The 144,179-nt window shown below is 45.0% G+C and overlaps 3 protein-coding genes across 4 annotated transcripts; 2 read left to right on the plus strand and 1 right to left on the minus strand.

Annotated features, from left to right (window-relative positions):
* Positions 1–32,758: 32,758 nt before the first annotated feature.
* On the plus strand, positions 32,759–42,689 carry LOC122932877 (mediator of RNA polymerase II transcription subunit 31). Its single transcript, XM_044287530.1, has 4 exons — positions 32,759–32,861; positions 34,131–34,205; positions 35,647–35,743; positions 40,758–42,689. The coding sequence occupies exons 1-4, from the start codon at positions 32,831–32,833 to the stop codon at positions 40,948–40,950; spliced, it is 396 nt and encodes a 131-aa protein (XP_044143465.1). The 5' UTR covers positions 32,759–32,830; the 3' UTR covers positions 40,951–42,689.
* Positions 42,690–64,677: 21,988 nt separating this feature from the next.
* On the minus strand, positions 64,678–69,706 carry LOC122932878 (thioredoxin domain-containing protein 17-like). 2 transcript variants are annotated; one of them, XM_044287532.1, is made up of 4 exons: positions 69,422–69,706; positions 67,475–67,556; positions 65,242–65,308; positions 64,678–64,954 (listed from the first exon to the last, which is right to left on the minus strand). In XM_044287532.1, exons 1-4 carry the CDS (start codon positions 69,564–69,566, stop codon positions 64,886–64,888), a joined length of 363 nt encoding a protein of 120 aa, XP_044143467.1. In that variant the 5' UTR covers positions 69,567–69,706; the 3' UTR covers positions 64,678–64,885. The 2 variants fall into 2 exon arrangements, with proteins under 2 accessions (XP_044143467.1, XP_044143466.1); XM_044287531.1 differs by having other exon boundaries at positions 65,233–65,308; positions 69,422–69,679.
* Positions 69,707–70,148: 442 nt separating this feature from the next.
* Positions 70,149–113,131, plus strand: LOC122932879 (protein moonraker-like). The gene is made up of 16 exons (XM_044287533.1): positions 70,149–70,389; positions 72,887–73,448; positions 76,483–76,589; positions 78,864–78,926; positions 84,087–84,302; positions 84,394–84,595; positions 91,771–91,955; positions 93,042–93,199; positions 95,616–95,735; positions 97,859–97,948; positions 98,248–98,308; positions 98,432–98,563; positions 106,690–106,768; positions 106,857–106,977; positions 110,830–111,042; positions 112,823–113,131. Exons 1-16 carry the CDS (start codon positions 70,345–70,347, stop codon positions 112,944–112,946), a joined length of 2,478 nt encoding a protein of 825 aa, XP_044143468.1. The 5' UTR covers positions 70,149–70,344; the 3' UTR covers positions 112,947–113,131.
* The last annotated feature ends 31,048 nt before the right edge of the window (positions 113,132–144,179 follow it).

Below are 144,179 nucleotides of genomic sequence, written 5' to 3' on the forward strand. Positions count from 1 at the left end.
GTATTGTCTTTCTCATTTATGTTTTATTTTGCAAGAAAAACTATGGGGCCATAGACATAAAGAATATTGTTAACAATCTGAGAAATTTTAAGACAGTTAAAGGGGTTCTGCACTTTTATTTAACTGATGAGCTATCCTCTGGATAGATCATCAGCTTCTGATCGGCGGGGGTCCGACACCTGGGACCCCCGCCGATCAGCTGTTTGAGAAGGCAGCCGCGCTCCAGCAGTGCCGCGGCCTTCTCACTGTTTACCGCCGGGCCGCCCGCCCACTGACGTCATGACTTGTATCAACTAGAGTGGGCGCGGCTAAGCCCTGTTCACTTGAATGGAGCTTAGCCGCGCCCACTCTAGTTGATACAAGTCGTGACGTCAGTGGGCGGGCGGCCCGGCGGTAAACAGTGAGAAGGCCGCGGCGCTGCTGGAGCGCCGCTGCCTTCTCAAACAGCTGATCGGCGGGGGTCCCGGGTGTCGGACCCCCGCCGATCAGAAGCTGATGATCTATCCAGAGGATAGATCATCAGTTAAATAAAAGTGCAGAACCCCTTTAAAGAGAATTTGTGTCTCTTTTTAACTGATGACCTATCCTCTGTGAAAACAGACTATTGTTTTCCTTTTTTACATTTTCTTAGTTATAAAAATGAAAACAAAAAAAACACATAAAACTAAAAAAATAACACAAAAAAGTTCCACGTATCACCTTAAAAGAGGCGCAAAAGTGATTAAAATAATTTAATGAAAAAAGTTATAGCTTTTGAAGCCGCATGTACCTAAAGGCTAGGTACAGCTTTGGGGGCATTTTTTTTTACTATTGCATTGACTCATTTTGAGCTAAAAATATATTTTTTAATTGGTCTTTATTAAAAATATGGTTTCCTTTTTTCTGTACAGAGCTGAGATGCTCTAGTAGCAGCCTGTGGATTTTCTGTCTTTTCCCTCAGACCAGGAGCAGACTTCCTTATCTCTGCTCTCTGACTTCCTAAACACTCATTACAGCTCAGTTCTTATCTTACTGATAAGAATGTGGCCTAAATAAGTGTTTATGACCTCTCAGCAGTTTACAGATAAGGTTTATTGGATGATGCACAAAGTGTAAGTGAAAGTACCAGTCACACAGCTAGACAAAATGTTAACCCTTTGTGAAAGAACAGCTCAATACATGCAATCAATTGCCAACGAAGGTCTGGTCTTGAATGTGGGTTAAAACTGATTAAAAGGGTTTCCCTCATAGTACATGGCATATTTATTTTTCTGACTGGCACTGCGATATGCTGCTTGCGGTGGGAATTTGGCTACATATGGGCAGCCCATCTCAATTAGAGACAATGGGAGACAAATAAACAGCCAAATGCGATGACTTTCCTTATCTCCCACAGACTTCAATAAAGAATAAGCATGTAGTTGTGGCCTATGTACTTTCCACCCCTTTTTTATTAAAGGGGTTGTCTCATGAAAAATATTCAACATTTTCAAACCAGCACCTGGACCTGAATATTTTGTAATTGCATGTAATTAAAAATGTTGTATAGCGGCTGAGTTAGTCACTGAAATCTGTATACCGCCACCGCTGTTTGCCCTTTTTCTAAATTCTCTGTCCAGCTCACTGAGGGTAATATACATACTCAGTTCCATCCTTCAACTGCCACCAGCTGCAGCAGAAAGGTCACGCCCCCTTAACGGCCAGCTTGAAATAAATCTAGCAGAGCAATTGTAGCAATTGACGGGCAGATCTCTGGATCCATGTAAACTTGTTACGAAGCGACCGCCGTGTAGATTACTCATGGGATAACCCCTTTTAGTGGGGATCGAAGTTGGCAAACCCTGCCAATCAGACTTTTATGCCATATCAAGATGATCTTATGACAAGAAGTTCATATATTTAATAAAAATAAAATAATATATGAATATTGGCTCATGAGAGAGCCAGGGATCCTTTGGTGTGGCAATGTGTCACGGTGGGGAGTGGGAGAAACCCCCCACCGTACAATGTGGAGCAGGTAGTATAGCAACTAGGCCAGCGACTGGGATAAGGGAGCAGGTCACCTCCTATTGCATCCATAATCCTCGCCCCTAACTCCTCACCGTATGAGCGGACCTGGATGGTAGGATGGCTCATACCCAGGAAACCTAGGACCCTGAGTTGCCCTGATAATCCCTCAAATAAAGAAAGGGCAGAGATGATCTGTTCATCCCAGACACGGATGAACAGGAGTCTCCACCTTCAAGGAAAAAGTGGAGACCATATACAGTAACTGGATCGGCAAGTAAGCACACCATACAACACACTTACCTGCCGCAGCAACAACGACCGGAACCCGAGCATGAGTACTGGTGCCTACACACCATACAGGATACAGTACAAACAATCACACCCAGGTATCCAGCACACCAGTTACTGCCTGGAAACCCCTATGCAAACAGGACGCATGGTGGCCCCAGGCAGAGCAGCATATAGACTTGGAGTTCCCCCTCTGGGGAACCCTGACTTCCCCTTCTGGAGGACACAATGATAGACAGGACAATGTCTAGCAAACATGCTGGGCACCAAACACCACCAGACATGTAACAACGACGAGACATAACACCTACCCATACAAACGATACCACACATAAAGTAGGGTAGTGAAGGGAATGAGACACTGAGATGACATAGAAGAGACATCGCTGAGACCTTGATGTTCCACAAGGTGGCCCTAAAGCACTGGGCAGATGGAATAAGCTGGACAAGAGCAAGCTCCAGCACACACCAAGGCTGGAGGACAACTGACTCCAGCTTGCCAACCACAGGCAATATAAACACCAAGTGGCCAAACCCAGCCAGGAAGTTAAACCCTCCAGCACCAGACAGGGAAGGAACTAAGATATAAGGGGCAGTGCACACACAGACATACCGACACATTGCCCCAGGCAACAGCATGCGCGGCTAACGTGTCACAGCATACAGCAACAAAACCGTGACACATTGCTTTATAGAGGAAGGATGCTGGGAGTGGAGTAACAGAGGAGAAGAGGAGGAACACTTCCAGGAGGCTAAATTTTTCTTTGGATACATACATGTTGTAGTTCATTCTCCAGATGATCAATCTTGCTTTGTCGTACGGTTTTAGCTTTTGACATTACCCTTTTCTGTTTTACAATCTCTTCCTCTTTTTCTTTTATCTGTATTAAAGGAAATATGTCACCAAAAATTAAAACCAGATTGCGGTACATATCCTTTTTATCTAATCTAATTTGATTTTAAATAATTTTGTATATGATTTAAAATGTATATGATGTAATCAAGTTGCAAAATAATAAGGATATTAAAAAAGGGGAAAAATATGTTAAACCTGAAACATGATTTAAACAATTGGTCATTTTCTGATTACACATTCCCTTTAACCATAAAAATGAAATAACACATTTGCACATCAACATCAAAATAAACAGGAGCCTTTGACAGATTCTAAAATATTAAGTCGCCCAATCTTCATCACAACTCATGGTCATTGGTCTTAAGGTCACCATACACATGAAACAATTGACGGCTGCACCCGACAGGACTGGACGAGAAGCTAATGTGTATGGGGGCCCTTCCAATTCTCCGACAGATGATGTTGAGGGAGAGGACTGGGCGCATTGAACTTTAGCACCTGATCCTTGTTCTCCAGGGAGATTAGTTGCTGCCAGAGGTCTCTGGCGGTCGTTTTCTCTTGTCTCCACTGAAAACACATACATGCTCGGCTGAATTGAGCATGCATGTATATAGGGGAGTTTGGAGGGATGGCTATTGAAGTTGCATGGACTCTTTTGAAGTTTCACCAAATTAGAAAATGAGTTGCTCCCATTAGTAACTTACCATGCTGCATGTGATACACCATAAAATAAAACTCCACACACCCCAGCATGCCCTGGAATACTCAGTATTGGGGACATGCACAAGACATAGACAGGGAAAAAAATCAGTCCCAGAAACTCCTTGTTACTTCTAGCAGGAGGATCCATCAGCAAGTTGTGACACTTGTAATCTAGATAAACCAATATCAACATGCAAAATGTAGTTAAAGGGGTTGTCCCATGAAATTATTCTGAAGTCTTCAAACCAGCACCTGGATATGAATACTTTTGTAACTACATATCATTAAAACGTTTGTATAGCCACTGAGTTATTCAATAAAATGTATCTGCATAGCGCCACCTGCTGTTTGTTCTTTCTCTGCCCACGTCGATGAAGTGGACGCACATGCTCAGTTCCAACCTTCAACCACCTCCTGAGCTGTGATAGGGAGAGAGCTGGAGCAGAAAGGACATGCCCAGTGAGCTGCAGCAAAAAGCACATGCCCCTGAGCTGCCAGCTTGATAACAATCTAGCAGAGAATTTGGAGCAAAGAGAGCTCCGGATCCATGTAAGACACATGGCTGGTTCAACCTCTGTTAGGCTCCATTCAGACGTCCGTATGAATGGTCCGGATTCCTTCCGCAATTATGCGGAACGGGTGCAGACCCATTTATTTTCAATGGGGCTGGAAAAGATGTGGACAGCACACAGTGTGCTGTCGGCATCTGCAATTCTTTTCCGCGGCCCCAAACCTCCGGTCCACGGCTCCGCAAAAAAATAGAACCTGTCCTATTCTTGTCCGCAATAGAGGGCAAGAATAGGCATTTTCTATTATAGTGCCGGACATGTGCACATGGTTGGTGTCAGTGTTTTGCGGATCCGCAAATCACTTATGGACGTGTGAATGGACCCTTAGAAAAAGATTGTCATGTACTTTATGATGTTTCATTCTCATTTTTCACATTAATCATGGAATAACCCTTTTAAGTGTTAGTGTATAATAAAATAATACAATGTCTGAGCTATACAGAGCTGTAAAACGTAGAAGTATAAGAAAATTCAAATGTGCTCCCATATGCCTCTGATTTATTGCAGAGGTTTGCAGTTTTTTTGCAGAAAAAATAAGTTTTGACATGTTGCATCAGATGCCATACTATGAAGCTCTTCTTCTCCAGAAGCATTGCTTCTATGGGAGAAAATCTCCATAATACAGCAACACATGAAGGCACTATTCAGTGATCCACCACCCTGTTCCTCACCTTCTGGTAGAAGTGGGCCATTCCTACTTCCAACCAGGAGGAGAAAGTGCAGTTTAGTGAGTACTAAAGCTAGGAGGAGAGGGGACAAGAGAGGGAAATTCAGGAATCAGATACCCTTCTCCTGTCAGACCATCAGCCAAGGACAGCCTCAAGTAAAGCCTTGAGATTTCAGACTGCAGAGTGACACCCCATAATACCCTGCTACATTTACAGGACTCCGCTATTTAGCAAAGATCCCATTTGTGATCATGCATCTTTTCCTGCACTCCTTAGTATGTTTATCTGCAACATTTTAAAAGACTGCACCCTCTGTAGGACTGTAATGGATCTGTGCAGCAGTGTGGCCTGGATTTGTATTCCAGGTCCAGGACTTGTTTGTGATTGCACTTTAAATGGACTTTTACCTCTGATCCATTTGAGTTAGTTAGCTAGACTACCCTCCTAAAACACCTAATTGGCTGCTTCTTGGGACTCTAGCATTCTATATTCCCCTGGTGGTTAGGAATTTTTAGCTTAGGCAATGTATTTTTGTATAATCACTTATGTCCTTACCTGGACCTTACCTGGTCTCTTCACATCAATTGGAGGGAGGGGTCAGCATGAACAGAGGCCTTGGACATCTGATGCAAGTCTACCAGGAGGGACTACAAGCACACCCCGAGGATGGTCTGACTTTCACCAAAGGGGTGTGTAGTACCCCAGACCTGGTGGTACTTCTATAGTATCTTTATTACTGCATTTTATATATAATGTTATGTATATGTCATTTAATCCAGCAGATTAAAAATGGTTGGCAGGAACAGGATTAACCACCCTGTTTTTTCCCTCTTGGTAGAAGTGGGCCAGTCCGACTTCCTGCTAGGAGGGGGAAGTCCAGTGTGGTGAGTCAAAGCTAGGAGGGAAGTGGACAAGATACGTCCTGTTGTGATAGTGGGGGAGTTGGGAAGCAGCTCTTAGAACACCAACTCCCATAAACCATATTTTTTCCCCTGTGAGGAAAGGTCAGGAACCACATACCCTTCTCCTGCCAGGACAACAGCTAAAGACAGCCTCAAGTAAAGCCTTGAGATTCTAGACTGCAGAATCAACAGCTCTAGTCAGCATCTACAGACACTATTGTTAGGTGAGGGATTACAGCCATGCCACCTATAACCAAACAACCACTAGACCAGTATCACCTAAGTGTTGAATTGCCACCAACCAACCTGCCTCTATATCATTGTTGGTGCCAGAGAGGAATCGCTCAAAAAGCCTTCTGCTACTCTATGTATTTCAGGTTCTACGTTGCAGTAAAAATGAATTTGTATTGTTTAACTCTGGCCTCATTCTTCAGTACTTCATTTTCACTGCATAGGACCCTGGGAAGCAATGGCCTGAGGTAGGACACTGTGACACAGCAACATCACATCAGGGCCACTACTACTCCTATCCTCTGCTCAGGCTCCCACAGGGGCTCGCTGCACCTACATCCAGGGCTTAAATCATTATACCTTAACCTCCAGGTCACTTATCAGGTTCCTTTTCTCTTTTATTAGATGGTTGTATTTGTCTTGGGCTTCTGTCAGTTCGGCAAGCTTCTTGGCATTCTCTTGATGTTTCTGGAGATTTTTTTGAGATCCATTGAATAATGCCGTAAGTTTCAGCTCTTTCTGTTGTTCCTTCAGCTGATTTATTTTTTTTCTGTAATGGTTCAATGTATTAGTAAATTGGTGTGATGATATTTTTACAGAATAAGTCAGTGCAATGAAACTGAATCAACTGAAAAAAGCAGGTCATCCCAGATACCTCAACTTCTCTTTATTTGCCTCTAAATATCTGGAAGATGGTAGAATAGTCCCTGGGAAACATCTCAGACAGCAATGCCATTTCTTCAGATATCTCACACAGGTATGGGTTCCAGTACTAACATATTTAAAGAGAACCTGTCAGAAGGATCAAGCCTATTAAACCAGGTATACTGGATGTTACGGTTGATGCTGCTCTTCTTTCTCTAGAACACCACAATTGATTTTCAAGAGACAGGTATCATTTTAATCACTAGGCAGTATGCCTGATTTAATAGGGTTGACCCTGCTGACAGTTGCTTTGAAAGGGATGGAGTCAATTAATATATTGTGAAAAGCAGTTCACAACTGGAAGGTTCATTTTACCCACACAACTGATAGATGATACTGATATCGTAAAGGGGGAACTCATTTATTTTCAGATGTTTGATATAGACATGTCAGAAGTAAACATTGATGGAGGTGAGGCTGGTATTGCATTAATTCGATGCCTGGACCCTAGGGGTGTAACTATAGGGGGTGCAGAGGTTGTAGTCACATAAAGGCCCTGGAGCTGTACGTTATGCAAAACAGTTCATAGAATTAGGCCTCATGCACACGACCGTTGTGTGCATCCGTGGCCGTTGTGCCGTTTTCCTTTTTTTTTCGCGGACCCATTGACTTTCAATGGGTCCGTGGAAAAATCGGAAAACGCACCGTTTGGCAGCCGCATCCGTGATCGGTGTTTCCTGGCCGTGAAAAAAATATGACCTGTCCTATTTTTTTCACGGCCAACGGTTCACGGACCCATTCAAGTCAATGGGTCCGTGAAAAATCACGGATGCACACAAGATTGTCATCCGCGTCCGTGATCCGTGTCCGTTATTTCCTATCATTTCAATGGCAAACTTTACTTAGATTTTTTTTTCATTTTTCATGTCCGTGGATCCTCCAAAAAACAAGGAAGACCCACGGAAGAAAAAAACGGTCACGGATCACGGACCTACGGACCCCATTTTTGCGGACCTTAAAAAAAAACGGTCGTGTGCATGAGGCCTTAGGTTTAGGAAATTTTCTTCAGCTACTTAGAAAAAAAAATACCTCCTAGACTGGAGGTTTATATGATATATATGAAACTGAATAAGGTTAAATTATGTCCCCTTAAAGCTGCAGTGTCATATGTTTCTATAGGAAAGATAATTTACCACTGATAGAGGATCTAAAGCAGAATAAAAAGCCATCAACTCTGGAATGCGTTTACTTATCCAAGTGATTCTGAGACAGTTTTTTTCTCACGACATATTGTACTTCATGTTAGTGGTAAGATTATGTCAATATGTTTTACCTTTATTTATTTTAAAAAATTCCAAATTTACCAAAAATTTGGAAAAACTCACTTTCTACATTTGAAGTTCTCTGTTCTAAGACGGATAGTGATACCTCAGAAAACATGAATTACTTAACATTTCCCATATGTCTACTTTATGTTGGCATCATTTGTAAATGTCATTTTATTTTTAAGGATGTTAGAACACTTTGAATTTTAGAAGCACCAAACCCACTTTTTTAAAGAGAACCTGTCATCAACTTTATGCTGACCTCACTGAGGGCAGCATAAAATAGTGACAGAAATGTAGTGTGTCACTCATCAGCTAAAAGTAAGTGGTTGCTGAGAACCAGCATCATAATCATTGCAGCCCAGGCCTTGAAAAGAGTCACATCTACTTGAGAAGAGTCCTGGTTATTCCTAATCTCTTGCTCTCCCCGACCATCTGCTGATGATTGGCAGTTCTCTCCTAGAGAGAAAGGAGAAAACTAGGTAGAAGACGGTCAGTCATCAGCAGGTGGGCAGGAGAGCAGGGATTCATGAATAACCATGACTCTTCTCAGGTGGCCGGGACTCTTTTCCAGGCCCAGTCTGCAATGATTGTGATGTTGGTTCTCGGCAACCACTTACTTTTAACTTATAAATGACCGACCGCTGAAATCAACTCACCTGCCTCTACTTTATTCTGCTGTTAGTATGGGCAGCATAAAGATGATGACAGGTTCCCTTTAAGGGCTAATTCAGTTATGAAGTCATTTTGTGAGGGCTTACATAGTAGAAATCACCCATAAATGACCCCATTTTAGAACCTACTCTCCTCAAATTATTCAAAATTCACTTTACAAACTTTGTTTACCCTTTAGGTGTTCCATAAGAATTAAATAAAAATGGAAATGAGGGCAATGGGATAATTCTAACTTGCCATGTTGCATTTGAAGACCTCCTGATGCACCCTACAGTAGAAAATCCATTTTGGAAAGTACGGGATAAGGTGACAGTTTTATTGGTACTATTTTGGGGTACATATGATTTTTGATCGTTCGATATTATACTTTTTGTGAGGCAAGGCAACCACTAAATTGTCGTTCTGGCACCGTTTTTATTTTTTCAAGTTGTTCTCCGGACGGGATAGATTATATAGATAGATTAGATAAAATGTATAGATTTAATAAAATCATGTTTTTGTGTCTCCATTTTCTGAAAGCTAAATTTCTTTTATTTTTCTCACAATCGTATTGTGTAGGGCAGGGGTGGCCAACCTGTGGCTCTTGAGCCGCATGCGGCTCTTTGCTTCTTCAAGTGTTGCTCTAGCTGTGGAGCCGGCAAGCAGTAAGGCTGGCTCATTCTCCACCCCAAGCTCAGATCTCTTTTCATGATCGGGCACTGTTGCTACTTTGCAGCTCCAGCTCACTCTCCACTACATCCTGAGGCACACAGTGTCAGAACATAGTATGTGGAGACATGCACTATGATCTGACGTTGTGCTCATCAGGTCACAGTTGAGAGCATGTCAGACCTGCAGAGTAGCAGGTGCCTGAGCAGGAGCCCAGTGCCTGATCAGGAGAGGGAAGAGATTTTTTTTTAATTATAGAACTGAGCATGGGGGTCTGATCTAAGCATGGGAAGTTCTTATCAGAGCATGGTGGGGGGGCCTGATCTGAGCATAGGGGGGCCTGATCTGAGCAATAGGGGTCTGGGGGGGAGATCTGAGCATGGGGGTTCAGATTTGAGCATGGGTTGGGTTGGAATGGGTTGGCCAGGTCTGAGCATGGGGGGGGGTCTGATCTGAGCATGGGGGGGGGGGGGATCTGAGCATGGGAGGGAGATCTGAGCACTGAGGGTCTGACACTGGGAGTCTGATTTGTGTTGTCTGATCCGAGCATTGGGAGTCTTATTTTGGGGGTCTGATTTGGAGGTCTGATGAGGTTTGGGGATCTTATTTTAGGTCAGATGAGGATTGGGGATCTGATTTAGGAATCTAATGAAAAATAATTTTTCATTTTTTCTCTGCTAATGAAAACATAGAAACATAGAATGTGTCGGCAGATAAGAACCATTTGGCCCATCTAGTCTGCCCAATATATCTGAATCCTATGGATAGCCCCTGGCCCTATCTTATATGAAGGATGGCCTTATGCCTATCCCATGCATGCTTAAACTCCTTCACTGTATTTGCAGCTACCACTTCTGCAGGAAGGCTATTCCATGCATCCACTACTCTCTCAGTAAAGTAATACTTCTTTATATTACTTTTAAACCTTTGCCCCTCTAATTTAAAACTGTGTCCTCTTGTGGTAGTTTTTCTTCTTTTAAATATGCTCTCCTCCTTTACCGAGTTGATTCCCTTTATGTATTTAAAAGTTTCTATCATATCCCCTCTGTCTCGTCTTTCTTCCAAGCTATACATGTTAAGGTCCTTTAATCTTTCCTGGTAAGTTTAATCCTGCAATCCATGTACTAGTTTAGTAGCTCTTCTCTGAACTCTCTCCAAAGTATCACTATCCATCTGGAGATATGGTCTCCAGTACTGCGCACAATACTCCAAGTGAGGTCTCACCAGTGTTTTCAGACCTCAGATCAGATGAAATTTTTTTTCCTCTTATTTTTCTTTGTTAAAACCTAGGTGCATCTTCTAGGGTGAAAAATACAGTGACTTGTGTCTAAATGTATAGTTTGTGGCTCCTGGTAGTCATACATTTATTTTTGGGCTCTTTGTGCCTGTAAGGTTGGCCACCCCTGGTGTAGGGGCTTACACTTTTTGTGTGGTCAAGGTAACCACAAAATTGCTGTTCTGGCACCGTTTTTATTTTTATTTTTTTCCGGACAGCATAGAGCGTGTGTGGTTGTCATAGAGCAGGTTGATACAGACACAATACCAAATATATTGTGGGGTTTTGCTCTGGTAGTCAGCACAAGCGGGCGGAGTACAGAGGCAAAATACAAGTCCTTAACTCAAAACGTCAGTGTTTATTCACACTTGAGGCAAATGCACAAAACAGCATGTAACTTTTCAGTCTTGGTGTTAATTCACATACAATGGAAAGTTCATATAACACAAGTCACTTTGCTGGCAGTTCTGCCTCCAGTAGTCCACAGCAGGCTTTAGAGCGCCTATTTCCCCACTGTGCGGGTCTCAGCCCTGCAGAACGGCACCAAGCCTCAGATCCCGAAAACAGAGACATCTCTGCTGAGCCCAGCTGCCTATTTAAGGACAGCCATGTGCTGCCAAAACCTGGAACTGCACTTAAACTCTGGAATTTGACCTCACCTGGCTGGAAACCAGCTCAGCTGCACATGCTGGGAGGAAAATACCTGCCTTGTCAGACACAACCACTCACTGTTAAACAATATATAAAAAAAATTATTTTCTGTTTTACATAATAAAGCATTTTTGAAAAAAGAGTCGGCTGTTACGGTCGCGGTGATACCTAACATATCTGTTTTATTTTTTATTGTACATGATTTTATGAGGTGAAAGGGCATTTTTTTTATTTGAAATTTACAGTTTTTTTATGATTAAAAAACTTTTTTTATTTTTGTGCCACAGTGGGACTTCCGAATTTTTTAGGGTCGGATCCCTGTTTCAATGCAGTACAATACATTCTGTCAGCGTAATACAGTGTAAGACGCTGACAGTTGCCTAGGAGACTCAGCCTGGCTTCCGTAGCTGGCAGGTTCCGATGCCTGTGTAAGGCATCGGGGCTGCCAAAGCAACCATCGACCCCCTGTCACCGCGGCGCTAGGGTCAGAGAGGGAGCTCCCTCCCTCTGTGAACCCTGCACGTGCCACGTTCAGTGTTGACTGAGGCCTGTGAAGGGTTAATCCTCCCGCATCGGCCTTTTTTCAGCAATGCCATTGGATACAGCAGGGGCCGTGCAGTGAGTGCTGCAGCCTCTACAAACAGCTGATCGGTGGCAGTGCTGATCCCTGTCAATCAGACACTGATGACTTGGGGATAAAATACCTCATCGGTATTGTGCACTCTAGGAAAACCCCTTTAAGGCTAGCTTCCAGGTTTCTTTAGAATTTAGCATTGCTTTTGAGACAGCAGACGCTCCCTTATTCAAAGTAATGTGTCTCATCTCAGAAGAAACGGATTTTGTATATAGAATTGATCTGCAATATTTGTGAGCCAAACACTTATACAGTACTTACTGCTGACTAAGAATACGATGTTCTGACTCTTTTCTGAAGGAGGTTTTCACCATTTCAGACACTCGAAACTGCTGCTGTAACTGTTTCAGGTCATTTGCTGTCGGTGCAGGATCCTTCTGTTTACCTATACTTGGTAAGTGCCAATCTACCTTCTTCTCAGTTTGCATGTTTGAATGCTGAAGACATGAAACATGACCGGTGTTAGTACTTCTACTCAGGAACACATTCTCAAGGTGTCCATACAAATCAGACTTTTAGTGTGGCCAAACCTGGCAATTTCAACAGGACCGGACGACCAGCTAATGTCCATGGAATGCACTTGTTTGGCATATGTTGGGTGAAGGAAGGATCAGGCATGTTGAATTTCAAAATGACCAATCCTTTCTTCTGACGCAACAGCTTATTACCCTCTACTCATTGGGAAGAGCATCTGTCAGCAGGTTTGTACCTATGAAACCTGCTGACCTGTTACATGTGCCCTTGGCAGCTGAAGGCATCTGTGTCGGTCCCATGTTCATATGTGTCCGCATTACTGAGAAATATGATGTTTTATTATATGCAAATGATCCTCTGGGAGCAATGGGGGCGTTTCCGTTTTACCTAGAGGCTCTGCTCTCTCTGCACTTTGATTGACAGGACCAGGCAGTGAAAACGTCATCACACATGGTCCTGTCAATCAGGGTTCGGAGGTTGCGGCAGTTGCAGAGAGCTGAGCCCCTAGGTGTAATCGCAACGCCCCCGTTGCTCCTAGAGGTTAATTTGCATATATTAAAACATCATTTTTCTAAGCAAGGAGGACACATATGAACATGGAACCAACCCAGATACCTTCAGCTGCCAACTGCACATGTAATAGGTCAGCCAGTGTCATAGGTACAGATCTGCCCTTTAAGAGTAGCTACCTGTGAACAAGCCTTCATCTAGCAGCTCCTCTAGAATGTGTATGGCCAACGTTATAGATAGATCGTGTATTTCATGATAATATTATTCAGTAATTTTGATACTTAGGTAGAGAACACAACTGCAGAGAATTTGCCAAGTTGTTAGTATGTAGCAGATCTGTACATGGATAGCAGAGCTGTATGTGATACTACACCTGCTACAAAGATCACAAAGGTCTGGATAAACTGTACAAGATATTTGAATCAAAGTGCTGAGACAACGGATTACAAATGGTGGGAAAATCCTGTGGAATTTATTTTTTGTGTGAAAGATATAGCTACAGAAATATTACATACATTATTATTATTATTTATCTTTAATCACACTCCCTAAATGTGGGAAAAAGGGAATATATTTTCCCTAAAGTAGTGTAAGACCTTTACATAAGGGCTATGAAAACCACATATTCTTCTCTCAATATAACTCTTTGGCTATGAACCTCCTTTCTCTAAAGTTGTCAGGTTATTGCAGTATTTCAGACCCACACCTGAGCTATGGCATTTCCTGCCCAAAGAAAGAAGTCTAATAGTCAAAGTATAGAAATCGCAAAAATCCAAAATTAACAGCATTTTAAACTAGAAAAACACATTACCTTTAAGCTGTGATGACTCTTTTAAGCAGAATAGGTGAGGTTCATAATATCTGCTCGTAAATCCAAAGTAGATGAACTGCGTACTCGCTGTAAGCAAGTACCAGGGTTGTACCAGCTTGGCAGAGAATGGGCTCCACTGTGACATCATCACTTATCACATCTGTATTCCGGAGGGCTATTTCTATAGAGATCATCACATATACTGTGATACTGTGTTACAGTGATAGAGTTATGGACTGTATAGTTACCTTACAAACATACATTACATTTTTCAAACCACTGCCTGGATCTTAATACTTTTGTAATTGCATGTAATAAAAAATGTTGTATAGCCAGTGAGTTATTCAAAGACATTTATCTGTATAGCGCCACCTGCTGTTTAATTTTTTGTCCGTCTCACTGAGCTGGTGGCTTGCGCCCTGTTTAATCTTCAACTGCCACAGCCATATGTTCTGTTAGAAGCTGTGGCAGTTACAGGGAGAGAGCAGCAGCAGAAAGGACTCGCCCACTGAGCTGCCAGCTGAACATGATCTAGCAGAGCAACTGGAGCAGTGAATGGTGAGATCTCTGGACCCATGTGAGGTACAGGGCTGGTTCTAGCTTTGTTAGAAAGGTATTTTTACATTAATCATAGCATAACTCATTTAAAAGCTATGAACACCTTTGGGGGCATTTTTTTATGATTGCATTTTACAAACTTTTGGGGAAAAATTTTTTTTTAGTTGGTCTTTAGTTAAAACTTTCAAAAGTCATTGTCCAACAGGGTTAAGTTTCAGCCTAACCAAAGAGCATCTTACGGATGGCTAGATGTATAGCCCTTATCTCTGAACTTCTGACAGTTTATAAACACTCATTTAACCCCTTAATGACTGGGCCATTTTGCACCTTCGTGACCAGACTGATTTTTGCTAATCTGACATGTGTCACTTTATGTGGTAATAACTCTGGAACGCTTTTACCCAAGCCATTCTGAGATTGTTTTCTTGTAACACATTGTACTTCATCTTAGTGGTAAATTTGAGTCATGATATTTCACCTTTATTTCTAAAAAAAATCTACAGAAATTTACAGAAAAGTTTGAAAAATTTAAATTTTCTACATTTTATCTTCTCTGCTTTTAAGGCAGATAATTACACATCACAAAGTAGTTATTACTTTACATATCTCATATGTCTACTTTATGTTGGCCTTATTTTTAAAATGTCATTTACATTTTTTAGGACTTTAGAAGGCTTAGAATTTTTAAAGCAATTCTTACATTTTTTACAAAAATGTCCACTTTTTTAAGGACCAGTTACATTATGAAGTCACTTTGTTAGCCCTACATAGTAGAAACCACCCAAAAATGAACCCATTTTAGAAACTACACCCCTCAAGTTTTTCAAAACTGATTTTACAAACTTTGTTAACCCTTCAGGTGTTCCAGAAGAATTAAAGCAAAATGGAGATGAAATTTAAAATTCTCACTTTTTTTTTTGCTGATTTTTCATTTTAATCGATTTTTTCCTGCAAAACAGAAAGGGTTAACAGCCAAACTAAACTCAATATCTATTACCCTGATTCTGCAGTTTACAGAAACACCCCACATGTGGTTGTTGACTGCTATATGGGCGCACGGCAGAGCTTAGAACAGATGGAGCATGATATGGATTTTGGAAGGCAGATTTCACTGGAATAATTTTTAGGCGCTGTGTCGCATTTAAAGTTACCCTGAGGTACCCCAAAATGTGACCCCATTTTGGAAACTACATGCGCTAAACTATTCATCTAGGGGTGTAGTGAGAATTTTATTATTTTACGGTATTTATTTAGGGGTATAATGAGAATTTATTTTTACATTTTGGAGTTTGTCTAATTTTCCAAATTATAATTGGCTATAAATATAATGAAATGTGGAGTGCTAAAAAAACAGGGGATTGCAAATTAAATACAAAATGGCCAAAAGTGCATAAAAGAAGTAAAAAAAAATATAACTTGATTAAATTAATAATCTAGGGAAGTATGGTAAATGCAGAAAGTGGGCGGGGCTATCAAATTGGCGCATATCATACCTAATTTATCAGCCTCTTATTGTCAGAAATGGCTCAAATTATTGTGGACAAGTAAGCCAGCTGATGTGGCGGTGTTTTGTGTACAAAGTCGCATTTATGGCAGAAAGATGAGACTTTTTGTCAAAAAGTCGCATTTAGGCTACATGCACACGATAATTGTTTGTTTCCATGTCCGTTCCGTTTTTTTTGCGGATAGGATGTGGACCAATTCATTTCAATGGGTCCGCAAAAACGCGGACAGCACACCATGTGCTATCCGTATCAGTATATCTGTTCCGTTGCTCCACAAAAAAAATAGTGCATGTCCTATTTTTTTCTAGTTTGCGGACAAGGATAGGCATTATTACAATGGATCCGCAAAAAAAAGGATGCCATATGGAACGTCATCTGTTTAATTTGCGGACCACAAAACACAAACGGTTGTGCGCATGTAGCCTTATAAAAAGAAAAACCAACTCATCGTGGGAACAAGTGATAGGTTTTCATCTAATATAAATGAGCTAAATAATAGGGTTTTGTCAGAAAACTGACATTCAACAAAAACAATAACAAAGAGGTCCTGAGACAAAAGTCTCAATTTACCATGCTTCAAAAGTCGGGAATATGTTTCAAGTATAAAGTCCCAAGTATGGTCTGGACAGAGTTGGCGGAATGACGCATTCTGGTTTTTAAAAAAGTTGCATTTCAGTGGTATTGGCGTTAAAATGTCGCAAATCAAGAGGAATAGGTGAATAATCAAGTTCATATTTAAAAAAAGTCACATTTTAAAAGTGTGGTGCGTCTTTTGATATATGAGATGATGTTATATGATTTGTAATGTTAGCATTTTTTGGGTGAAATAACACCATTATTGATAAATGTCCCCCCCAAAAGAGTTGCCAGGATAATGCCTGAATGGCACAGTGGGTCCACGTCTGCTCCCTTAACACATATTCTAGTCTCATATCACGTTCCCGACGTCTGTAGCCTCCGAACGCTGAATACAGTATAACAGGACAACCATTTCCACATTAGACACAGGAATAACTGATTTCATGGGGTCTGTCAGAGGAAAAGAAAAGTTTTTATGACCTTGGATTGACAATACAATGAATATTCCCTGATATGAATGAAAAGCAAGCACTTAGAAAAAAAACGTAAAGCACATATCCGGAGCGGACAACGACAGCGCCACTACTGGGCTAATGAGACATTCATACTATTCAGCATGTGCAGTCGTGCAGACCAGACCAGGCTTACTCTTGTCAGCAATTAAGCTTGGCACAGTCTCGCTGGAGCCAGGGCCCCACAGCGACATGAGCAGTAAAATGGGGAACACACTGAAATTACTAATTATATTCTGACTGTATTTTAGAAGAGGCTGTTATTTCAGTTACTACAAAGTGATGTATATCCTTAGTATACAGACATAAAATGGTAAAAGACCTTTAAAGGGGGTTGTACGGAATTAGAAAAAAAAACACTGCACCAGTTAAAGAGCATCTGTCAGCAGATTTGTACCTATGAAGCCAGGTGACCTGTTACATGTGCGCTTGGCAGCTGAAGACATCTGTGTTGGTCCCATGTTCATATGTGCCCGCATGGCTGAGAAATATGATGTTTTAATATATGCAAATGAGCCTCTAGGAGCAATGGGGACGTTACCATTACAGCCAGAGGCTCTGCTCTCTCTGCATCCGTTGTGCTCTCTGCACTTTGATTGACTTTAGGAGAAGACAGGGCCAGACAGTCAAATCTTCATCATGCCTGGTCCTGTCAAAGTGCAGAGGAGCGGCAGTTGCAGAGAGAGCAGAGCCTCTAGGTGTAACGGGAACGCCCCCGTTGCTCCTACAGGCTCATTTGCATATATTAAAACATTATATTTCTCAGCAATGTGGGCACATATGAACATGGGACCAACTCAGATGCCTTCAGCTGCCAAGCGCACATGTAACAGGTCAGCAGATTTCATAGGTATAAATCTGCTGACAGATGCCCTTTAAAGGCGTTGTCCGGGATTTTTCTATTGATGATCTATCCCCAGGATGGGTCATCAATATCAGATCAGCGAGGGTCCAACTCAAGGACGAGGGGATGGCGTGAGCAGTGGGCACGAGCCATCTCCCTTCTCTGCTGCCGCTGTCCAATAGACATGCAACAACAGAGCAGGAAGAGATAAGGGAGACGAGACGGCACGTGCGCACTGCTCGCACCATCTCCTCAAACTGCTGATCGGCGGGGGATTCGGGAATTGGACCCCCGCCGATCTGATATTGATGACCTATCGTGAGGATAGGTCATCAATATTAAAAGCCCGGACAACCCCTTTAAGCTCCATTGAAGAGAATGGGGCTGAACTGCAACCCCACACACAACCTATAGACAGATGTGCTACCGTTTCTGGAAGAAAGCCGCCAAGTTCTTGAAATCCTGTACAACCCTTTTGTGACCATATGATGGCTCCTGCATATGGCTCACAGAGAGGGATACAGATTTGTTTTGCTTCCTACACGAATATGACTTTATAAAATTGTGGTATCTTCCATTTGTTGCTATATTACAAAGTTTTTTTTCTACAAGAAGCATTTCTGTGTGTGAATATGACCCAGGGTCTCATGCACAGAGCAACTCCATATGTATGGCGACAACAGCAGTGCATGGAATGAGCTATGGTCTGCAGAATGGAGATTTATCAAACTGGGGTAAAGAAAGACTGGCATAGACGCATAGTTAGGCTACTTTCACACTCGAGTTTGGTGCGGATCCGTTCAGATAATACAACCGTCTGCATCCGTTCAGAACATTAACATAGCTAAGACGGATCCGTCTTGAACACCATTGAAAGTCGTTTTCTATTGTGCCAGATTGTGTAATAGAAAACGGATCCGTCCCCATTGACTTACATTGTGTGTCAGGACAGATCTGTTTGGCTCAGTTTCTTCAGACGGACACCAAAACGCTGCAGAGTTTTGGTGTCTGCCTCCAAAGCGGAATGGAGACGGAACGGAGCCAAACTGAGGCATTCTGAGCGGATCCTTTTCCATTCAGAATGCATTGGGGCAAAACTGATCCGTTTTGGACCGCTTGTGAGAGCCCTGAACGGATCTCACAAACGGAAAGCCAAAACGTCAGTGTGAAAGTAGCCTTACCCATTGCAACCAATTATATTCCATCATTCATTTTTAAGAGCTCTGTTGAAAAAAGAAAGGTGGAATCTGATTGGTTGCTATGGGCAACTATGCCAGTTTTCCTTGATAAATCTCCCCCATAGTGCACTCTCCTTTACCTCCATACAACTGCCTGGCATTAATTTCCTCTCAAATAGTCCATGGGAATAAAACCTTTGCACACCCCCATATAAAATTAGAGTTAGGTCTCATGCACACAACCGTATGCATTTTGTGGTCCACAAATCACGGAAATTAAGTAATTAAAGCTACATGGGCAGAACAACTGTAAGGATGGCACTAAGGGCAGCACAATTGTAAGAAGGGCATTAATGGGTTAGCGCGGCTGTAAGGAGGGCACTAAGGGGCAGCACAGCTGTAAGGGGCGTACTAAGGGGTCAGCACAGCTGTAAGGGGTGCACTAAGGGGTCAGCACAGCTGTAAGGGGTGCACTAAGGGGTCAGCACAGCTGTAAGGGGTGCACTAAGGGGTCAGCACAGCTGTAAGGGGCGTACTAAGGGGTCAGCACAGCTGTAAGGGGCGTACTAAGGGGTCAGCACAGCTGTAAGGGGCGCACTAAGGGGTCAGCACAGCTGTAAGGGGCGTACTAAGGGGTCAGCACAGCTGTAAGGGGCATACTAAGGGGTCAGCACAGCTGTAAGGGGCCAGCACAGCTGTAAGGGGCGCACTAAGGGGTCAGCACAGCTGTAAGGGGCGTACTAAGGGGTCAGCACAGCTGTAAGGGGCGTATTAAGGGGTCAGCACAGCTGTAAGGGGCGCACTAAGGGGTCAGCACAGCTGTAAGGGGCGCACTAAGGGGTCAGCACAGCTGTAAGGGGCGTACTAAGGGGTCAGCACAGCTGTAAGGGGCGTACTAAGGGGTCAGCACAGCTGTAAGGGGCGTACTTAGGGGATAGCACAGCTGTAAGGGGCGTACTAAGGGATCAGCACAGCTGTAAGGGGGTACTAAGGGGCAGCACAGATGTAAGGAGGGCACTAAGGGGGCAGCACAACTGTAAGGGTGGCACTAAGGGGTCAGCACAGCTGTAAGGATGGCACTAAGGAGCAGCACAACTGTAAGGATGGCACTAAGGGATCAGCACAGCTGTAAGGGGGGTACTAAGGGGCAGCACAGATGTAAGGAGGGCACTAAGGGTCAGCACAGCTGGAAGGAGGGCACTAAGGAGCAGTACAGATGTAAGGAGGGCACTAAGGGGTCAGCACAGTTGTAAGGATGGGAACTAAGGGGCAGCACAGATGTAAGAAGGACACTAAGGGGGCAGCAAAGCTGTAAGGAGAGCACTAAGGGGTCAGCACAGCTGTAAGGGGGTACTAAGGGGCAGCACAGATGCAAGGAGTACACTAAGGGGGCAGCACAGCTGTAAGGAGGGCACTAAGGGGGCCGCACAGCTGTAAGGAGGGCACTAAGGGGGCAGCACAGCTGTAAGGGGGTACTAAGGGGCAGTACAGATGTAAGGAGGGCACTAAGGGGTCAGCACAGCTGTAATGAGGGCACTAAGGATCAGCACAGCTGTAAGGAGGGCACTAAGGATCAGCACAGCTGTAAGGAGGGCACTAAGGGGGCAGCACAGCTGTAAGGGGGTACTAAGGGGCAGCACAGCTGTAAGGGGGTACTATGCGTCAGCACAGATGTAAGGAGTACACTAAGGGGGCAGCACAGCTGTAAGGAGGGCACTAAGGGTCAGCACAGCTGTAAGGAGGGCACTAAGGGGCAATACAGCTGTAAGGAGGGCACTAAGGATCAACACAGCTGTAAGGAGGGCACTAAGGGGCAATACAGATGTAAGGAGGGCACTAAGGGGCAATACAGCTGTAAGGAGGGCACTAAGGGGGCATCACAGCTGTAAGGAGGGCACTAAGGGGCAATACAGCTGTAAGGAGGGCACTAAGGGGGCAGCACAGCTGTAAGGAGAGCACTAAGGGGGCCGCACAGCTGTAAGGAGAGCACTAAGGGGGCAGCACAGCTGTAAGGAGGGCACTAAGGAGGCCGCACAGCTGTAAGGAGAGCACTAAGAGGACAGCACAGCTGTAAGGGGGTACTAAGGGGCAGCACAGATGTAAGGAGGGCACTAAGGAGGCCGCACAGCTGTAAGGAGAGCACTAAGAGGGCAGCACAGCTGTAAGGGGGTACTAAGGGGCAGCACAGCTGTAAGGAGGGCACTAAGGGGCAATACAGCTGTAAGGAGGGCACTAAGGGGCAATACAACTGTAAGGAGGGCACAAAGGGGGCAGCACAGCTGTAAGGAGAGCACTAAGGGGGCCGCACAGCTGTAAGGAGGGCACTAAGGGGCAATACAGATGTAAGGAGGGAACTAAGGGTCAGTACAGCTGTAAGGTGGGCACTAAGGGGGCAGCACAGCTGTAAGGAGGGCACTAAGGGGGCAGCACAGCTGTAAGGAGAGCACTAAGGGGGGCGCACAGCTGTAAGGAGGGCACTAAGGGGCAGTACAGATGTAAGGAGGGCACTAAGGGGCAATACAGATGTAAGGAGAGCACTAAGGGTCAGTACAGCTGTAAGGAGGGCACTAAGGGTCAGTACAACTGTAAGGGGGCAGCACAGCTGCAGGCTGGGAACTAGGGGGTATAACTATTGTAATGGGGCAGAGAGGGACTGGGTGGGATTGGGCCTATAAAATGGGACACAAGTTCCGACTACTGGTGACAACGCTGCATTGTGTACGAACTGGTATCCTAATAGATTTACAATAATTTAGGCTGTCTCACAGTATTTTTGCATACATAAATGTATTACTCATTTAAAATACACTTACATTAGTGTCAACATATCAGCATAATTGTATAGACATAAATAGTGCGGTGCTCACGCACACACCTATACGGCTGGAGTACTCCAAAATATATATGACCTTTGGCTGGTGTTATTTACGTTATGCAGACTTCAAATATAAAAAGTTAAGTACTATGTACTATTTTACCGGTTGTTGGAACCAAATGTTCAAGGAACGTCCTTTTAGCGGCTGTTGGTGTGAATAGTGCTATATTCAAATGTCGCCCGCTGGTGTTGGTGCCCCCGCCTTCACCTGATGTTACTCCACCAGCTATGTTTGCGGAATGGGCTCTGACCTCACTCCACACAGCGTCCCACGTGACCTCCCGGAATATAGCCTGTGGTCGATGGCGTAGTGGAAGCTGATACAGCAGAGTTCTTTCGGTGTGCGGTCTGGTTTAGATCACCAAGTTAGTTGCCTAGGTTGGGCATATGAGTATAGATCAGTCCAGTTTGCCGATGCGCAAACTGGACTGATCTATACTCATATGCCCAACCTAGGGACGCTGTGTGGAGTGAGGTCGGAGCCCATTCCGCAAAGATAGCTGGTGGAGTAACATCAGGTGAAGGCGGGGGCACCAACACCAGCGGGCGACATTTGAATATAGCACTATTCACACCAACAGCCGCTAAAAGGACGTTCCTTGAACCATTTGGTTCCAACAACCGGTAAAATAGTACATAGTACTAAACTTTTTATATTTGAAGTCTGCATAACGCAAATAACACTAGCCAAAGGTCATAAATACTTTGGAGTACTCCAGCCGTATAGGTGTGTGCGTGAGCACCGCACCATTTCTGTCTATACAATTATGCTGATATGTTGACACTAATGTAAGTGTATTTTAAATGAGTAATACATTTATGTATGCAAAAATACTGTGAGCCAGCCTGAATTATTGTAAATCTGCTTTGTTATCAGTTGGTGACTGACAGGCTGGGCTCCAGTAGTTTGCTGGTAGAGCTTTTCTTATATATTATTTGGTATCCTAATACAATCCATGTCCTAATTCACTCCTGCCGTTGGTAGTCATGGATCTCCAGCATAGGAGCGGCCATGACGTTTCATGCTCTCAGGGTCCCACGTGCCCATTAGGCTTTCGGTAAAACAGGTAAAGAATTTATGATTGAGCGCTAAATAGAAACGAGCAGACGCCACAGACTGAGGAGCCACTGCCACATCTCCACAGCACTAACAAAGCGGCCTCCAGCGCCTTAAGGCGACAGCTCTACTGCGCATGCCCCGAACACTTCCGCCCATCGTGTGAAACGTCATTCACCCACGTGACAACTTCCGCTGCGTCCGGGACGTTTTGACGCTGGTTTATGATTAGAGGCGGTGACGCGTTATACTACCCTACCTCGTGAGATTTCCCTACCCTCTGACTTCCTGTCGCATGAGCGATGACGTCGGGGGGCGTGTCTCACTTTTCTCCATCTGCGCATGCCCAAAAGGACACTCTAGTGAAAAGCTCAAGGCTGAACTTAGCAGCACGCCGGGAACCTGCGCATGCGTCTGGGAGCCAAGGTAGGGAAAAATCACGGGTCAGTGCGCAAGCGCAGTTAACTCATTAAAATCCACCCGATATACGCGCCTGCGCAATGTGATGGTAGGGGAAAATTACGTCCCAGTGCGCAAGCGCCGAGGGTAAGCATGAATATCCATGCCAAAAGCACTTTTAACCCTTTGCAGGAGCTATTCTCATATTGGTTCTTGACTGATTGTCCTCCTATATATAGGTTCTATTATATAGGGGGTCTGTCTGCACAGTATATGGGGGGGGGGGTCTGTCTGCACAGTATATTTGGGGGGCTGTCTGCACAGTATATTTGGGGGGCTGCCTGCACAGTATATTTGGGGGGCTGTCTGCACAGTATATGGGGGGCTGTCTGCACAGTATATTTGGGGGGCTGCCTGCGCAGTATATGGGGGGGGGGGGTCTGTCTGCACAGTATATTTGGGGGGCTGTCTGCACAGTATATTTGGGGGGCTGTCTGCACAGTATATGGGGGGCTGTCTGCACAGTATATAGGGGGGCTGTCTGCGCAGTATATGGGGGGGCTGTCAGCGCAGTATATAGGGGGCTGTCTGCACAGTATATAGGGGGCTGTCTGCTCAGTATATGGGGGGGGCTGTCTGCACAGTATATTTGGGGGTCTGTCTGCGCATTAAATGGGGGGGGCTGTCTGCGCAGTATATGGGGGAATCTGTCTGCGCAGTATATTGGGGTCTGTCTGCGCAGTATATGGGGGGGCTGTCTGCGCAGTATATGGGGGGGCTGTATGCGCAGTATATGGGGGGGCTGTCTGCGCAGTATATGGGGGGCTGTCTGTGCGGTACAGTATATTGGGGGATGTATGTGCAGCATATTTTGGGGGGCAGTGTATTATATTTGTGGCCTGTGTGTTAGATGTGTACAACCCTAATTTAATAAATACTACGAAACTGCAGCCATCTCGTCACTTGGAGAAGGATGAGAAGCGGCCCCCATCCAGAGGCACACATCTGCCACCAGATCCGTCGCTCACTGGATTCTGTAATCAACGTCTGCTGTGTATGTGTGCACCGTCCGTCTGCTGTGTATGTGTGCACTGTCAGTCTGCTGTGTATGTGTGCACCGTCCGTCTGCTGTGTATATGTGCACCGTCCGTCTGCTGTGTATGTGCGCACCGTCCGTCTGCTGTGTATGTGTGCACCGTCCGTCTGCTGTGTATGTGTGCACCGTCCGTCTGCTGTGTATGTGTGCACCGTCCGTCTGCTGTGTATGTGTGCACCGTCCGTCTGCTGTGTATGTGCGCACCGTCAGTCTGCTGTGTATGTGCGCACCGTCAGTCTGCTGTGTATGTGCGCACCGTCAGTCTGCTGTGTATGTGCGCACCGTCAGTCTGCTGTGTATGTGCGCACCGTCAGTCTGCTGTGTATGTGCGCACCGTCAGTCTGCTGTGTATGTGCGCACCGTCAGTCTGCTGTGTATGTGCGCACCGTCAGTCTGCTGTGTATGTGCGCACCGTCAGTCTGCTGTGTATGTGCGCACCGTCAGTCTGCTGTGTATGTGTGCACCGTCCGTCTGCTGTGTATGTGTGTGCACCGTCCGTCTGCTGTGTATGTGTGTGCACCGTCCGTCTGCTGTGTATGTGTGTGCACCGTCCGTCTGCTGTGTATGTGTGCACCGTCCGTCTGCTGTGTATGTGTGCACCGTCCGTCTGCTGTGTATGTGTGCACCGTCCGTCTGCTGTGTATGTGTGCACCGTCCGTCTGCTGTGTATGTGTGCACCGTCCGTCTGCTGTGTATGTGTGCACCGTCCGTCTGCTGTGTATATGTGCACTGTCAGTCTGCTGCACTGCGTCTGTTCTGCCATTTGCTCTAACAATTTTAATTTTTTTTTTGTGTCACATCTCTGACCAGCATGTTCTCCTATGGAACACGAAGTACCTGAAGTGGAATGAAGAAGCCCATGTTTGAGGCCTGCGCCCTGGCGGGAGCATTGAAGGGGCATCTGACAGGTGACGAGCTGCTCCTGTGTACTGTGATCACCGCGAGTTCAGAGGTCGGCAACCATAGGCCGTCCACATGCTGTGAATTACATCTCCCATCATGCTGGTAAAGTATTATGGGAGGTGTAGTCCAAAACATCTGGAATACCAAATGCGTATGAATGAAAAGCATGGTGTGTGACTGGTCAGTAACAAGGGTTGAAGCCTTGACGTGGCGTTACTGCTCACATGTGTATCCATGTGCCAATTCAACCAATGTGAGTGACTGTAACTAATACTGATTAGTTAACTATAAATACTGTGACAATGGAGAATTAAAAGACCGTATCTCCTACACACCACTTACACCGTGACCGTATCTCCTATACACCGCTTACACTGTGACTGTATCTTCTACACACTGCTTACACCGTGACCGTATCTCGTACACACTGCTTACACTGTGACCGTATCTCCTACACACCGCTTACACCGTGACTGTATCTCCTACACACTGCTTACACCGTGACCGTATCTCCTACACTCCGCTTACACCGTGACCGTATCACCTACACACCGCTTACACCGTGACCGTATCACCTACACACCGCTTACACCGTGACTGTATCTCCTACACACTGCTTACACTGTGACCGTATCTCCTACACACCGCTTACACCGTGACTGTATCTCCTACACACTGCTTACACCGTGACTGTATCTCCTACACACTGCTTACACTGTGACCGTATCTCCTACACACCGCTTACACCGTGACTGTATCTCCTACACACTGCTTACACCGTGACCGTATCTCCTACACACCGCTTACACCGTGACCGTATCACCTACACACCTGCGTACACTGTGACCGTATCCCTACACACGCTTACACCGTGACTGTATCTCCTACACACTGCTTACACCGTGACCGGATCCTCCTACACACCGCTTACACCGTGACCGTATCTTGTTACACAACGCTTACAAGACCTACCGTGACCGTATCACCTACACACGCTTACACCGTGACCTCTCCTACACACTGCTTACAACGGGACCGTATCCTCCTACACACTGCTTACACGTGACCGTATCTCCTACACACTGCTTACACTGTGACCGTATCTCCTACACACTGCTTACACTGTGACCGTATCTCCTACACACTGCTTACACCGTGACCGTATCTCCTACACACTGCTTAGACCGTGACCGTATCTCCTACACACTGCTTACACTGTGACCGTATCTCCTACACACTGCTTACACTGTGACCGTATCTCCTACACACTGCTTACACCGTGACCGTATCTCCTACACACTGCTTACACCGTGACCGTATCTCCTACACACTGCTTACACCGTGACCGTATCTCCTACACACTGCTTACACGTGACCGTATCTCCTACACACGCTTACACTGTGACCGTATCTCCTACACACTGCTTACACCGTGACCGTATCTCCTACACACCGCTTACACGGCCATAGAGGGACATATGTTCTGACCTTTCTGAGACCTGGGGGGATTTAAATGCGGTGTCTCAGAAGATATGTTGTAAGAACAGCAATTTTTTTTTTAAACATTCATATTGTTCTTAACCTTACATCATGTTATGTTTTTTTTTTTCCAACATTTAAACAGGTTACACAACGCGTTGCTGATCTATCCAGGACGGCTTCAGGATGGACTATAAGAAGGAGGTTCAGTCCCGATTGGGTCCGGCGCAACCTCAGGGAGTACATATACAGCGGCCTTGGTTTACGACGACGCACAATGGCACAAAGAAGGTAAATTATATATATTTTTTAAAGAAATGTAAATGAAATGTAAAAAGAAATGTAATTTAAGGGACTGTCTGTAACAGCAGAGCGTTTGGCTACCCTGTTTTGGACAGCCAACTTATGGTGTAATGTAGACGTAGCATTGGACATGGATGGTGTTTTTAAAGGTAAATTTTTATTTCATTTTTTTCATACAGAACTAAGAGCAGCGCTCTGGAGACTGAACAACCTCCTGATGCGGAAAATGAATGGATCGCCAACGCCAGACCTCCTGTCCCTCATGCATCTGCTCGGGAGAATCCGGGTCCCCTACCGGATCCCTCTGCTCAACAGAGGCTCTTAGGTTGACATCAAAATTTAAGAGCCCTGCTGAGCATGCAGAGATCCGGTGTGCCAAAGCAAAATGATTATGTGGCCCGTGTAGAGGTTGTTTCCAACACTGTAGAAGGTTTGGACGAATATCAGAAGGAGTTTAGTGCTGCCTTGATTCGCCGCTGGGAGGGAGCAGAGTCGGCGATCCAATGCAGCCCTAACTACCATTATGGGGTAAGCATAATCAATTTGGTGGACTCAATGACGCCCGAGCAGTTGCATGAGTTTAATATCATGCTTAGAGAATGTGTCACAGAAATTGGCCACGGCCCCCACAACCCCATCCCACACCAGTGACCATTACCGACAACCTTCCCATTCCCAGCCCCCGGGCATGTGTTCCCTTCTGTCTCTTATTCTACTTCTCCGTCCCACCATTTTCCCCACCACCTCTACACATGCTCGGGTACCCTCCTCCTCAGACCCTTATACAACCCACAATTTCAACCTGCATCCTTTCCTGTGGACTGTATTTTTAGCTCAGAGAATAAAGAGGACAGGGGGGCTACCATTGCCAACCTCAAACCACCTACCCGACAGTCCTACTCCACAAATTTTTTTTATTTTTTTGTATAGTATGTATATATATATATATTTTTTTTTATGGATATATTGTAATTTATAAAAAAATAAAAAAATGTATAGTTAACTTCGATGTATTTGTGTTTTCATTGGCCGGTACAGGGTAACAGTACCCTTTGGCACTACCGCTGTGGTGACATTACAACTACCATAGGGTCACTACTGTACGTTTATTGAAAAGCCCTTGGTATTTTTTTTTTCCCTAAACGACATTATTGCCAAAGGTGAACCATGAACAATACCATCAGTAATGAGCTATGTTTTGGCCCTTTATTGATCGTAGACCCTATGATTGCCACATGAACAGCAAAGGCTTGTTCGTCGTTCAATCTTGCCCCTTTTCATTTGAGCCCTTGTGGGAGTCACGGTCCATCAGCATCATCAGGAATTCATTAATAAATTGTAATTTAACAGTTTGATTAATGATTTCCCTATGACGCTATGACATAACTAGTGTGATTACCACAAGGGACACGCAAGGGACTAACTGCTGTTAAAGGGGTATCCCAATCAATGGTGGCATATTGCTTGAATATGCAACCATTGTCTGATAGGTGTGGGTACCACCGATGGGACACGCACCTATATTGAGAACGGAGCAGGTAGCACTGTGGCTGGAGGACACCAGATTTAATGGGGTCCGTCGACCACTGTTTGCTAATCCACAACTCTCACATAGAGAAGAGTGGAGGACGGCAGAGCATGCACATTGCGCCATACTCCAATTTCGGGGACCAGTTCTCAATATAGGTGCGGGGAACAGCAGTTATAAGACAATGGCATATCCAAGCGATATGCCCCTATTGTCTGAGATGAGAAAACTCATTTTAAGGCCTCTTTCACACGACTGTATTCCCTACAAGAGGGCCATATGTCCCGCACTGGCATTGATCATGCCAACAGGAGTACACACAATCCTAGATTACACTGATGCTGCGCAAGTCGAGCTTCAGGTGGGACTATTGCTTAGCACGAATAGAGAATAGATCATATGAATGCGGGACAATAGCCCATTGTGAGGCACAACATGGACAACATCAAGATGCCATGTGCTCCTGTACGCACGATCAATATGGCCTGTTAACTAACACTATACATGTTTTAGTGCATATAGTCGTGTACAAGAGTCCAAAAGGTGAGATACGGTCACGGTGTAAGCGGTGTGTAGGAGATACGGTCACAGTGTAAGCAGTGTGTAGGAGATACGGTCACGGTGTAAGCGGTGTGTAGGAGATACGGTCACGGTGTAAGCGGTGTGTAGGAGATACGGTCACGGTGTAAGCGGTGTGTAGGAGATACGGTCACGGTGTAAGCGGTGTGTAGGAGATACGGTCACAGTGTAAGCAGTGTGTAGGAGATACGGTCACAGTGTAAGCAGTGTGTAGGAGATACGGTCACGGTGTAAGCAGTGTGTAGGTGATACGGTCACAGTGTAAGCGGTGTGTAGGAGATACGGTCACAGTGTAAGCAGTGTGTAGGAGATACGGTCACGGTGTAAGCGGTGTGTAGGAGATACGGTCACAGTGTAAGCAGTGTGTAGGAGATACGGTCACGGTGTAAGCAGTGTGTAGGAGATACGGTCACAGTGTAAGCGGTGTGTAGGAGATACGGTCACGGTGTAAGCGGTGTGTAGGAGATACGGTCACAGTGTAAGCAGTGTGTAGGAGATACGGTCACGGTGTAAGCAGTGTGTAGGTGATACGGTCACAGTGTAAGCGGTGTGTAGGAGATACGGTCACAGTGTAAGCGGTGTGTAGGAGATACGGTCACAGTGTAAGCTGTGTGTAGGAGATACAGTCACGGTGTAAGCAGTGTGTAGGAGATACGGTCACAGTGTAAGCGGTGTGTAGGAGATACGGTCACGGTGTAAGCGGTGTGTAGGAGATACGGTCACAGTGTAAGCGGTGTGTAGGAGATACAGTCACGGTGTAAGCTGTGTGTAGGAGATACGGTCGTTTAATTCTCCATTGTCACAGTATTTATAGTTACCTAATCAGTATTAATTACAGTCACTCACATTGGTTGAATTGGCACATGGATACACATGTGAGCAGTAACGCCACGTCAAGGCTTCAACCCTTGTTACTGACCAGTCACACACCATGCTTTTCATTCATACGCATTTGGTATTCCAGATGTTTTGGACTACACCTCCCATAATACTTTACCAGCATGATGGGAGATGTAATTCACAGCATGTGGACGGCCTATGGTTGCCGACCTCTGAACTCGCGGTGATCACAGTACACAGGAGCAGCTCGTCACCTGTCAGATGCCCCTTCAATGCTCCCGCCAGGGCGCAGGCCTCAAACATGGGCTTCTTCATTCCACTTCAGGTACTTCGTGTTCCATAGGAGAACATGCTGGTCAGAGTTGTGACACAAAAAAAAAAATTAAAATGGTTAGAGCAAATGGCAGAACAGACGCAGTGCAGCAGACTGACAGTGCACATATACACAGCAGACGGACGGTGCACACATACACAGCAGACGGACGGTGCACACATACACAGCAGACGGACGGTGCACACATACACAGCAGACGGACGGTGCACACATACACAGCAGACGGACGGTGCACACATACACAGCAGACGGACTGTGCACACATACACAGCAGACGGACGGTGCACACACATACACAGCAGACGGACGGTGCACACACATACACAGCAGACGGACGGTGCACACACATACACAGCAGACGGACGGTGCACACATACACAGCAGACTGACGGTGCGCACATACACAGCAGACTGACGGTGCGCACATACACAGCAGACTGACGGTGCGCACATACACAGCAGACTGACGGTGCGCACATACACAGCAGACTGACGGTGCGCACATACACAGCAGACTGACGGTGCGCACATACACAGCAGACTGACGGTGCGCACATACACAGCAGACTGACGGTGCGCACATACACAGCAGACTGACGGTGCGCACATACACAGCAGACGGACGGTGCACACATACACAGCAGACGGACGGTGCACACATACACAGCAGACGGACGGTGCACACATACACAGCAGACGGACGGTGCACACATACACAGCAGACGGACGGTGCGCACATACACAGCAGACGGACGGTGCACATATACACAGCAGACGGACGGTGCACACATACACAGCAGACTGACAGTGCACACATACACAGCAGACGGACGGTGCACACATACACAGCAGACGTTGATTACAGAATCCAGTGAGCGACGGATCTGGTGGCAGATGTGTGCCTCTGGATGGGGGCCGCTTCTCATCCTTCTCCAAGTGACGAGATGGCTGCAGTTTCGTAGTATTTATTAAATTAGGGTTGTACACATCTAACACACAGGCCACAAATATAATACACTGCCCCCCCCAAATATGCTGCACATACATCCCCCAATATACCGTACCACACAGACAGCCCCCCCCATATACTGCACAGACAGCCCCCCCCCATATACTGCACAGACCTCCCTATATAATGAGCAGACACCCCCCCATATACTGCACAGACAGCCCCCCATATACTGCGCAGACAGCCCCCCATATACTGCGCAGACAGCCCCCCATATACTGAGCAGACAGCCCCCCCATATACTACGCAGACAGCCCCCCCATTTAATGCGCAGACAGCCCCCCATATACTGCGCAGACAGCCCCCCATATACTGCGCAGACAGCCCCCCCATTTAATGCGCAGACAGCCCCCCATATACTGCGCAGACAGCCCCCCCATTTAATGCGCAGACAGCCCCCCCATTTAATGCGCAGACAGCCCCCCCATATACTGTGCGACAGCCCCCCAATACACTGCGCAGACAGCCCCCCAATACACTGCGCAGACAGCCCCCCAATACACTGCGCAGACAGCCCCCCATATACTGCGCAGACAGCCCCCCCCATTTAATGCGCAGACAGACCCCCCCATATACTGTGCAGACAGCCCCCCCATATACTGTGCAGACAGCCCCCCCATATACTGCGCAGACAGCCCCCCCATATACTGCGCAGACAGCCCCCCCCCATTTAATGCGCAGACAGCCCCCCCATTTAATGTGCAGACAGCCCCCTATATACTGCGCAGACAGACTCCCAAATATACTGTGCAGACAGCCCCCCAAATATACTGCGCAGGCAGCCCCCCAAATATACTGTGCAGACAGCCCCCCATATACTGTGCAGACAGCCCCCCAAATATACTGTGCAGGCAGCCCCCCAAATATACTGTGCAGACAGCCCCCCAAATATACTGTGCAGACAGACCCCCCCCATATACTGTGCAGACAGACCCCCCCCCCCATATACTGTGCAGACAGACCCCCTATATAATAGAACCTATATATAGGAGGACAATCAGTCAAGAACCAATATGAGAATAGCTCCTGCAAAGGGTTAAAAGTGCTTTTGGCATGGATATTCATGCTTACCCTCGGCGCTTGCGCACTGGGACGTAATTTTCCCCTACCATCACATTGCGCAGGCGCGTATATCGGGTGGATTTTAATGAGTTAACTGCGCTTGCGCACTGACCCGTGATTTTTCCCTACCTTGGCTCCCAGACGCATGCGCAGGTTCCCGGCGTGCTGCTAAGTTCAGCCTTGAGCTTTTCACTAGAGTGTCCTTTTGGGCATGCGCAGATGGAGAAAAGTGAGACACGCCCCCCGACGTCATCGCTCATGCGACAGGAAGTCAGAGGGTAGGGAAATCTCACGAGGTAGGGTAGTATAACGCGTCAGCGGCGCACGGGGCTCGTCATGGCGGCCGCCGCCGCCGCAATGGAGACAGGTACATTGATTGTAAAGACGCCGGGACGGACGTAGTCAGTACAAGTGCTGGGCTACATGCAGACTGCTATATCTCCATGGGATGCGTGTGTACAGCGCCTAAGTGTCGCTGGAGGAGATTTCATTGTCCTAGATTCCTAAGGATAGGTCATCAGTGTCTACAGGCTGGATTAGGCTATGTTCACACATGACCGATTATCTGCGGATTGTGGTGCGGCAAATCTGCCGCATTGTACATTGCCTTCACCAGTGCAGATGTGAAATGTGCACGTCAGTTTATGCTGTGGATCTCCACTGCACATTTCACTCCTTGCAATGGGGAGGGTGAAAGCCACGGCCAGAACTGCGTGTCATGGGTGCGTTCTTTGCTGCGGTCACACCACACAAACCGCAGCAGACTTTTTTGCTGTATTTTCCATCATGTGTGGATGCACCCTTAAAGGGGTTGTCCCATCTTAAAAAATGGGGGCATATCGCTAGGATATGCCCCCATTGTCTGATAGGTGCCGGTCCCACACCTACAAGGAGAACGGAGCGGAGAAAGTTGAGGAGAGCGCAGCCGCCCTCCATTCATTTCTATGGCGCCGCCGAAAACAGCTGAGCGATGGCCACGTGTGCGCTCCCATTCACTTCAGTGGGAGAGGCGGGGAACTTCGCCTGGTGGTGGACAGAGGGGTCCTCCAGCCACAACTCTCCCCGGCTCCGTTCGCCTTGTCCCAGAGGTGGGACCCGCATCTCTCAGACAATGGGGGCATATCCTAGCGATATGCCCCCATTGTCTAAGATGGGAATACCCCTTTAAATGGGTATTCCAATCTCAGACATTGATGGTATATTGCTCGTTCTCTAGCCAGGAGCAGGTCCTAGAGGTAGTGACAGTGATGGCCAGGGGCGGACTGGGAACTTAAAGTGGCCCTGGAAAAAATACTAAAAGTGGCCTCATGTTGTAGTCGGGTCTAAATTGATGGAAGGCAGAGCCAGCAATACTATATTGTGGCACATTATACCACAGTCCATCACAAAATACATCCCCAAAAACTTCCACTGGCCGGCAGAGTGGAGCGCTCAGGCGACCCCCAGGGAGATTTCCCTGTAAGATCTATGGCCAATCCGCCCCTTTTGATGGCATATCTCAGCAATAGGCCATCAATGTCCCAAATGGGAATAACCCATTAAGGTTGATTTAGGAATTTCGGGGAAAAAAGCAGTCTCCAAATCATAAAATTGTGTTTTTTTTTTTTTTTTTTCTCTCTTTTTTTTTTTTTTTCAGATGAGCAAGCAAGAATTCGATTCCAGTTGGAGTTGGAATTTGTTCAGTGTCTGGCAAACCCTAATTACCTCAATTGTAAGTGTCCTAAAAAATGCCAACAATGTACCCCCCACGCTAAATGCATGTACAGTACCCATGATCTGCACCTGAACAATATCTGCTCAGGTTTTCCTGTCTTGTATGTAATGAGGCGAGAGGCACATTCTTCAGCCAAGACGAGTCATCGGCTTCTTTCCTATCCATGAGCTTTCTTGGTAACCATGCCTCCTAGGTGTGATTGACACCATGCCCCCCAATCTCCTAGGCATGGATGAATCCCCATGCCAGGGCGTTGAATGCTTCACCTAGTGCAGGATAATGCCTGAGATCTGAATGACTAGCACCATAACGATGTCCCCTTCAGTCTAACAGCACCACAGAAGAGTAAGACTGATCAGTCCGGTGACTGGGCCTATAAACACTATAGGGGTATGTTCACAAGGCAGGTCTTGACCTTGGAAATTTGGTGCAGGTTTCAATGTCCTTTCTTGGCACAGTTGCCCTAAACTGCAGCCTCCCACTGAGACCAATGGGAGAGCGGATCCTGTGTGGCCCCCAGCGGCGTTTTGGTGCAGAATCTACATAAAATTTTCAATGTCAGAAGCTGCCACGTGAACATACCCCAAGTGGAATCAAACAACTCGGGAGCAGTCTGCCGGTGTGGGGGACCCTGAGGCCGGACTGAAGTCTAGATAAGGGCCGCTTCACACGAGCGGATGCCTTGCGTGGCATCCGCTCCGTGAAAGAGTGCCAAGACCCGCTGCAGACTGCAGAGGCACGGAGCGGTAACATGACTGTTAATGCTCCGTGCCTCTCTGTGATCTCTTTACTACGAAATCACAGTGACAACTGTGATTTCGTAGTAAAGAGATCACAGAGAGGCACGGAGCATTAACAGTCATGTTACCGCTCCGTGCCTCTGCAGTCTGCAGCGGGTCTTGGCACTCTTTCACGGAGCGGATGCCACGCACGGCATCCGCTCGTGTGAAGCGGCCCTTAGGCATTCAACGTACAGACATAGGATTTCAGGGATTAGGCAGGCATCGCTCTGGAAAATGACATCAATGAGGCCGCTTTCACAGGGTCAGTGGATGGTCGAAACCAGAAGTGGGTCCTACAGAGAAAGTTTAATGGGAATATTTGCTCCTCTTCTGTGTTTAGACCAACTCCTGGTCTTGGCTAACAAATAATGTTGAAAAATACTGACCAAATACCGACTGTGTGAAAGTGGCCTAATTTACATTCCGTACGGGAAACCTCAAAGAGCAATGCGGAGCTGACTCCAAAAAAAGCAAAAGGCAGGCAAGAGCGCGCCTCTTCTTGGCATTGGTTGGGTAAATGGAGCCTGTGTGCTGGGAGCTATCCCAGAGCATGCACCAAACATAGGACATAAATGTAATCTGAAGCCTTACTACTGTTATGCTTGCATTGCCCGCTAATCTAGTGTTGATCATAATGCTATTTTTTTTTTTTTTAGTCCTAGCACAAAGAGGATATTTCAAGGAGAAACCATTTGTGAATTACCTAAAATATTTACTGTATTGGAAGGATCCAGATTATGCGAAATATTTAAAGTAAGCCTAAGATTTACCTGATGTGTGTTTACTGTGGTATCTTAAAATTATGAGCTGGTGATCCAGAATTGTGAAATCACAGTGATGGTTCCTAGAGGATCTCCGCTCCTATAAGTCATGTTTTATTTGCGTGTCTAATCATTCTGATTCACACGGAATGTCATTTTATTTTTTTTCAGCAGAAAAAATTGCTGGGGATTTTGCTGCAAAATACACCTAATTTAAGGCTCATGCACACGACCATATGTATTTTGTGGTCCGCAGCTGTCCCCTAACAGAACATACGCTCTGCAAAAAAAATGGAATGGACACGGAAATAAAATACATTAGTGTGCATGAGCCCTTAGATGCAGATTTTGCTGTGGATTTGCCCCAGAATTTCAACCCATGCATCGGAAAGGGTGAAATCTGCAGCATAAATTGATGTATTGTAGACTTATAGATTATCATATTGATGTCCTATCCTCACGATGACTCCCGGGACCCCACCGATTGTCTGTTTGAGGAGACCGCAGCTCTCTGGTAAGTGCCGTGGCCTCTTCGCAGTTTACTAAGCACAGCGCTGTCCATTTTATAGCGGCTGTGCTTTGTTTTGCAGCTCGGCCCATACACTTGGCCATTTGACTGATGAACATGACGTTACATGGCCTAGGATGAGGTCTAAGCACTGACCGTGGTCCATGGCCTCGACATACAGCTGATCAGTGGGGCTGCCAGGAGTCGGGCCCCTGCCTATGTCATATTGATGACCTTTCCAGAGGAGAGCTCATCTGTATGATTATCCTGAAAAACCTCTTTCAACTCTGCACCTCAGGTCAACTTGCAGAATTGTTTTAGCAGTGGGTGGAAAATAATTGCTGAAAAAATCTCCTCCACTTTTCTGATAATGTAACAGATTTACATCATGCACTTACATGTCAGTAAATCTACTGTTTTTACCTCCTGTCGGTAGGGCTGATACTGTGTGCACTGATAAGACCGGGTCGGGCCCCACTGACGAGCAGTAGGGTAAAACCGAGCTGTCAGTTTATTCATACATTGTCAGGAGGTATAAGAGGAATGGTGCAAGGTGGAATTTAAAAAAATAATTATTATTACGTGGGAATAAAGGTATTTACGAAGGCTACTTTCACACTAGCGTTTTTCTTTTGCGGCACTGAGTTCCGTCCTAGGGGCTCAACACCGGAAAAGAACTGATCAGTTTCATCCCCATGCATTCTGAACGGAGAGAAATCTGTTCAGGGTGCATCAGAATGTCTTCAGTTCAGTCACTGAACGGCGTGTTGGACGGAGGAAATACCTCAGCATGCTGCGGTATTATCTCCGTCCAAAATTCCGGATCCGTTGCCGGAATGCCGTATCCGGCATTCATTTACATTGAAATGTTTTAGTGTAAAAGGCCGGATCCGTCCTCCCAGTCTGCGCATGCGCAGACCGGTAAAATGTGAAAAAAAATAGTGTATATAACGGATCCGTTTCTCCAGATGACATCTGGAGAGACGGATCCATTCTTGCAATGCATTTATAAGACTGATCCGGATCTGTCTCCAAATGCTGTCCGTTTGCATGCAGATTGCCTGATCCGGCAGGCAGTACTGGCGACGGAACTGCCTGCCGTATCACTCTGCCACAAGTGTGAAAGTAGCCTAAATTAGAGAAAAGACACTGCAGCAGCACACTGCAAACCAGATAAAGTACAATAATGCCATAGTCACAAAAAATATTATAGTGCTAATGCTACGCTTATTTATAAAGTGAGATTCTTGGCAAATACATTTCGTACAAAACCATCTGGGCCCGTCTGCCGAACGTCAAGGCAATCTATGTAAGACGGGTCCTAACACTAAATAATAGGGATCGACCGATATAGATTTTTTAGGGCCGATACCGATAATTTGTGAACTTTCAGGCCGATAGCCGATAATTTATACCGATATTCTGGGAATTTTCATTTTTGAAAAAAAATTAAAATTCCCACAAATCTGCTGAAAATTAATGTTTATTGTTAATGTGTATTTTTTATTTTTTTTGTAAATCTTTCTTTTTCATTTATATTTAATATTTTGGTGTTTTTATTTTTATTACTTTTTTTTTTTTTTTTTTTAACTAACTTTTAGCCCCCTTAGGGACTAGAACTCTTGTCCTATTCACCCTGATAGAGCTCTATCAGGGTGAATAGGAGCTCTCACTGTCCCTGCTGCTCTGTGCTTTGTGCACACAGCAGCATGGAGCTTACCATGACAGCCAGGGCTTCAATAGCGTCCTGGCTGCCATGGTAACCGATCGGAGCCCCAGCATTACACTGCTGGGGCTCCGATCGGAGGAGCAGGGGAGAGGGAATCCTGTGGGGGGCGCACTGCGACTGGGGTGGGGTGGGGGGGGGGGGAGGGGGGGGCGCACCACTGTTTAATACTGGGGGGGAGGGGGGGGGCGCACTGCGCCACCAATGCTTAATACTGGGGGGCTTGGGGGGGAGGCGCACTGCGCCACCAATGCCTAATATTGGGGGGGGGGAGGGGGGGCGCACTGCGCCACCAATGTCTGATACTGGGGGGCTTGGGGGGGCGCACTGCGCCACCAATGAAGCTTAATCTCTAATTTATTCATATACAGGAGGCAGGAGCTGGCTGCAGGATCACATAGCCGGGTCCCGACCTCTATGAGCTGTAGCTGCGATCCGCGGCACCTGAGGAGTTAACTACCGCAGATCGCAGCTACAGCTCATAGAGGTCGGGAGCCGGCTATGTGATTCTGCAGCTCCCGCCTCCTGTATATGAATTAATGTAAGATTAAGCTTCATTGGTGGCGCAGTGGCCATAGCTCCTCCCCTCCTCTTGTCCCCTGTCCTCCCATTGGCTGGAGCGGCAGCAGCAGCACAGGGGGAGGAGACACTGCTCCTTCTCCCCTGTGCTGCTGCTGAGGGAACACAGAGAGCGCTGTCAGCAGCGCGATCTGTGTTCCCAGGACGTTATCGGAATATCGGCAAAATAAATGCCGATACCGATAACGTTCAAAATCCTGAATATCGGCCGATAATATCGGTAAATCCGATAATCGGTCGATCCCTACTAAATAATACCTGTTATGCGCCATAATGACCGCCATAAAGTGTTGGTTCCACATGTATGCAAAATGGCCTCCATTACTTCCAAGGGATGCAGGTACCGACATGCATTCCGAGCCCACTCCATACCATTCCTTGTGCCAGGCGGCTTCCAATGAATGTAGTGAGAGCAGGCCAAAGCTTTATACTGAGACTAATTAAAATCAGCCTATGGGGCAGACAGGCCGATCAGGAGCGCACGACTCGCTGGAGTGCCACATCTCCAGCGCTGTAAGTCAGTAGCCTATATTATACACGTAAAAGTAGGGGGATGGCACTCAACACCTGAGGTGTATGGAAAAATAGTATTTAATAAGGAATAGCTGATGTTAAAAATATATCAAATATAATGGCTGTATATGTACATAATTAGATAAGTAAATACATGATGGTAATAGAGATTAAAAGATAAAAAACACAAATATAAAAAATACAATTAAAAATATGAGGGTGGTTAAATGTCAATTCAATTAAATCCTGCTGGAAAAAAAGGATGAATCCTGCTGGAAAAAGAAACAGATAATCTGCTGAAAAAAAGTCTTTTTCTTATATTGTAATGACCAGTGATATGGTGGCCAATATTATCCTGGTACAGTGTCAATGATGAGCTCCGGAGCTATCTATCCACTTCCCTCCTAAAAAGCTACAGCGTCTCCACTTCCCGCCATTAGCCTCCACGTGGCAAGCTCCATCAGCACTGAGCGGGAGATCCGAGGAACGCAGGTGACGTCACCGGAAGTGACGACACCTAATAGCAACCAACGGCCGGAGATACCAGCGAGCGGGAACGGCACACGTGGACATCGCCGCCCGGACAGGAGCCGCTGATCAGCGCATCAACAGCCGCAAGGAGGGTAACGTACCTGCTTACTAAGCAGTCTCTATTCCACAGCCCACCAACACTGGATCTGTGAATAAATAATCAAAACCAGAATTGGATTGAGTTTTAAACCCAAAATCTTGGGATATATGAATTAGACCTTTTATAGGAAGGAGCACCTTTCTCTCCCAACAGGATTCCACATCATTGACACTGTACCAGGATAATATTGGCCACCATATCACTGGTCATTACAATATAAGAAAAATACTTTTTTTCAGCAGATTATCTGTTTCTTTTTCCAGCAGGATTCATCCTTTTTTTCCAGCAGGATTTAATTGAATTGACATTTAACCACCCTCATATTTTTCACTCATATTTTTAATTGTATTTTTTATATTTGTGTTTTTTATCTTTTAATCTCTATTACCATCATGTATTTACTTATCTAATTATGTACATATACAGCCATTATATTTGATATATTTTTAACATCAGCTATTCCTTATTAAATACTATTTTTCCATACACCTCAGGTGTTGAGTGCCATCCCTCTACTTTTACTTATATTTCCTCACCACAAGCGTTGGGTACGCCTTGTTTGGATTGAGCACCTACTCCATCCTTTTGTCAATAGAGAGCCGCCTCAATTTTACTCTTCAACTATATTATACACGTCATGAGATTTATTATCCTGGTGTGACTGATTCTTCTTGGTCAAGTGGATACAGCTGCACTATATGCGTCGTCCCTTCACAACACCTTATCCTGTATGAACAGGATAGGGGACAAGTGTTTGATCGGCGGGTAGCCGACCAGTGGGGCCCCCTCCGATCATTAGAACGTGGGCCTACTGGAGATAGCTGAGCGCTTGTACCCTATCTTCGGAATTCCCATAGATCTGGATGGAGTGGTGAATACGCATGAATGCCATTCCATTCAAATGGGGAACATGGGCCCCAGCAGTCGGACCCCTGACAATCAAACACTTATCCCATATTCTGTGCATAGGAGAGAGGTTGTTGTCATGGGACAACCTCTTACATCCCTTATTCTGCCACTCATCACTGTATTTTCGTTGATGTCCCCAGATACCCCCAGTGCTTGCACATGCTGGAGTTACTGCAGTATGAACACTTCCGTAAGGAGCTGGTGAACGCGCAGTGTGCCAAGTTTATTGACGAGCAGCAAATCTTACATTGGCAGCACTACTCTCGAAAGAGGATGAGACTGCAGCAAGCCCTGGCGGAGCAGCAGCCGCAGAACAACACCATTGGGAAATGAAAGCCTCTGTTCCCCCAGCACAACATACATCATGGTCTATGGGATGCGAATGCTGCCCGGACACTGTCAGCCTTATTATGGCCTATCGTATATATACTGCTGACCAGCACCATCAGATATGGGGAAGAGACCGCTTACTGGATCTGGAATTACTAACCCTTCTCTCTGACGACGAAAATGACCATTTATATCATGTGCAGAAATGAGAAGACTTGGAGATTGGAGCGCACGGTCTGGATTAGCTTTGATAGTTTTAGAGAAGATGATTATTGACCCGTCCTGAGGTTCGGTCTCCATTTAAAAGGGAATAAGTAAAATTACCAAATACCACTGTAGGTGGTGAGGGTGCTGGGGGCACCATGTATAGGCTGGTTTCACACATGGTTTCCTTTGGGTTTGTTGTGTGTGTGTTTGTGTGGTTTTTTTTGTTTTTTTTTCTCTTTCATTCCTGGTCAAAAATGCAGCCAAGTCTATAGTGAACTATAAAACACATTTTGTATACAGGGTTTTTCCTCTATAGGACTGGAAAAATGCTAGAAAAAAAAAAGCATGTTACAGATGTAAGGGCCGGTTCACACACTCAAAATCGGCTCCAAAAAGAGGCCTCAAAATGGCCTCATAAAGTCTTGTTGCCATCTGCAAATTCTAAGTGGCATTGGTGACCATTCTGGAGCGCTGCCCCACATAATGAGCATCCTGTTAATGTGTGAGGTAAATTATTGGGTCACTTGCTATTTAATTTGAAGCACATGAAGCTAATAAAGTAATGACCCCATGTACTTCACGGCAGGGCAGCATTAGAGTTATTGGGCTTCATTCAGCTACAGGAAAACTCTTAGTTGATCGCAGCAACCAATCAGAGGTCACCTTTCCTTTTTTTTCAGAACACTTTAAGAAATGAAAGCTGAGCTCTGATTGGTTGCGATGACAGCTTTGATGTTCTGCTTCTGAGCCGTGCAGTGGCAGAGCTTAGTATGGAAGTTCTGACAGCATTGAACAGAAGAGGGCACTGACGTATCAAAATAGTACTGATATTTCGATGCATTGTGCACCCCTAGTAGTGGCCGAATGTAAATGCTCTTTAAAAGCTGGACTAAGCCTTTAAAGGGGTTGTCCATGATTTCGATATTGATGGCCTGTTCACAGGATAGGCTATCAAGATCAGATCGGCGGGTGGTCTGACACCCCACACGCCTGCCAATCAGCTGTTAGCTTGTAGCTCCGGAACTACATTGGGTAGTGGATGGAGCTGGTGAAGTGAATGGGAGCAGCGCGCCAGTAATCAGCCTGATCTGCTATACAACGCACCGACGAGTACACCGCCAGAGCAATAACAGCTGATCAGAGGGAGTGCGGGGTGACCAACCCCATCAATCTGATATGGATGCAGCTTTTGCTACTGGAAACAGTCAATAAGCTTGTTGTCAGACACCCCTAATACCTTAACTGAGCTCCGACAGTAGGAGACCACTTCCTAAATTTTATTACTGTGTCTTGATGATAGGACACAGACTCAGATTGCCACAACCCTGTGCTGAAAGGCTTTCCCTCTCCACTCTTTGGTGCTAATCCTATGCTTTATTTTTAGGTGTTTGCAACAATTATTAGGCATGTATATAATATTATATAGGAAACCTTAACGTTAGTCTATGGCAGGGGTGCACAATCTTTTCTGGGTGGGGGCCACATTGTCAGACTGAACCAACTCCAAGGGCTGCAAAATAAAAAGTAAAGGGGTATTACCAACTGAAGTACTGTATTTATGGCACATCGGACATGCTTGAATTTTCTTTTTGGTCCGGTGTTCCGGAATTTTTTGCTACCCATGTCACTTCCGGTAGTGACGTGGGAGGTGTGTCTCTCACCTCGGCTTCTCATTGGCTCTGCCAGGGGTTTGTCGGCGCAGGCGCGGAGGATTCACCCATAGCGTGAACGCGCCAAAGGTAGCAGAAAATTCCGGGCCACTGCGCATGCGCGAAGAAGACAGCCGAAGGTAGCAGAAAATTCCGGCTTCGAGCATGCCCGGAATTTTCTGCTACCTTCGGCTCCTACTGTGGCAGCACACTGTATAAGGGGAGCAGTATGTGTACAGCAGTGTAGTGTATATATACAGTATGTGGCAGCACACTGTATGGGGAACAGTATGTGTACAGCAGCGTAGTGTATGTGTGTATATATATATATATATATATATATATAGATACAAAAAATTGGACTGCACTTCCAGCAATTCGTGAAGAAAATCTGAGTTTATTCACCCATCTGTGGCAAAGCGACGTTTCGGCTCCAACTGAGCCTTTCTCAAGCATTGGTGAACAGTACATAGCAAACATATATAGGTGTGTCAAATATACAATCAATATAATTACATAATTGGTACTTCACAAATAGTATCCATATATGGTACATGTCAGTACAAAAATACATTTCATTAATATGATATCAAGTGACCTGTGCTAAATCAAATGACAAAAGATCAAAACTGTGCACTAGTTAAAAGAAATATCGAAGAATACACAATTATATGCACCTGTAGCCAATTATCATAACATTAGTATATCAGCTGTAACGATAGCCAAGTGCAACAATATAAAGGATTGATGAATTTTAACCTGATAGACGGATGGAGCCCATATATACTGTAGCGCCGATCGGCGCGTCCTGTGCAGTCCAATGCGCATGTTCCAGCCTATCAGCGTCATCGGAGGAAGCCGCATCCAAGCGCCACGTCGTCGCTCACTGGTGACATCAGCCGCACCTTAGTGACGCCCACCGATGTCAGCAGCAGGCGGCGCCTGCGCTCTGCCCTTACCACCCCATGTCCACCATATTGGTTGAGGGAATCCTGTCCAGGAAGGATCTTCATTACAAATCATATTGATAGGAAGCATTCTATAGTATCAGTTGCTGTGGTCACTTGCCACAATACAGCAGGTGGTATGCGACAACGTCTTTATCCAAAACGATGAACGCACATCCTGAGATCCCACATCGGTCCCCGGCACGTCAGTGTCGTTGGCCCCATGGGTTCAAACCCAGCTCCTTTAAGCAACTAAGAGGGTACTCCTCATTATATCAGAGCGCTATCCACCTAAGGGTAATCTGTACAAAACTAGATCCATTCCCCTATTAATGTATGTTAACACCTGGATGGAACAGACGTTTGGGCTGCACAAGAAAATAAAGTCATGTAAATCAAACTAGATTAACAAATCAAAAAAGGGTAAATCATTTATTCTGGGGCTTATCATCCACTGTCAGGTTCATCCATCTTCCACAATATCTTCGAAATCGCAGTTGTCTAAAAAGACAGTGAAAAGTGTGTTAGTGACAATATGTAATAAATCGTGTTAATAATTTTTTTAAAATATATTAACACGATAGGGAAAACTAGATCCATTAATAGGGGAATGGATCTAGTTTTGTACAGATTACCCTTAGGTGGATAGCGCTCTGATATAATGAGGAGTACCCTCTTAGTTGCTTAAAGGAGCTGGGTTTGAACCCATGGGGCCAACGACACTGACGTGCCGGGGACCGATGTGGGATCTCAGGATGTGCGTTCATCGTTTTGGATAAAGACGTTGTCGCATACCACCTGCTGTATTGTGGCAAGTGACCACAGCAACTGATACTATAGAATGCTTCCTATCAATATGATTTGTAATGAAGATCCTTCCTGGACAGGATTCCCTCAACCAATATGGTGGACATGGGGTGGTAAGGGCAGAGCGCAGGCGCCGCCTGCTGCTGACATCGGTGGGCGTCACTAAGGTGCGGCTGATGTCACCAGTGAGCGACGACGTGGCGCTTGGATGCGGCTTCCTCCGATGACGCTGATAGGCTGGAACATGCGCATTGGACTGCACAGGACGCGCCGATCGGCGCTACAGTATATGTGGGCTCCATCCGTCTATCAGGTTAAAATTCATCAATCCTTTATATTGTTGCACTTGGCTATCGTTACAGCTGATATACTAATGTTATGATAATTGGCTACAGGTGCATATAATTGTGTATTCTTCGATATTTCTTTTAACTAGTGCACAGTTTTGATCTTTTGTCATTTGATTTAGCACAGGTCACTTGATATCATATTAATGAAATGTATTTTTGTACTGACATGTACCATATATGGATACTATTTGTGAAGTACCAATTATGTAATTATATTGATTGTATATTTGACACACCTATATATGTTTGCTATGTACTGTTCACCAATGCTTGAGAAAGGCTCAGTTGGAGCCGAAACGTCGCTTTGCCACAGATGGGTGAATAAACTCAGATTTTCTTCACGAATTGCTGGAAGTGCAGTCCAATTTTTTGTATCTATAAACGTGGGGTAAGCACCTGCTGCCGTCCTTGGATTTTGCACCCACATACTAGGGGTGGTGCCGCCTGTATTTTTTATATATATATATATATAGCATATGGCAGCACACTGTATTAGGGGAGCAGTATGTGTACAGCAGCATAGTGTATATATACAGCATGTGGCAGCACACTGTATTAGGGGAGCAGAAAATTCCTACTGCACTTGCGCCAAGCTGTCTTTTTTCGCAAGGTAGCATTAAATTCCGGGCCACTGTGCATACGCTGAAAAATACGGCTTGGTGCAGTAGGAGTAGGAATTTTCTGCTCCGCTAATACAGTGTGCTGCCACGTACTGCTCCGCTAATACAGTGTGCTGCCACGTACTGCTCCGCTAATACAGTGTGCTGCCACGTACTGCTCCGCTAATACAGTGTGCTGCCACGTACTGCTCCGCTAATACAGTGTGCTGCCACGTACTGCTCCGCTAATACAGTGTGCTGCCACGTACTGCTCCGCTAATACAGTGTGCTGCTGTACACATACTGCTCCCCTAATACAGTGTGCTGCCACACGGCTCGGCACAGTAGGAGCCGAAGGTAGCAGAAAATTCCGGCTTCGCATGCGCAGTAGACCGGAATTCTCTGCTACCTTCGGCTCGAGGAAAAAAGACGGCTCGGCGCAGGCGCAGTAGGAGCCGAAGGTAGCAGAAAATTCTGTCCCACTGCGCATGCGCCAACAAACCCCCGGCAGAGCCAATGAGAAGCCGAGGTGAGAGACACACCTCCCACGTCACTACCGGAAGTGACGTGGGTAGCAAAAAATTCCGGGTAGCAGAAAATTCCGGAACACCGACCTTTAGTCAGTAGGTGGAAAACACAGAAAAGCCTCCAAACAGGAAGAGAAAAATACTTGAGTCTCCTACATATTCTAAACATCTGGAGCTGCTGTTTTTGCAACAAAGTTTATTATATTTTCTTTCCTTTGGCCAGATGTTGCATAGAAGTGTATCACAGCATGCTCTGGGTTGCATTTTCCTGTAGACTTTCCTATAGGGCAAGGATCAGCAACCTTCGGCACTCCAGCTGCTATAAAACTACAACTCCCAGCATGCAAACTTACTCGGCTCTTTTTGTAATGCCCACAGAAGTGAAAGGAGGATTCTGGGAATTGTTGCTGATCCCTGCTCTAGGGTGGAAAAAAAGCCTAGTGACTCAAAAAAAAAAAAAAAGCCTGAATTTCCTGCCAGGAAATGCCACCAGATTCCTTCCCGTGTCCCTCACTACAATCCACTACATTTTACTCAAAATGCTGCGAGTAATGGAATGAATTTCAGTGAAGCATGATTCCCACAGCAAGAGCTTCTCATTGTACAGATCTGTGGGAGAGCGCACTGTAAGGGTACTTTCACACTATTTAAAGACACTTAACGAGATATCTATTGATAGGTTACACGTAGGAAATAGGTCAAAAGAAAATTGAGAATTGACGTGCTTAATTAAAGAAACTTGATACCTTTATTAATGAATGGGTATGAGCAAGAGTGATCAATACACTCAGATGCTCTTGATATAAAAATGCAAACAGCGAGTCTTTTGGACCCGCTATATTGATGACATCTTTGTTGTGTGGGGTGACAGTAAAGAGAAATTCTGTGACTTCGTCTCCGCCCTTAATGATAATAATGTGGGATTAAGATTCACCAGCGAAATTAAATCCAAGAGTATCACCTTCTTGGATGTGGAAGTAACATCTGTAGCAGGAAATCTGACTACAAATATATATCGAAAACCGACCGCCACAAATAACATTTTACATTGGAAAAGTCACCACCCACAAACAGTCAAAAGAGGTATTCCAAAAGGCCAATATTTACGCATGCGCCGTAACTGCTCTGACAAAGAAAACTTTTACCAGGAGTCAAGAAAACTAAGAAATAGACTATTACAGAGAGGGTACCCTAGGTCTACTCTAAGGGAAGCCTTTCAGCTAGCTGAGAACAGGGATAGGGGCGATTTACTAATACCAAAAACAAAAGATAACAAGGATAGCTCAACCATTCGTCTAATTTCCACGTATGACACAGCTAACAGCGAAGTCACTGCCATTCTAAAAACTCACTGGCCAATCCTAATGATGGACAAAGACCTGTCTAAAGCCATCTCTAACTACCCCCAAATAACATATCGCAAGGGGAGGAGCCTCAGAGATAGGCTCGTGCATAGCCACTATACTGGCATAAAAAAGGAGGGAACATGGCTGGACAGACAACCGAAAGGGACATTCAGATGCGGTAGCTGTAAGGCCTGCAGATATATACGTATTTCGAAAACGGTCACCTGTTCCACAACCAATATCGTCCAAACGTTAGGTTCCTTCGCTAACTGCAAAACACAGGGAGTTGTCTATATATGTCAGTGTACCTGTCCGAAAGATTACATCGGCAAGACTTTCAGGGAACTTAGACGCAGAGTCTGCGAACACATCAACGACATAGTAAAGAAAAAAGACACCCCCGTTGCTAACCATATTAATGATCAACATGGGGGAGACCTAGGTACCCTCAAGTTTCTAGTACTTGAGGTCATTCCCAAACCTCTAAGAGGGGGTGACTGGGACCGGAAGATACTCCAAAAAGAATCCGAATGGATCTATCGATTCCGGTCACAGTCACCAAGCGGTCTCAATGAGCGACTCACATTTACATGTTTTATTTGATTGAAAACATGCCGTTACAAACCCCTTAATTCCTCTATCAGAGATTTTTCCTCTGTTCTATCCTATATAAATATCCCTAATTGTTCGTCCCCCCTTTGCCAATGCCGGTGCGTGAAGCACCATATTTTAGGATAAGTGACATACATCACTGTCACTTTAATCATCCCTTCTCACGTCTACGTGGCTCCCGTAATCTTTGCTATATACACGTGAGGATGTCTATATTATGCTATCATTAGAATTCCTCCAATTAATAGCTGGTACTTTTTGGGGCTCAATATTTATGTTATAGTCCTCCCATCACCGAGTTTTTCATAAGCAGGGGACTGTAGAACCATTTTGACCCAATTACTATGGTTAAATTAACAGCTAGTGAGAAGCACATACAGATCAGGAACTTTCAGCATTATTGGCCGCTCATGCGTTCCAATATGCGTTCCAAAGACCGGAAGTGACGCATCGCGTCACTACGATGCGGTCCACCGACCGGAAGTGCTCTCCTCTCGGCGTCCGGAAACACATGCCGGCACCAGCGCTTAAATAGCAAGCGCTGACACACTGCTATGAGCCCTCCAGCCTCCCAGCATACCAGCTGTGCCTGTTACAGGGTCTCCCTCTGTCTGGTGAGTACATTATTGTCCCCTTATGTTAATGACTGAGTGGTATATAGTATACTTTGTTATATTGATCAGTACACTATGGCTATATGAATACTTGTGACTAAGTACTTTACTTGCTCAGAATCATATATGAATGTCAGACACAGAGTACTTTGTTTTTGCAGGCCTATATAAATGTCTGACATATAGCACGTTTTTCACCCTCAGAATCCATCATATATACGGACAAGAGATACATATCTGTATACACAGCACCATCAAGTATGCCAAGGAGCTAAGTACCATCTTACTTTTCTAAGCACAACAGTTTCTTATAATAGAATTTTTTTTTGCTTACTTTATTCCCTACGTTGACTACACTGCCATCACCTCCTGATGAGCTGCTGTATGCAGCCGAAACGCGTTGGGGTTGTCTTTCTATCATTTACATTTGACTTATTATTTTTTTGTTTTGCTTCTCTGGATTAATATTTCTCGATCCAGCTTTGCTAAGTAGGGCATCACTAGGGCCATATCTAGGCTTAGGTACGGGGGCAGGGTGTCTCCACCATTAGGGGACATCCCTGTGCTTCAGGACATAGTTCCGTAGGGTCGTCTAGGGAGAGAAACTTTCCCACAGACTTACCCATTATCATCCCCGTCACTATAGTGATTTACTTGTACCACCTATCTCTAATAGGAGGTTCGCTGTTTGCATTTTTATATCAAGAGCATCTGAGTGTATTGATCACTCTTGCTCATACCCATTCATTAATAAAGGTATCAAGTTTCTTTAATTAAGCACGTCAATTCTCAATTTACTTTCACACTAGCGTTATTCTTTTCCGGCACCGATTTCCATCCTAGGGGCTCAATACCGGAAAAGAACTGATCAGTTTTATCCCCATGCATTCTGAATGGTGAGAAATCCATTCAGGATGTCTTCAATGTGAAAAAAATTAATGCCGGATTGTTTTTTTCCGGATGACAAATGCCATCAGCTTGCCGGATCCAGCAGGCAGTTGCGGCGATGGAACTGCATGCCGGAATCCTCTGCCGCAAGTGTGAAAGTAGCCTAAGAGCTACCCCGTCTAGATCACTTGTAGTTACAGTACAGACCAAAAGTTTGGACACACCTTCTCATTCAAAGAGTTTTCTTTATTTTCATGACTATGAAAATTGTAGATTCACACTGAAGGCATCAAAACTATGAATTAACACATGTGGAATTATATACATAACAAAAAAGTGTGAAACAACTGAAAATGTCATATTCTAGGTTCTTCAAAGTAGCCACCTTTTGCTTTGATTACTGCTTTGCACACTCTTGGCATTCTCTTGATGTGCTTCAAGAGGTAGTCACCTGAAATGGTTTTCACTTCACAGGTGTGCCCTGTCAGGTTTAATAAGTGGGATTTCTTGCCTTATAAATGGGGTTGGGACCATCAGTTGCCTTGTGGAGAAGTCAGGTGGATACACAGCTGATAGTCCTACTGAATAGACTGTTAGCTGCTTTTTTCTTGCCATAATACAAATTCTAAGTAAAGAAAAACGAGTGGCCATCATTACTTTAAGAAATGAAGGTCAGTCAGTCCGAAAAATTGGGAAAACTTTGAAAGTGTCCCCAAGTGCAGTCACAAAAACCATCAAGCGCTACAAAGAAACTGGCTCACATGCGGACCGCCCCAGGAAAGGAAGACCAAGAGTCACCTCTGCTGCGGAGGAGAAGTTCATCCGAGTCACCAGCCTCAGAAATCGCAGGTTAACAGCAGCTCAGATTAGAGACCAGGTCAATGCCACACAGAGTTCTAGCAGCAGACACATCTCTAGAACAACTGTTAGGCCCCTTTCACACGGGCGAGTATTCCGCGCGGGTGGAACGCATTGCACCCGCACTGAATCCTGACCCATTCATTTCTATGGGGCTGTGCACATTAGCGGTGATTTTCACGCATCACTTGTGCGTTGAGTGAAAAATCGCAGCATGCTCTATATTGTGTGATTTTCACGCGACGCAGGCCCCATAGAAGTGAATGGGGTGCGTGAAAATCGCATAGCATCCGCAAGCAAGTGCGGATGCGGTGCGATTTTCACGCACAGTTGCTAGGAGACTATTGGGATGGAGACCCGATCATTATTTTCCCTTATAACATGGTTATAAGGGAAAATAATAGCATTCTGAATACAGAATGCATAGTAAAACAGCGCTGGAGGGGTTAAAAAATAATAATTTAACTCACCTTAGTCCACTTGATCGCGAAGCCCGGCATCTCCTTCTGTCTCCTTTGTTGAATAGGACCTGTGGTGAGAATTAAATACAGGTAAAGGACCTTTGATGACGTCATTTCGGTCATCACATGTTACGTCAGCCGAGATTTCCTGTGAACGCGCACTCACAGGAACGGAAGGTAAGAGAGTGGATCTCCAGCCTGCCAGCGGCGATCGTTCGCTGGCAGGCTGGAGATGTGATTTTTTTAACCCCTAACAGGTATATTAGACGCTGTTTTGATAACAGCGTCTAATATACCTGGTCCTCTGGTGGTCTCTTTTGTTTGGATCGACCACCAGAGGACTCAGGCAGCTCACTAAAGTAGCACCAAACACCACTACACCCCCCCCCCCTGTCACTTATTAACCCTTTATGAACCACTGATAACCCCCCTGTCATTGATCACCCCCCTGTAAGGCTCCATTCAGACGTCCGTATGATTTTTACGGATCCACGGATACATGGATCGGATCCGCAAAACGCATACGGACGTCTGAATGGAGCCTTACAGGGGGGTGATCAATGACAAGGGCGTGATCACCCATATAGACTTCCTGATCACTTCCCTGTCATTGATCACCCCCCTGTCATTGATCACCCCCCTGTAAGGCTCCATTCAGACGTCCGCATGATTTTTACGGATACATGGATCGGATCCGCAAAACACATGCGGACGTCTGAATGGAGCCTTACAGGGGGGTGATCAATGACAGAGGGGTGATCACTCATATACACTCCCTGATCACCCCCTGTAAGGCTCCATTCAGACGTCCGCATGATTTTTACAGATACATGGATCGGATCCGCAAAACACATGCGGACGTCTGAATGGAGCCTTACAGGGGGGTGATCAATTACAGAGGGGTGATCACCCATATACACTCCCTGATCATCCCGTCATTGATCACCCCCTGTAAGGCTCCATTCAGACGTCCGCATGATTTTTACGGATCCATGGATACATGGATCGGATCCGCAAAACACATGCGGACGTCTGAATGGAGCCTTACAGGGGGGTGATCAATTACAGAGGGGTGATCACCCATATACACTCCCTGATCACCCCCTGTAAGGCTCCATTCAGACGTCCGCATGATTTTTACGGATACATGGATCGGATCCGCAAAACACATGCGGACGTCTGAATGGAGCCTTACAGGGGGGTGATCAATGACAGAGGGGTGATCACCCATATACACTCCCTGATCACCCCCTGTCATTGATCACCCCCCTGTCATTGATCACCCCCCTGTAAGGCTCCATTCAGACGTCCGCATGTGTTTTGCGGATCCGATCCATGGATCCGTAAAAATCATACGGACGTCTGAATGGAGCCTTACAGGGGGGTGATCAATGACAGAGGGGTGATCACCCATATACACTCCCTGATCACCCCCCTGTCAGGCTCCATTCAGACGTCCGCATGTGTTTTGCGGATCCGATCCATGTATCCGTAAAAATCATACGGACGTCTGAATGGAGCCTTACAGGGGGGTGATCAATGACAGGGGGTGATCAGGGAGTCTATATGGGTGATCACCCCCCTGTCATTGATCACCCCCCTGTCATTGATCACCCCCCTGTAAGGCTCCATTCAGACATTTTTTTGGCCCAAGTTAGCGGAAATATATATATTTTTTTGTTTGTTTTTTCTTACAAAGTCTCATATTCCACTAACTTGTGTCAAAAAATAAAATCTCACATGAACTCGCCATACCCCTCACGGAATCCAAATGCGTAATTTTTTTTTGACATTTATATTCCAGACTTCTTCTCACGCTTTAGGGCCCCTAAAAAGCCAGGGCAGTATAAATACCCCACAAGTGACCCCATTTCGGAAAGAAGACACCCCAAGGTATTCCGTGAGGGGCATATTGAGTCCATGAAATATAGAAATTTTTGTCCCAAGTTAGCGGAAAGTGAGACTTTGTGAGAAAAAATAAATAAAAATAATTTCCGCTAACTTATGCAAAAGAAAATAATATTCTATGAACTCGCCAGGCCCCTCATTGAATACCTTGGGGTGTCTTCTTTCCAAAATGGGGTCACATGTGGGGTATTTATACTGCCCTGGCTTTTTAGGGGACCTAAAGCGTGAGAAGAAGTCTGGGATCCAAATGTCTAAAAATGCCCTCCTAAAAGGAATTTGGGTTGCTTTGCGCATCTAGGCTGCAAAAAAGTGTCACACATCTGGTATCGCCGTACTCAGGAGAAGTTGGGGAATGTGTTTTGGGGTGTCATTTTACATATACCCATGCTGGGTGAGAGAAATATCTTGGTCAAATGCCAACTTTGTATAAAAAAAATGGGAAAAGTTGTCTTTTGCCAAGATATTTCTCTCACCCAGCATGGGTATATGTAAAATGACACCCCAAAACACATTCCCCAACTTCTCCTGAGTACGGCGATACCAGATGTGTGACACTTTTTTGCTGCCAAGGTGGGCAAAGGGGCACATATTCCAAAGTGCACCTTTCGGATTTCGCAGGCCATTTTTTACACATTTTGATTGCAAAGTACTTCTCACACATTTGGGCCCCTAAATTGCCAGGGCAGTATAACTACCCCACAAGTGACCCTATTTTGGAAAGAAGACACCCAAGGTATTCCGTGAGGGGCACGGCGAGGTCCTAGAATTTTTTATTTTTTGTCACAAGTTAGCGGAAAATGAGACTTTGTAAGAAAAAAAAAATAAAAGAAAAAAATCATTTTCCGCTAACTTGTGACAAAAAATAAAAAGTTCTATAAACTCCCTATGCCCATCAGTGAATACCTAAGGCTGGGTTCACACTTGAGCGTTGCGCAAACGCGCGTTTCACGCGCGTTTTTGACGCGCATTTTTATGCGCGTTTTTGTAATAGTAAACGCGCGTTTGACGCGCGTTTGTGTGATTCACTACAGTGTCCTATGGCCACAAACGCCCCAAAAGTCGCTCATGTACTTTTTGGAGCGTCGGGCGTTTTACAGCGCGATCGTACGCGCTGTAAAACGCCCAAGTGCGAACCATTCCCATAGGGAATCATTGGTTTCTCCTTGTTGAGCGTTTTACAGCGCGTAGGAACGCGCTGTAAAACGCTCAGGTGTGAACCCAGCCTTAGGGTGTCTACTTTCCGAAATGGGGTCATTTGTGGGGGTTTTCTACTGTCTGGGCATTGTCGAACCTCAGGAATCATGACAGGTGCTCAGAAAGTCAGAGCTGCTTCAAAAAGCGGAAATTCACATTTTTGTACCATAGTTTGTAAACGCTATAACTTTTACCCAAACCATTTTTTTTTTTTGCCCAAACATTTTTTTTTTATCAAAGACATGTAGAACAATAAATTTAGCGAAAAATTAATATATGGATGTCGTTTTTTTTGCAAAATTTTACAGCTGAAAGTGAAAAATGTCATTTTTTTGCAAAAAAAACGTTAAATTTCGATTAATAACAAAAAAAGTAAAAATGTCAGCAGCAATGAAATACCACCAAATGAAAGCTCTATTAGTGAGAAGAAAAGGAGGTAAAATTCATTTGGGTGGTAAGTTGCATGACCGAGCGATAAACGGTGAAAGTAGTGTAGTGCAGAAGTGTAAAAAGTGGCCTGGTCATGAAGGGGGTTTCAGCTAGCGGGGTTGAAGTGGTTAATGCTCACCACAGGTCCTATTCAACAAAGGAGACAGAAGGAGATGCCGGGCTTCGCGATCAAGTGGACTAAGGTGAGTAAAATGTTTATTTATTTTTTCTAACCCCTCCAGCGCTGTTTTACTATGCATTCTGTATTCAGAATGCTATTATTTTCCCTTATAACCATGTTATAAGGGAAAATAATACAATCTACAGAACACTGATCCCAAACCCGAACTTCTGTGAAGAAGTTCGGGTTTGGGTACCAAACATGCGCAATTTTTTTCACGCGAGTGCAAAACGCAATACAATGTTTTGCACTCGCGCAGAAAAATCGTGGGTGTTCCCGCAACGCACCCGCCTCTTATCCGGGCCAAAAATACGACGCCCGTGTGAAAGAGGCTATAAGAGGAGACTGTGTGAATCAGGCCTTCATGGTAGAATATCTGCTAGGAAACCACTGCTAAGGACAGGCAACAAGCAGAAGAGACTTGTTTGGGCTAAAGAACACAAGGAATGGACATGAGACCAGTGGAAATCTGTGCTTTGGTCTGATGAGTCCAAATTTGAGATCTTTGGTTCCAACCACCGTGTCTTTGTGCGACGCAGAAAAGGTGAACGGATGGACTCTACATGCCTGGTTCCCACCGTGAAGCATGGAGGAGGAGGTGTGATGGTGTGGGGGTGCTTTGCTGGTGACACTGTTGGGGATTTATTCAAAATTGAAGGCATACTGAACCAGCATGGCTACCACAGCATCTTGCAGCGGCATGCTATTCCATCCGGTTTGCGTTTAGTTGGACCATCATTTATTTTTCAACAGGACAATGACCCCAAACACACCTCCAGGCTGTGTAAGGGCCATTTGACCATGAAGGAGAGAGATGGGGTGCTGCGCCAGAAGACCTGGCCTCCACAGTCACCGGACCTGAACCCAGTCGAGATGGTTTGGGGTGAGCTGGACCGCAGAGTGAAGGCAAAAGGGCCAACAAGTGCTAAGCATCTCTGGGAACTCCTTCAAGACTGTTGGAAGACCATTTCAGGTGACTACCTCTTGAAGCTCATCAAGAGAATGCCAAGAGTGTGCAAAGCAGTAATCAAAGCAAAAGGTGGCTACTTTGAAGAACCTAGAATATGACATATTTTCTGTTGTTTCACACTTTTTTATTATGTATATAATTCCATATGTGTTAATTAATAGTTTTGATGCCTTCAGTGTGAATCTACAATTTTCATAGTCATGAAAAAGGAGATTTTTGTGAAACTCACCTGTAAAATCTTTTTCTCGTCTTTTCCATTGGGGGACACAGACCATGGGTATAGCTTAGAGGTATTAGTAGGAGGGACACTATGCAAATGAAAGAGCTCCTCCTCCTCGGGCTATACCCCCCGACTCCACCAGGAGGAACTCAGGCGTTGCACAAGCAGTAGGAGAAGGAGCAAGAAAAAAATCATGGAAACCATCGGACCAAGCCATAAGGTCCAACCAGAAACAGAAAAACTGAACTAAAGACCCCTCCTGCAACAGGAATAATGGGTGGGAGCTGTGTCCCCCAATGGAAAAGACGAGAAAAAGATTTTACAGGTGAGTTTCACAAAAATCTCCTTTTCTCGTACTTTTTTCCATTGGGGGACACAGACCATGGGACGTCCAAAAGCAGTCCATGGGGTGGGAAAAAATATCAGCACCGCCAGGAGGAACGCCCAACGGTCAAACAGGAACCACAGCCTGCAAAACCCTGCGGCCAAAGCCGCATCAGCCGAAGCAAGTGAATGCAACTGACAAAAATTTGCAAAAGGTATGCAAGGACGACCAGGTGGCCGCCGTACACAGCTGAGACAAGCCGCGGAAATAGCCAAGCAGATCCAGAGCGCCAAGAACGGCGGACGGAAGCAGTAGCCGCGAGATACACCTTCAGGACCCGTACAACATCCAGGGAATGCAGAGTGCGGTCCTTGGGGTTAGCCGGAGAAGGACAAAAGGAAGGCAGGACAAGATCCTCATCAAGGTGGAAGGGAGAGACCACCCTGGGCAAAAAGAAGGGGACTGGACGGAGCACAACTTAATCCTGGTGGAAAACCAGAAAGGCTCCTGACAGGAAAGAGCGGCCAGCTTCGACACCAGTCTGACTTAAAAGCTCGTGATGGGATGTGAACTCACAGCCACTGCATAATAGCCCAGAACTTTAATCACTACGCTATGTAGCTGTATCAGAAGCTATGGTCACAAGGAAGTCCAGATGAGAACAGTCAGAGAGACCCTCCTCAAAGGCTCGAAGGGGGCCGACTGCAGAGCGCGCAGAACCAAATTGAGAACCCAAGGAGACAAAGGGGGAACATACGGGGAACCGAATGCGCCACCCCCTGAAGAAAGGTCACCACCGGACCCTTAAGAGCAAGGGACCTCTGACGGCCCGCGCCGAAACCTGACCTTACAGGGAACTAAGCGACAGTCCCTGCACAAGCCCAGACTGAAGAAAAGACAGTACCATCAAGATGGAAAACCGAAGGGGAGGGAACCCCGAACCCTCACAAAAGGACAGGAAGGCCATCCAGGTACGATAGTAAATCCGGGAGGAAGAAGACTTCCCCGGACTGATCATGGTCCTAACCACTGAATCCGAGAACCCCATCTTCATCAGGATGGCGGTTTCAACAGTCACGCCGGTAAACGAAGAGACCGTAAATTCCGGTGGAAGAACGGGCCCTGAGACAGTAGGTCCTGTCTGTCGGGAAGAGGCCATGGGGCGTCCGCCAGCAACCGAGCCACGTCTGAAAAACCACGCGCGGCGAGGCCACTCTGGGGTGATGAGAACGGTCGGATTCCCTTCCGCCTCGAACTGGCGTAGACCCTTTGGTAGGAGAGGAAAACAGAGGAGGCTGAAGTCCTGCCACGGAGACACCTGCGCATCCATCCGTACGCCTTCGGATCTCGGGCGCGAGCCAGGACCACTGGGATCTTGTTGTTGAACCCGGACGCCATTAAGTCCACATCCGGACGGTCCCATCTGTGGCAGATTTCTTCGAACCCTTCTGGATGCAGAGACCACTCGCTTGCATCCACCTTGTTGTGGCTTAGAAAGTCCGCTGTCCAGTTGTCCACTCCTGGAATGTAAACTGCTGACAACACCGGAACATGCGTCTCCGCCCACGTCAGAATTCTCTTCACCTCCTGCATCACCATCCGGCTGCGGGTCCCGCCCTGATGGTCGATATAGGCCACGGCCGCGGCATTGCCCGTTTGAACCGGCACTGGGAGGCCCGCAAGGAGAGAGGTCCAATAGGAGAGAGAGAGCGGAAAAAATCGCCCTCAGTTCCAGAAAGTTGATTGGAAGGCGAGACTCTGCCGCCGACCAAATCCCTTGAACCGTGCGAGACTGGAAAACACCCCCCAACCCAGGATGCTGGCATCGGTGGTGGCGATCGTCCAGGAGAATGCGAGAAAGGAACTCCCCGACCTCAGGTTCATCGGGAACAGCCACCAAGGGAGAGCTGCCCGAACCCGCTGAAAGGTAAAAGGATCTCCTGTTGCGCCAGGCGAGTGTGAAACTGGGCATATGGAAGGCCTCGAAAGAGGCTACCATAAGACCCAGGACCTGCAAATATTCCCGAATGGAGAGGCACGGGGAGCGCAGCAGATGCGACACTGCCCCCTGGATCTGGGAGGACTTGAAGGCTGGCAGAATACTTTGGCAGCCGAGGTGTCCAAAATCATCCTCCGGAAGGAGAGACTCTGGGACGGGAAGAGGCAGGAGTTTGGGAAAGTTACCAGCCAGCCGAACCGTTCCAGAGTCTGAACAGTGATCCGGACGCTGTCCTTGGTCTGCGGTAGAGAGGGGGGCCTCTATCCGGATATCGTCCCGATAGGGCAGCAAAGGAATGCCCCTGGTACGAAGAAGCGTCATGAGCGGTCCAGGACCGTGACAAGGACCCGCGGGGTGGTCGCCAACCTGAAGGAAGGGCGACAAACTGACAGTGTCGACCCATAATGGCGAAGCGCAGGAATCGATGGTGGGATTCCGCAATCGGGACATGTGATAGGCCGAGGAGCAGCAGGGCGGGCTGACTCGGCCCTCTAGTGCCGGGAAGGCTGGTGTAAAGGAAGGCCTCTTTGCGGGCGACCTGAGACCCCCGGCGGAGGAAGCAGGCGACGGCCTACCAGATGAGAAACGGCAAAAGGCATGCAGAGATGAACTCGTCCAGCTGATCCCCATAAGGTCTGGAAACCCCAAAGGGGAGATTAGCAAGGGAACGCTTGGTGGAGGCGTCAGCGTCCCACACCTTCAATCAGATCTCTTCGCGCTGAGTGACAGAGATGGCCAACCTGCGGGCAAAGAGGGAAACAATGTCCCTAGAAGCTTCGCAAAGAATCTTAGAAGCCTGAGACATCTGGAGAACCAACTCCAGTGTGTTAGTAGCCGCATCTCGTACCGCCAGTTCCTGGTGGTGGTGCTGTAACCACACCGAGAGAGCACTGGCTACCCCTGCTGAGTGAAAGGTAGGTCACAGGGACGCGCTGCCAGCGAAAAAAGGAAAAATCCCTCATGGACCGGGAACATGGTAGTCTCCGACTGCCTGGACGGAAAAAGGGGGAACTCCTGACCAGTGGAAGGAGGAGAATCCCCTTGGAGAATAAAGGTGTCTCGGACAGTCGCCACTAAGTCAGCCACCCTGGTGGAGAGCTTAGGCGAGGGGTCCCGCTCCATGACCTAATCAGAGCCGGAAATTCTCCTTCAGACTTGCGCTCCCTAAGGGAGGGGAGAGTCGCCCGAACGCGCCTCTAGACGAGGGGGGGGGGGGGGGGGGGGAGAGCCGGAGCCATCCGAGGAGGGATGCTGCTGCTCACGCTCCCTGTTAGTAGTCGGGCGTCTTCTGTGGAAAACCACTTAGAGAGGTGGTTGGCGTCACAGGATTCGAAAATGCCCTATAGTCCAAAAAGGACCTGGCTCGTCCGAGCCGGATAATTCTCCTTCGGATTACTCTCCCTAGGGAGGGGGAAGAGCAGTCCGCAAGCGCCACCGGCGAGGTGAGGGGGGTGGAGAGACGGAGACATCCGAGGTGGGATGCTGCCGCTCACGCTGCCTCTTCGTAGTCAGTCACCCACTGTGGGGACCACTGAGAGAGATGGAGTCGTTAGCGCCACAGGATTAAAGGACATGGTTGCCTTGGCGACTAAGACCAATTTAGCGGCCGCGCTGGACATGGCAGATGCCCAAGCGGGGACCGCAGGCTCCCAGGGACGTGGAGGAGGGGTGGAGGAGGGGGGTAAGGCAGGGATGCAGGTAATACTTATCTGCTCCTGCAGATCTCCTCCCTCGACTCCAGGACCAGCAGGGATGCACCTCTTCAGGCTTCTGACTCCTTGTCCAGGAGTGCAGTGTTCTGGTGGAGGGTGGCAGCAGGAGACCCAGTAGTCGGTGGGATACCGGAGCTGCAGGTCGAGCCCGGATCCACTTGTCTTCTTTGGGGGGCAATGGAGGCAGCCAGGTAGCCTCCAAGGACGGCGGCGGGCATTCCACGGGGGACCAGGAAGGCGCCATGCCGACCTGTGTCCCCATCTAGAATAATGTAAACAATTTTTGAAGGCTGAAAGGGGCTTTGAACTCAGAAAGCCTGGACATGGGGCAGCAGCAGCATTACCACTGAGCTACCAGCTTGCCTGGCACAAAACGGAGTAGAGTGATGAGGAGCTGCACGGCCGTGAGCAAACAGAGTCTCCGGTGTAAGGAGAGTCAGAGCGGCATGCCGAGGCTCCGCCCCCCCGAACGCGTCATTATGGCGCGAAAAAAGCGCGCGAAATAAGCGCACGAAACAAGCGCGCGCGCGAAAAATGCGCGAAAATAAGCGCGCGCGAAAATAAGCGCACGCTCGAAAATATGCACGAAAATAAGCGCGCGCGAAAATAAGCGCGCGCGCGATTTAAACAAACACCACGACTCCCCTCACGTGGTGCAGTAGGGGTTAACGAGGCCATGGAGGAGCGGCCTGCCGGCGGGCGCTGAGAGAGCGCAGCAGCCAAGGCCCGACGAGAGAAGCGCTGAAGCCCACAGTTTAAGGGGGAAGAGATGCCAGTACTCCAGTGCCAAAATGAAGAAAGTGCCCCATCAGGATCCTTCTTCAAGCTCACCCAGGTAGCCACAAACAAACAGACATAGAGGGAGGGGGAGGGACTGGGCAATACTTATCTGCTCAGCATGCTCCCTCGATGTCCAGACCAGCAGGGATGCGCCTCTTCAGACTTCTGACTCCAATCCAGGAGAACAGTGCTCTGGAGGAGGGTAGGCAGCAGGCGTCCCAGCAGCTGGTGGGATGCCGGAGCTAACAGGTCAAGCCCGGATCCACTTATCTTCTTGGGGGGAAATGGAGGCAGCCAGGCAACGTCCCAAAGACGGCGGCGGGCACTCCACGGGGGACCAGGAAGGCGCCATGCCGACCTGTGTCCCCATCTAGAATAAAAATAACAAAAAGGAGTAGAATCAGAGAGTGTCAACCTCCTTCACCAGACACTAAGCAAAGACTGAGTGTCTGGGGGGGGTATAGCCCGAGGAGGAGGAGCTCTTTCATTTGCATAGTGTCCCTCCTACTAATACCTCTAAGCTATACCCATGGTCTGTGTCCCCCAATGGAAAAAAGTACGAGAAATAAAGAAAACTCTTTGAATGAGAAGGTGTGTCCAAACTTTTGGTCTGTACTGTACATCCTCCTACTCAGGGGCACCCCCAGTCTGACATGGTGTGGTCCAGGTGACATAGTACCCGTGATGTGTGGACTGCAGAAATGGCCAAGGCTCTGAGGAGAAACTACATGTGAACTGTTATTTGCGTAAGGCTACATTCACACGACCGTATGAATGATGAGTCCGCATCTGTTGTGGACCCATTCATTTCTATGGGGCCACAAAAGTTGCTCCGTGCCACGGCCCTGCAAAAAAAAAAAAACATGTCCTATTTTTATCCGCAATTGCCGACAAAAATAGGCATTTTCTACAATAGCCGCGGCATGTGCGGTCCACAAATTGCAGAACGCACATGGGCCGGTATCGGTGTTTTGCGGATCTGCAAAGCACAACGTTCGTGTGAATGTAGCCCAAGGAGGGATAGTATAGGAGGAGCTGAAGACCATGTGCATGAAATCAATCTGTGGGAATGGTAAGGTTGTCTTCACACGTGGCAGATTTTGATGCAGAAAGGTCTGCGACTGAAAATCATCTCCTTTTATCTGGATGGGGCTGCAGAAATCCATGTGCTTCCTCCCAAAACAACCCCATTCAAATGAATAGAACTAATTCTCCAACAAATTCTGCCATGTGTGAAGGTGGGCTCACGGGGGAGGCATATACCTGCCACATTCGGACCGGATATGATTGGGGTATATGGTGGGTATCTGTACTTCACAGTCACACAATCAAAAAGGTTGAAAAAAAGAAGCAGGTCAATCGGGACCAACCTACGATGTTGATTCGGAGAAAGGCAAAAACTTCTATAAGGCAGACAACAATTATTTCTCAAAAAAAGATTCAGGAAGTGATAAACTACATTTATTATGGCGACTGAAAACTGGGGCACAAAAAGGCTGATAGTGAGTAAAGGCAAGCTGGGGGCCACACAGTCTTACAAAAATTAAATTACTGGTTTTGGACAGTAACTTCACAAAAGTGTGTTCAGTCTGGGAAACGCACTCCATGTGGGAGCTGTATTTCCCGGACTGAATACTGAAGTGAATGATTTATGATGCTGTGAATTCTGGTCTCGCCAATGGACTACTGCACTGTAGTCACCCCTTTATGTCAGAAAAGTTCAGTAGACTTGCGGTAAGAATGGAATTCACAGCATGATAAATCAGAGGAGCAGTCTGGGAAATACGCCTCTCACGTACTGGAAAAACGTGTTCACCATGCAGTGGAAAAGGGGTTTTAGTTTAGGACAGAAATTCCCATAAGAATTGTGGTGCAATATTGGTGTTAAATGTTGCACATTAGCCACATCACTATTTCCTGTAAGACAAGTCCCCTTGTCGGCTAGGCACAGATAATTTGTCTAAACCTAGATGCACCAAATTGCGCCATATTTTGCAGACACAAATATTAAGTTTGTGTGCACGAGACCTGAAATGTATGAATTACACGTTCTGATCTTTTCCCACAAACCTACTGGTCCTTCTAAAAAAAATTGCATATTGTGATAAGGTTCATTATTTTCTGTAATGTACTGATAAACATTAGACTTTCATATATTTTAGATTCATTACACACAACTGAAGTAGTTCAAGCCTTTTATTGTTTTAATAGTGATGATTTTGGCATACAGCTCATGAAAACCCAAATTCCTATCTAAAAAAACTTGCATATTTCATCCGACCAATAAAAGAAAAGTGTTTTTAATACAAAAAAAGTCAACCTTCAAATAATTATGTTCAGTTATGCACTCAATACTTGGTCGGGAATCCTTTTGCAGAAATGACTGCTTCAATGCGGCGTGGCATGGAGGCAATCAGCCTGTGGCACTGCTGAGGTGTTATGGAGGCCCAGGATGCTTCGATAGCGGCCTTAAGCTCATCCAGAGTGTTGGGTCTTGCGTCTCTAAACTTACTCTTCCCAATATCCCACAGACTCTCTATGGGGTTCAGGTCAGGAGAGTTGGCAGGCCAATTGAGCACAGTAATACCATGGTCAGTAAACCATTTACCAGTGGTTTTGGCACTGTGAGCAGGTGCCAGGTCGTGCTGAAAAATGACATCTTCATCTCCATGAAGCTTTTCATTAGATGGAAGCATGAAGTGCTCCAGAATCTCCTGATAGCGGCTGCATTGACCCTGCCCTTGATAAAACACAGTGGACCAACACCAGCAGCTGACATTAGAGGGGCAAAGGTTTAAAAGTAGTATCAGGAAGTATTACTTTACTGAGAGAGTAGTGGATGCATGGAATAGCCTTCCTGCAGAAGTGGTAGCTGCAAATACAGTGAAGGAGTTTAAGCATGCATGGGATAGGCATAAGGCTATCCTTCATATAAGATAGGGCCAGGGACTATTCATAGGATTCAGATATATTGGGCAGACTAGATGGGCCAAATGGTTCTTATCTGCCGACACATTCTATGTTTCTATGACATGGCACCCCAGACCATCACTGATTGTGGGTACTTGACACTGGACTTCAGGCATTTTGGCATTTCCCTCTCCCCAGTCTTCTTCCAGACTCTGGCACCTTGATTTCCGAATGACATGCAACAGTCCAGTGCTGCTTCTCTGTAGCCCAGGTCAGGCGCTTCTGCCGCTGTTTCTGGGGAATGCGGCACCTGTAGCCCATTTCCTGCACACGCCTGTACACGGTGGCTCTGGATGTTTCTACTCCAGACTCAGTCCACTGCTTCCGCAGGTCCCCCAAGGTCTGGAATCGGTCCTTCTCCACAATCTTCCTCAGGGTCCAGTCACCTCTTCTCGTTGTGCAGCGTTTTCTGCCACACCTTTTCCTTCCCACTGAGGTGCCTTGATACAGCACTCTGGGAACAGCCTATTCGTTCAGACATTTCTTTCTGTGTCTTACCCTCTTGCTTGAGGGTGTCAATAATGGCCTTCTGGACAGCAGTCAGGGCGGCAGTCTTACCCATGATTGCGGTTTTGAGTAATGAACCAGGCTGGGAGTTTTTAAAAGCCTCAGGAATCTTTTGCAGGTGTTTAGAGTTAATTAGTTGATTCAGATGATTAGGTTAATAGCTCGTTTAGAGAACCTTTTCATGATATGCTAATTTTTGGCTTGAACTACTTCAGTTGTGTGTAATGAATCTAAAATATATGAAAGTCTAATGTTTATCAGTACATTACAGAAAATAATGAACTTTATCACAATATGCTAATTTTTTTAGAAGGACCTGTATATAATCAATCTGCTCAGCTCCTCCTGCTCTTGCACCATTTCATGGTGACGAGGTCTCTCTACGGTCCATTCACATGTCCGTAGTGTATTACACCCGGCCGGCACCCCCATAGAACTGCCTATTCTTGTCCGCAATTGAGGAGACAAGAATAGGACAGGTTCTATTATTTTTTTTCCAGAGACACGGACCGGAGGTTCGGATGCAGGCAGCACACAGTGTGCTGTCTGCATCCATTCTTACCCCATAGAGAATGAATGGGTCCGCAATTTGAGGAACGGGTGCGGACACATTCACGGACGTGTGAATGGACCCTTAAGGTGCTCAAATCAGGAGTGAAAACCAGGCAGCCATCACTAGAAGCCAGTTTAATTGAATTTGAGGAGATCATTTTAGACCTACAGGCCTGAAATATGACCAGTTTAGGAATGTGAAAACGCCATTGTCCGTCTTCATTCTGAACAATGGTAGATTTGGATGAACACTCGTCAACCTCCTTCTGCCTCTGATCTTCAAGTGTAAGTGGAGAGTGAATGTAAAAGGCACCGTCCAAGGATGGTTAATCTTCGGAGAAGAGCATCTGGACCAGATCAGACTTAAGGCACTCCTCTTCTGTGAGTTTCTGTGGCTGTAAAGTAGACATAAAGAACGTTTTTTTCATATAACCTTAGGCTCCTAATCTCAAGGCCCATATTGAGAATTCCTAAATTTCCATTCAATGTTTGAACTGTGTATAAATAGGTCTGACTAGTGACTGGAGAATGCCTCCAATGTCTTATAGGAGGTGGAAATACTGTTATGTAGCGGGTAAGTTGCGGGCTGGCGAGCTGCTGTAACCGTGCTCATCTCTAGTCAAAAGCGGTTTCCATGTGAAAGCTACGTATAACGTATATTCTGAAGACTTACCGTTCCTACCTTCAGAAGAGTGGGGACCCCCTTCAGCTTTAAAATTCTTTTGAATTCATTGTTTGGGTCTTTCCAGCTGCAAAACAAAATGCAATACAGATGAACATGGCTCCCCGCTGTCAACCCAAGCACAGATATACCATGACTGGTGACAGGAGACCCATGGCCAAAGTTCTTTCCAACATGAGAAAACCCTAAAATCTATATGTAATTCATTAGAATAGTTTAAGTCACATTCATTTACACAGTTGTTATACTAAAGTACAGTCAAACCTCTCTGGAAGACCACGGCGACCTTTTTGTGAAGACCAGCCCTGAACTAGACAAGAGTTGTCTGTGATGACACTTTAATTTCCTTTATATCCAATGTATCCTTGAGAGGACCACATTTTCACCTCAATTTTGAATGGCACATGATCAGTGCCCGCTGTGCCCGCAGCAGTCGCTGGCTATAATATACAGCCGATGTAATGACTGGGATCAAAAATGAGTCCGATCCCATCTCTTTATCTCCTTAGAAGCCACAGTCAATAGCGACTGCTGCATCTAGGTGGTTAGACAGGTGGAGAAACTCCCACAGTCACCTCATCAGCACCCTGCCACAAGACACCTATGGATTGCCATGGCACCCGGAGCCCTAATAAAAGCCCCCCGTTGGACTGCCATGTCTATGTGCCTATTAAGCACACACTGAATGCACAGCCTAATAGATTCCCTCTCAGTTTATTACTAACAAGCAAGAACAAAAATGAAAACCTGTATAAAAATAAATAAAATCACATGTATTGTATGGCTGCAATCATAATAACCCATATAACAAACATGTGAATAACACAAAAAACAGTAGCATTGTTTTTTTTCCCCCCCAGACCTCACCACAAAAATAATTGTCTGTATAAAAAAAAAAAATAATAATAACAAGCCCACATATGGCTACTTGAATGCAGCAACATAAAGAAATGTTCTCCCAAACTGATCCCATTATAGACAATAGGATCTGGTAAGCTCCGTTCCTGTCACTTATGTGCGGACACTGGCACTTCCGTTATTTTTGTTCTTCTGAACAAATACGGAACAGAAGAACGAAAATAATGGCGCTGATGTGAAAGTGCCCTAACATGTTATTTAAACCACCCCATGAACAACGTAAAAAAAAAAAATGCTGCATATGGCTACATACACACGACCGTAGTATGTTTTGCGGTCTGCAAATCGCGGAACGGCACGGACAGCCTTTAATATAACTGCCTATTCTTGTCCACAAAGCGCGGACAAGAATAGGACAGGTTATATTTTTTTTTTACGAGGCCACGGAACGGAGCAACGGATGCGGACAGCACACAGAGTGCTGTCTGCATCTTTTGCGGCCCCATTAAAGTGAATGGGTCCGCAGCATCCGAGCCGATGTGAACCAAAACAACGGCCGTGTGCATGAGGCCTATACGTAATTGGTATTTTTCCTATTCACCACCGACCAATTTTTTTTTTTAAAGTTACCGCAATCAGCAAGTCTCATGTACTCCCAAAAAATGGCACCAATGAAAACTACATCTCACACTGCAAAAGACAAGCCACAGCTTCATTTATGCCTGAAATCGGCCGGATCACCGCCGGACGTCATTGCAGTCAGTGGGGATCCAGCACAGCCGGCCGGATCTCCTAACGGAGATGTGAACGAAGCCTTAGGCTAGGTCTACATGACATGTATAAGTCGCGCGACAGAGAGGGCACAACTGCACTGCAACGTTTGTCGCGCGACAATTTTTATAATGATAGTCTATGGTGTCGCAATGCGACATACGACACAACAGTCGCAGAAAAATCCATTTCGAATTGATTTTTTGCGCAGTGCAACACCATAGACTATCATTAGAAATATTTTCACGCGACGTTGGTGCGACAAATGTCGTCGTGTAGCCCTAGGTCTACACGACAATTTTTATAATGATAGACTATGGTGTCGCACTGTGACATGCTGCGACGTGACAGTCGCAAAAAATCCATCCAAGAAAAAAAATTCTGCGAACGTCGCAGTCGCATTGCGACACCATAGACTATCATTATAAAAAGTGTTGTAGTGTAGTTGTGACTTATTGTCACGCGACACACGTTGTCGTGTAGACCTAACCTTTTTGCTCTTCTGGAAAAAACGTACCGCGACCTCTGATACAGAATACAACTCGTCCTCCTCCAGCTAGACCGATGGAAAACTAGTAAAGTGATGACGACACAAGTTACTTACTAAGGTCTCTCTCCAACTTGGCAGTATATAAATACAGACCCTTCAGGAAGATGTGTCAGTTCCTTGCGCACGACCGGCTCAGCTAGAAAAAAAAAAATACATAATACAGATAAATGTAAGTTATGCTCCGTGGTAGCGGAATCCATAATGGAATTATTAGAGAACCCGAACCTTGTACGCCGAACTTAAAAACACAAGTTCGCTCCTCCCTGGTCATGAATTGTAGTATAAGGGTATATTCACACACGGGAGATTTATTGCAGAGTCTTCTGCGACTGCGCCATTCATCTGAATGGGGATTAGCAGAAAACTGGGCTCACGCTGACAACCTCATGAATGAAATGGATTTTCAGGCGCAGATATTTCTGCAACAAAACGATTACTGCGGACCTAACGGTGGTGTCACACAGTATTATTTTTTGTGGTGCGTGTACTGACTTTTGGGTCCAGAAAAACCCCCAAAATGTCATAGCCACATAGACAGATGTAGGTCAGTAGGAAATTATGGGCCTCACGGTGTAAGGATCGCAAACCCATAAAGTTCTTGGAAATATTTTACAAAAGAAGAGAAAAAATATATAAAAAAAAAAATCCCCGTAATGATATTCAGAACCCATGTACTTCATCTCCTCCATTTACAACAATATGTCGACCCAAGAGGGAAAAAAAATAATCTTGAATAGTGTTGAGCGAACTTGTGTTTTAAGTTCGGCGTCTAAAGTTCGAGTTCAGGTTATCGAAGTATCCCGTTTTGGTCCATGGTAGCGGAATCCATAACAGGATACTTCGATAACCCGAACTTTAGACGCCAAACTTAAAACACAAGTTCGCTCAACACTAATCTTGAACAATGACGTTCCACCAATGGTTAATCTTAATGATGTGGCTCCGGAGTCACTGGGAACTTTGACACATTCTTCAGGAGCAGAAGATTACTTAACAGCCCTGCACGTAGCAGAAGAGTTCGGCCTCATGCACACGGCTGGGCAGCAGCGGGTCCGCAACATGCGGGCACCGGCCGTGTGCTCCCCGCATCGCGGGTCCGCAACATGCGGGCACCGGCCGTGTGCTCCCCGCATCGCGGGTCCGCAACATGCGGGCACCGGCCGTGTGCTCCCCGCATCGCGGGTCCGCAACATGCGGGCACCGGCCGTGTGCTCCCCGCATCGCGGGTCCGCAACATGCGGGCACCGGCCGTGTGCTCCCCGCATCGCGGGTCCGCAACATGCGGGCACCGGCCGTGTGCTCCCTGCATCGCGGGTCCAGACCCATTCACTAGAATGGGTCCACAATCCGGAGCTGCGGTGTGAAACAGAGGCACGGACCCTACGGAGAGCTTCTCTGGTGTTTCTGTCCGTGCCTCCGCAACGCACGAAAAATAGAACATGTTCTTTTTTTTTTTTGCAGAGCGGACGGATCACAGACCCATTTGTTCCGTTTCGATGTAACACAACCGCATCCTGACGGAACGGATGCATCTGGATGTGTCAACATGAAACTGACCCGTTTTGGTCGGGTTCTGAGATCCTCTTCTCAAAACTGGAAACCAAAGCGCAAGTGTGAAACAGGCCTTAGACTCGTCCATGTTCCATCTGGAAAACACGGACAAGAATTAAATTACATTTATCTTCTGATTTATCCAAGCCCTAAAATGCCTCCCTATACGCCCGGCCCCTCACACAGATAGTACTTACCTGCTCCTGACGCGGGTGCTGGGGAGCCAGGTAAGTACTATGGTAGGGGGAGGCATTTTAGAGCTTGAATAACCCCTTTAATCATGCAGCCATGCTGCCATTCTCTCTGCACAATCTGATGGTCAGTGCAGGAAACACACACATGAACTCCTGGGCGATCCCTTTAACCCAGGTGTTGTGAAACTACAACTCCCAGCATGCACACTTGCTCATCTGTCATGGAGCCTGCTGGGAGTTGTAGTGCTGGCCTTACCTGTCACACAGTCCGGGCACCAGCTCAGCCCCTGCTCGTCCTTGTCCCCACAGAACAGAGCGAACAGCGGCCTCCCCTTGTGCTTCTCCGCCTCTTTGCAGTAGTCCTCGTAGCCGCGCACCTTCACCTCCGTGTAGTCCGCCATCACAGCACTGACTGCTCATTCACCACTACAGACACTTCCTTCCTTCACGTTTAAAGGGCCCGCACACCCAAGTCACTGCCCCCGGCTCAACACTAGTTATCAGCCATAGAAACGGTTTATGTAAACCATATCTAACCCCCTAACTATATCATTAGGGGTTAATGCAGAATTGCCCACTGTGAACATTACGCAGACACATGGCAGTGAGGCGCTGGCAGCCATCTTTAGTGAGGCATCTAAGGGCACCACATTGCGCCTGTTATAGCGATATAAAGATTCATGGAAGTTTACAGTTTTTATATTTTCGCCCAACGACACTCACAGGTGGACATTCTACGAATATAAATAAAGGCTTCTTAGGCCTATGGTGATGATGCATTGGCGGCCATCTTGACTACTGGCAGGACGTTAGGACGGCACATCAAACAAAACATTATAATATTTAGGCTAACGACACAGGCCTCGTATTTTATTCAATTGACTAGTACGTCATTGCATTTTATTATAAATACATTCAAAGTGAATAAACTTTATTTATAAACCACCCGCGCACCTTCGCTTATTCCCGCCGCCTAACTGATTCGCTATGAAGTTTGGGCCGGGCGGTGACCCGTAGTTGGTACGCAGTTGTCATGGCGCCGGTTTCAACCGCTTTGTAGTGGGGGGAATGGAAGGTTGCACCGAGAGGTTTACGTGACGTTGGCAATGTACGATGGGAAGGGGTGCGGGAGTGTAGTGCAGCCGGGGGAAGGGGCCTCTCTATAGAGTATTATCAGCCATGGCTCTGGAGCGGCTGCCGAGTGCATCAGCCAAGGGGACACAGGTGAGTTTGATCTGGATTCAGTGTAGTGCTACATCTCCTTCACTCTGCACAGCGCCCCCCGACCACCTGGCTGTACAGGGAACTGCAGCATCACTGTGTTCCCAGCAACCTGATCATAAAATCATCCGGCATCACTGTATCAGATGGGAATCCCCTTCAAGAGTGTAACATCTTGTAGGCTACTTTCACACTAGCAGCATGGACCTCCAGTGTCGGATCCGTCCTGCCGCTAGTGAACGTGTGCTGCCGGACTGCCACTCTGTCCCCATTGACGATAATGGGGGCGGAGGCACGACAGCGCACGGCGAGAGGCTGCCGGAAAAAATGCCGGATATGTTGTAGTTTTATTCCGGCAGCCTCTCGCTGTGCCTCCGCTGGAACTCCGCCCCCATTATAGTCAATGGGGACAGAGCGGCAGTCCGGGGGCACACGTTCACTAGCGGCAGGATGGATCCGACAGGCTGTTCACCTGCCGGAGTTCCGTGCCGCCAGTGTGAAAGTAGCCTTAGGGCTCTTTCACATCTGCGTTATTGTCTTCCGGCATAGAGTTCCGTCGTCGGGGCTCTATGCCGGAAGAATACTGATCAGGATTATCCTAATGCATTCTGAATGGACAGTCTGTCCTTCAGGATGCATCAGGATGTCTTCCGTTCCGGAACGAAACGTTTTTTGGCCGCAGCAAATAGCGCAGCATGCTGCGCTTTTTGCTCTGGCCAAAAATCCGGAACACTTGCCGCAAGGCCGGATCCGGAATGAATGCCCATTGAAAGGCATTGATCCGGATCCGGCCTTAAGCTAAACGTCGTTTCGGCGCATTGCCGGATGCGACGTTTAGCTTTTTCTCAATGGTTACCATGGCTGCCGGGACGCTAAAGTCCTGGCAGCCATGATAAAGTGTAGTGGGGAGCGGGGAGCAGCATACTTACCATCCATGCGGCTCCCGGGGCGCTCCAGAGTGACGTCAGGGCGCCCCAAGCGCATGGATGACGTGACCGCATGGATCACATGATCCATGCGCATGGGGCGCTCTGACGTCACTCTGGAGCGCCCCGGGAGCCGCACGGACTGTAAGTATACTGCTCCCCCGCTCCCCACTACTACTATGGCAACCAGGACTTTAATAGCGTCCTGGGTGCCATAGTAACACTGAAAGCATTTTGAAGACGGATCCGTCTTCAAATGCTTTCAGTACACTTGCGTTTTTCCGGATCCGGCGTGTAATTCCGGCAAGTGGAGTACACGCCGGATCCGGACAACGCAAGTGTGAAAGAGGCCTTACTGATAATACAACCATCTGTTATAAACGGATCCGGTTGTATTATCTTTAACATAGCCAAGACGGATCCGTCATGTACACCATTGAAAGTCAATGGAGGACGGATCCGTTTTCTATTGTGACAGAGAAAACTGATCTGTCCCCATTGACTTGCATTGTGGGTCATGACCGATCTGTTTTGCTCCGCATCCCAGGACGGAAAGAAAACCGCAGCATGCTGCGGTTTGCTCTCTGGTATGGGAGCGCAACCAAACGGAACGGAATGCATTTTGGACAATGACAATGAATGGGGACAAAACAGAAGCTTTTTTTTTTTTTTTTTTTCGGTATTGAGATCTTTAGGCTACTTTCACACCAGCGTTTTTGCTGGATCCGTCATGTATCAGCAAAAACGCTTCAGTTACTGATAATACAACCATCTGCATCCGTTATGAACAGATCTTTAAATGGCCAAGACGGATCCGTCATGAACACTATTGAAAGTCAATGGGGGACGGATCCGTTTTCTATTGTGTCAGAGAAAACGGATCTGTCCCCATTGACTTGCATTGTGAGTCATGACGGATTAGTCTTGCTCCGCATCCCAGGACACACTCAAAAACACTGCTTGCTGCGCTATTCTGTGCGTCATGGGAACATATTCTGGTTACTCCGTTCCCTTCAGTTCAGTTTTGTCCCTGTTGACAATGAATGGGGACAAAACTGAAGTGCTTTCCTCCAGTATTGAGACCCTATGATGGATCCCAATAGCGGAAAGGGAAAACGCTGGTGTGAAAATATTCTTGGCCACAATTTCTGGGGGTCTATAGGCTTAGATTGTAGTCACTATCCCAAATAGAGGGGTCACTAGTACTCTACAGCGCACTACTGCCCTTAGATCTGGGGGAATGGGTGCAGCACATTTTAAAGGGATCTTCTGGGAATATCTGAACTGTTGGGGTCTGACGCCCAACATCCCAGGGGATCAGCTGTTTGAGGAGGCCACAGCACTCCGGCCTCCTCCTTGGCCAGAGATGTGGCCTTCATTGGTCTTATGACTTGGGTGCAGCTTCAAGTGAGTGGCCTGGGATGCAATACCAAGCACAGCCACTATACAATGGACGGCGCTGTGCTTGGTGCACTGGTTGTAATGGCCGCCATATCGGATGTCACCTAGCTTGTACCCAAGAAAAGCAGAACACAATGGCAATAATATATATTTTTTCTTTTTTCCCCCCACAGCTTAGATTTAATTTGGATGTGGTAACGCACCCAACGAATTTAGCCGCCCAGTACACAGGCCCCAATCCCATCGTAATAGAGAAGATCTTAAGAGCCCAGAATAAACACGCAGACCATTCAGCCGCTGAAGATTTGCTCCGAAATTCCTGTTCATCTGTATCGTTCAGCATCGTCTCGGAGGAGCGGCTGAATCTTGCGGTCCAGCTTGCAAAGCGAGATGTGAAAAGAAGTAACTTAAGGGAGAAGATCGGCTCCAAAGCGCAACCTCAGCCTAAACCAGGGGTGGTGTCCAGCAGTCCTGACAGGAGGAGACTGCCGAGCAAAGAGCCGAGGGCCAACGGTCCGGGAAAACCTGAGGTCACCAGATCGGGGGCCAGAGTATATGTGTATACCCCAGATCGAAACAGGATGGACATGGGGGTCTCAGACTCGCCACCTACACGAGATCCTGGTCCTGGAGGAAGCCCGAAAAAAGGAATGGACCCCAGTGAGCATGAAGTGAGGCGTCTGCAGAAAGAGCTGCACACTTACATGAAGAAAATTGAAGACCTTGCCAAGAAAGGTAAGAACGGGGTTGTACGTTTTACATAAATACTGCGATTTCCGAACATACTTCCATATATGAAGTAATGTGGAGCAGGACTTGTGTAGTGCCGTGTTAGCCAGAAAAAAAAACTGGCTTAGTTGCTCATAGCAACGAATCAGATTCCAGCTTTCATTGTCCAAAGGAGCTGTCCAAAATGGAAGGTCGAATCTGATTGGTTGCCATGGGCAGCTAAGCCGTTTCTACTTTACACCAGTTTGATAAATGACCCCCTATGTGATGTTGAATACTTGTGTGTTAATAAATACAAAAGTATTATGGCAGAGAGATCTTTTATTGACTAAAGCCTGTATTATACTCTGTGATTTTTCGGCAGGTAATTACTAATGCGTGCTCGCAGGAATGCTCGTTAGCGATCATCTGGCTGTGTAATATTGCCGCCAATTGCCTGATCATTGCGCAATCCAAATCTTTTGACATGTTGAAAAATAATAGTTGGCAGGCGACAGATCGTGGTGTCTAATAACGAATTAATGATCTGCATCTGCAGCCGGCAAACCACTATACAGCATTGGGACAGAGTGATCTCAGCGTGATCACTCCTCCCCATACTGTGGAGGAGATCGCTTCATGTAATAGCAGTGATCTCCTCCACTAGCGAGCAGGCGATTGCCGAGAGGGAACGTGTCCTTCCCAATAACCTGCCACTTCAGGCTGTGTAATGCACGATGTAAGTATTTTGCAGTCCATAAAAACGGATCCGCAAAAAATACGGATGATGTCCATGTGCATTCTGTATTTTGCGGAGCAAAACAGCTGTCCCCTAAGGCTAGGGCTACACGATGACATGTGTCACGCAACAATTTTTATAATGATAGTCGCCATGCCACATGCTGCGACTGTGATACGACAGTAGCAAAAAATCCATCCAAGATGGATTTTTCTGCGACTGTTGCATTGCAGTCGCAGCATGACGCATGTTGCAGTGCGACACCATAGACTATCATTATAAAAATTGTTGTGCGACATCAATGTGTTGCGCTGTAGTTGTGCCCTATGTGTCGCGCGACACATGTCGTCGTGTAGCCCTAGCCCAGGGATCAGCAACCTCCGGCACTCCAGCTGTTCAGAAACTACTACTCCCAGAATGCTTCATTCACTTCCATGGAAGCTAGAAGAGCAGCCGAGCACGTTTGCATGCTGGGAGTTGTAGTTTCACAACAGCTGGAGTGCCGAAGGTTGCTGATCCCTGCCCTAGCCTAATAGAACAGTACTATCCTTGTCTGCAGCTCCCTCTGTTGTACTGGGCGGAGTTTTTGTATTAGGGTTGTCCCTTGCTGCAGCGCTGGCCAATCGTAGCGCTCAGCTCATAGCCTGGGAGTCCCAGGCTATGAGCTGTGCGCTACGATTGGCCAGCGCTGCAGCAAGGGAAAACCCTAATACAAAAACTCCGCCCAGTACAACAGAGGGAGCTGCAGACACCGGAGCCTATACCGGGCGAACGGAGCGGCGCCCAGAGATACTAGTAAGTGCAGGGGGACCCCTGGGTGCCGCTCTGCCCACAGATATAGTTAGTTTTTAGGTTTTAAACTAGTGAAAGGTCCTCTTTAAAGACTAGTTTATATGGGTTCAGACTTTAACACAGGGTTCCCCAACTCCAGTCCTCAGGGCCCACTTGCCGGTCAGGATTTGGGAGTATCCCACAGAATGAATACCTGTGGCAAGTCCTGATGCATGGACACTAATTAATTATATCAGCTGCCCAATACTAAGGAAATCCTGAAAACATGACCGGCAGCTGGGCCCTGAGGATTGGAGCTGAGGACCACTGCTTTAACACATAATACAGGAGGCAGGTGCCGGCAACAGAATCGCATTGCCGGCGCCCTGCCCCTGACTGGGAGCTGCGTTCAGCGGCAGTAAACCCCTTAGGTGCCGATAATCGGTCGATCCCTAGCCGGTACCATAGAAGCTCACATACTGTAGGTCGGCACCTTTTCCTATAGTGGGCAAGTACTGCCAACGGTGGTCCTTAACCCTGGAAATGAGCAGTGTATAATGCAATGGAAAAGTGAATCCAGCCAGCAAAGGAGGCAATATGGGCAATCACAATACATTAGTAAGTGCCTTGTAGTAACTTTTCTATACATGCTAAATGCCATTTACTCAAGTGACACAACCCCTTTAAGGCGCGCTCAGGCTACTTTCACATATGCGTTTTCGTATCGGGTTTTGAGATCCGGCAGAGGATCTCAAAAACGGAGGAAACCGCTTCAGTTTTGTCCCAATTTATTGTCGATGGAAACAAAACTGAACAAATGCATTCCTTTCCGGTTTGTTGCGTTCTGTGACCGGACACAAAACCGCTGCTTGTGTATGGTTTGCGAAACTGAACAAGCCAGATCCGGCACTAAAAACAATGGAAGTCAATGGTGCAGAATCAAGGGGGTTTTCAGACTGGAAAAGGGTTTGTTCACTTTTGTTTTACTACAATCTCATCCGAACGGAACGGACGCAGCCAGTTGTATTAAATAAAACTGAAGCGTTTTCCTCCGGTTTTGAGATCTTTTTCCAGGAAATCACACATGTGAATGTAGCCTTACACTTTCAGACTTTTCAGAATTAGCTGCCATATGTGTGTACATGAGCGATAAAGGGCTTTTATCTGGTACTTGATGGTGTTTTCCCCTCTGCCAGCTCAGGTCGGTGGAGACTAGTTGCTTTGATGTCTCGCCATAGACTGCAGAATGAAAAAGCTGCTCCAGTCACTCTCGCTACAGCTCGTCTCCCGACTCCTTATTTCCAGTTATAATCTGATCCTCCAGAGAACTGGCAGTCGTCTTGGTCTCTTAAGATGGATTTAACAGGAAGGGTGACCTATTAGTTTTTGGGAAGGAAGAAAGTGGCTGATAAGTGGAGAGAGGCATTTTCCCCAAACAAGATATATTCTGAGATTTATGTTTGGCTTTACTGTTGATTTATGCAAAGTTTGTTGAAATGTTAGTGACCATTTAATATATTTTCTGTTATTTTTGCACGTTTCATCTTTCAGACCACCAAATAGATTTCTTGGATCCATCAGAAGAAGTCAGAGGCCGCGTACGCCAGCAGGAACGAACAGCTCGATCAGCCAGGATGCTCTATGTTTTGCAGCAACAGGTGATGACATTTAAAGAGGAATTAGTTTTTTTTGCAGAGGATGGATCATAAGAGAGCATTCATTCCTGAGTGCAATAAATCCTGGGTGTGATCTTGGTTAGTATTAACAGAACTGCTCTGAAAACAAGAACATGAATAGGAATACCACCCAAAATGTAAGTTGCCTTTAAAGGGGTATTCCCATCTTGGACATTGGGGGTATATTGCTAGGATATGCCCCCAATGTCTCATAGGTGCCAGTCCCATCTCTGGAACAGAGCCTGCAAAGTGCCGTAGGGCCCATGCGTGGCAGCCCTCCATTCATTTCTGTGGGATGTTGAAAATAGCCAAGTGGCGCGCTCAGCAATTTTCGGAAGTCCCATTGAAGTGAATGTGAATCGCAACGCGCAAGTGCGGCCAACGCTACTTTCACTTCTATGGGGCTTACGGAAATAGCTGAGCCAGCACTCAGCCGTTTTTCGGCAGTCACATCTAAAGGAATAAAGGGCAGCCGCACATGCGTGTTGCGCCCCCCAACACTTTGCAGTCTTCGTTCTAAGTATAGCAATATACCCCCAATGTACAAGATGGGAATACCCCTTTAAGTTTGTAAATCAGAAGTTGAAGCAAAATTTAACTGACGGAGACATTATCGTTTTTCTGCTTTGTTGTGGCCGTTTTTGTGAAGTGCAGCCATGTTTGTTGTCCCATTTCCTGGCGCCGAAGAATTTTATTATAATTAGCTTTCCTGTTATTCAGATGAAGTTAATCAGTTATAAGTTAAAATTAACTTATATGATGCAGAACAGAAAGTTATTGCTAGGTAGACATTTTTGCTTTAAAGGCTATTGACACTAAGTCATTACCTTGAGTTAAAGGGGTTGTCCGGGATCACAGTCTTTTAAACTAACATTAGTATTCACCGTTAAATGTATCTGTAAGGTCCCCCTGAAGGTTCCCCCCCCTTTTTTTTTTTCTCCCTCTCTCTCACTCCTCCCGGTTACCGAAGCTGCGCTAGGTATTGTTTACATTGCAGCGCTCCCTCTGTCATTTCCTGCCACACTGCCATAAAGGTCCCGCAAGGCAGAGCGACTCTGTAGATTGACGTCTCAATCCCAACCACTCCCTTTAATCAATATTCCTTTTCCTGGCATTCCTCCCCCTCATCTGTAAGGACATGGGAGGCATGCCTACAGCACTTGAATATGCATAATCCATGCATCTGATGGGAGGTCCTGATCTGGGGGGGACGGACTGACGGGAGGTCCTGATCTGGGGGGGGACGGACTGACGGGAGGTCCTGATCTGGGGGAGGGACGGACTGACGGGAGGTCCTGATCTGGGGGACGGACGGACTGACGGGAGGTCCTGATCTGGGGGAGGGACGGACTGACGGGAGGTCCTGATCTGGGGGGGGACGGACTGACGGGAGGTCCTGATCTGGGGGGGGACGGACTGACGGGAGGTCCTGATCTGGGGGGGGACGGACTGACGGGAGGTCCTGATCTGGGGGAGGGACGGACTGACGGGAGGTCCTGATCTGGGGGGGGACGGACTGACGGGAGGTCCTGATCTGGGGGGGGGGGGGGGACTGACGGGAGGTCCTGATCTGGGGGGGGGGGGGGACTGACGGGAGGTCCTGATCTGGGGGGGGGGGGGGACTGACGGGAGGTCCTGATCTGGGGGGGGGGGGGGGACTGACGGGAGGTCCTGATCTGGGGGGGGGGGGGGGACTGACGGGAGGTCCTGATCTGGGGGGGGGGGGGACTGACGGGAGGTCCTGATCTGGGGGGGGGGGGGGACTGACGGGAGGTCCTGATCTGGGGGGGGGGGGGGACTGACGGGAGGTCCTGATCTGGGGGGGGGGGGGGGGACTGACGGGAGGTCCTGATCTGGGGGGGGGGGGGGACTGACGGGAGGTCCTGATCTGGGGGGGGGGGGGACTGACGGGAGGTCCTGATCTGGGGGGGGGGAGGGGGGGGGACTGACGGGAGGTCCTGATCTGGGGGGGGGGGGACTGACGGGAGGTCCTGATCTGGGGGGGGGACTGACAAAAACCTAGGTCTTATCAAGCAAAAAATACGGTACTTCCTCTTAGGAAATAAAAGCCAGAATATAAATGCAAATAGAGCATTGTGCAGATAAAAAAAAAAAAAAAAAAAAAAAATCAGAATGTCAATCAGGAAAGAGATGTAGTGTGGCAGCAAGCTTATGATTAATTCTGCAGCCACAGCAGTGGATAGTAAATGTATACCGCTGACTCGCTTACAATGTTGTCATTTTCATATTTAATAGGTAAAGGAAATCCAAGAGGATTTAGAACAGCTAAGCCCTCAGAAAATCAGGCACACAAGGAAGGTAAGAACAAAGACTTGTGACACTAGGGGCTAGTGATTTCCTATTGTGGTCTTGAACGGTCAAAATTTGTGATTAAAGGTGTTGGGACGAATAAAGTTAATAAATGTGTTTACCTACCCAGACACAATAGTGAGAAATATCCTGTGCACGCTACTCATATTGTATCAGGGAGATCACACGCTCGTCCTGCGGAACGCCATGTGTACCCATGTCATCAGGTGTGGGGCATCCGCTATAATACACAGCTGACGCCCCGCTCTAAGTTCAGAGGAGCCGGTTAACCTCTTGAATTCTGCAATTAACTATGCTTTAGCAAGTAAAAGGGACAAACTAAGGCTTCCACTTTCATTGCATCACAGGGATGCCCTTTGACATGATCAAAGCACATATCTAGCCTTGGCAGACTGTGACTGGTCTATTGAAGTGCCCCCAGCGCTGTCTTACCAGATTTCCTGTTGTTCTGTTACTACACAGGCTAATCTAATGGCATATAGCTATATGGCAGTACATTATAGATCAAAAACATTATGTTGATACTAAAAAGTAATGTTAAAGAATCCTATAAAATAAAAAACTAATATTTTTTTTTGTTTTCAATAAATACATTTTATTTACTAAGTGCCATCTTATTGTCACCACCATAACATATGATCAGTGTATGCTGTAAAATAAATAAGCAAATAACAACTGCAAAATCTGTCTGTCTGTACATGTGTGTAAAATCGCACCTGCACAAAGTACAACAAAGCCTCCTAGAGCTACACGGCACTAAAATATATTGATGCCAAAATGCTCAGAGCAAAAATAAAAACACTGGAGGAGTTTCCCATAGCAACCAATCAGATTCCATCTTTAATTTTCCAAAGGAGCTGTGAAAAATAAAAGTGGAATCTGATTGGTTGCTATGAGCAAGTAATCCAGTTCTATTGAGCACCAGTTTGATAAATCCCCACTGTTCTGGTCCTCAAAGGCAAAATTGGCCAAGTCCTCAAGGAGTAAGGGTCCATTCTGTCGGGGATATAAGGCAAATGCTTTATATTAGGCTACTTTCACACTTTTGCAGTCACCGGAACTGCCTGCCGGATCAGGCAATCTGCATGCAAACGGACAGCATTTGTAGACTGATCCGGATGCGGATCCGTCTCACAAATGCATTGCAAGAACGTCATACGGACAAACTGATCCGTTTTCTATTTTTATTTTCATTTTTACCGGACGGATCAGGCATTCCGGGAACTGATCTGGAATTTTGGACATAGAAAATACCGCAGCATGCTGCGGTATTTATCTCCATCCTGAAAAGGCTAAAAGACTGAACTGAAGACATCCTGAACGGATTTCTCTCTATTCGGAATGCATGGGGATGAAACTGATCAGTTCTTTTCCGGTATTGAGCCCCTAGGACGGTACTCAATGCCGTAAAAGAATAACGCTAGTGTGAAAGTACCCTAAAAGAAAGGATCAAAGAAAAAAATTCAAAGGGAATTGATCCTAGAAGCGAACATATAAAACACCTTTAAAATAATTTGTTGTTAATTTAATTATGTTGTGCAATCAGTGAAATATGGTACAATAGTCTATGCAAAAATATAAATGATTTATTATACAATAACTTAAAATGCAATCAATGCTTAATGAATGTGAAACTCAATAATATGCAATAACACACAGTGGTATGCAGTACCCAAAATTCGACACTAGATGGCTCTAACAGAATACCAGCATTCCATATCACTTCTTAAAGGGCTTCTGTCACCCCACTAAACGCATATTATTATTTTTTTGTCTACTTATAATCCCTATCCTGCCATATTGCCATAAATTATGTTATTAATAATTTTCGTTCAGTAGATTTAGCCAAAAACTTACTTTTATGATATGCTAATTACCTTTCTACCAGCAAGTAGGGCGTCTACTTGCTGGCGTAGCAGCCGCAGAAAACTGCCCTCTCCTTCTGTTGATTGACAGGGCCAGCAGCGATCTCCTCCTCCGGCCGGCCCTGTCAGCATTTCAAAAATCGCGCGCCTGTGTTGATTTGGCGCAGGCGCTCTGAGAGAAGGAGGCTCGCCTCCTCAGCACTCCCTCAGTGCGCCTGCGCCGATGACGTCACCGAAAGTGAAGACGTCATCTGCGCAGTCGCACTGAGGGAGTGCTGAGGAGGCGAGCCTCTTTCTCTCAGAGCGCCTGTTCCGAATCAACACGGGTGCGCGATTTTTGAAATGCTGACAGGGCCGGCCGGAGGAGGAGATCGCGTCTGGCCCTGTCAATCAACAGAAGGAGGGGCGGTTTTCTGCAGCTGCTACCAGCAAGTAGACGCCCTACTTGCTGGTAGAAAGGTAATTAGCATATGATAAAAGTAAGTTTTTGGCTAAATCTACTGAACGAAAATTATTAATAACATGATATATGGCAGGATAGGGATTATAAGTAGACAAAAAAAAATGCGTTTAGTGGGGTGACAGAAGCCCTTTAAACATAAAAATGTCATACAAGCCGTCTCGACCACAATTATGAGATATTTATCAGATGATAATGTACAATAAACTCAACAATGATTAGGACAGATACGAACCCTTGCTTTGCTCAAACTATAACCAATCTCTGATATCTGGTATTATTGCTACACAAATGATAAATTATCAAGCCTGATATGACTATAGAAAGAATATTCCAATCAGAGATTCCCTCTGATAATCAATATTAGATCTTTTATTCAGTAATATGCATTTTTACTGAATAGTGATAATATTGATGTAGTACATCTAACATTACACATCCGCAATAAAGCGGGATTTTCCTAAATGTCAAGCTAAATAATTCAATCAATACTAGATATAATAAAATTATACGTTACCCGAGTGAAAATAATATGCAGAGTCTAAAGGAAGTCAGCTCTAAAGTCCGTTCTGATCATTGGGATTTTTCTCCTGGGGTCTCTCCTTTCTTTCCTTGTTTATGTGTCTTCTGTTGCTCCCTGTTCTTTCCTGTTGCTGTCCTCTCCCTTCGTGTGTGTGTTTGTGGTTTATGATCACAAACTTATCAGTTAGACACAGCTTCCTAACTTGGAGTTTTCCAATCATTGTCGGTTAGGCGTGTACATATGATAATAACTGTGATGTCACTATCACCCAGAATGCATTTCAGCTGTTCGTGCAATGTTACCTATTGATACCTAGGTGGCACTATTGCATAAGCTACTAGCATCATCACCACTATTAAGGGTTTAACTGTCCAGGTCTGATTTCTTACATTCTATACACATAATATATGGAATCCTAAATCAGAGTTGAGAGATTATTTTTGACACTTGGCCTAGCCTTTGTGATGCCATTTAGACTTTTCCCATATTCTAAAATGTATGTACTGATAAGAATATAATGGACCTTGTACTCTCTGAGATGCGTCTCCTCTGTTACTCCAACGGTTGGTTAATTGTTAGTTAAAATAAGAATCTTACTAACAATTTTACACCTAAAATATTTCTCACCATGCTTTAGGAGTGTATGCATTCCTAGTGCGAAATATATAAGATAATAAAAGCATTGGCAATACAATACAAAATAATATATGTACTATTGATTGTCTTATACTAAAACTTAATGTTCATTATACATATACATCACAGATGGACATTAAACCATAGGGATAATTGGTTCCATACACATCTAGAGAATATCCTTATCTCAGTCATAAATTTATAAGGATACAAGAATGACTCTTCTCAAACTGGTACATCTTATAGAAAAGAAATCTTATGAACCGTGTCCTTTCCATGAACCTGTTTCGGCCTACTTTTAAATACATACACAATGGTGAATATAACACACTATGGCCTATTCTTTATCAAAGCCGCTATAATTAGGATATTTTGATATAAATGTTGTACACCTATGAAAAAGCACAACAATTCACACGTCGAAGTGTTTTGCGATCCGCAAATTGCAGGTCTGCAAAACACGGACACCGGCCATATGTGGTCTGCATTTTGTGAACCGCACATTGCCGGCACTATAATGGAAATGCCTTTTCTTGTCCATGTCTGCGGACAAGAATAGGACATGCTCTATTTATTTTTATTTTTTTGCGGGGCCACAGAACGGAAGTGCGGATGCAGACAGCACAGTGTGTGCTGTTCACATCTTTTGCAGCCCCATTGAAAATAAATGGATGCGGACCCATTTTGCGGACATGTGAATGGACCCTTAAAGGACCTTTTTATCAGTTTGTACTTTCTAAAATCAATACCTGGCACTGTAGGCCAAGATTAGACGCTGTGATATAGCTACTTGTTTGTTCTGATCCGCTGTGCCACTGAGGCCCACTTCTGTTTTGCTGCCCTGTATGCTAATCAATATCATCGGTACAGGGAGGAGGAGACTGCCGCGTTTCTCAGTGGGCGTCTCCTCCTTGGCTGTTGCGCGGTCCAATTGCAGCGGATCGCGTCACAGCCGGGGAGAAGGTGAGCTGTTTTTTCTCTGGCTGTGACGTGGTCAGTTGCGATTAGACCGCGCCATAACCAAGGAGAAGGCCCACTGAGAAACGCGGCCGTCTCCTCCTCCCCGTATTGATTAGCACACAAGGAAGCAAAACAGAATGGGGCACAGGGGGGCAACAGAGCAGCGTATGAGAAAACAAATAGCGATATCACATCTCCTAATCTTGGCCAGCTATTGATTTTAGGAAGTACAAACTGATGAAAGGTTCTCTTTAAAGAGAACCTGTCACCACAAAATGCAGTGCAGTCTGCGGGCAGCATGTTATAGAGCAGGAGGAGCTGAGCAGATTCGTATATAGTTGTATGGGAAAAGTTTTAGTAAAATAATAATGTAATTTATACATTTTAATTCTGCTTTTTCTACCTCCAGTTGTGCACAGGGGAGGTGTTCTCAGTGATCGATGCTTTCCTTGATAAGTGTGTATACAGAGATGGCGGTCATTTACTGATGGTTGTGTGCAGGGTTAGTCTTAAGTTCAGAAAAAGCAGGAATATAAAACATAGGTTACAAGTTTTACTGGATCTTGTTCCCACTAAACTATAAATGAATCTGCTCAGCTCCTCCTGCTCTATAACACGCTGCCTGCAGATTACGCTGCATTTTGGGGTGATATTCTTATAATAATCACTGAATTCTACAGTTTGGTTCCCCCCCTCCCATTCAGTCTCGTGCCATGTCCAGACTGGCAGCTGTTCACCGTGGAGCCATTCGTGCCCTGCAGATGTTCATCACTCAGCTGAGTGAACGGGGCGAGCAACAGATTCCTTCTCTCTACAAGGAGCTTGGCCACATCATCCGTCAGTTATCACTCTGCACCGCAAAGCTTGACGCTGGTCCTGCTGCTTCCAATCTGATTATCTCCATTCTCCAGCAAGTCGAGGTAACTGCAGGCGCCCATTCTTTGAACACTTGGCCAGGTGGCTCCTGAATTTGCTTTTACCAATGTTCCCCATATTTTCTTGTCCACCCAGGACTTGGATGTACTTCTTGAAGCTAAAATGTCTTCAGATGCAAGGAGGCCATTGCCCGATACAGCTGCGGCTAGACCTCCACCTGTTATTAAGGTTTCCCGAAATACTGCGTCACCTGTTAGAGAGGTTCATTATCCCCCGCCTGTTCATAAAGCGATAGAGCCGCACGAAGAGAGTCATGTGATTAGACGCCTTGCGCTTGGTAAGTGATCCGTATTCTCCTTACTTTATACACTACGTTTCTAACCTCCCCATGCAGTGAAGTTGTTTTATAGGTGTTCAGTTTGGTGGGTGTTCCTGGTTGTACTTGAATGTGATATGCCATAAATATGTAAAATCTAGTAGCCAGAATATGTAGAAGATTACACCTCTGATAATGCTATGAAGGGAGAACAGCGAGTGAGTCCAGAAGATGCACCATTGGTTAATGATATTTTATCCATTTTTGACCTGCCACATTTCTGTCCTTGGCCTAACTTACAGAGGTCATTGTGCAGGGAGGGGGAGTAGGTGAGCTGTGAAGATCACCTACTGTTAATGGGGTAACCATGTCAGGGCTCCAGATGGCGACCAAAATGGTCGCCAATGCGACTAAGAATTTACAAATGGCGACAAGACTTTTTAGTCTTGTCGCCATTTGCGACTAGACCCTCCGCGGCAGCTCTGCAGTAGAACAGCGACGGGCACAGGAGCTGATAGTTCTCTGCCGCCGATGTTCTCCTCAGTCTGTCAGCTCGGTCACAGCACACAGAGACGCTGGCAGCAGGGAGGGGAGGGGCTCGGGAGCAGTGTAATCTGATCCTAGAGTGGAAGCTGCTTCTGCCAGCCCCTCCCCTCCCCGCCCACCAACCAATCAGCTGAGGCAAGGCGAGCACTAGCAGCTCTGAGTCACTGACACAAGTACAGGGAGAAAGAATCGAATGAGTCACAGGTGAAAAGAACTAAAGATCCGACTTGTGACTCATTCGATTCTTTCTTAGACTCCCTGTACAGTGTTCCCCCCCCCCCCCCCAACACCCCAGTATAAGAAACATTGGTGGCACAGTGTGCCCCCCCCCCCCCCCCCAACACCCCAGTAAAAGAAACATTGGTGGCACAGTGTGCCCCCCCAACACCCCAGTAAAAGAAACATTGGTGGCACAGTGTGCCCCCCCAACACCCCAGTAAAAGAAACATTGGTGGCAGTGTGCCCCCTCCCAACACCCCAGTATAAGAAACATTGGTGGCACAGTGTGCCCCCCCCCCCCCCCACAGTATAAGAAACATTGGTGGCTCAGTGGGAAGTGCCAATGAGGGTTAAAAAATAACTTAAAAAAATTAACTCACCTCCTCCAGTTGATCGCGTAGCTGTCGGTCTCCTGTTCTGTCTTCAGGACCTGTGGTGATGTCACTGAGCTCATCACATGGTCCATTACCATGGTGATGAATCATGTGATGTATCATGTGATGAGCACAGTGATGTCACCACAGGTCCTTTGACAGGTCCTGAAGAAAGAACAGGAAATGATCAATTGGAGGAGGTGAGTTAATTTTTATTTTTTAACCCTCATTGGCACTCCCCACTGCGCCACCAATGTTAATTATATTGAGGGGGGGGGCACACTGTGCCACCAATGTTTATTATATTGAGGGGGGGCACACTGCGCCCCCCAATGTTTATTATACTGGGGTGTTGGGGGGGGTAATGTTTATTATATTGAGGGGGGCACACTGCGCCACCAATGTTTACTATACTAGGGTGTTGGGGGGGGTGCGCACTGCGCCACCAATGTTTATTATATTGAGGGGGGCGCACTGCGCCACCAATGTTTATCATACTGGGGTGTTGGGGGGCGCACTGCGCCACCAATGTTTATTATATTGACCTTCTACTATGCATTCTGTATTAAAGAATGCTATTATTTTCCCTTAGAACCATGTTATAAGGAAAAATAATACAGTGAATAGACTTTCATCCTAGCAACCATGAGTGAAAATCGCACCGCATCCGTACTTGCTTGCGGATGCTTGCGATTTTCACGCAGCCCCATTCACTTCTATGGGGCTTGCGTTGCGTGAAAAACGCACAACATAGAGCATGCTGCAATTTTCATGCAACGCACAAGTGATGTGTGAAAATCATCGCTCATGTGCACAGCCCCATAGAAGTGAATGAGTCCGGATTTAGTGCGGGTGCATTCCGGTATTTTGAATGCCAGATCCGGCACTAATACATTCCTATGGGAAAAAATGCTGGATCCGGCGTTCAGGCAAATCTTCAGTTTTTTTTCGTCTGAGAGAAAACCGTAGCATGCTGCGGTTTTATCTTTTGCCTGATCAGTCAAAATGACTGAACTGAAGACCTCCTGATGCATCCTGAACGGATTACTCTCTATTCAGAATGCATGGGGATATGCCTGATCAGTTCTTTTCCGGTATTGAGCCCCTAGGACTGAACTCCGTGCCGGAAAAGAAAAACACTAGTGTGAAAGTACCCTAAAATATTAAGTTTAAATCCCCCCTTTCCCAATTTTACATATAAAATATATAAACAATAAATAAATAAACATGTTACATAGCGCTGTCCAAACTATTAAATTATTAAAAAATGTCTCCTATGCGGTGAGCATTCGCCATTTTTTAGTCACCTTGTCACCCCAAAAAATAGGATAGGACTGTTCTATTATGGGCCGAATGTTTCATAAAATGCGAAATGCACGCAGCTTTTTTTGGTGTTTTTTTTTTTTTTTTTTGCGCGGTATTGAGTATCGCAATACTTTTTTATGGTGACGAAAGCGAATCAAAATTTTGGTATCAAAACAACCCTATGCCGATCTGATCGGCGTAGCGTTGTCACGATACCAAAATTTTTATTCGGTCTCGATTTGGCAACTAAAAATTTGATTTGGCTCCTAAATTTTTCAGTTCAGGAGCCAATGGCAACTTGGTATTTTTTTTAGTCTGGAGCACTGCATGTGTTATGTACAGTTGAAACGCGAAAAATTTGAATATCGTGCAAAAGTTCATTTATTTCAGTAATGCAACTTAAAAGGTGAAACTAACCTATGAGATAGACTTATTACATGCAAAGCGAGATATTTAAAGCCTTTGTTATATTTTGGATGATTAGGGATTACAGCTTATGAAACCCCAAAGTCACAATCTCAGGTCCCCTTTGCTCAGGGGGTATGGAATAATTAGCTGACTACAGTGTGACACTTTGAGCCTAGAATATTGAACCTTTTCACAAAATTCTAATTTTAAGCAGCATTAATGCAATTCCTTTTTAATTTGCATTACTGAAATAAATGGACTTTTGCACGATATTCAAATTTTTCGAGTTTCACCTGTATGTATAGGTGTTACATTTCATAATATGACTGATGAAAACTGGTATCTACACAATGGGCATTGTCAGCCTGTAAGCATGGCCAATGTGAAAACTTCAGAATTTAATTTTTTTTATTTTTATTTTTAAATGTAGATAGTGGCATGTGAAATTAAGCACTTTTGGCGAAATAATATTATTATTATTTTTTTTTTTAAACACCTTTTAACCACCTCCGGACCGCCTAACGCAGATGTGCGGTCCGGAGGTGGCAGCCCTGCGCAGAGTCACGCATATACGCGTCATCTCGCGAGGGCCGGGATTTCCTGTGAACGCGCGCACACAGGCGCGCGCGCTCACAGGAACGGAAGGTAAGCGAGTGGATCTCCAGCCTGCCAGCGGCGATCGCTCGCTGGCAGGCTGGAGATCCGAATTTTTTAACCCCTAACAGGTATATTAGACGCTGTTTTCATAACAGCGTCTAATATACCTCCTACCTGGTCCTCTGGTGGTCCCTTTTGTTAGGATCGACCACCAGAGGACTCGGGTAGGTCAGTACAGTCGCACCAAACACCACACTACACTACACCCCCCCCCCCCGTCACTTATTAACCCCTTATAAACCCCTGATCACCCATGATCACCCCATATAAACTCCCTGATCACCGCCCTGTCATTGATCACCCCCCCTGTCAGGCTCCGTTCAGACGTCCGTATGATTTTTACGGATACATGGATCGGATCCGCAAAAAGCATACGGACGTCTGAATGGAGCCTTACAGGGGGGTGATCAATGACAGGCGGGTGATCACCCATATACACTCCCTGATCACCCCCTGTCATTGATCACTCCCCTGTAAGGCTCCATTCAGACGTCCGCATGATTTTTACGGATCCATGGATACATGGATCGGATCCGCAAAACACATGCGGACGTCTGAATGGAGCCTTACAGGCGGGTGATCACCCATATACACTCCCTGATCACCCCCCTGTCATTGATAACCCCCCTGTCAGGCTCCGTTCAGACGTCCGTATGATTTTTACGGATACATGGATCGGATCCGCAAAAAGCATACGGACGTCTGAATGGAGCCTTACAGGGGGGTGATCAATGACAGGCGGGTGATCACCCATATACACTCCCTGATCACCCCCCTGTCATTGATAACCCCCCTGTAAGGCTCCATTCAGACGTTCGCATGCGTTTTGTGGATCCGATCCATGTATCCATGGATCCGTAAAAAATCATGCGGATGTCTGAATGGAGCCTTACAGGGGGGGTGATCACCCTGATTACCCTGATCACCCCCTGTCATTGATAACCCCCCTGTAAGGCTCCATTCAGACGTCCGCATGCGTTTTGTGGATCCGATCCATGTATCCATGGATCCGTAAAAAATCATGCGGATGTCTGAATGGAGCCTTACAGGGGGGGTGATCAGTGACAGGGGGGTGATCACCCTGATTACCCTGATCACCCCCTGTCATTAATAACCCCCCTGTAAGGCTCCATTCAGACGTCCACATGCGTTTTGTGGATCCGATCCATGTATCCATGGATCCGTAAAAAATCATGCGGATGTCTGAATGGAGCCTTACAGGGGGGGGGGGGGGTGATCAGGGAGTCTATATGGGTGATCACCCCCCTGTCATTGATCACCCCCCTGTCATTGATCACCCCCCCCCCCTGGTAAGGCTCCATTCAGACATTTTTCTTGGCACAAGTTAGCGGAAATTTTTTGTTTGTTTTTGTTTTTGTTTTTTCTTACAAAGTCTCATATTCTACTAACTTGTGTCAAAAAATAAAATCTCCCATGAACTCACCATACCCCTCACGGAATCCAAATGCGTAAACATTTTTAGACATTTATATTCCAGACTTCTTCTCACGCTTTAGGGCCCCTAAAAAGCCAGGGCAGTATAAATACCCCACATGTGACCCCATTTCGGAAAGAAGACACCCCAAGGTATTCTGTGAGGCGCATATTGAGTCCATGAAAGATTGAAATTTTTGTCCTAAGTTAGCGGAAAGTGAGACTTTGTGAGAAAAAAACAAAAAAAATCAATATCCGCTAACTTATGCAAAAATAATTTCTATGAACTCGCCAGGCCCCTCATTGAATACCTTGGGGTGTCTTCTTTCCAAAGTGGGGTCACATGTGGGGTATTTATACTGCCCTGGCTTTTTAGGGGCCCGAAAGTGTGAGAAGAAGTCTGGGATCCAAATGTCTAAAAATGCCCTCCTAAAAGGAATTTGGGCACCTTTGCCCACCTTGGCAGCAAAAAAGTGTCACACATGTGGTATCGCTGTACTCAGGAGAAGTTGGGGAATGTGTTTTGGGGTGTCATTTTACATATACCCATGCTGGGTGAGAAAAATATCTTGGTCAAATGCCAACTTTGTATAAAAAAATGGGAAAAGTTGTCTTTTGCCAAGATATTTCTCTCACCCAGCATGGGTATATGTAAAATGACACCCCAAAACACATTCCCCAACTTCTCCTGAGTACGGCGATACCAGATGTGTGACACTTTTTTGATGCCAAGGTGGGCAAAGGGGCACATATTCCAAAGTGCACCTTTTGGATTTCACCGGTCATTTTTTACACATTTTGATTGCAAAGTTCTTCTCACACATTTGGGCCCCTAAATTGCCAGGGCAGTATAACTACGCCACAAGTGACCCCATTTTGGAAAGAAGACACCCCAAGGTATTCTGTGAGGGGCATGGTGAGTTCCTAGAATTTTTTATTTTTTGTCGCAAGTTAGTGGAATATGAGACTTTGTAAGAAAAAATAAAAAAATAAAAATCATCATCATTTTCCGCTAACTTGTGACAAAAAATAAAAAGTTCTATGAACTCACTATGCCCATCAGCGAATACCTTACGGTGTCTACTTTCCGAAATGGGGTCATTTGTGGGGGTTTTCTACTGTTTGGGCATTGTAGAACCTCAGGAATCATGACAGGTGCTCAGAAAATCAAAGCTGTTTCAAAAAGCGGAAATTCACATTTTTGTACCATAGTTTGTAAACGCTATAACTTTTACCCAAACCATTTTTTTTTTGCCCAAACACTTTTTTTTTATCAGACATGTAGAACAATAAATTTGGCGAAAAGTTTATATATGGATGTTGTTTTTTTTGCAAAATTTTACAGCTGAAAGTGAAAAATGTCATTTTTTTGCAAAAAAATCGTTACATTTTGATTAATAACAAAAAAAGTAAAAATGTCAGCAGCAATAAAATACCACCAAATGAAAGCTCCATTAGTGAGAAGAAAAGGAGGTAAAATTCATTTGGGTGGTAAGTTGCATGACCGAGCGATAAACGGTGAAAGGAGTGTAGTGCCGAAGTGTAAAAAGTGCTCTGGTCATGAAGGGGGTTTCACCTAGCGGGGCTGAAGTGGTTAAATAAAAACTAGATGAACAAAATAGGTCCTTTTCTGGTGGCATATTCCCGTTACTTACAAGAAGGCTTTGGCCAGTTGTGGTATTGTTTAATCTGCCCTTTTGCATATTAGGCTACTTTCACACTTGCGTTCGGGGCTCCGCTTGTGAGCTCCGTTTGAAGGCTCTCGCAAGCGGCCCCAAACAGATCCGTACGGCCCCAATGCATTCTGAGTGGATGCGGATCCGCTCAGAATGCATCAGTCTGGCGGCGTTCAGCCTCCGCTCTGCTCAGCAGGTGGACACCTGAACGCTGCTTGCAGCGTTTGGATGTCCGCCTGGCCGTGCGGAGGCAAACGGATCCGTCCAGACTTACAATGGAAGTCAATGGGGGCGGATCCGTTTGAAGGTGACACAATATGGTGCAATTTTCAAATGGATTCGTCCCCCATTACATTGAAAGTCAAAGTCTGGACGGATCCGTCTGCAGTTACTTTCACACTTAGAATTTATTTTACAATATAATGCAGACGGATCCGTTCTGAACGGATCCATCGTCTGCATTTATATAAGCGGATCCGTTCAGAACGCAAGTGTGAAAGTAGCCTTAGACAATGATGTTTCTCTCACATAGGTATGTTGAAGAAAAACGGCTATGTTCCCATTTTGCTTTCTTTAGATGACCCTCCTGAATCAATGAGTGTTGCAGCCCAGACAGACCAACAACCATCCCCTCCAGAAAGGCGATTGGCACTGAAGTCAGGTCTGAAAGCGCTGATTCAAGCTGGACACCTGAAGGGGCTACACAGAAGTGGGGTGGGACAGAACAAGAGCAAAGGAGTGCTGATTCCTCAGAGACCTAAGGTACATAATACTGGTGGCTGCTTGTGTAAATGTTCCGACATGCTGAGTCTAAATGCTGTTTTTACCAAAATCCTTCCGAACCCGGGAAAGCACTTTGCACAAGGTGGATGTGGTCACCATGCTTCACTATTATATATCACAGACCTCTTCTCTCCGGTGTTAGGATTTGTAATGTGAATTCAAAAGATTTGAGAATGTATAACCTTATGTGATTAAATATAAGATAACACAGACAAATCACATACTGAATAATAAAAAGTAAATAAACATCACTAGCCTGAATAGGCAATATGGGGTAGGGCTCTGGTCGACCATGCTATAACACATGGCTGTCTACCACGTTTTAAAACATGACCGACACACCAGGGTGTACAAGAGATCGAGCAAATCAATGTTTACATCCTACCTAGCATGAAGTTCCAAGTGGAGTCCCCATAATTGTCTGAGCAGACCACAGTTATTCTCATCAACCCATCCTCCAGTGTCCAACACAAGTCCTTCTCCATGATCATGTACTTGGTGTATACCTGGTCGTCCTATCTATGATATTGTATAGAGTGCATACTTTTGCATCCTCTGATCCTATTCTCACCTTGACGAAATCCTCTGGAACATTCTAAGATCAAGGCTGTATCTTCCAAAGCATGAACGAGAAAATTATACTTTTGTTCTTACCGTGTTATGGACCCAGTACAGACCCGTTCCTTTTTTTAATGTTTGCTTGTGTCAGTTTCCTATTTGGGACTTCTTACTGCTGGTCAATATTTCCTACATTGTTTTCTTTTCTCCGAATTTATGTTTCCACCTTTTCATTCAGTATAATTCTCTTCTTACCCCTACTGTTCTAGTACAGGCTGGTTTAGCTCATTGGCTAGTAGAAGCCAGCACTTAATGTCACCTCCTAGTGATAGCAGCTATACCCAAGGTCAAGACCATATCCCTCGATGACTAGATGAGTAAAAGGATTTTATGCTAACAGCAAAAATCCTTATTTTTTTTTTGTTTGATAAAAGGAACAGAGTTTAGTAGGTGTAAGTTTGCTATGCTTTGTAGAATCTCAAATAACTAACTATAATGTCCTCCTAGGGCTTCCGACAGCCACGAAAGACAGACCCATCCCAACGGTCACATTTTCAGGAGAAAACGGTGTCATTCAAGCTGAAGGAGACTCGTCCAGTTGTCAAAGAGAAGAAAACTCCTTGGGTACCTCCGAGCCCAAAATCTCCTTCATCTTCCCCAAAAAGGTCATTTATGGAAGTAACTATGAGAATACAGCAAGGCTGAGCATAGACATGAGATTTCAACAGATTAATGCCACTAAAAGAGAAAACACCTAGTGTGGCAGCTCATGTCCACATAGTGGCTGAAAAAAAACCTGGACCAAAGAACAAAGTTTTGACATTGTCTGTTGGTTATCGGTTGCTTGCATTAAAGGTCATGACCAATAACTGGATGAAAACGCGGTTCTTCTATGTCTCCAAACATTTATCTCATGTCCGTGGCCAGCTTTAGGCTTGCTTCACATCTGCATTAGACATCTCTGGCAGGCTGTTCCTGCCAGAAGTGTCTACCTGATAACTGCCGATCGCCCTAATTACAATGGGGACCGGCCGAGATCGTGCTCAAAATAGTTTGCGAAAATTACTGCCAAAATGAAATGTAAGAGGTTTTGATCACGGGACCGAAGGGCAGGAGTGTGCTCACTGGAATACTGTGCATGACCCTAATTATTAATAGTTGTGCACATGCTCAACATTTCCAAGGGGAAGTTCAGCCATGCTCTCCTACTCAATCTGACATGTAAAGATGCAGCTGCGTGTTGGCCGGGTCAGTTGCCAAAGCAACCATAAGATGCTTAGCTGGTATTGTGCTGGGTCCCTTTAATTTAAAATAGGACCTATGGCTACCTGAACAACTGCTCTGCCCAGGATGCGGTTTGGTCTTTAGTCCTCATGTCTCCTTTTATGAAATATGAAGGCTCACTTTCCTCCTGTACACCGTTAGGATGCCAGACAGTTGGGCTGAGGGTTGCACATAATTTCTAAATCAGAGTATCCATTTCTGCACGTATGGGTAAATCATTAATATCCACAGGAATCCCTCTTCCTCCACTGACTCCTATGGGATACCAAAATCACACTGATAGTGAAGTACTGCTACTGTCGATTGCACACCTGATATTATACTCACAGGCGCACAGTAGTAAGCCTTTTGCACAGCTTTGGGACATGCAAAAGGCTGCTGCTTTTTATCTGTAAATTGCTTATACCTTTTATGGAATTTGATTACCATCGGGAAGGAGGACCTTGGTATACTCGCTTCTATAGCGCCTGTTTGAAGTGCCTGCATACTACTATGCGCCTGTGAGTATAATATCAGGTGTGCTTGCAATCGACAGTAGCAGTACTTCACTATCAGTGTGATTTTGGTATCCCATAGGAGTCAGTGGAGGAAGAGGGATTCCTGTGGAGATTAATGATTTACCCATACATGCAGAAGTGGATACTCTGATTCTGGAGTGGTTACCTGAAATACCTGCGGTCTACTAAAACGCATTGAACTGAGTGTGAATTGTACCCACATCACTTTCTGACCTGCTGCGGTTATTTATCCAGGCAACGTATCAGAAGATTTTGTTTTTTGTTTTTGCACATAATTTCTGGGCTGTAACGCCCCGGCCTCCTGTTTTATAAATTGTGTTACGTATTCGGCTCAGTTGGCCATGTTCACCTTCAGGGGCAATCTGTTTATGATTGCATTTTACTCAGTTTGGGCTAAAAATAATTTTTTCGGTTGGTCTTTATAAAAAATATGGAGTTATTCTGTCACAAAATGTTAACTGTTTTTCTGTGTGAATCAGACTTTTTACTTTCTCTTTGTACCGGTCATCTATAAACCTGATCTCTAAATTACTCAGAAGTCATAAACACTTATTTAAACCACCTTCATATCAGTAAGATAAGAATTGACCTATAATGAGTGTTTATAAGGTCGGAGATAAGGAGCGCGTGAGCTGAGCTGCCTGATGGAAATACAGATCCTGCTCCTAGAGAAACCCAAAGCTGGTTCAAAATTTTTAATAAAGACCAATTGAAAAAAATGACTTGAGTACAATGCAATAATAACAAAAATTGCCTTTAAGGAGATCTGAGCACAACTATATTGGGTATTTTATCAGAGAAGCTTTGGAAATACAGTTGCTCATTTTGGAATGGGAAACAGGGTAAACTTAATTCTTAAAGTGGCACCGTACTTCTGTCATAGTTGCTTATCAAAAATGTTGATCTCTGCAGGTCAGAGTGCTGACACCCCCGCCAGTTGCTAGAACAAGGAGAGAGAGAAAAGCTCAGACAACGCACTCTGCTCGCTGCAGGATGCGGAATCGACACTGGTCTGTCACGGCTTTGTCTTGTGGTGAGAAGGGAGTGTGCGCTATGAGAGCACTGTTTTAACTTGTTCTAGCGATCTGTTGGGCCACAGCACTGTGACCACCACAATCAGAACTTTTGTCACCATTATCGCATCAAAAGCTTTCCCTAGGACAAAAGTCTGGACACAATTATATATAAATAGCTGTGTTTTATATTGTGTGTGTGTGTTTGTGTATATATGGAGTGACGCTATACTTTAACACTGCACTGTGTCCCGTTCCCATTGCAGGTCAAGCTGGAACCCAGAAGTAAAAAGTTTCAGTGCTTCTCCATGTAAAAATAGGGATCTGGTTGATTCTTCAATTAGAAGGGAAGCTGAGAAAGATGACAAAGAGAACATAAACTCACGGTAACAGCATTTCCTTTTTTTTTTTTTTGGGCTGTGTAAAAAAATTAATACAGCCACCGCACAAGCTGTTGCCATTATAGGTCAAAGATGCCGTCCTACAAGACTACCACCATATGCAAAAAACAAAATCTAAAAGGGCAGTAGTAAAATATAACTTTTAATAATGAATCTGAAAAGTCAAATGGCCCAAATTGTAACCATGAGGCCACATTAAAGAGGACCTTTCACCTAAAAAAAAAATGTAAACTAAGACCATAGCTTTACTTACATGCCCCCATGAAGTGTTGATCGTTTTTTCTTTTTTCAAACTGTGCCCCCGTTTGTCCGCTATGCCCCCCCGGAATAATTCCCGCCGTCTATGCTAATAAGCCAGCCTCAAATGGGCTGGCTTTAAAAGTTCTCCTCGGCGTGCCTTCTCTCTTCTCCCTGGCACGGAGCGCATCCAATCGGCGCGCTCCGCTCTTAGCCAGGGAGAAGACGCTCCAGTTCTCGCGAGACTTCAGAGAACTGGAGCGATTTCGTCTATCCGGCTAAGAGCGGAGCGCGCTGATTGGATGCGCTCCGTGCCAGGGAGAAGAGAGAAGGCACGCCGAGGAGAACTTTTAAAGCCAGCCCATTTGAGGCTGGCTTATTAGCATAGACGGCGGGAATTATTCCGGGGGGGCATAGCGGACAAACGGGGGCACAGTTTGAAAAAAGAAAAAACGATCAACACTTCATGGGGGCATGTAAGTAAAGCCATGGTCTTAGTTTACATTTTTTTTTTAGGTGAAAGGTCCTCTTTAATCAAGCAATACGCATCACAAAGTCCATGTCGGACACATGTATATGGATAGGTATACTGCAATGTATATACACCGGTTACCCAAATGGATGTGTAGGTAAAGGTAGACGAAACCAGCATCCACACCAAATAAATCTCGTCCTCGCACACAATGACTTCGGCTCTAGTTGTATTCAATCCACAAACACGGGCCATTTGACTATTTAGATTCATTATTAAAGGTTATAATTTACTACTGCCCTTAGATTTTGGTTAAAAAAAAAATATATAAATAATTTCTTTTAAAAAAAATATATACTTTATTCATTATTCTTAAAAAATTATGCCGATTTTTTTATTTTTTAAGTGGCTCTGTCACCAGAATCAACCTTATTAAACCAGACCTACTGACTGGCAGGGCTAATCATGGCCATTAAATCTATACCTTTCTTTTGTCTGTCTGTTAATTCGCAGCAGAATGTGTGTTTATTCATATGCAAATGAGGAGTTGGAGCACCAGGAGGCGGGGCTAAATCCTTACAGCACTGCTTTGTAACTCCCCCTGTGCTCTTCACACTCCCCTTGATTGACAGGGCTAGACAGCAGGATGAGGGCAGAGCTGTGTCCTAGCATCTACATACCATATACTCTATGTACTATAGCTTCACCACACTGAGAGATTACAGTTTTATTCACAATATATGAATACACAGACACTGGTAATATGTGTCCGCTTATAAGCGTAGAAAAAAACTACATCTCTGTGTAGTAATGCTATAGCTTTGTCAGTATTTGGTTTTGCATCTAGAATGCCCAGGTTTATACAACACCAACAGGAATGATTTTTTTTCAGTCCATTATACTACCACCGCTTGCTACACTTCTCTGCCTTTTTTTTACATTTAAAAATATGTATTTTGTAGAAATCCGGCATTCCATTAGTTTTACCTTTTGAACTAATTGGAGATAGGGGAGGCATCTATTGCATATATAATTTTATTTTTTATTTTATTATTTTTATATAATATAATTAAAAAAAATATTTATTTATTTTTTCTGATACTTGAGGATGGCATTTTCAAAACCCATTTTTTTTTTTACATATATTGTACCATAAATTCTTAGCAAATATCTGACCATGGCCCTGTGAGGATAGAGAATCAATGAGAAAGTAAAATGTGAAACCCAATCTATGTTTCTGATTAACACTTTCCTGGAAACAAGTGGCAGATTACCGTATTTTTAAATGATTGTAAAAGGCTGTTTAAAGTATGTATCCTGTATAGATTCTAAAGAAATAAAAAAATCTCCCAGAAATGTAAATAGAAGTCTGACCTCTTTTCCTTATGCGGTTTGGCAGGTTGTCTTGGCTGGACACGGAGACTGCAAGACGACTGCAACAACTCGACAATCTCTACAGGGAAGAAATAGCCCATTTACGGCATCTTGGGTGAGCAGATAAAGGTTAAGCTGACACTGAGAGCAAGATGGAATTACAGACACACAGAATGGCATGACATAATAGATTGCACTTTTACACCATTTATATAGCAACCAAAAACTGAGTTTGAGCTGAAAATGACATTGGAAGGAGTCATTTGGCGATATTTAATGTTATAATCGGATGCTGAGAATACTGCCGACTGTCCTTATTGGCTTGTCTGACAGTGTTAGAAGTCCCAATTTTAACAATGATAATATTTACAGATGTTAAGATTTACGTGCTGTTTCTTCTTTATTTTTGTACAGGGAGGAGGCTCATGCTGCAAAAATAATTCCTGATGGAAGTAGTAATGAAGCAAGGAGACAGGTATAAGACATTCCTTGAATCTAATCAGAAAACGACCTGTGACTAAAAAGAAATTCAAATCTGCTTGCAGCTCAACTCGCCTCTTTAAAGTTTTTTTTTTTTTTTTTTTTTTCTCCAAATCAGTTGGCAGAGGACGTGTTATCAGGAACGGAAAGAGAGAGTCTGCAGGAACTGAATCTTAAGGAGTTTTCACACAGTTATCAACAACCTGATAGTGAATTAGAGGCTATGATCCAGAAAATGGAAGAAATGGAGGTAAAGCTTTAGTAATGTCAGGTCTCCTCTTCTGTTTATGTATCTGCCTAACCCTGCGTTTGTCTGTGGATGATCTTTTTTTTAACGTGTTGCCTGATGAAGCCCACTTTAAAGTAGACCTACCAGAAAGAATAGTATAAAGTATAAAATGTATTAAAGGGGTTGTCTCACTCTGCTCCCAGCATCTCCCCAAACAGTTGATTTTGCCGGGAGAAGCCACAACCAACTGGGCATTTGTCCTGCAGCCAAGTTTCCTTTTACTAGCAGGCCAACCAAATTTACTTGGGAAAGTACTGGCTATTTCTATATGGCTGCCATCAATGAAGTGTGCAGAGAACACTGTTAGAAAACAATGAAATAAAGTGTGGTATGTATGGCAACACATCGTTGCATCACAAGTGTATTTTTAATCTATTTTTGCAAAATCATGGCTGCACACTTTCACCGTCCAGTCTATCTATTTCATAGCTTAATTCAGACTGCAGTAATTTCCATCTTCGTGCTATCCAGCCAGCACCCGCTTGGCACTTGGACCTAGTAACTAGGGATGAGCGAACTCGAACTGTATAGTTCGGGTTCGTACCGAATTTTGGGGTGTCCGTGACACGGACCCGAACCCGGACATTTTCGTAAAAGTCCGGGTTCGGTGTTCGTCGCTTTCTTCGCGCTTTTGTGACGCTTTCTTGGCGCTTTTTGAAAGGCTGCAAAGCAGCCAATCAACAAGCGTCATACTACTTGCCCCAAGAGGCCATCACAGCCATGCCTACTATTGGCATGGCTGTGATTGGCCAGAGCACCATGTGACCCAGCCTCTATTTAAGCTGGAGTCACATAGCGCCGCCCGTCACTCTGCTCTGATTAGCGTAGGGAGAGGTTGCGGCTGCGACAGTAGGGCGAGATTAGGCAGATTAACTCCTCCAAAGGACTTGATTAACTGATCGATCTGCAGCTGTGGATCATTGAGCTGCTGATCCTCAATTGCTCACTGTTTTTAGGCTGCCCAGACCGTTTGTCAGTCACATTTTTCTGGGGTGATCGGCGGCCATTTTGTGTCTTGTGGTGCGCCAGCACAAGCTGCGACCAAGTGCATTTAACCCTCAATGGTGTGGTTGTTTTTTGGCTAAAGCCTACATCAGGGTGAAGCTGTCACACCAAGTGCATTTAACCAGCAATAGTCTGTTCATTTTTTGGCCATATACAAAATCAGGGGCAAGCTGCGCCTGTCACCAAGTGCATTTAACCCTCAATGGTGTGGTTGTTTTTTGGCTAAAGCCTACATCAGGGTGAAGCTGTCACACCAAGTGCATTTAACCAGCAATAGTCTGTTCATTTTTTGGCCATATACTAAATCAGGGGCAAGCTGCGCCTGTCACCAAGTGCATTTAACCCTCAATGGTGTGGTTGTTTTTTGGCTAAAGCCTACATCAGGGTGAAGCTGTCACACCAAGTGCATTTAACCAGCAATAGTCTGTTTATTTTTTGGCCATATCCCAGTCTAATTCTGTCACTAAATCCATACCGGTCACCCAGCGCCTAAATACTAGGCCTCAAATTTATATCCCGCTAAATCTGTCCTTAGTGCTGTAGCTGGGCGAGTTATTTAGTGTCCGTTCAAGCACATTTCTTGTTCTGGGTTGAAATACAATTCCCAATTTAGCAATTTCATAATTTAGTGGTTTCTGCTATATCAGAGCTATTTGAAATCTATCCCTAAAAGGGTATATAATATTCAAGGTGCACATTGGGTCATTCAGAATAACTTCACACACACCCGCTACTGTGTATTTCCAAGTCTAATTCTGGCACTAAACCCATACCTGTCACCCAGCGCCTAAATACTAGGCCTCAAATTTATATCCCGCTAAATCTGTCCTTAGTGCTGTAGCTGGGCGAGTTATTTAGTGTCCGTTCAAGCACATTTCTTGTTCTGGGTTGAAATACAATTCCCAATTTAGCAATTTCATAATTTAGTGGTTTCTGCTATATCAGAGCTATTTGAAATCTATCCCTAAAAGGGTATATAATATTCAAGGTGCACATTGGGTCATTCAGAATAACTTCACACACACCCGCTACTGTGTATTTCCAAGTCTAATTCTGGCACTAAACCCATACCGGTGACCCAGCGCCTAAATACTAGGCCTCAAATTTATATCCCGCTAAATCTCTCGTTACCGCTGTCCTGTTGTGGCTGGGAAAGTTATTTAGTGTCCGTCAAAGCACATTTTTTGTTCTGGGTTGAAATACAATTCCCAATTTAGCAATTTCATAATTTAGTCGTTTCTGCTATATCAGAGCTATTTGAAATCTATCCCTAAAAGGGTAGATCATATTGAAGGTGCACATAGGGTCATTCAGAATAACTTCACACACACGCTTCTGTGCATTTCCAAGTCTAATTCTGTCACTAAATCCATACCGGTCACCCAGCGCCTAAATACTAGGCCTCAAATTTATATCCCGCTGAATTTGAATACAATACATTGGGCCAAATAATATATTTGTTGTTGTGGTGAACCATAACAATGAGAAAAACATCTAGTAAGGGACGCGGACGTGGACATGGTCGTGGTGGTGTTAGTGGACCCTCTGGTGCTGGGAGAGGACGTGGCCGTTCTGCCACATCCACACGTCCTAGTGTACCAACTACCTCAGGTCCCAGTAGCCGCCAGAATTTACAGCGATATATGGTGGGGCCCAATGCCGTTCTAAGGATGGTAAGGCCTGAGCAGGTACAGGCATTAGTCAATTGGGTGGCCGACAGTGGATCCAGCACGTTCACATTATCTCCCACCCAGTCTTCTGCAGAAAGCGCACAGATGGCGCCTGAAAACCAACCCCATCAGTCTGTCACATCACCCCCATGCATACCAGGGAAACTGTCTCAGCCTCAAGTTATGCAGCAGTCTCTTATGCTGTTTGAAGACTCCGCTGGCAGGGTTTCCCAAGGGCATCCACCTAGCCCTTCCCCAGCGGTGAAAGACATAGAATGCACTGACGCACAACCACTTATGTTTCCTGATGATGAGGACATGGGAATACCACCTCAGCATGTCTCTGATGATGACGAAACACAGGTGCCAACTGCTGCGTCTTTCTGCAGTGTGCAGACTGAACAGGAGGTCAGGGATCAAGACTGGGTGGAAGACTATGCAGGGGACGATGAGGTCCTAGACCCCACATGGAATGAAGGTCGTGCCACTGACTTTCACAGTTCGGAGGAAGAGGCAGTGGTGAGACCGAGCCAACAGCGTAGCAAAAGAGGGAGCAGTGGGCAAAAGCAGAACACCCGCCGCCAAGAGACTCCGCCTGCTACTGACCGCCGCCATCTGGGACCGAGCACCCCAAAGGCAGCTTCAAGGAGTTCCCTGGCATGGCACTTCTTCAAACAATGTGCTGACGACAAGACCCGAGTGGTTTGCACGCTGTGCCATCAGAGCCTGAAGCGAGGCATTAACGTTCTGAACCTGAGCACAACCTGCATGACCAGGCACCTGCATGCAAAGCATGAACTGCAGTGGAGTAAACACCTTAAAACCAAGGAAGTCACTCAGGCTCCCCCTGCTACCTCTTCTGCTGCTGCCGCCTCGGCCTATTCTGCTGCTGCCGCCTCGGCCTCTTCCTCCGCCTCTGGAGGAACGTTGGCACCTGCCGCCCAGCAAACAGGGGATGTACCACCAACACCACCACCACCACCTCCGTCACCAAGTGTCTCAACCATGTCACACGCCAGCGTTCAGCTCTCCATCTCACAAACATTTGATAGAAAGCGTAAATTCCCACCTAGCCACCCTCGATCCCTGGCCCTGAATGCCAGCATTTCTAAACTACTGGCCTATGAAATGCTGTCATTTAGGCTGGTGGACACAGACAGCTTCAAACAGCTCATGTCGCTTGCTGTCCCACAGTATGTTGTTCCCAGCCGGCACTACTTCTCCAAGAGAGCCGTGCCTTCCCTGCACAACCAAGTATCCGATAAAATCAAGTGTGCACTGCGCAACGCCATCTGTGGCAAGGTCCACCTAACCACAGATACGTGGACCAGTAAGCACGGCCAGGGACGCTATATCTCCCTAACTGCACACTGGGTAAATGTAGTGGCAGCTGGGCCCCAGGCGGAGAGCTGTTTGGCGCACGTCCTTCCGCCGCCAAGGATCGCAGGGCAACATTCTTTGCCTCCTGTTGCCACCTCCTCCTTCTCGGCTTCCTCCTCCTCTTCTTCCACCTGCTCATCCAGTCAGCCACACACCTTCACCACCAACTTCAGCACAGCCCGGGGTAAACGTCAGCAGGCCATTCTGAAACTCATATGTTTGGGGGACAGGCCCCACACCGCACAGGAGTTGTGGCGGGGTATAGAACAACAGACCGACGAGTGGTTGCTGCCGGTGAGCCTCAAGCCCGGCCTGGTGGTGTGTGATAATGGGCGAAATCTCGTTGCAGCTCTGGGACTAGCCAATTTGACGCACATCCCTTGCTTGGCGCATGTGCTGAATTTGGTGGTGCAGAAGTTCATTCACAACTACCCCGACATGTCAGAGCTGCTGCATAAAGTGCGGGCCGTCTGTTCGCGCTTCCGGCGTTCACATCCTGCTGCTGCTCGCCTGTCTGCGCTACAGCGTAACTTCGGCCTTCCCGCTCACCGCCTCATATGCGACGTGCCCACCAGGTGGAACTCCACCTTGCACATGCTGGACAGACTGTGCGAGCAGCAGCAGGCCATAGTGGAGTTTCAGCTGCAGCACGCACGGGTCAGTCGCACTACAGAACAGCACCACTTCACCACCAATGACTGGGCCTCCATGCGAGACCTGTGTGCCCTGTTGCGCTGTTTCGAGTACTCCACCAACATGGCCAGTGGCGATGACACCGTTATCAGCGTTACAATACCACTTCTATGTCTCCTTGAGAAAACACTTAGGGCGATGATGGAAGAGGAGGTGGCCCAGGAGGAGGAGGAAGAGGGGTCATTTTTAGCACTTTCAGGCCAGTCTCTTCGAAGTGACTCAGAGGGAGGTTTTTGGCAACAGCAGAGGCCAGGTACAAATGTGGCCAGCCAGGGCCCACTACTGGAGGACGAGGAGGACGAGGATGAGGAGGAGGTGGAGGAGGATGAGGATGAAGCATGGTCACAGCGGGGTGGCACCCAACGCAGCTCGGGTCCATCACTGGTGCGTGGCTGGGGGGAAAGGCAGGACGATGACGATACGCCTCCCACAGAGGACAGCTTGTCCTTACCCCTGGGCAGCCTGGCACACATGAGCGACTACATGCTGCAGTGCCTGCGCAACGACAGCAGAGTTGCCCACATTTTAACCTGTGCGGACTACTGGGTTGCCACCCTGCTGGATCCACGCTACAAAGACAATGTGCCCACCTTACTTCCTGCACTGGAGCGTGATAGGAAGATGCGCGAGTACAAGCGCACGTTGGTAGACGCGCTACTGAGAGCATTCCCAAATGTCACAGGGGAACAAGTGGAAGCCCAAGGCCAAGGCAGAGGAGGAGCAAGAGGTCGCCAAGGCAGCTGTGTCACGGCCAGCTCCTCTGAGGGCAGGGTTAGCATGGCAGAGATGTGGAAAACTTTTGTCAACACGCCACAGCTAACTGCACCACCACCTGATACGCAACGTGTTAGCAGGAGGCAACATTTCACTAACATGGTGGAACAGTACGTGTGCACACCCCTCCACGTACTGACTGATGGTTCGGCCCCATTCAACTTCTGGGTCTCTAAATTGTCCACGTGGCCAGAGCTAGCCTTTTATGCCTTGGAGGTGCTGGCCTGCCCGGCAGCCAGCGTTTTGTCTGAACGTGTATTCAGCACGGCAGGGGGCGTCATTACAGACAAACGCAGCCGCCTGTCTACAGCCAATGTGGACAAGCTGACGTTCATAAAAATGAACCAGGCATGGATCCCACAGGACCTGTCCGTCCCTTGTCCAGATTAGACATTAACTACCTCCCCATAACCATATATTATTGGACTCCAGGGCACTTCCTCATTCAATCCTATTTTTATTTTCATTTTACCATTATATTGCGAGGCTACCCAAAGTTGAATGAACCTCTCCTCTGCCTGTGTGCTAGGCCTAAATATATGCCAATGGACTGTTGCAGTGGTGGGTGACGTGAAGCCTCATTCTCTGCTATGACATGCAGACTAATTCTCTGCTGACATGAAGACAGATTCTCTGTTACGGGACCTCTCTCCTCTGCCTGTGTGTGTGCTGGGCCTAAATATATGCCAATGGACTGTTGCAGTGGTGGCTGACGTGAAGCCTCATTCTCTGCTATGACATGCAGACTGATTCTCTGCTGACATGAAGCCAGATCCTCTGTTACGGGACCTCTCTCCTCTGCCTGTGTGTGTGCTGGGCCTAAATATATGCCAATGGACTGTTGCAGTGGTGGCTGACGTGAAGCCTCATTCTCTGCTATGACATGCAGACTGATTCTCTGCTGACATGAAGCCAGATTCTCTGTTACGGGACCTCTCTCCTCTGCCTGTGTGTGTGCTGGGCCTAAATATATGCCAATGGACTGTTGCAGTGGTGGCTGACGTGAAGCCTCATTCTCTGCTATGACATGCAGACTAATTCTCTGCTGACATGAAGACAGATTCTCTGTTACGGGACCTCCCTCCTCTGCCTGGGTGCTGGGCCTAAATATATGCCAATGGACTGTTGCAGTGGTGGCTGACGTGAAGCCTCATTCTCTGCTATGACATGCAGACTAATTCTCTGCTGACATGAAGACAGATTCTCTGTTACGGGACCTCTCTCCTCTGCCTGGGTGCCGGGGCCTAAATATCTGAGAATGGACTGTTCCAGTGGTGGGTGACGGGAAGCCAGATTCTCTGCTATGGAACCTCTCTCCAATTGATTTTGGTTAATTATTTATTTAATTTTTATTTTAATTCATTTCCCTATCCACATTTGTTTGCAGGGGATTTACCTACATGTTGCTGCCTTTTGCAGCCCTCTAGCTCTTTCCTGGGCTGTTTTACAGCCTTTTTAGTGCCGAAAAGTTCGGGTCCCCATTGACTTCAATGGGGTTCGGGTTCGGGACGAAGTTCGGATCGGGTTCGGATCCCGAACCCGAACATTTCCGGGATGTTCGGCCGAACTTCTCGAACCCGAACATCCAGGTGTTCGCTCAACTCTACTAGTAACCTAACAGTCACGTTAAACCCTCCCAAAAATGTAACTTTTTTTATTTATTTCTTTTTCTTTTATTGTAGATTTGTAATGTGTTTCTTTAGTAAATCTTGTTGGCGCACAACTCAGGGGACTTGTATTTTTAACCTCTTAGTGACCTAATTAATTTTGGCCTTAAGGACCACTAATATTTGGTGTTCCAGCAGTCATAATAAAAAAAAATAATAATAATAATTTCTTCTAAAATTTTTATTTTATTTAGCGGGATTAGTTGTAGACCTTTTAGGAACCATTTTGGGGTATATATGGTGTAGTAAAGAACTTTTATTTTAGGGTGAAAGATTAAAAAAACTGCAGTTTTTACATTATTGTGTGGAATTTATTTTCAGCATTCACTGTGGTAAAAATAACGTAATTTTATTATGTGGGTCCATACACTGATGATGATGCCACATTTCTATATATTTGTACTATTACTTCTCTTCTTCTGCAGGCTGTCAGCTCTGCAGCTGCTCCCTCATTCTCCTCCAGATTGGGGGGAGGGCTGTATCTCTGGTCTGGTTGGATTTCTTTCTAACAGTGCTTTTTCCTCTGTTTCTTCAAATAATGCTGTCTTTTGTGAAAGCCTGTAATGTCCGCTTTCAAACAAGACCAGTTGCATGTTTCTAGCTGCTACCAATCATGAGATATCAGCAGCCCCCCCCCCTCCACTTTCTGCCCGAGCTCAGCAGAATAGGTAAATGGTGCCATTCGCAGACCATTTTTGTCTGATTTCCATCTGAGACTCTTTCAAATGGATGATCCAGAAAACAAAACGGACGCACTGGATGTTGTACGGACAACCAGATACGCCTTTGTTTGCTGTCAGAATCGGGTCTCAACCCAAAAAATCTAACCTACTAATTCTGGTTTCATCTGCTCCGACATAAGTGTGAGTCTCTAATAATTAACCGCTTTACCCCTTAGAAATACCAAGAAGCAGTTCGGCAGCGGTTTACTCGGATAGTTTATTCAGACCCAGAATTCTGGGCACAAGAAGATAAAGGTTAGTGGAGTTGTCGTTGTGCTTAATTTCTCTGCCGATGATATCAGTCCTAAGTTTTGTATTTCATTTTGCGATCCTTTCATTTCAGAGAGATCTCAGGCAGCCATAATAGAGGGTCCTCATTCTCCCCACCCTATTAGGATCACAAAACCCAAAGGACAGCGGGAGCCGGTGGTAGACATTCTTCTACAGGAGCCTTTTGAAGGAGAGTAAGTAAAGATGATCTGTTTTTAAAACCTATTTGGGGTAGATTTACTAATGAGAACCGTTGATTGAACATTTATTATTGAGCCTTATTCCAGTTTTTGGCATAAACTGAAGCCCATAAAGTCAGTTTGTTTATGCAACTTGCAGTTTTTTGTAAAATTGTCATGCGCATCAAAAATTGATAAAGTGGGCATAGTTTGTGCTCTAGTTCGTGAACAGATTAACTGATACTGAAGCCAAAACATGGTGCAGAAACCTGTGCCTGATCCTAGGAGGCATAGGCTCTGATTTATCAAGACCTGGGTCTGCAATGCCAGTCTTGATGGGGCCCTGTGCTGCCCTGTCATAAATTACATGCCTACTTTTGGCAACTAGTCCAGCTCGTAGCTGGTGTACATTTCAGTCATTATTTGCGCAAGTGTCTGGTATAGATGGTAAATGTGTTGGGGCTGATGGCCCGGCCCTTATCACACCCTTGTCACGCCTTGTTTCAAAAACCTGGCGAGTGTGACATAAAATGTGAATATTAGGATATGGTGGCTCACTCCATCGATAACTATGGATTGGGTGCTACTAAGCCTAATGACTCACCCAGTCATAAGGAATTGTGACAAAAATAACTATAAAGGCTGAGCACTATAGGGTAATTGTATTGCCGTATGACTTGCGCACACAGTGGCGCTGTCTGTGCAAGTCGTACGGCAATACAATTACCCTATACTGGGAAGTGCAATCACAATATATCAGTCAGCGATTTTATGTCAAACTTTCTATTGCCAGCATATCGAGCTGGGAACAGTATATGCGATACCAGTTATGATTATCATTATCACCATCCACTGGGAAGTCTAATCACAATATATCAATCAGCGATTTTATTCAGAATTTTCTATTGCCAGCACATCGATAACATACAATCGAGTTGGGAACATTATATGCGATATTAGTTACGATTATTACTACCATCCAATATCGATGTCTCAGAATTGAATATTCTAATTATATTAGAAGACACATACTGCTATATATCGGAACGGTGATTCCATCCACGCTGTCAATATTTAGTACTGCTATATAACTACCTCAGTCACTATTTTAGATTTTATATTGTAACACAGTTATTGTAATCTTTTGTGTATTTATCATATTTCATTGTTTTTAATTATTATTATTCTTATGTCGCATTATCTGCATTTCTTAATAATAAAATACTCAGGCGTTATTACTATTCAGGTTCGTCTGTTTCTCCGTGGGGTCCAGGTGGTGAGTGCTCAGCCTTTATAGGTATTTTTAGTGTGACATAAAAGTTGCCAGTTGCAACTAAGAAAGTCGCAAAACCTGGTTTTGTGGCTTTTTAAAGCCAGAAAACCAGTTTATGTGGGAATGATAAATCCCCCCTCATAGAGTTCGCTTTCTAACTTTAAGACAGTCCAAAATGCACCAAGTTTATTAAGAGGCATGCACCTGTGAATTCACTATTTGTTGCAGATTGAACCAGAATTCTGGCACATTTAGCTTAGTAAAACTCTCCCATTGTACTTGTCAAGGTGACCATAACGCTGGGTTCACATCCTGTTTTTGCACCCTGTTAGGAAGCATGTTTATACACTCATCAGCATTGAAATTTTAGCACTGTGAACAAGCTGTAAAGTTATGCAAATCGAGGAAGTGTCAGGTGTTTGCCAAGGTCTGCAGATGATCAAATTTTCAAGCACCTAGCTCCAATCTGTGGCATATGGTGGGGGGCATAATAGACAGATTGAAAGAAGTTTTTTAGCCACATGAAACCTCAAAAGTCAGATCAAGTTGTGTGGGACGATTGCGTGATGCCTCCTGTTCATCGACGTGCCAGTTATCACCACTTGTTGCAAACTGAGAGGAGTAGAATCCTAGAAGTGACAGACCTTGGTTCATCACCCCGGCAGATCGCTACACAGCTAGGCTGAGATGTTAGCTCTGTTCAATGTTGCATGTCCGGATGGTTGGGAGAACAATAATGAACTAGAACCTCTGTACGGACGGATTGTCTAATTAGAGGAATAGCGAGTAGTGATCTATTCTGTTCTCCAAGTGAAATTGGACATCACATTCCCTAACAAGTTTACGGTGGCAAACAAGGTCTACACAAACCGCCAGAAGGCATTTGCACAACATTGGACAACGACTCAGACGTCCAGTGACAGGTGTTCCATTGACCTCACGGCACTGCTTTCAAAGGCTATCATGGTGATTAGCAAGACTGGAATGGAGGTCTATCCTCTTCAGGGATGAGTCCGACTTTTTTCTCTGACACAGTGATAATTGGAGATTGGTCTAGAGACCACATGGGGATTGCCATGAAGAGACTTTCACAAGGGAATGTTACATCAGTCCTATTCCTGGGATTATGGTGTGGGATAGCATAATGTACAGTCGCCAGACCCCTCTAATCATCACTTCAGATACACTAACAGCTCTGTTACATTTATTTGGTCTTGGAACCTGTGGTACGGCCATTTCTTCAAAGTGTCCCATGATTCTTTTTTATTTTTATTTAACGGGACCGCATGTTGCTCGTGCTACTGTGAGCAGCCTACGTGGCCTATATGTGCTACCATGTCCGCCATCATTTCAAAACTTTTCTCAAAACTTTTCTCCCATTCTCCCAATGAGCTAATCTGGGGTGCAATTGGTTGGCAATTGCAACCCATGCTGCCAGGAGCAAATCTTGATGATTTATGTGCCCAAGTGCATTCAGCGTGGTAGAACATTTCTCAGACAACCATTAATAACCTCATTTATAGCATGGCAAGGTGTGTAAGTGCGTGTATTTCTACACGTGGTGCTTATGCTCAATACTAATTAAATTGAAATGTTTTGAATATTTTCTTTCTATTTTATCTTATCATTTGCATATCCTTTAACAATGTCCATTGATCCAGTGATATCCATGATTCCACAACTTTTCCTCCTTTTTTCTGTTCTGCTTTATTGCAGTAGCTACAGGTTGGGCATCTTGGATGCATCACTTATTTGTATAGTAACTCTGTGTAGTATTATTACATTGCTGTGCAGATCTCGTGATGTACTGTCACATCTGCAAAGTTATCATTCATATCACTGCGGTCTGATGTCTATAAAAGAGAGTTGAAAGAATTAGTGGGGGAACTGGGATATTTAGATCAAAGCATGCACCTACCTTGATATACCCAAAACTCCTTAAAGTAAATTTATATATATATTGCAGTAAAAACTGTTTTACTTGCATTCACTAAATGGATCGTTATTTGAAAATTGTGTTTTTATTCTTTTACCTTTTATTTTTGTGCAATTTATATTTTTAGGTTTTAGTTTTATTCATTTAAAAGTTAGATTTTTTTTTGTTTTTGTTTTAGTCCATGTGGTGGCCATAATAGAGACTCCAAACTTTCTGTATTGACTGTACAACAGGTCAAGTGAAATGCGTTCTCTATTGACAGAAATATCATTCTTACCAGATTCTTACATTGTCCAGGAAGTGATGGCGTACAGCCCCTTCCCCAGAGATAAGTGACCAAGAAACCACATAGAAAGCCTTATCTGTGTGTATAGTGTTCCTATCCTGCCTTCAGGTGGCCTAGAGCAATACTATAGAACGGTAATTAAGTTGCCCACCTTCTAACGATAACGAGATGACTCTGCTGATTCTCTCTCAGGTTCCACAGCAAAGCTGACACGAACTGTGTCATTTTCTGATTTATCTATTTGCTAATACTGGAAGAAGAGTTTTAGTGTTTAATATCATTGTGTACAGTAGGGAAGCAAATATATCGGCTAGTTTTACATAGTAGTGTAAAAAATGTATTGTCATTAATTTTGTTTCTATTTTTCCAAAGTTCCCTACAGATACACAAAGAAGAGTTGGCTCGCCGGTCTCCTCGCCACTTTATCCAGCACCCTCTCGAGCACACTACAGGGCTCTTGCGTCTGTCTGTTCCCTCACAAATGCTACAGAGTATTCGCAATTACACTGACAATTTTGACCGACACCTTCGACTGACCTCCCACGAGGAAGTGGGAGATTTCAACCCATGGCACATCACAGAGAGGTAAATAATACTTTGAAATGTACAGTATTGGGTATAACAACCACATGTCTTCTCAACTGCTTAAAAGGGTATTCCGGTTGTTAGAAGTTATCCCTTTCCTGATAAAATAGGGGACCACTATTAGATCGGTGTGGGCCCTACCACTGGGACCCCCACTACTCACGAGAACGGGGGCCCCGTACCCCCTGCAATGACTGGTGCGGCCGGTTGGGCATGCGTGCAGCCACACCATTCATTTTTATGGGAGTTCCGGAGATAGTAGAGTACAACACTTGGCTATCTCCGGAATTCCCATAGAAATGAATGGCACGGCTGAACACATGCCCAGCCGGCCGCTCCATTAATTGCAGGGGCTATGGGGGGCCCCTGTTCTCGTGATCGGTGTGGGTCCTAGCAGTAGGACCCCTACCTATCTAGTGGTTATCCCAAGTCCTATGCATAAGGGATAACTACTAACAACTGGAATACCCCATTCAGGACCAGACCAATTTTTATTAATTTTTTTACTTCCTGGAACCCTAACTTTTTTTTTTTTTTTTTTTTGCTTTCTCAAAGCCATATGAGGGCTTGTTGCTGTGTTTTTTGTTTTTTTTTTGTTTTTTTTTGGGACAAGTTTTACTTTTGAGTGGCACCATTTTATATTCCATATCATGTAGTGGGAAGCTGGAAAAAAAAAGTTCCAAATGGGGTGGAATTGGAAATAAATGCAATTCTGCAGCTTTGTGGTCTTTATTTTTGCGGACCATGTGGGAAAACTGACCTGTTGACTTCATTCTCCAGGTCAGTACGATCACAGAGAATACCATATTTGTATAGTTATACTGGTAGTTTTTCTTCTTTTAATACTTTAAAAATACTTTAAAAAATGCCAATATTTTTTTCTTTGCCATATTTTAATCCCCATAATTTTTTTATATTTTTTTATATTTCTTTCTATGGAGCTGTGTGAGGGCTCATTTTTGGCTGCCTTCTCGCAGTTTACCATAGACCAGTGATGTAATGGCCTGCCTTAGGCCCTTCTGTGATGCTAAGCACAGCCGCTATACTTGGTAACCTGTGCGGAGGCAGTCTCCTCAAACAGCTCATTGGCGGGGGTCCCGAGTGTTGGACCCCTGCCGATCAGATACTGATGACCTATTTAAAGGATGGAGCATCAGTATAAATATTGAGAAATTTATTGTAATATTTTTAGAGGAGTGTCTCTCAGGCACAAGACATCAGATCAGCACCCCCTCCCTAAACATTCTCACAAGACTTCATAGGGATTTTTCTTATTCGAGAATATGATCGTCATAGATAGGGGGTCTCTCCACTCGGAACCTCTCTTCCTTCCGTGTGCCAGAATGGATTGCTTCTGTTCTGGTGCACTCGTCATGCATTATGACCCATGATGGGCCTTGCTCCTTTTGCTTCCTCTACCTGACCCTCTGTCTTCTTGGCGGACTATGCCAGGTTTCTGCATAGTGATTTCGCCTGGCTCTGTCCATCAAGAAGAAGAGTGAGCAGCTGGATGAGAAAGGATGCACAGAGTGATTTGGGCACGCCCATGGCGCACTTAACTGCTCATTTGCATATGGATTAAAAGTACCTTTTCTCGAGAATGAAGCAGTGGATCACTAAGTGAAAGGTATAATTACATTCGGCTGAGCGAGTCCTACAGGGCATTGTGCCTGGTTTTACAGCGAGTATCCTGGTGATAGACTCCCTTTACATGCTTTCTCCTGCTAAAGTGACTAGATACCTGAAGTTCCAGTAAGTAACTATGTCTATTATTTTGCAGCCTGGCAGAGGAGCTTATAAGTGAATCCGTAGGTGAGGTAGCGGCAGAACTACAAGACCTTTGTGAGGGCTACGCAGAAGCTGTCTTTACTTCAGAGTTCATGGAGCCTTCAGAAAACAACTAGTCCATAAATTTAATTTAATGAATTGGTGCAATTGCAATTTTTTTTATTTTTATATTTATTTTAAGCAAAATGACTATCTACAACTTTGCAGAATGTGGAGTATTTTTAATCATTTCCTGCTTTGTATGAGCAGTCTTTCCATTATCTCTTTTTAGCAAGAACAAAAGGAACCAAGTGGAGGCACTTTGTTATGCACCTAAATATTGTACCAAACACTTTCATGGTTCTGATGAAAACCATCTCCTGTATGTTGTGTTTTTTATTTTTTTATTTTTCGTTTTTTTTAAAAATAGGAACCCTAAAAGTTGATCAGCTTTTGCTCTCGGACTTTGCACACTACAGCTTGGACAGCCTGTCATCCATTTAATAAAATATACTTTTTAAAAACACTTAAAATATAAATAATCAGTTCATCAAAACAATGAATTTATTTTGCAAAGGTGTTTAAAATAATCCACACACATGTGGTATATGTAATCACCATAAAGACCCGTATAATAAAGTTACACTATATTTATTCCGCTCAGTCAATGATGCAAAATATAGAAATCCATAATTTATATGTAGCCACAAATAGTTCTTTGAAAAAAGGGACTCATCCTACCAAAAAGAAGCCCACATCTTACTAAATTGATGTAAAAATAAATGTGGCCACTGTATCAGTGTGACTGCTTTGCAGCATTGACTGAAAAAAAAAAAAAAAACACACTCTGACAATTTTTTTTTTTTTTTGTGTGTGTTTCCTTTTACTGTCAGTCAGACATCGGGACATGCGTTTGTGAACGTGGAGAAAATGTGAGGTCTGAATTCCTGGCACATACAATGAAGGGTCCATACGTACAAACGTATTCCTGGCACATACAACGGATGCCAACGTACAAACAGTCCCTAGATTCCTCAGTGGTTGATAACTTTTATTGGCTAACTGAAAAGATGAGACAATTGCAAGCTTTGGAAACCATGTCTGCCTCTTCCTTAGGCATCTTTTAAGACAGTATCTGAAGCTTCACATATTTATCTTCTATTTGCTGTCTAACATGATAAAAATATATAACAGTCCCTTATCCTCATCTTTGAGAAGGCTTCGGAGCTGGCAGTAGCGCCGCGGCCTTCTCGCTGTTTACCGCAGGCCCAGTGACGTCACGACAAGTATCAATGGGCTGGGCTAAGCTCTGTTCACTTGAATCGAGCTTAGCCCCGCCCAGGCCATTAATACTAGTCATGACATCACTGGGCCTACGGTAAACAGCGAGAAAGCCGCGGCGCTACTGTCAGCGCCGCTGCCTTCTCAAACAGCTGATTGGCAAGGGTCTGGGTGTTGGACCCCCGCCGATCAGATGTTGATGATATATCATATCATCAGTTTAAAAAAAACTGCAGAACCCCTTTAACAGAGCCTTAGTTTCCTTGCCACAATATTTGTGATGCTTACTAAAAAACAGTTTTCTTCAAGTTACTGCAGAGCTCTATTTTTTGCCTCACGTTTTACTGTTTAGGGTGACAAATTTTTATAGGAAAGATATTCCTAACTGCATTTAAATTTGTGTGTGAAGATGTAATAAATGTTTAAAGGGTTTTTCATCCTTTTAAGTTTTTTAATTCTCCACCAGATCTGAGGAGACAAGCATGCTCACCTACCCTCTCTGCTCTGTTCCAGCTCCTTTGGTCCACTGCTCTCTTCACCACGATCCAGTCCCTAAATGTAAAATTCCAGCACAGATGGGGAACACATGACCCCTAACTATGCCAGAAGTTTACATGCAGAGACTGGAGGAGCCAGAACCAAGCAGCAGGGTGCAGGTAAGGCTACTTTCACACTAGCGTTCGTCGGTCCGCTCGTGAGCTCCGTTTGAAGGGGCTCACGAGCGGACCCGAACGCTTCCGTCCAGCCCTGATGCAGTCTGAATGGATGCGGATCCGCTCAGACTGCATCAGTCTGGCGGCGTTCAGCCTCCGCTCCGCTCGCCTCCGCACGGACAGGATCCGTCCAGACTTACAATGTAAGTCAATGGGGACGGATCCGTTTGAAGATGCCACAATATGGCTCAATCTTCAAGCGGATCCATCCCCCATTGACTTTACATTGAAAGTCTGAACGGATCCGCTCAGGCTGCTTTCACACTTAGAATTTTTTCTAAGTTATTAATGCAGACGGATCCGTACTGAACGGAGCCTCCGTCTGCATTAATATGATCGGATCCGTTCTGAACGGATCCGATCGAACGCTAGTGTGAAAGTAGCCTAAGTATGCTTGACTCCATAGGTCCAGCAGGGGAAAAAAGGGAGAATTGTAAAACTAAAAAAAAGATCATCCCCCCCCCCCCCCCCAACCTATCAATTTGTTGCTAAGTGTACATGGAGTAAGAAATGCGCAAGTAGCCCATTGTGTGCGATAAACATATAAATGTAATATTCTCATGTCGATGATGTGACTCAGAATAGGAGAATCTGCTTAATGTGAATAATATTTTACTGTACCTCAATCTTGAAAAATGATCCTCTGGACTTTGCTCATATAAAATCATGAAAATTGTAATGTTTTTTTTTTTGTGTAAATTAATTTTATTTTTATTCTTTAAATATAAAATAAAACATTTTTTAAGATGTGTTCTTGTAATACTTTACAAAGAGGTTTTCTGGTTACGCAAAAAAAATTACACCAGCATTCAACTTTACAGCATCATATAAGGCTACTTTTCCTTTCGCCCATGACAGCACCACCTGAGAGAAGAGGATCCGCCCCACAGAGACAGGAAACCTGCAGGATAAAATAGGCGGACATTCTCCTCCCCTTCTGTGTGGTTTCCTGTCTCTGATGGGAAGCCTGCAGCATCGATGTGCTTGTTCCTTCCCTCTGGTGGTTCCTCTACCAACCTGCGAGTCCCGGGTGAGTTGCGGCATCAGGTGGTGTGCTGAGGGCAGGCAGAGGCACAGCTGAGCTCCGGAGGGGACGGTCAGTGTGCTGGGGTGCTGGAGACGGGTTGCATCGTGTTACGCCCGGAAGAAGAACGCCGGCCACCAGGGGGAGGAAGAGGAGCGGCTCCGGCTATGCGCAGGCCGTGGAGAGCTCCTAAAAGTTGCATGACCAGCCTCTGAAACGCTGGTGGTGACGTCCTCTTCGGGCGCCCTATGAGAAGAGCGCAATGTTAATACGGCTGGCGTCTCCTTTGACTTGAGCAGTTCAGCCCTGCAGGATGGAGGACGACAAGCTATCTGAGGAGCCCACTGTTCTTCCTGTTCCAGCTAGGCCTAAGAAAGTTGTGTCAAAGAAAAAGAATAAGGAATGTGCCTTTATGCAGAGTGGGGTTATCATCGGATTGGTAAGATGGAACGTCTGACATAGCTGTTGGTTATAGCTTGGTCGGGGGTCATTTTATGTTTTTATATTATGGCCTGCATCCTCATGTAATTCATATTTCTCAGGGATAAGAAGATGTGCCAGCCCTGTATAGATAGGACGGTGGCTGAGGAGTCTCCCTCCTTTTACAAGTGCCTGCAAGCGTTAGTACGCTCTGAAGTTAATGCATCCCAGGCTACCCAAAAACAGCAAAAATCTAAGCGTACTCCAGAGAACCCCCTTCGTCAGATGAGGGAGAGACCCCTTCTTCGATATTTGGCCCCTCTGATGTTTCATCGCAGACCTCTTTGGGGGAAGAAGAAAAAGGGGGGAGACCCTGTTTTCCGGTAGAAGACACTGAAAAGCTCCTTAAAGCTATCCGCTCGACTATTGGCATAGAGGAAACTCGGGAACCCTGCTCAATTCAGGATATTATGTTTGGGGGGTTGGAGTCCAGACAACATAGTACCTTTCCAGTACATAAAAATGTTTCTGCATTGATTAAAAGGAGAATGGAAGAGACCCAATAAAAGGGTATTTATTTCCAAGAATCTTAAGCGTAAATATCCCTTTAAAGAGAGATTCTGCCTCTTGGGATAATGCGCCTAAAATCGATGTGGCTATATCCAGGGTCTCTAGGAAGACTGCCCTACCATTTGATGACACAGGAATATTGAAGGACCCCCTGGATAAAAAGGCAGATGCCTTTCTTAAAGGTGCTTGGGAGGCATCAACCTCCTCATTTAGGCCTAGTATAGCCTCCACTTGCACGGCCCAGTCTCTTATTGTATGGTTAGGTGAGCTAGAGTCCCAGTTAAAGAATAGGTGCCCCTGGGAAGATATTTTGGCCTCTTTCCCTACGATCAGGATGGCAGCGGACTTTCTGGCAGCCGCCTCGGCTGACTCTGTTAGGTTGGCAGCCAGATCAGCAGCTTTATCCAACTCGGCGCGAAGAACACTTTGGCAAAAAAATTGGACTGGGGACATTGCTTCTAAATCAAAGCTTTGTGGAGTTCCATGTTAGGGGAATACCTCTTCGGTCCAAGCCTAGACGACTTGCTGGATAAAGCGGCAGACAAAAAGAAAAGGTTTCCTGGTTTCCAGGGATCTTTTTCTTATAAGAATATGTTCAGTCGTCCCTTTAGGGGTAGCCAGGAACAGGATAAGAAGGCCAGGGAGGACCGGTTCAGAGGTCAAAGGGAAAACAGAAATGTTTTCTTTAACCAGCCCACTTCGGATAAGAGAAAGCCAGACCAACAATGACGCCAGAACTCCGGTAGGGGGCAGACTGAAGGACTTCTTAGCAGAGTGGAGAAAAATTTCCCGAAGTCCGTGGGTTTTAGATACCATCGGCAACGGATTAAGATTAGAATTCCTTCAGTCCCCTCCTGCCAGATTCTTACCAACCGTAGATCCTTCTTCAGCTTTAGGGAAGTCAGTCATACAGGGAGAGGTGTTAAAATTAATAGAAAAATAAGTTTTATGCCTGGTAAAAAAAGAAGGCAGAGGGTTCTACGCGCCACTTTTTTTGGTCAGAAGCCAGACTGTTCTTTTCAGAACCATCATAAATCTGAAAAAATTTAATTTCTTCAACCCAAAAGTTTCAAGATGGAAACTTTACGTTCAGCAATCAATCTTCTATATCCTCTGTGCTTCATGGCTGTTCTCGACCTAAAAGACGCGTACTACCATGTCCCCATTGCAACAGAGCACCAGAGGTTCCTAAGGGTGGCCATCCATTTGAAGGGTCAACTGGAACATTTCCAGTTCCAGGCTCTCCCTTTTGGCCTTTCCATGGCCCCAAGGGTGTTTACAAAGTTGGTGGCGGAAATGGCAGCCCACATAAGGGAAAAGGATATTCTCTTTATCCCTCATCGACTTCTTAGTAGTGGGTCAGACAGAAGAAGCCTGCAATTCGGCAGTTTCAGAAATTCGGTCCATCTTAAACAGGTTAGGGTGGATAGTGAACGAAGAGAAGTCAAGACCCCGTCCATCAAGAAGGCAGACCTTCCTAGGCTTAATACTGGACTCGTCTCTCCAGAGAACTTTTTCACCTACAGACAAGGTAGATGTCGTTCAGAACAAAATCAGGAATCTGACCCGGAATACAGTTCAGTAAGAGCAGCAATGTTTGTCCTCGGCTCCCTCACATCCTGCATTCCGGGAGTGAGGTGGGCTCAGCTGCACTCCAGAGCCTTACAGTGGGAGATCCTGTCCACTTGGAAGAAAAACTGGTCCTTAGACGCAAAGCTGAAGATCTCAGTCCAAACTCTACAGAAGCTATCGTGGTGGCTGAATACAGAGAATCTTATTCAGGGTACCCTGTGGAAGACTGACAGGTTAGTGTGCCTGACTACGGATGCAAGTCCTTGGGGGTGGGGCGCCCACATTCAGGGAACTTCCTTCCAGGATCGTTGGGACCCCCTACAAAGAAAGTCCTCCAATCTAAAGGAACTGATGGCGGTTGGCCTTGCGATGAGGGCCTCCCTCCCGGAGATAGAAGGAAAGGACCTAAGAATTCTTTCAAACAACAGGACTGTAGTCTCCTATTTGAACAGAAGAACATGGAAGCAGCTTATGTCACTTTGAGTCTGGCAGAGAGGATGTGCACCTCGATATCGGCAGTTCACATCAGAGGGGTAGAAAACAGACAGGCAGATTTCCTGAGCCGCCATACCCTGTCCCAGGGGGAATTGTTTTTCAGAGAATAGTAGATTTTTGGGGTATCCCCGAAATCAACTTATTTGCTACCCATTCAAACAAGAAAGTGCCAAAATTATTTTCCCTGGGCAGAGCAGGATCCCCCTGTGGGATAGACGCCCTGACGCAGGAGTGGAAATTCCGCCTGGCTTATGCCTTCCCCCCCCTCTTCCCCTGATTCCCCGGGTTTTACGGAAATACGGGGAAGAGCTGGCCACGGTAATCCGAATTGACCCCTTCTGGCCCAGGAGGTCCTGGTTCATGGGTCTCCGGACCATGTCGGTCTCCGATCCCTGGGTGCTTCTGACGGTCCGGGGCCTTCTGAGCCAGGGACCAGTGATACATCCGGCTGTAGACAGCCTACACTTAACGGCCTGGATTTTGAGAGGTGGCTATTAAAAAAATTAAATGCTTTTAATTTCTACCCTGCTGAAAAGCAAAAAAAGAGGTTACAGTAAGGATTTGTAGCAGAATTTGGCACAAATTCTTAGATTTTGCCCAGATCCAGTTAAGGAACATTCCTTCGGTTGCTCCTTTGCATTCAATGCTTGAGTTTCTTCAGAAGGGTCTAGAAATAGGTCTATCAGTCAGTACCCTGAAAGTTCAGGTCTCTGCCCTGTCTGTTCTATTTAACCAGAACATAGCCGTGAGCCCTTGGGTTTCCAGGTTTTTTAGGGCCATGGAGAGGTCTTCCTTAGTGGTAGCTCAGAGAGCTCCCCCCTGGAGTCTAGAAGTAGTGTTAAATGCTTTATCTGGTCCCCCCCTTTGAACCCATTAATTCCATTTCAATTAAGCATCTTACCCTGAAGCTAGCCATTTTGATAGCTTTGACTTCTGCTCGCAGGATTGGTGAGATACAAGCCATCTCTATCGACCCTTCGTACACTTTAATCTTAGAGGACAAAGTCCTTATCCGTCCTGACCCGGCTTTTCTGCCAAAAGTCGCCACCAAATTTCACCGCTCTCAGGAGATTGTTCTTCCTACTCTTTCAAAATCCTTCCTCGGAGGAAAAAGAATCTCTCCATTGTCTGGATGTCAAAAGAGCCCTTTTGGCCTATTTGTCCTCTACCTCCTCTTGGCAGAAGTCTTCTTCACTCTTCCTGCAGTTTCAGAGGAGGAACAGGGGTTCTGCTGCCTCTAAGAGTTCTATATCACGGTGGGTCGTTTCGGCCATTTCCTTATCCTACCTTTCCTCAGGGTTATCTTCCCCGGTTGGTCGACCAGGCCGGTGGCTGCTTCCTGGGCTTAGAGGTCCTCGGTTCCAATTGAAAAAATTTGTGGGGCAGCAACCTGGTCTTCTCCTTCCACCTTTTTTAAGCACTACAGGTTGGACTTAAACTTTTCTGGTGATTCTTCCTTTGGCAAAGGGGTTCTTCTCTCTACTTCCCACCCTTAGGGATTTTTCTAGTAAATCTCCGATGGTGCTGTCATGGGCGATAGGAAAAAATGGTATTACTTACCGGCAATTTGATTTTACAGAGCCCATGACAGCACCCTGGGTTTCCCTCCCCGTTGGTCCTTCTATACTGCACGGGTGTCGCAAAAAAAAATTATATATATCTCTTATATATAAATTGCATGTCTAACATATGTGGGTGACCTTCCTCCGATACTTGGAAAACTCACTGAAGGGGAGGAGAATGTCCGCCCATTTTATCCTGCAGGTTTCCTGTCTCTGTGGGGCGGATCCTCCTCTCTCCGGTGGTGCGGTCATGGGCTCTGTAAAATCAAATTATAGGTAAGTAATACCATTTTTCACACTAGCGGCAGCCTTCTCTGGCGGGTGAACAGCCTGCCTGATCCATGCTGCTGCTAATGCACTGTGCACATGTCGTAGTTTTATTTCTGCCGCCTCTCAGCGGCCCGCCCCCATTACTGTCAATGTGACCGGAGCGGACTTCCAGCGGCACGGTGCATCAGGTCTCTGCATCTCCTTCCTCTCCTAGCCGGAACACCACAGACCCTGTCAGCCTCATTAGTATTCTCAGTGCAGTAGTGGAGTAAATATTAGTGAAGCTGTGCTGGATATGAGTTGAGATAGGGCCCTCTCCCAGCACATAGACTTTTACTAAAGAAATGATTTTATAGGTGTAGTATTGGAATTTGAAACCCAGACCTTCTGTATGACAGGCAGAAGAGTTACGATTACATTGCAGACCTGCTCTGTTGGAAAAGCTGAATTTTCTGTGCTTAAAAAGCAATTTTCTTCACAGGCATAATATTAAATAATATTTTACTAAAATAAAAAATAAAAAAATGTCACCTTTTGCCAGTCACCATAAATAATGTGTTCACTATATCGTATAGCATATTATGATTACAGGGATACTTGGTACATTTTTTGATATTTCATACTATGTTGATGACTATAATAAATCTCTGCGTTATAAAACCAAGCTTCATCAGCGGTGCTATGGCGGAATCTTCTGTACACAGATATGTCCCTTTTTTTTTTTTTTTTTTTTTTTTTTATTAAGAGCTATTTATTGTGATTTTATTTACCTTAAGAATATCGATTTTTAAAAGTTTTTATTTTTTTAGGTTTTATTCCACCAGTTTAATTACAGTTTTTTGGATTTAGTGGTAGTTGATTCGGATAGTGGCTTACTGTTGCATTGTTCATTTGTTGGTGGTTTGTTACAAAAACTTTACTGGTTTTTGCTTCGATATTTTTCAATGATAACTTGTATTAAAAATGTCAACTTTTACCATAAAAATCATCATTTTTTTAGGTCTTTTAGCCCAAACACTTCTGTACAGTAAACATCTGCCTTACCCACTCTTCTACAGATAAACCTCTGCTTTAAAAATTGATTTTTTTTATGCCTTTTATAGTATTGCTGCTTTTTTAAAATTAAATATCACAACAGTATTTGATATCTCTGTAAATCATAATAACCTGCACAATATAGTGAAAATATATATATATATATATATATATATAATTGGTAAACGGTGTGAATAGAAATGGGAGAGGGGGGGGGGGGGCCCCCCCCCCACACGGTTTGCCTGTATGGAGCCCTAAAATTCCTGATGCCCGCCCTGCTTGAAGCCCTGCTGGAAAAAGTCCACACAGGGCAAGGTCCAGGAGAATTAGATCACAGTACGCATGATTAAAACGGAACTTTTAATATTTAATGTTAATAATTTCCACCACTTCAAAGTATAGATATGAACAAATAAGAAAATTTGATGTCACAATAATTTTTGTATCACCTTGATCGAAACAGAGGGGAGACACTGATAGAGAGGACACGCGGGGGACTAAGCTATCCCTACGAGGACCCTCAATGGTGCCTCAACCCACAGGAACACCCTGATGGTGGATGGCCTGTAGTCTCGTACCTGCCCCGACTCCTCCTCATATAACCCTAAAACCTCCCTAGCAAAAAAACACCCTGAGTGGCTGATGCTGTTGTGTCTACAGGGCAGAGCCGTACAAGCCTTGCCATGCTGCGGATGTGTTGTCATCTGGAGAGGAAACCAACACAGTGTAAAATATCACATGACCTTTTTCCGATTGACTCTTCCTTTGAGCATTCCTCAAAGAAAAGTCTGGTGGTGTCATAACCATGGTGGCCAAAGCCCCATTAAAATTACTCTGTTGCTGCAAAAGTAATAATTTTTAGTTCTTCCATCTTACTGGCAGTAACCTTCCGTTAACTCACAATCATCCATTTTATTCATGAACTGTTCACAAATGTCCAGGGACATGTCACACCATGAAGATGTCCTGCTGAATACTGTGCAGCACCATCCTGATGAGTAGTCGAGTGACTGAATGAAGAGGTATGGGGTATTCATCTGGAAGTCGCAAACTGAGGTTAAACATCATAACGGCCGCCCGTCACCTCTGTCATTGCTCCTACGCAGGACATCGAGGCTTGTTCGAAGCTCCATATACTGAGAAGCACACTTCATGTTCTTTCCTTCTAATTGCTTTGCCCTAGTGAGAATTATTACAAAATATTTGGGGCCTCTTTTGAGGGAATCTCCCTGTACTTTTGTATCTTCAGCCATGGCGAAGGATGTGCTGACTAACTTTTGTCTTTTGTTTTTTTTTTGCGCTGTGTGAATGCTTTCCCTAGATTGCAAACCCACTTTTCTAACCTAATAGCAATTACAATACAATGGTGTTATCAGCTGGGGTTCATCCTAAACGGGCTCCTGAGTGGTTTGTGACAGCGCTGCTTGATTGTCAGTTGTGACGCACAGCGAAGGCTTTGTTAGAGGTTTTGGAGATCCTTAGTCAGAGTCGGAACTGATCAGTGAATTGGCAAAGCATCAGAACTCTTGAAGACTTGCCTCGTAGCGATCTGTGGTTATTTGCTCATGTCTAAAAGACTTTGCGTTTTTATTAACTTTTTTTTAAGGACTATAGACACCTTTTGTACTGACTTTTTTTGTATTGTTCAATTTCTTCCTAAATGCACAATTGGGCAATTTACTAAACATTCTCCATTATAAATTTCCTACCGTTTTTGTTTCTGCAGTGTGTAAGTCCTTTGCCTAGCTGGTGGTGCTGCTGAATCTGACATACACCTGTCAGTGCACTGCTCAAGCTTCTGATGGCTCTCTGCTCCCCCTACTTTCAGTGTTAGAGATTGTACATGGCAGATATGTGGAGAGCTCTCGCATATATTGAGAAGAACTTAAAAGGCAGTTTGCGGAGAGAAGACATCAGCATCCTGGACACACAGATCCAGCATGTATTTCTTGGAGGGACACAACCACATTGGAAGAGTCTGAAACTAGATGCAGGTTGCAAACTGAATACCAGGGCATCTGAAAAGGAGTGAAGATTGTATCCTGAAACCTAATTATTATTATTATTATTTTTTACCTAAAGGTAATCACTACCATTTTTAAAGAATTTTTTTTCCATGTCAGGGGTTTCCATAGCCTTTAAAAGTCAAAGCTCTGGTGTACTGATGGCAGACTATCCAAAAGTAATTCAGTGATAGGGTGACCTTATCTATACAGTATATGCTAGCTCCTATCTACCCTAGATTTGCTTTTCAGCTTTTTCACAACCATATTTTCGGTCCACGTCCAATATGCATTTTAGTTTGGACGGGGACCTATTTATTTCCATGGGGCTGCAAAATCCATATGGCATCCATGCAGCCATTCTGCAAATTTTTGCAGACAAGAATAGGCATTTCTATAATGGGGACAGAGCAAAGTTCGGTATGCACACAGCCAATATCTTAATTTTGCCAATGCCGATTGCCAGCGACGGTCAGAGAGAAGGCGGACATTTTTGGACTTGCTTCTTTTTGGTGCATTCTTTGCAGTAAAAACACCAGCTCCGGTTTATAGCCACAGGTCTATCGGAAATATAAAATGCAAGACACTCGAGCATGTTCTTGTTCATTAGGCAGAGTTTTATGTTTTTCTTTTCTTTTTTTTCTTTTTTTCAGCATTTGGACATCTCTCCAGGGGGAAAACACTATAAAAAAAAATGCTAGTGGTCAAATACACTTTACAAAAAAAGTCTCAAATTCTGGTAGCCCAAAAAAGTGGTTGTTCAGAAGTTATTTTAACTGGTGAAGCACTAGACCAAATTAATGTGTGTAGGGACACACACATTCTGAAGGTACTAAAATATTAACCTTACATAATTTTACAAGTTTAGGCTATGTTCACATATGAGTTAGGCTACATGCACACGACCGTATGTGTTTTGCGGTCCACAAATTGCGGATCTGCAGAAAAAACTGATGACGTTCCATATGGCATCCGTTTTTTGTTTTTTTTTGCATATCCATTGTAATAATGCCTATCCTTGTCCGCAAACTAGAAAAAAATAGGACATGCACTATTTGTTTTGTGCAGCAACGGAACGGACATACTGATGCGGACCCATTGAAATGAATGGATCCGCATCCTATCCGCAAAAAAAACGGAACGGACACGGAAACAAAGTACGATCGTGTGCATGAGGTCTTAGGATTTGGGGGGTTCTATCTCCTCTCTGGGGAGAGAGCGCCTTAATCGACGTGAGGAGACTTACAGGCCATACATGTTCTTCTGGGATGAAAGGGAGTCAAATGAGCTCTTATCAAGCTCTGCCTTTAATGCCAGCAGATGTAAGGCAGCTATCCTAGAAGGCAATGCTTGACCCTTTAAAGAAGCCTTGTCTCAAGGCTTAGTTAAAGGACTGAACATTGACTTATAGGATCGCTGCCTTACATCTGGTGGCATCAGAGGCAGAGCTTAAGAGCTCATTTGCATCCCTTTCTTCCCACATTTGAGTTAAAAACAGTCCTACAAAAATTAGGAGTTTTTTGTAACGGAGACATGCTTAAAGGAGTTGTCTGAGTTAGGCTCCTTTTCACATTACCGTTTCTCCTTTCCGCTCTCCGGCTCCGTTGAGGAGCAGGAGAACAGAAAGGACAGATTCTGCAGATAACTGAGACCTGAGCGTAACGGAGTCTAAAGACCCCATAGACTATAATGGGGTCCATTTGGTGTCCGCTTAGAACATTATTTTTAAGTGGAGACGAAAGTCCTGCATGCAGGACTTTCGTCTCCGCTCAAAAATCATGTTCTGAATGGACCCCATTATAGTCTATGGGGTCTTTAGGCTCCGTTAAGCTCAGCTAGGTGTCAGTTATCTGCAGAATCCGTACTTTCCGTTTTCTAATAATACTTTTGTAATTTATATTTTTCTTCTATAGTACCGGGATTATGCGGGGCTGATGCGGGTCATGTGACCCGGTCACATCATCCACCAGGCTCCTGTGATGACGTCTTGTGTACAGGCTTATCCCTGCCTGAGGGAGGGGCCCTGCTCTGTACACGAAACGTCAGAGCCTTGTGTGCCCGCCCTCCGTATGTGCGATCCTTACCAGTTTCGGTGTTCTGCCAAATCTCTATACCTTGCCAAAAATCTATACCGGAAGTGACGAGATCGCCAATGAATCAGCTGGACGAGGGTATGTGCGGCGCTGCGCAAGCGCACATCCACCGGCTTAGCAAAGAATTATTGCAGCGCCGCGATAGAAGTACTTCGTAAAACCGCGCGTGCCCACTTAGGAGTATAGAGATTTTGCAGCGCAAAATGTTTCATCAGATCTCCCTACCCCTGAGTGCGCAGGCGCCCACAAACCATCAGTTGCTGTTCAGCTCTACTATGTGGTGAGCTTGGTATCCAGCACTCAGCCCTGCGGTAAAGATGAACTGCAACTGATGATTTGTGGGCGCCTGCGCACTCAGGGGTAGGGAGATCTGATGAAACATTTTGCGCTGCAAAATCTCTATACCCCTAAGTGTGCACGTGCGTCACTTCCGGTATAGACTTTTGGCAAGGTATAGAGATTTGGCAGAACACCGGCAGCCTTGTGAAAGGAGCATCGCCCTTATCCACTGTAGTGCTCGCCCTCCTCTCTCTGCGCTTGGCTGCCAAGTGATAACTACAGGTCCTTCTAAAAATATTAGCATATTGTGATAAAGTTCATTATTTTCTGTAATGTACTGATAAACATTAGACTTTCATATATTTTAGATTCATTACACACCAACTGAAGTAGTTCAAGCCTTTTATTGTTTTAATATTGATGATTTTGGCATACAGCTCATGAAAACCCAAATTTCCTATCTAAAAAAATTAGCATATTTCATCCGACCAATAAAAGAAAAGTGTTTTTAATACCAAAAAAGTCAACCTTCAAATAATTATGTTCAGTTATGCACTCAATACTTGGTCGGGAATCCTTTTGCAGAAATAACTGCTTCAATGCGGCGTGGCATGGAGGCAATCAGCCTGTGGCACTGCTGAGGTGTTATGGAGGCCCAGGATGCTTCGATAGCGGCCTTAAGCTCATCCACAGTGTTGGGTCTTGCGTCTCTCAACTTTCTCTTCCCAATATCCCACAGATTCTCTATGGGGTTCAGGTCAGGAGAGTTGGCAGGCCAATTGAGCACAGTAATACCATGGTCAGTAAACCATTTACCAGTGGTTTTGGCACTGTGAGCAGGTGCCAGGTCGTGCTGAAAAATGAAATCTTCATCTCCATAAAGCTTTTCAGCAGATGGAAGCATGAAGTGCTCCAAAATCTCCTGATAGCTAGCTGCATTGACCCTGCCCTTGATAAAACACAGTGGACCAACACCAGCAGCTGACATGGCACCCCAGACCATCACTGACTGTGGGTACTTGACACTGGACTTCAGGCATTTTGGCATTTCCCTCTCCCCAGTCTTCCTCCAGACTCTGGCACCTTGATTTCCGAATGACATGCAACAGTCCAGTGCTGCTTCTCTGTAGCCCAGGTCAGGCGCTTCTGCCGCTGTTTCTGGTTTAAAAGTGGCTTGACCTGGGGAATGTGGCACCTGTAGCCCATTTCCTGCACACGCCTGTACACGGTGGCTCTGGATGTTTCTACTCCAGACTCAGTCCACTGCTTCCGCAGGTCCCCCAAGGTCTGGAATCGGTCCTTCTCCACAATCTTCCTCAGGGTCCTGTCACCTCTTCTCATTGTGCAGCGTTTTCTGCCACACTTTTTCCTTCCCACAGACTTCCCACTGAGGTGCCTTGATACAGCACTCTGGGAACAGCCTATTCGTTCAGAAATTTCTTTCTGTGTCTTACCCTCTTGCTTGAGGGTGTCAATGATGGCCTTCTGGACAGCAGTCAGGTCGGCAGTCTTACCCATGATTGCGGTTTTGAGTAATGAACCAGGCTGGGAGTTTTTAAAAGCCTCAGGAATCTTTTGCAGGTGTTTAGAGTTAATTAGTTGATTCAGATGATTAGGTTAATAGCTCGTTTAGAGAACCTTTTTATGATTTGCTAATTTTTTTAGATAGGAATTATGGGTTTTCATGAGCTGTATGCCAAAATCATCAATATCAAAACAATAAAAGGCTTGAACTACTTCAGTTGGTGTGTAATGAATCTAAAATATATGAAAGTCTAATGTTTTTCAGTACATTACAGAAAATAATGAACTTTATCACAATATGCTAATTTTTTTAGAAGGACCTGTAAGTGGCTCGGGTACCAAAACGTTGACATTTTGGGTCCATGGCCTGGAAACTGCCCAGATCTTAATCCCATTGAGAACTTGTGGTAAATCCTCAAGAGGCGGATGGACAAACAAAAACCCACTAATTCTGACAAACTCCAAGAAGTGATTATGAAAGAATGGGTTGCTATCAGTCAGAAATTGGCCCAGAAGTTGATTGAGAGCATGCCCAGTCGAATTGCAGAGGTCCTGAAAAAGAAGGGCCAACAGTGCAAATACTGACTCTTTGCATAAATGTCATGTAATTGTCGATAAAAGCCTTTGAAACGTATGAAGTGCGTGTAATTATATTTCACTACATCACAGAAACAACTGAAACAAAGATCTAAAAGCAGTTTAGCAGCAAACTTTGTGAAAACTAACTGCACTGGGCGGACTTTTTTTTTTCTCCCGACGCAGTGAAATCCCGCGCATGCCCAGTACGATCTTCTACTGGAGCTGGAGGGTGCCAGGGACCTTATCCGGCGCAGGCACGGAGCGACAAGATAAGGCTGATGCCAGGAAGATAGTACTGGGCATCTGCTGGATTTCGCCGCATTGGGAGAAAAAAAAAGCCGCCCAGTGCAGTGAATACTAATGAGCTGGGTGGCACTAGGAGATGGCAGTTGGGTCGCGGCTGGGCACAGAACTGAATGAGGGACATCCCGTTGGGCACGAAGTAAGGTAATTTGCATATTGATAAAAACACTTTTTATAAGTAACGGAAAGGCAGCGAGGGGTGATAATGGTATAGTTTAATTAAGCATATTAAGACCAATAGAAGAATATATGTCACTTTATATGCTCTAACGGCCGTCAGTGTCCCTTTAAGCATGTACTTGCATATTCTTTCTAATAAAAGAAAATCTTGCCAAACTTAAATGTTCTTTCCTTTGTCCTCTGTAGCTTCCAAACAAGAACCAATTTAGCATATTCCATGTAATTTTTGTGTTCAACATCCGGAAATGACATAAGATTAGTTAGACTACTTTCACATATGCTTTTTGGTTTCAGGTTTTGAGATCTGGCAGAGGATCTTAAACCCTGACCAAAACGGTTCAATTTTTATTAAACATCAGGACTAGAGATGAGCGAACTTCTGTTTTAAGTTCGGCGTCTAAAGTTCGGGTGCAGGTTAGCGGAGAATCCCGATATGGAACCGGATATGGATTCCGACTTCCGTTGTGGTCCGTGGTAGCGGAATCAATAGTGGCCGATTATTGATTCCGCTACCACGGACCACAACGGAAGTCGGAATCCATATCCGGTTCCATATCGGGATTCTCCGCTAACCTGCACCCGAACTTTAGACGCCGAACTTAAAACAGAAGTTCGCTCATCTCTAATCAGGACGCATCTAGGATCCTAAAAAAACTGATCTGTCACCCTTGACTTACATTGTTTTTAGTGACAGATCCGGTTTGTTTGCGGTTTGGCGGCCGGTCACAAAACGGAATGTTGCTGGAACGGAAGACATCCTGATGCTTCCTGAACGGATCTCTTTCCATTCAGAATGCATGGCGACAAAACTGAACCATTTTGGACCAGTTTTGAGATCCAATGCCGGATCTCAAAACTGGAATGCCAAAACGCATATGTAAAAGTGGCTTTAATCATGTCTCTATCATAAAACCTTTAATACAAACCGGATTCCCAAAAAGTTGGGACACTAAACAAATTGTGAATAAAAACTGAATGCAATGATGTGGAGATGGCAAATGTCAATATTTTATTTGTAAGAGAACGTAGATGGCAGATCAAACGTTTAATCCGAGTAAATGTATCATTTTAAAGGAAAAATATGTTGATTCAAATTTTCACGGCGTCAACAAATCCCAAAAAAGTTGGGACAAGTAGCAATAAGAGGCTGGAAAAAGTAAATTTGAGCATAACGAAGAGCTGGAAGACCAATTAACACTAATTAGGTCAATTGGCAACATGATTGGGTATAAAAAGAGCTTCTCAGAGTGGCAGTGTCTCTCAGAAGCCAAGATGGGTAGAGGATCACCAATTCCCACAATGTTGCGCAGAAAGATAGTGGAGCAATATCAGAAAGGTGTTACCCAGCGAAAAATTGCAAAGACTTTGCATCTATCATCATCAACTGTGCATAACATCATCCGAAGATTCAGAGAATCTGGAACAATCTCTGTGCGTAAGGGTCAAGGCCGTAAAACCATACTGGATGCCCGTGATCTCCGGGCCCTTAAACGACACTGCACCACAAACAGGAATGCTACTGTAAAGGAAATCACAGAATGGGCTCAGGAATACTTCCAGAAACTATTGTCAGTAAACACAATCCACCGTGCCATCCGCCGTTGCCAGCTGAAACTCTACAGTGCAAAGAAGAGGCCATTTCTAAGCAAGATCCACAAGCTCAGGCGTTTTCACTGGGCCAGGGGTCATTTAAAATGGAGTGTGGCAAAATGGAAGACTGTTCTGTGGTCAGACGAGTCCCGATTCGAAGTTCTTTTGGGAAATCTGGGACGCCATGTCATCCGGACCAAAGAGGACAAGGACAACCCAAGTTGTTATCAATGCTCAGTTCAGAAGCCTGCATCTCTGATGGTATGGGGTTGCATGAGTGCGTGTGGCATGGGCAGCTTGCATGTCTGGAAAGGCACCATCAATGCAGAAAAATATATTCAGGTTCTAGAACAACATATGCTCCCATCCAGACGTCATCTCTTTCAGGGAAGACCCTGCATTTTTCAACAAGATAATGCCAGACCACATTCTGCATCAATCACAACATCATGGCTGCGTAGGAGAAGGATCCGGGTACTGAAATGGCCAGTCTGCAGTCCAGATCTTTCACCTATAGAGAACATTTGGCGCATCATAAAGAGGAAGGTGCAACAAAGAAGGCCCAAGACGATTGAACAGTTAGAGGCCTGTATTAGACAAGAATGGGAGAGCATTCCTATTTCTAAACTTGAGAAACTGGTCTCCTCGGTCCCCAGACGTCTGTTGAGTGTTGTAAGAAGAAGGGGAGATGCCACACAGTGGTGAAAATGGCCTTGTCCCAACTTTTTGGGGATTTGTTGACACCATGAAATTCTGATTCAACATATTTTTCCCTTAAAATGGTACATTTTCTCAGTTTAAACTTTTGTTCCGTGATTTATGTTCTATTCTGAATAAAATATTAGAAGTTGGCACCTCCACATCATTGCATTCAGTATTTATTCACGATTTGTATAGTGTCCCAACTTTTTGGGTATCCGGTTTCTAAATGTGGAAATAATCACCATAGATCAACCATCTATGTAAATATTAGGTTACTTTCACACTCACGTTTGTGCGGATCCGTCATGGATCTGCACAGACGCATCCGTTCAGATAATACAACCGCATGCATCCGTTCAGAACGGATCCGTTTGTATTATCTGTAACATAGCCAAGACTGATCAGTCTTGAACACCTTTGAAAGTCAATGGGGGACGGATCAGTTTTCTATTGTGTCAGTGAAAACGGATCTGTCCGCGTTGACTTACATTGTGTGTCAGGACGGATCCGTTTGGCTCAGTTTCATCAGACGGACACCAAAAGCAGCAGGCAGCGGTTTGGTGTCCGTCTCCAATGCGGAATGGAGGCTGAACGGAGCCAAACTGATGCATTCTGAGCGGGTCCTTTTCCATTCAGAATGCATTAGGGCAAAACTAATCCGTTTTGGACCGATGTGAGAGCCCTGAACGGATCTCACTAACGGAAACCCACAACGCCAGTGTGAAAGTAGCCTAATAAAGTGCAAAGCTCTGAATTAATGCAACCCTAACCACCAGCACATGTAAATCAAAGGAATCATTTATTGTATAAATTAATTACATACCTATAAAAACAAACATTTGGAAGAGCAATAGCGGAACAACACTCCAGAGGGGACCGACATGTCCATCAGTATATCGTAAACTAGACGAATGCCCTATAATCCAGAATACGCTCATAGTGAGGTCCCAGAATACAGGCTACAAGTAGAGGAGTAATAGATCAATAAAAACTAAAGTAGCACAAGATGTAAAACAGCTCACCCACATGTATGGGAGAACAGCATACCTCAACGTGCGTTTCGCCCAATACAGTTTCTTCAGGAGGTGTCCAGCGCATGACTGGAAACGACAGCGCCCAAAGGAACCCATTTACTTGTCTATTAGTTTACCGGTCAAAAATATCAGCATGCTACAGTACGTTATTTTATGCCACCATATTTGATGAATCTGAGACAGAGACCTTACAGACACATTTAATTGCTGATTCCAGTTTTCGCCACTAGATGGCAGAGGTACTTTACAGAACGCACACATATTGTACACATTTTGCAATACCTGGTACGATGTGTTAAGCTCTGTCACTAAAATGTTATTTTCTTACACTGTCCATATACAGAAAACACTATATAAAACATTATATGAAGTAATCTTCACATAATAGAGCCGCTTTAAGTCCACCTGCATACGTTGCAGAATACGCACAGTTTTTCCGTAAGTATTCCCGTGCTGAAAAACCGCAGGGTAGTACAGTATGAGATTCCATGCGGAAATTAACCTGCCCTGCGGATTTAGAAATCCACATCATGTCATCTATGTTTGCAGTTTTAGTAGCGGATTTTACCCAAATACGGGTGAGATCTGTGGCAAAACTGGATTAATCTGCACCAAAATCCGCAATTAGAAATTGCGGATATGCAGCAGAAATGCACATAAATTTGCACTGACATTTGTGTGGATCTTATGAGCGCTCATCCGCATCATGTGCGGGTGGCCTAAAGGTATGTCCACCCTGGATGGCTATACTGCGGATTTGCCATTACAAATTTGCACGTGGTAAATCTGCAGTATGTTATCGATATGGATGCGATTTTAGGAAATTTTCTGTTGAAAATATGCACAGTGTGAATTGACTGGTGTAGATTATAAATCTGAATCATGGTGCGATGCCCAGGGTGAAACCCGCGGCAAAATCCATGAGAAATCTGCTGCAAATTACATCCCATAGAGAGCTTTGCTTCCGAGGTGCTTCTTTAAACCCAATACCTCCTAACATAGCAGCAACCACAAGTGGTAACCTTCTTGCAGGCCACAAACACCTGCGTTCATCACTTTGATTCTGAAAACCCCTTTAAAAATTTTACGTACCCAAACATTGACATTGAAATTGATGGTTTGGTGTTTCCACTGCTCAAAACAATCATAAAATACAAACTCTGAGCATCGTAATCAATGTCAAGCTACAGCTACAGTGCTGCCCATAATTATTCATACCCCTGGCAAATTTTGACTTAAAGTTACTTTTATTCAGCCAGCAAGTAATTTTTTGACGGGAAATGACATAGGTGTCTCCCAAAAGATAATAAGACGGTGTACAAGAGGCATTATTGTGGGGGAAAAACATTTCTCAGCTTTTATTTACATTTGAGGACGTGGTCAGAAGCCAAAAGTGACACCTGTGCTGGCCAGGAGGATAGTTAGAGAGGTGAAAAAGAATCCAAGGATCACCACCAAGGCCACCCTGGTGAATCTGGGCTCTGCTGGTGGCAATGTCTCAAGTCAGACAATCCAACAGACACTGCACACTGCAGACCAAGGAGGACGCCACTTCTCCAGATAAGGCCTCATGCACACGACCGTATTTTGTTTGTCCGTTTTTTTTGTGGATAGGATGCGGACCCATTCATTTCAATGGGTCCACAAAAAACGCGGACAGCACACCGTGTGCTGTCCGCATCAGTATATCCATTCCGTTGCTCCGCAAAAAAAATTGTGCATGTCCTATTTTTTCCTAGTTTGTGGACAAGGATAGGCATTATTACAATAGTTCCGCAAAAAAAACGGATGCCATACGGAACGTAATCCGTTTTTTTGCGGATCCGCAATTTGCCGCCCGCAAAACACATACGGTCGTGTGCATGTAGCCTTAGGCACACAAAAGCTCGCTTGGCCTTTGCAAAAGCTCATCTGGACAAAGAAGACGACTTCTGGTCTTCTGTGTTATGGTCAGATGAAACAAAAATGTCATTGTTTGGTAACAATGATGTTTCCTTCATTTGGCGTAAAAAAGGAGAAGCCTTCAACCCAAAGAACACCATCTCCACTGTCAAACATGGTGGTGGGAACCTAATGCTTTGGGGGGGGGGGGGGGGTTCAGCCAATGGACCAGGGAACCTAATCACAGTAAACGGCACCATGAAAAAAGAGCGATACATGAGGATTCTCAACGACAACATCAGGCAGTCTGCAGAGAAACTTGGCCTTGGGCACCAGTGGACATTTCAGCATGACAATGACCAAAAACACACAGCAAAAGTGGTGAAGAAATGGTTAGCAGACAACAACATTAATGTTTTGGAGTGGCCCAGCCAAATCCAATTTAGAATCTGTGGAGGGAGCTAAAGATCAGGGTGATGGCAAGAAAACCCTCCAACCTGAAAGATTTGGAGCTCATTGCTAAAGATGAATGGGCAAAAATACCTGTGGAGACATGTAAAAGTCTGCAATTATAGGAAGCGTTTGATTGCTGTAATAGCCAATAAAGGCTTTTCGATTGATTATTGAGAAGGGTATGAATAATTTTGGACTGGACACTTTTTGCTCAAATGTAATCAAAAGCTGAGAAATGTCTTTTTTCCACAATAATGCCTCTTGTACATCGTCTTATTATCTTTTGGGAGACACCTATGTCATTTCCCGTCAAAAAATTACTTGCTGGTTGAATAAAAGTAACTTTGTCAAAATTTGCCAGGGGTATGAATAATTATGGGCAGCACTGTACATTTTAGGCTTTCCATGTTGACGTTAAGGCATACATGAACATATTAAAAGGAGTCAACGCGTTATGAAGTCCTCTTCTTAATTACTATAGTTTGTGATAAAGGAAAATCCAGTCAGACTGAACAATAGCATTGATCAAATGTCCTCAATATATCTTTATTTTCCACCAACCTTGATATCTCTCTGTGATATGTTCTTGCCTCGACTTTGAGGAATTCATTACACAGCCTGCATCAATCTCTTATTTGACTTGTGCACTATTGGCGGCATTTTCCATGATGAAATCAAGGACATACTGTACATGAACATTGTATGTATTAGGGAGGATTACAAGACGACATATTGTCTGCACAGGTGCTCAGCTCGTTCATGTACTGCAACTGTTATAAGTGTTATTTGTGTCTATGAGACTGGTCCAAATCCCTGCTTGGATGAGACAGAAGCACCCTTTGGAAATCTGACATGTGTCACTTTATGTGGTAATAACTTTGGAGCAACCAAAATGCAAGACATAGAGTACCATAGCTATGATTAAGGACATGATATCTGAAGTGCGTAAGCCTGCTTTTTACATTGGATACCATACATTTTCATACGCATCAGTAAATGGGTTGGTGCTGTATCCCCTTCAAGGGTTTTCTTGCATAGTGACTCTCCCAGTCATCCACTGTATAGGGAACTCTAGGAAGGGAGACCTAAGCAGGCGGCACTGTGCTGCAGCAAAGTAGTACCTTTATTTTTATGGTTGGTAGGGGTCCTGGAGGTCTCAGCCTATGTTCTTTCAAAAGCATAACAGGGACTGCTGGAGAAAAGAGGCTGGAGCGCCCTACAGCCGCAGTCAAGTAAAGAATGGTTTTCACAGGTAGAAAAACCCTATGGAAAGCTGCAATGGCTGACTATGGTCGTGGTCACCTTTTTTAAGAAGAAAGTAAACCATATATACAAAGCAGTTTTTATGAGACGCCGAATAATAATAAAGTCCATGTCAGCATCAACCTAATTTGTTTTTGGGAACTGTACAATACAAAATCATATCCTGATGCTACAAACCAGCATTATATTTTTAATGTAACCTTTCTTCTACTTCTCTTCAGAGTCTAAAACAGATGTGTCCTTCCTTACCTCTTCACCTATTATCCCAAGATAAATGCGGCACGACTGCCAGCTCTGAAAATAAAATGAATTACAATGTCTGGCATTGAAAAAAGAAAACAAGTTTTTTGTTTGTTTTCAGAACTGGTCATCTTGCTTCATTTATCTCAGGATGTCTTGAAACTGGCGAAAAGAAGGACACATCTGTACCTGTCTCTGTGACAATGATATATGTACCATAGAAGCAGACCATGCAGCTGCATACCAAACCATTTCACCTCTCTGATTTCCTCGCTATTTAAAGAGGACCTTTCACCTGTAAAAACAATGTGAACTAAGTATACAGACATGGAGAGCGGCGCCCGGGGATCTCACTGCACTTACTATTATCCCCGGGCGCCGCTCCGTTCTCCCGTTATGCCCTCCGGTATGTTCACTCTCTAAGTTATAGTAGGCGGAGACTGCCCTTGTCCTGTGGGCGTCTCCTTCTCCTAGGCTGTAGCGCTGGCCAATTGCAGCGCACAGCTCACAGCCTGGGAGAGAAAAACCTCCCAGGCTGTGAGCTGTGCGCTGCGATTGGCCAGCGCTGCAGCCTAGGAGAAGTAGACGCCCACAGGACAAGGGCAGACACCGCCTACTATAACTTAGAGAGTGAACATACCGGAGGGCATAACGGGAGAACGGAGCGGCGCCCGGGGATAATAGTAAGTGCAGTGAGATACCTGGGTGCCGCTCTCCATGTCTGTATGCTTAGTTCACATTGTTTTTACAGGTGAAAGGTCCTCTTTAATTATTCAAAATGACTCTTTGATACTTTTCACCCTCTACTTAGTGCCATATTACAGGCATCTTGTTATGGCAGTTCTCTGTGCCCGCTGCTGCTTTAATTTGTGGGGCGGGCACATGAACTGCATCCTTAACCTTTCTTCTGCTAGGTTCTCCGGCCTCTAGTCCAACGGTGTATTCTCCTAGCAGGCTAAGGCCTACTACTGCCAGCAAGGTGCCTCTGCCCTTAGGACGTGTGCCAACCAACTGGTTTGCTGACTCTTAAAGGTCCAGTGCGCGCACACCTTGATTTGCTCCGGCCGATGGCTGGCCATCTGTAAATATTTTCTGCTCTTTCCCCTGGAGGAAGGTGCCTGAGCTTTAGGTTTCTAGCTTGCTACTTTACCAGTGAATGTGTGCTATCGTGATTTTCTGTGTAAGTAAAGTACCTCTGCCTATCTACTGATTCTGACACTCCACTGTCTGACCTGACCATTGCCTGCTTACCGTACTGACCCTTTACCACCTGCCCTCAATCCGGATTACTTTCACAGATCGCATGAACTTTTCCTGCCCTGACCTTACTTTGTTCCCTGACTACAAGTTTTGCCTGTTACCTCGCTGCTTTGCACTGGCATCTCTGACCCCTGTGGGTCAGCAGGCAACCACACCAAGACTACTAAAAGAAGTAGTGGTTTGGTGACTAGCCCAAATTAACACCAGTTGGTTGGCACAGTGGATCCAGATTCACTGTCCATTACACACATATTCGAGACCTCTGTAACAACGATCTGTCCACTTATTTTAAAGTTAAAATCCACCATGAAATAATCTCCCAGACTTCAGCTAGCATAAATCCCAGACCATCCCACATTTATGCCTCATTCACACATCAGTGCTTGGTCAATGATTTCCACCAGTGACTGTGAGCCAAAACCAGATGTGACTCTGAACACAGAGCAGGAGCAGATCTTTCCCTTATTCCTTATGTCTGTGTAGCCCACAATCCTGGTTTTGGCTCGCAATCACTGATGGAAATCACTGACCAAAACACTGAAATGTGAATGAGGCTTTACTCTTCTTCACTCAGTCTTTAACCCAATAACAGAAGAAGGCTCCCTACTGCAGGCTCCCTACTACCTGTATGAACCCCTTAAGAACCTTGCTATTTTCCATTTTTGAGTGTTTGTTTTTTATTCCCTGCCTCTCCAGAGCCATAATGTTTTTAAATTTATCTGTTTACATAGCCACCATATGAAGTTTTTTTTTTTTTCAGGACACGTTGAAATATTCCTCTGATAGGCTTGATAGCCTCCAGAAGCTTTAGGCTTATCACTACCAAAGAACAGCTTCCCTGATCTCAGTGCGGGAAGCTGTTCCGCCCTGGAAGTTTAGCACTCAGGGGTAAAGCCGCATCAGATGCCGTGGTCACGAGTCTAGTGTTGATCGTAAAAATTCTAATCGCAAATTTTTATTGCGAATATCGGCACTTTGACAATTTGTGAACATCTAGAATATAGCGCTATATCTTCGTAATCGCAAATATTCTAGATTTTTTTTTCCATCAGTAACCTCCTGCTTCTTGCTTGTGGGCCAATGTGAAGGCTGCAATATCTTTGTCTGAGCTTAGCAACATCCCTATCAACCAATAGGAAAGTTGTCTACCCCTTAATATATAAGAAACTCCCCAGCAGCCATTTTCTGCAGTTTTTTGCAGTTCTGAGAGAGAGAACAGTGTTATTGCTGTGCTACGTGCTTTGCTGAGTCATCTGGATCCTTTATTCAATTACATTAGATAGTTAGTTAGCTCTTATATATAATACAGATAGTTAGTGGGAGATAGCCAGTGTAGGTTAGATAGTGATATAGTGTAGCTGATAGGTTCCAGTGCAGGGTGTTAGGTAGTGTGATAGGAATTACTGTACTGCATTTTCTCTGGTCTCAGGAAACTTCTAGCAGCTTGAAAAATGTAGCAAAAGTGAGCCATGCCTGTATTGCGCGCGCAATATGCGCATATTACATTACTGATTTTTGCAATCAAGAAAGTAATGACTGACGATAACGTATTCTATAATTTGCGATTTTATGGCAAATATTAGGCCAAAAATTCATGAGATGTCGCGAAAAACTAATATTGCCTATGCTGCTCATCACTAGTCACAACTGAACACCACATTTTTATAGACCGGACACATACAGCAAGCGGTCTCAAAAGAGTTTTGGACCCTCTTCCCTCACCCCTGTTCCAGTCTCTCCTTCCAGCTGTCACTTATAACCATTCTAAAATATTTATCCTCTCTATTTCTTCTGGTATCTTTCCCTCCTCTTTAAAATATTCTGTTCCCTGAAAATAATCCCATTACTGAAAAAAACTTGACCCATTCCTCATCTGCTCTCATCTCTAAACCCTTGCAATCTGGTTTCTGCACTCTACAGAAACTACCCTGAAAAAAGTCTTAAATGGTCCCTTGACAACTAAATCGAACAGCGACTACTCGATACTAATTCTTCTGGATCTCTCTGCAGCATTTGACACTGTACTACCACTCAGCTTCTACTTAATGTACTTCATCTATTGGCTTTAAATGGGTTTCCAGTTTGCATCAACATCCTTTAAAATCATCATTTGTGAAAGTAGCTGTAATTTTGTAACGTATTTGTTTTACCTTTATCACTCCTATATCCCATTCTGGGCTGTGGTCACATGATAATGTCCGTGCAGCTCTTTCTTATTTCCTGTAATGTTATGTCCATGGGTGTGTCCAGAGCATCAACAGGGGCAGTGATAGGGGAGTACCTATGTAACCAACTGGGTCGGAGGAGCTATAAACTAGCTGGCTGTTGTTAGAGCCGCTGCTGGAGCTGTGGAAAAGTGAAGGAGAAGTGCATCATGGGTTTGGTAGGATACATCAGTAGTAGGTACTACATACAGGATAGAAACAAACCATAGCAGGCTCGGACTGGCCCACAGGGGTACAGGTGAATCCACCATTGGGCCCTTGACCAAGGTGGGCCCCTAGTCTCTCACCCCTGCACAAGTGGCACATAACACAGTAGATTTACTGCACTACATACATATATTCAATGTACAGCACCTCAACCAGCCTATGTTCATATAAAAAACTTGATAGATTATTAAAGTTACTGCCTAGTTTATCATGATAGACACGATCAGACCTGAGATGACTTCTAGGTATAGAGGAAAGTTGCCAGTGTCTTCTTCTCCCCAGGACCTACCTTCTCAAAGTATTCAGTCATCTGGTAGCATCTTGCTGCTGTGTGAGCAGGTAATATTTGAATGTATCCGTATGGTGGGCCCCTAAAATAAATTTAACTGGTGGGCCCTAGGCACCCCAGTCCGACACTGATCCGGGGTGATTTGTTTGCATGGTGAAAACAGACCATCAGAGTCCAAATAGAAAAAAAAACACAAGAAGAAAGCTGTACATGAGGTAAGCAACTCCTATATCATATATGCTAAAAACCTTAGTAATACCAGAAAACCACTTTAAGGATTCCGTTCTCTCTTGGTTTTCTTCCTTCCTCTTTGATCACTAGTTCAGAGTTTTTGCCAGTTGTACTTTTTCTTTTCTTCCTCTAGCGATCCTCAGGTTCACGCCTCCACACAGCCACTATTGGACAAGCTATCATCAAATTTGGCTTTCAATGCCATCTCTATGCTGATGAAACGAAATCACCTCTGCACTACTGTACTTCAAAACACTAGACGGCCTCTCTGCTGTGATTGACATGTTCCTTTCTTATCTGAAACTGGATCTGTCAAAACATCTTGTGATTCCATCATCTACTAACCTACCTAAACCTGATGTTTCCTTTTCAGTATGTAGCCCTACCATAATGCCTAGGCAACATGCACACTGTCTTGGGGTTATGTCTGACTCAAATCTTTCCTTTGCTCCCTATATTCAGTCCCTTGTCTGCTCATGTCATCTGCACCTCAATAACATTTCCAGAATCTGCCTTTTCATACTGTGGAAATAGAAACAACTCTGATTCATTCTTGTCTTGATTAATGTAACTCATAACTAATCGGTCTTCCCCCCTCCAAACTGTCCTGGATGCAGCAGCCAGGCTCACCTATCTGTCCAACCTCCATCCTGTGCCAGTCACTGCACTGGTTGCTCATCCACTATCGTTTATTGACCTATTATTTAAATATGCTTTTTAAAGAACTTTCTATCTGTATAATAAAATATCCTGCATTTTCATCTCTGGCAACTAAACCTAATGATCTCTTTTCCTTTTCAGCAGTCATCTCATTATCATCACAGACAGGATTACATTGATAAATAACACATTTCCATAGATAAATCAGGATCCACCAGGTGAAGATCACAGTTTATATATCCCCCCTCCCTGCACAATGACAGGTCACAGAGCATGTCTAGAAAACTCTCCCATAAAAGTAATGGAGTCATCTCCTCTCCATTGTGTCTATGGTTCACATGTCTGCTGTAAATCATTTAAGCAAGATGGCTGCCCCCATATTTATGTGCAGAAAATAAAAATAAAAATTTGCAATCAAAAAATAAAAATAGATGACAAAAAAGTGAATATGAATATGTTTCACTATCTGATTTTAATAAGTACAAAAAAATATAGGTGATATGTTCCCTTTAAGATTCTCACTGTCACCTACAAGGTGCACCACAGGCGACACAGCCCTGTGCTTTATGTTTTGCTAATGAATTAAGAGTAACATCCTCCCTATTCTGAACCTTCCACTTGAGTCAAGACTTTGTTTTTACTTGCACCACTTCTATCCTGAGGATAGGTCATTATTAAACACTCTGAATTTTTTTTATAATTTATGGTGAGCATTTTTATTTTTTCATGTCACTATGTTTAAAAAATGTATATAATCCTGCAATGTATATAATTCTGCAATTTTCACACTGGCCACCAAGCCCGGGCAGAGATCAGAAAAGACATTCCATGTAAGTAATGAGCTTGAGCCTGTACTGGGCTTTCAGGCTCATTACTTGTATATTACAATTCAATCCAGCAGGTGGAAGCACTGATTTGTAATATAGCTATTTCTGTATAGGATAATGGAAAAAATACCATTATTCTATACAAATTGCAATCCGATGATTGCATGCTGTGGTCCACTTGGGGACTTAAAAAAAGTTACAGAAAATATAAAAATATAAAAATTCTAATCACTCCCCTTTTCCCTAAAATCAAAATACTTAAACAATAAAATAAATAAAAATCATGGGCATCACTGCGTGTGAAAACACCTGTAGTATTAAAATGTAAAAAAAAACGTATTCCATACGGTGAATGGCAATTCAGTTTTACTGCATAGTGAATACCATAAAAACAAAACCCATAAAACTGTGGCGGAATTGCATTTTTTTGTTTTCCAATTCCACCCCATTTGGAATTTTTTCCAGCTTCCCACTACTTTCTATGCAATATTAAATGGTGCCATTAGAAAGTAAAATTTGTTCAGCAAAAGACAAGCTATGTGAATGGAAAAATAAAAACGTTATGGCTGTGGAAGGCAGGGAGTGAAAAACAAAAAGGCAAAAACTGAAAATTGGGGTTAAAAATGTAAAGTACTCTCTTCCCTAACTAGATCTCCAAGGAAATTACAAATAACCCACTCACTACCATAACCTGCCAATTCCAGCTTGATTTCCAGGTTGATCTCATGGGACACACAAAAAACATTTCTTTATAGATGTTTGAGTTCTAATATGAAGAAAATGAAATGGGTTCATAGTCGAGGAGTCAAGGAGAAAGAGGTTTTGTCATTTTGAGTACTTTCTGTTTAGATTTCCTTTAATAATTTATCATTGACCCCTTCACTGCCCTAGACCACCAACAATGTAAAATAAACCTCTATATTGCCTAGACCACCAGGGAACTTACAAATAACCCTCTCACTACCATAGGCTGCTATGAATTTTGAAACTGTGATAAACATTGTCTAGAAATGGTGAGGGGCGGCACATACTTTGCTTGTTGCCCAGTGTATCCCTCTGTAAATTCTCCCGGCTTTCTATCCCTAAGTAAAAACATCACTCACTGTTGAGATGATGTCCCCTTTACTACCCTAGACCACAACATTTTTTAAAGTAAACTTCTTTACTGCCTAGACCACCAGGGAACCTACAAATAACCCTCTCACTACCATAACCTGCCATGGATTTTTAAGCTATGATGAACACTGTCTAGAAGTGGTGAAGGGGTTGCACATACTTTGCTTGTTGCCCAGTGCATTCATTTATACCTTCTCCCTGCTTTCTATTCCAAAGTAAAAGCATAATTTACTGTTGAGATGATGTCCCCTTCACTACCCTAGACCACAAAAAATGTAAAGTACCCCTCTTTACTACCTAGACCACCAAGGAACTTACAAATAACCCTCTCACTACCATAACCTGCCATGAATTTTGAAGCTATGACAAACACTGTCTAGAAATGGTGAGGGGGTTGCACATACTTTGCTTGTTGCCCAGTGCATTCATCTATAAATTATCTCTGCTTTCCATCCCCAAGTAAAAGTATCCTCACTCTTGAGACTCCCGGGGGAGGAAGAAATACGTATCGGCATATGTTTTTGTCATATAAATTGTAGTGTTTAATCTGCGTTTGACGCTTTACTTGTCAATGTCGGTCTAGTTATACTGGATCATTGTTCTGTAGACACAGTCACTGTATTGTGGTGAAGAAAAGGAGCAGAAATTATTAGCAAAGCCTTTTTCAGATCACGACGAAGTATTATAATCAAATGGAGCTTACATTGTGTAACATAACATGCAAAATAATAAAATTTGAAGCCTGACAGCTGCAAGTATAATTCAGAACAGTCCTGCCGCTCGCTTAGAGCAGGAATCTGTCAGTGCCCTAATTGTGTAATTGTCTCTGTCGCGCACTGATTTGTCCAGCATTGCGGCACCGTGCACAGTGATGCGTAATTAGGAGAAGCACATATATGAATGGTCATTTGCAGAACTCTTTGGGTGTTTTTTCTCGAAACTCAATGGATTAAAATTGCTTTTAATTTTGTTATCTCTCTATGAGAATGCAGCTCACATCCTCCCCATCTGCATCATGAATGAATTGTAGGTCCCACTGGAACTGCAACGCTTAAAGAAGCTGAGATGAAATTGGGGAGTAATAACTGTAGTGACGCATTAGCGATGTCTGAAAAGCAGATTTTCAAGATCTAAAGGGAATACAAAATATACATTTTCCCTTCCTGTGAAGCCCACAGTGATTGAGCTTTGTAAAATATGTTTCTTAGTCTGCACGAAGTTAATGAAACTGCTCTGTTTCAATCTCGGCGTCATTACACGCACTTGGCTGCCACCCCACCCTCTGCGGCATCGCTTGCTGCATGCTGAATATTTAGGGATCTAAAAATAGAAGCAGGCATTTCAGGAGAATGCCAGGCTCTGTCCCCGAACGTTCTTCTAACAAGCCCGTGCTCGTGAGTCTTAGTTACTCTAACACTGGCTGTCTTCAGGTGAGAGCCAGAAATGGTTATAAAACGACCACCTCGTTGGTTTCATCTGTCTGATCGCT

Source organism: Bufo gargarizans, chromosome 3, assembly GCF_014858855.1.
Source record: "Bufo gargarizans isolate SCDJY-AF-19 chromosome 3, ASM1485885v1, whole genome shotgun sequence".
In the NCBI taxonomy this organism is placed as follows: Eukaryota; Metazoa; Chordata; class Amphibia; order Anura; family Bufonidae; genus Bufo; species Bufo gargarizans.

Bases quoted from the DNA above. Each gene is read 5' to 3' on its own strand.
- LOC122932877 (XM_044287530.1), top strand. From the start codon at position 32,831: ATGGCGGCCGCCGCCGCCGCAATGGAGACAG. The intron at 32,862-34,130 runs GTACATTGATTG...TTTTTTTTTCAG, and splicing joins CGCCGCCGCAATGGAGACAG to ATGAGCAAGCAAGAATTCGA. The intron at 34,206-35,646 runs GTAAGTGTCCTA...TTTTTTTTTTAG, and splicing joins AAACCCTAATTACCTCAATT to TCCTAGCACAAAGAGGATAT.
- LOC122932878 (XM_044287531.1), bottom strand. From the start codon at position 69,566: ATGGCGGACTACACGGAGGTGAAGGTGCGCGGCTACGAGGACTACTGC. The intron at 67,557-69,421 runs GTAAGGCCAGCA...TTTTTTTTCTAG, and splicing joins GTGCCCGGACTGTGTGACAG to CTGAGCCGGTCGTGCGCAAG. The intron at 64,955-65,232 runs GTAAGTCTTCAG...TCTACTTTACAG, and splicing joins CTCTTCTGAAGGTAGGAACG to CCACAGAAACTCACAGAAGA.
- LOC122932879 (XM_044287533.1), top strand. From the start codon at position 70,345: ATGGCTCTGGAGCGGCTGCCGAGTGCATCAGCCAAGGGGACACAG. The intron at 98,564-106,689 runs GTAAAGCTTTAG...TTTACCCCTTAG, and splicing joins AGAAAATGGAAGAAATGGAG to AAATACCAAGAAGCAGTTCG. The intron at 106,769-106,856 runs GTTAGTGGAGTT...CTTTCATTTCAG, and splicing joins CTGGGCACAAGAAGATAAAG to AGAGATCTCAGGCAGCCATA.